This window comes from Rhinoderma darwinii, chromosome 4 (genome assembly GCF_050947455.1).
Source record: "Rhinoderma darwinii isolate aRhiDar2 chromosome 4, aRhiDar2.hap1, whole genome shotgun sequence".
NCBI lineage: Eukaryota > Metazoa > Chordata > Amphibia > Anura > Rhinodermatidae > Rhinoderma > Rhinoderma darwinii.
The window spans coordinates 163,990,826-164,135,004 of record NC_134690.1 but is presented as its reverse complement, the minus strand read 5'-3'; the positions used below and the strand labels follow the sequence as shown (position 1 = coordinate 164,135,004).

The 144,179-nt window shown below is 41.4% G+C and overlaps 3 protein-coding genes and 1 long non-coding RNA gene across 4 annotated transcripts; 2 read left to right on the top strand and 2 right to left on the bottom strand.

The window, feature by feature from the left end:
- Nucleotides 1–13,709: 13,709 nt before the first annotated feature.
- PDCD1 (programmed cell death 1) lies at nucleotides 13,710–46,995 on the top strand. The gene is made up of 5 exons (XM_075864091.1): nucleotides 13,710–14,358; nucleotides 17,668–18,003; nucleotides 20,960–21,118; nucleotides 43,256–43,290; nucleotides 45,559–46,995. Exons 1-5 carry the CDS (start codon nucleotides 14,286–14,288, stop codon nucleotides 45,748–45,750), a joined length of 795 nt encoding a protein of 264 aa, XP_075720206.1. The 5' UTR covers nucleotides 13,710–14,285; the 3' UTR covers nucleotides 45,751–46,995.
- A 20,832-nt stretch (nucleotides 46,996–67,827) lies between these two features.
- LOC142760914 (uncharacterized) lies at nucleotides 67,828–69,552 on the bottom strand. The gene is made up of 3 exons (XR_012883454.1): nucleotides 69,315–69,552; nucleotides 68,394–68,517; nucleotides 67,828–67,991 (listed from the first exon to the last, which is right to left on the bottom strand). It is a non-coding gene; the product is annotated as an uncharacterized LOC142760914 (long non-coding RNA).
- Nucleotides 69,553–102,246: 32,694 nt separating this feature from the next.
- Nucleotides 102,247–140,462, top strand: LOC142759533 (receptor-transporting protein 3-like). The gene is made up of 2 exons (XM_075861802.1): nucleotides 102,247–102,386; nucleotides 139,835–140,462. Exons 1-2 carry the CDS (start codon nucleotides 102,247–102,249, stop codon nucleotides 140,394–140,396), a joined length of 702 nt encoding a protein of 233 aa, XP_075717917.1. The 3' UTR covers nucleotides 140,397–140,462.
- On the bottom strand, nucleotides 102,507–123,747 carry LOC142758984 (uncharacterized). The gene is made up of 3 exons (XM_075860757.1): nucleotides 122,650–123,747; nucleotides 119,912–120,288; nucleotides 102,507–102,596 (listed from the first exon to the last, which is right to left on the bottom strand). The coding sequence occupies exons 1-3, from the start codon at nucleotides 123,326–123,328 to the stop codon at nucleotides 102,507–102,509; spliced, it is 1,146 nt and encodes a 381-aa protein (XP_075716872.1). The 5' UTR covers nucleotides 123,329–123,747.
- Nucleotides 140,463–144,179: the final 3,717 nt, after the last annotated feature.

The window sequence follows — 144,179 nt, the reverse complement described above, 5'->3', positions numbered from 1 at the left end:
AGACTGCATGGCTAGGTGCTGGATTTTATACACCTGTGGCTGGGACCATGGGACTGAATGAAGCACCTGAATTAAAAGATTTGTCCCAATACTTTTGCCCATATAGTGTATAATTAATGTGAATTTTTTGTTTTATTATTATTTCTATAATTATCAATCATATAAGATTTTCTTTCCAACACTTGTGTAATATCTCGTCAAAATCTTCCACATTACACTTAATTATTCTCCCAATAATTGCACTGGAATTAAAAAATTTTAATGTGCATAGCCATCTTAAAGGGAAACTTCATATATATTGTCTATATAGTCATATACGCTTCCTATTCATATACAATTTATTTTGCCGTATCCAATGTAAACTTAATACTCTCACCCACAAAACTCTCCACAGTGCTGCACCACCATACATTTCCTCCATCATCTCTGTCTACCACTGTGCGTGTGATCTACGCTCTGCCAATAATCTAAGATTAACATCCTCCATAGTTCGAACCTTCCACTTCCGTCTCCAAGACTATTCCCATGCTGCACCAGTCCCCTGCAGTGCACTACCCCGGCACATTCAGAATAATTCCTAACCTCCACCGTTTTAAGCGTGCGCTGAAAACACATCTTTCACTTCATCCTGCAGATATGCACTTTATGTCTGTCATACGCAGATACTGGCTGGTGCCCGGCTCATGCAGCTTTATGTGTAATACTCTATTTTATATAAGATGTCTGGACCATTGTACTGAACAAGCACTTTTAACATTTTGTGTGACCCCTATTTCCTCATAGATTGTAAGCTCTTGCGAGCATGGCCCTCACTGCTCTTGTTTGAATTGATAATTAGTTTTGACACTATGTAATGTATGATTTTGTCTGTATATGTTCCCCCTGAATTGTAAAGTACTGCGTAATATATTGGCGCTATATAAATAAAGATTATTATACTTACTGTATATAACCAGCAAAAATAAAATCTACATTCTTTGTAATATGTTTTCTTTATGTTGTAACAAACACAGCTGGACTCCTTATCACATGAATATCAGATGCGTACTAACACATGGACATCCAAATGGTATGATTAACCTATGAATACCCAACACGGTACCATCATAAAGTGATCAAGTGTTGAAGAGAAAGCAAACCCTTCTGAAAATTAACTCGGCATGGCCAGCCATACATTTTCCACGTATTATATGAGTCCGCTGATATTAAGCGTCTGCAGCTCTCCGCTGTGGCTCTTAGAAGGGGAACACCCTCTATCAGGTCCATGTGCTCTAATAGATCGTATGGACAGTGGTTGACTTGATGGGACAAACCCCTTTAAGGTGTAAAAAGTGTTTTGCCAAATTGGGGTCTATGGGTTTAAAATGAAAAACTATCCAATATACTCACCCAACGGATTTTCACCATTCTGCACTGCACTTCTCTGTTGACGTTACTATAAGATGATATGTAACTCATAGTGACATCACCACAGTGGGCAGCGATTGGCTGCTGTCGTCAGGTAATTTGTTGTCACTATTGGTGACATGTTACCTTGTAGGATAATCACAATACTCGGTGCGGTTTTGCAAAAATCGCAGCAAAGAAAAGACAGAAGAGCCTTACTGATATATTAATAAGACTAGCTGCATGGGTACTATCACAAGCAATGAATAAAATAAAGTTACTAACCTACTTGTTGACTGTTTTCAGGCAGCAATAGATTTTTTTCTACAGTGTGCAGAGCGAAAACAGAACTGAAAAGTAAGTGGAAATAGCAAAAAAGGTAATGACGATATATTACAAAGGTGCTAGATTTAAGATTTTATATGATGTGTATGATGATATGTGGACTGATCTGTTATAATCAGTTGTTTTTTTAACAACAAAAAAACCCCACTTAATCTTTGCATATGTTTTAAAAAGCCAACCTAAAAGATGACCCAGACGAAGCCTTTAGTGCGGAACGTCCTCCTTGATACAACTTTATACCTTAGATGATACTTTCACCTATATTCCCATACTGGGGGTTGTAATGACATCTTATACACTTTGTATTTATGGCATTTAGTGTATGTTCTTATGTACTATTCATATACACTGTTATGTACATATGCGTTTATTACATTGTATCAAGGTGATCCAAGGTCTGCTTTTTAGGCTTCATCCACATCTGCGTCAAGACTCCATTCATGGTTGCCGTTTGCATCACCATTGATTTCAATGGTGACGGATCCAGTGCAAGTTGTTTCCGTTTGTCCCCGTTGTGTAAGGGTTACGTCGTTTTGACGGAATCAATACCGTAATCGACTGCGCTATTCATTCCATCAAAACTACGGAACCCTTACACAATGGTGACAAACGGAAACGATATGCACCGGATCCGTCACCATTAAAATCAATGGTGATGGAAACGGAAACCTATCGTTTCCGTTTGCTTCAGTTTGGATTCCATTCATGGTTTCCCCTGCCGGAAAGCTCCAACGGAACCCCTGAACGACGCAGATGTGAACGAAGCCTAAGTCTGTGCATGTTCACGCTTCTTGTCATTTTTTAATGGTATTTTAATAAAATATTGGCGTTTTTATTAGAACCAATTCTGTGGTAGTTCTGCATGACCCTTTCAGGTTGGCTTTGTAGTTGTACATTTATTTGTAACTTTGTATATGGGACTATTGATTAGTGCTTGCATAAGTTTTAGCTGAAAGCTGGACAGAAACAGAGAATTGTTTACATTTGTTCTCCCCGTTTCCTATAGCACTGTAAGCTTTCATAGTACTGTAGGAGGTCGAGCTGTATTATATATATATTTTTTGGAAGTAATGAGTCAGCAGTATTTTTAGTGATATTAAAAAAGATTCACATATTCTCATAAAGCCTTTTCTTTGCATCTGTTTTCAACCTTACTATTAGCTTAGCTGCCTTGTTTTACAAAGGAAGTATAAAACATATAAACAGGTTTGTCTATCTTTTTTACTTATTTTGGAATTTGTATTTAATAAAGCAACACTGGGCAGTATATATAGGACAGAAACTGTACATATATGTCTTCCTACACAACACACAAATCGGTCTTAACCTGGATTTTACAGAGTGGGATGAAAAATGAATGACTCATCTGTTATTCTGTTCCCCATGTTTTCTTGAAAGGTTCTGATTTTTGATACCTTCATGAAATGTAGCATGTCATATATTTTTAACTCACAGTAACAAGGGAATTTAAATAAATATAATAGATGTGATTAGATTTCCATTTGCACCACATATTCTAAATATGGCTTCTATCGCTGTGTAGTACATTCTGCTTACTTTTCTGACTTGGCTGTGGGTCTGCCCTAGCCTGCCCTGACTTTTGCTATATCTTACTCTCATACCATCTGTTGTTAGATTACGAAGATTATATTACGAAGATGCCAGATTTTACATTTAGTGTCTATATTTCCAATGTTACGAGGGCCATATCAAGGTTGGTAGAGCCCCTTAGGAACTTGGTGGGGCCCCCCTACCCTCTTATTGATGTCATTCAATTGCTGCCCAGGGTTGGCCTGGCCCAACAGAATACCAGAGGTTCCACTGGTGAGCTCAGGCTATGACACAGTAGTGGCTCTAATGGTCTATCAAAAGACAACCCCATTTAAAGTTGACTTGGGGCACAATCAATTGCCACAAGGGTATATTGTTTACGAGTTTACGTACATATAGCCTATTTGACCTTATACCCTAGACCTTATACCCTATGATACCCTATCTGGCTAAAAGTCTGTAGACACCTGACCATCACAACTCTACGTGCTTAATGGGAATCCCTTTCCAAAACCATGGTCGTTAATACTGGAGTTGGTGCATATTCAGCCAAAAAAAGGTCAACCACTGACGTTGAACAAGAAGGTCTAACTCACAGTCAGTGTTCCAATTCATCCCAAAGGTGCCCTATTCTGGTAAAATTCCTCCACATCAAACTCATCACTAAAACATGCCTTTATGGACATTTCTCTGTGCACAGTCATGCTGGAACAGGAAAGGACCTTCCCCAAACTTTTGACACAAAGTTAGAAGCATATAACTGTCTAAAATATCTTTGTATGCGGTAGCATTGACATTACCCTTCACTGGAATTATGGGGCTGAGACCAAACTCTTAAAAACAGCCCCTGGCCATTATCTTTCCTCCACCAAATTTTACAGTAGGGACTATGCATGCTGGTAAATAGCGCCCTCCTAGCATCCACCAAAGCCACATTATTTTATCAGACAGCCAGAGAGTGAAACGTGATTCATCACTCTAGAAAACACATTTCCACTGCTCCAGAATCAAGTGGTGGCGTGCTTTACTCCATTCCACTGTTTGTAATGGGTGTGACAAACACCTGAACTCAATATTTAGGAGGGGTGTCCACAGGTCCTCTGTGTCCTGTGTATACAATGATAACAACAAAGTTTACCATTACCTAACAGCGACCCAGATCGCAAGCGCCGCATATCCTTATCGACAGACGTAATCCGTGTCTTAAGAAGGTCAAATGTATAGACCGAAACGTTAGACTTATTTTTGGACTACTACTTTTCGCTATACGTGAAATAAAATATCACTTATTGCATAAATACCTGAGTTCCCAATTTTTATACGTTGGCGTGGAAGCCTTATCATGCACCCTTGAAACACGGAGTGCTGCGGGATCAAGAAAGTACCAAAGTTTACAATGCAATTAAAAGTGGAGGTTCACATGTATTGCATTGATGGGGGGTCGAGGCAGGTCGTTGAAGCCCATGGGCAATTTATGCTTTTGATCTTCTTATAATTCAGACCTAAATATTACTCAAAGTTGGAGCTTCAGTTTAAAGACTATTGGTTATGAGAACACAAGCACACACGCACAGCATGCGGAAGTTAATAGATTGTCCTGCAAAGATGCATCACCTTGTGGCAATTGTACTGCAAATGTCCCTATTGGTGCAATTACACGTGAAAGATTTTAGTGCAGACATTTCTGCGACTGAAAGTCAGTTCTAATCATCTGAATAGGGTTGTTTCTACAGCAAGGACATGAATTTCTGCAAGTTACATTCAGATAAATGGAACTTATTTTCAGTTGCATCATTTTCTGCAATAAAATCTGCTGCGTCTGACTGCATCCTTTAATGGCCACCACTCCCCACTGTTGCGTACTTACCTTTCCAAGGCGTCCTCTGGCTGCTGGCCAGTGCCATGTCCCTCCTTCCCTCAAGTCTGGTCACGACCTCCATCGCTGCCACTCTCCTCCTGCGTCCCGGGCACTTCTTAGTGCGTGCGCTAAGCCTTTTTCACTTTAAGGGCCAGTGCATGCCAAATTATCCACCCAGCTTTTCCAGGGTATTTAAGGAACCTCCTTTATGTTGCTCATTGCCTATCTTGCTAGTGATACCCTGCTCTATACTTTCTCTAGATTTCTTATGATTGGACCTTTGACTATTTTTGCCTAACGCCTGCCCTGACTATTTGCTTGTTACCCATGATGAACCTCTGCTGCCTGGCCTGAATTTTGGCTCTACCAACCATGAGTGCCCCTTCTAAAGCCTGCCCTGACTTTTGCTATATCTTACTTTCATACCATCTGTTGATTCTGTACCACAACTAATTATGTTGGCTGTCATAGAGGGAGACGACTCCGGGGGTAGTGACTCCGGGGGTAGTGTTCCCCAGTAGTGTAGTCCAGATCCGTGTATAGGAGTTAATGGGGGAATACCTGGGATTCTCTTAGAAGACATCCCTGAGTTTAGCCCCAGGTCAAATTTCTTAGTAACACAGTGGATTCACACTATCCTCTGCAGGCCCACTAGAGTCTCACTTTCCACGGGCCCCGTGATCAGTGCCGCACCTGCCATGAGGCCAGGTGAGCCGACGGCCTCAGGCGGCACAACCTACCCAAACGGGGAGGGGGCAGCATTTTCAGCCCGGGACGGACTGAACCGGGGGGAGGGGCCATGCAGACGCACATAGATAACAGACGTGTTGAACGTCTGAAACACTCCTCCTCCTCTCTGACGCTGTACACATCACATGCAGCCAGAGAGGAGCAAGTCTACAGGAGGAGCGACGAGCAGCACGAGGTAAGTTCCTGCCTTGCTGGGACCGGGACCCGTGACGTGAGTATACTGCAAGGGGGGGTCTGGGCATTTTACCGACAGCAGAGGGCTCTATGGGGCTGGAATAATCCACACCATAGAGCCCTCACATCACTATAATGGAAGGAATAGTGTGGGTGGGGGAGGGTCTGAGCATCTGTCTGACTTACTGCAGAGAGCTCTATAGGGGGGGATTCTGCCCCCCCTTTAGAGCAGTCAGTCAGATGCTCAGACCCCCCTAACCTTTCAGTATAGTAACTAGTCAGGGCTCTATGGTGGGGGGATGATTCCCCCCTATAGAGCTCTCTGCTGTCAGTAAAACGCCCAGACCCCCCCCCCCCCCCCTTGCAGTATACTCCTGGCTTTGTAGCTTTAGGCTTTGTAGCTTTCCTGTGCTTAATTAGCGTGGGAAAGCTACAATCAGGGCTGTGACTGGTGAGTCTCACATTTACTCCCAGTGCACACTGCATGCAGCAGCTGCGGCATTCAGTCTGACTGTGAGTCTCTGACCAGTCACCACCCACACGCAGTATACAGGAGAGACTAATAGTGGCTGTCATAAACCCTCAACTACTACAGTTTCAGAGGCATTGACTGAAGCTTTCTATAGTGTAGTGGTTAGCTTGTCTGCCTTACATATGGAGGTTGCTGGTTCAAATCTCTGCAGTTTTTTTTTTTTTTTTTTTATATTAATATCTTACTTGTATTGGGCTTTGTTCACACTAGCATTAATATACGTTTACCTCTCTTCCGTCAGAGGAAGAGAGGATCAATACGTTAAACGGAAAGCAACGGCTCCATTAGAATTACCATTGCTTTCAATGGTAATTCTTTTGTATCAGTTGCTTTCCGTTTGTCTCCGTTCGCTAGGTTTCCGTTCTTTTGAACGGAAATAAAAGTTCTGCAGACTGCACTTTTGTTTCTTTAAAAAAAAACGGAAACTTAGCGAACGGAGACAAACGGAAAGCAACTGATACAAAAGAATTACCATTGAAAGCAATGATAATTCTAATGGAGCCGTTGCTTTCCGTTTAACGTATCGATCCTCTCTTCCTCTGACGGAAGAGCGGTAAACGTATATTAATGCTAGTGTGAAAGAAGCCTTAGGGCCTGTTCACATCAGCGTTGGCTTTCCGTTCTGGGGTTCCGTCGGAGGTAACCCCGCAACGGAAAGTTAAACTGAAACCACAGCTTCCGTTTCCGTCACCGTTAGCGCAGTCGACTGCGCTATTGATTCCGTCACAAAAACTGAAACCTGCCGGAATTGTGACGAACGGAAACCATTAGCAATGTTTCCGTCACCATTGATTTCAATGGTGACTGAAACGGCAGCTGTGGTTTCAGTTTGACTTTCCGTTGCGCGGTTCACCCGACGGAAACCTTCCACGGAACCCCGGAACGGAAAGCCAACGCTGATGTGAACAGGCCCTAATCCTTCCCCATAAACCTGCTCCCGCTAATTAAAATAAATATATTATATAATGTATAATGCTGTATCCTGTATCCGTCAGGTCAGCGGGTCCTGCAGGATCGACCTGTTACCAATCACATCTAAGTTCATAACTTAGATGTGATCGGTAATAGGCGACCTAATGGATTCAGGTCTCAGCGCTATATACAGCTGCTCTGTATACAGGATACAAAGCAGCTGTATCTCAAAAAGTACAAATCATTTTCAATAAAAAGTAATTAAAACTTGCACCAATCGCATTAATAGATATCTTTATATATCATAGTGACATGTCCGAAGTTTTCATCGGTGGGGGACCGATCGCTAAAACGAAGCAGCAGAAGTGCTCGGGTGAGCGCTGTGCCGCTTCATTTATGATCGACTTTCAGCCGAGTGAGCGGTGTATGGACTCCTAGACTTTCTATTGAGCCCGTACACTGCTCCAAGGAAAGCCAAACAGAATTGAAGCGGCACACCGCTCACCCGAGCACTTCTGCTGCTTCGTTTTAGCGACTAGTGGGGGGGTCTCAGTGTTCGGACCCCACTGATCAAAACTTCTGACATGTCAAAAGTTTTTTAAAAAGTTGTTACACTTTAAAGAGAATCTTTCACCTGCCCACAGATTTACATTTGAGTGCAGCGTGTAATGGGGAGGGCTGCACAAACTCTGGGGCACTTTACTTTTTTTTTTCCTACCCTCTTTCCTTACTTAGATATCGGTGCCGTAATGTTTGGCGCCGATATTTAAATAACCCCATGAACTTCCAATGGGGCGGTAATTGGCAAGGGGGCGTGTAACATCGCTGTGACACTGTCCAATCAGCTGCGGACAATGTCAACAGCAAGAGCTGGAGAGAGGAGAGCATGTGCGCGTGCACACACTCTCACTCTTCAGCTCTCGGCAGGCAAGTACAAGACTGTGTGATCTCTCGCGAGAGATCAGTCTTGTCGTCCTTGTCTGTCGAGAGCTAAAGAGTGAGAGCGTGCGTGCGCGCACAGCTCCGATGCCATGAAACAGAAGAAGAAGAATTCACACTCTTCTTCTGTTCCTCAGTGGTGGCAGAGCTGCGTGCTCGCGCGCACGTGCTCTCTGTCCAGCTCTTGCTCTGAAACTGTCTGTAGTGATTCTATCCTATAGAGAGAGGTCAATTAACACACAGTATATTAGAAACATGAAACAACTTTATTGCACATAAATACACAGAATATATCCATAAAAATTAGAACCATGCAATGCAAAACGTGTCCTGCAGGTTGAAGCAAACTATGGGGAGACATGATGACATATGATGTAAAAACCAGGGAAATATGATATATGTATAATAAATATGTTCACCTGAAATGATAGTATTACCATATAGCTACCTGGAATAATTGTATATAAATGCGATAATACAAGCTAAGGCCAAAATGTATGGCCATGTATCAGCTTACCCATGTATAGTTGCTCCTGCTGTGTCTCTGCAGGCAGCAGGAGCAACTATACATGGGTAAGCTGATACATGGCCATACATTTTGGCCTTAGCTTGTATTATCGCATTTATATACAATTATTCCAGGTAGCTATATGGTAATACTATCATTTCAGGTGAACATATTTATTATACATATATCATATTTCCCTGGTTTTTACATCATATGTCATCATGTCTCCCCATAGTTTGCTTCAACCTGCAGGACACGTTTTGCATTGCATGGTTCTAATTTTTATGGATATATTCTGTGTATTTATGTGCAATAAAGTTGTTTCATGTTTCTAATATACTGTGTGTTAATTGACCTCTCTCTATAGGATAGACTTATGATTTCATAGGTCAATGCACCAAGTTCATTACTTGGTTCTCATTTAAACCAATTGTTTCTGGCTATCAGCTCTTCAATTGGTTTGTCCCTGAATGTACAAATAGGCCATCTGTCTGTAGTGATTGCACAGTGTCACAGCGATGTTACACGCCCCCTTACCTCCCCATTGACAGTTCATGGGGTTATTTAAATATCGAGCGCCAAATATTACAGCACCGATATCTAAATAACGAAGGAGGCTAGGAAAAAAATCTAAAGTGCCCCAGAGTTTGTGCGGCCCTCCCCATTACATGCTGCACTCAGCTGTACATGTATGGGGAGGTGAAAGGTTCTCTTTAAAAGAAAGGTGTTATAATTTTTTTTTTTTATTTGATATGTTTTATGGGCCTAATTTTTCTAATTGTTTTAATATGTTCCCGAAGGTAGCTATTTATTCATGTCTGTAGGGGCAGCCATCTTTATTTTTATTTTTCATACTGCTAATTTTTGTTTTGCAGGTTCCGCTGGACCATTTGGACTACGTCGTAGATTCGTTGGACTACTTCCCTGATGTAAGCTTTTTTTCTTTTTTTTTTTAATAAGATGGTTAAAGTGGATTGTGTGGAAGAGTTGTCATTTCAATAAAATAAATTTCTTTATGTCTCTGTTTTTTAATACTTCATTACCGCCTTAGTAATGGCTGCTGTCTGATTGAGAGCGTCCATTACTAAGAAGGGGCTTAGTGTTAGCCAGTAATAAGGCCATCACTAACCCCTATTATTACCCCGGTACCTACCGCCACCAGGAGTACCGGGAAGAGCTGGGTACGATCCAGCACCCGACCATCTGAAGTGAAGGGTACTTGGGTGGCCGCAGGCTGGTACTATCAGGCTAGGAAGGGACAAAAACCATGGCCCTTCCCACCCTGGCGATGCTTGGCTGCTGCTGCTTTATTGTATCTGGCTGGTTATGAAAAATGGAGGGGATCTCACGTAATTTTTTTTTCAATTTATTTTTAAAAAATGACGAGGGGTTCCCCCAATTTTTCATAACCAGCCAGATACAATAAAGCAGCTGCAGCCTAGCATCCCCAGCGTGGGAAGGGTCACTTTTTTGGCCCTTCCCAGCCTCATAATACCAGCCTGCGGCCTAACCGTCATTTCAGATGGCCAGGTACTGAATCGTACTCGACTCTTCCCGGTATCCCTGGCGGCAGTGGGAACCGGGGTAATAATAGGGGTTAGTGATAGCCTTTTTACTGGCTAATGCTAAGCCCCCGCCTTAGTAATTGAACGCTGTCAATCAGACAGCTGCCATTACTAAGGCCATAATAAAGTATTAAAAAAAAACAGACATAATAATTTTTTTTTATTGAAATCAAAACTCCCCCATGCAACCCTCTTTCACAATTTTTTTTTCTTTAAAGTAGATCATTGAAGTAGTCCAATGAATCTACGACGTAGTCCAAACGGTCCAGCGGAACCCACCGAAAAAAAGTTAGCAGTATAAAATGTAAAAAAAATAATAATTTGCCACAATAGAAACCCCTGCTCCGCCGTTTGCTCTTGTAGGCCAAAGCCTGGTTTAGGCCTGAGGCCTACAAGAGATCGGGAGCACGCTGATTACGTCAACTGCCCGGCACGATGACGTCACTGCATCATGCCGACCACGCTGGGCCACTGAACTCGGTTAAAAATCATAAGTCAATTAGGTGATAAAAAGGGGGCATAGAAGATACGTTAAACCATTTTCAGTGTTAATGCTGCGTTGCTGATCTATGATACTAAAGTAATACAGTAAAAAGCGTTCTTTAAATCTTTTCTATACATTAAACAGCACTTTACAAATAAACAACAAATGTTTTCCTATTTAAAAAAAATGTATATATTGCGTGTTTGATGTGTAAAGCCAGTAATGAGAAAACTCAGATAGATTGGGGGGGGGGCGCCTTTTTATAGTTCGCCTCAGGCAGCAGAGGGGCTAGGTTCACCCCTGCCCGTGATACATCCTTAACCTCTTAACGACACGCCACGTACATGTATGTGGCAGCCCTTAAGGGGAAGTATGGAGCGGGCTCGTGGGCTGAGCTCACTCTATACTCAGCGGGTGTCTTCTGTGTAATACAGCCGACACTTCACTGCAACGGACGGAATCAAATATCACTATGATTCCACCTATTTAAGCCCTCAGATTCCGCAGTCAATCACGACCGAGCCATTTTAGCCATTAGAATGAGTGGGATGGACCCCTCTGATGTGCCATTGGCCCCCATGCAATGTCATCGCAGTGCAGTGGCCGTCATGGCAGCCTGGGGGGCCTAATTAAGACCCTCAGGTCTGCCATCTTTGTACATCGCTTAATAGGAGCCTGTCAAAATTGCTATATATTGGAAAGAATAATTATTGCAGTATATAGTGAATGCAATCCAATGATCACTGGTTCAAGTCTCATAGGAGGACTTCTAAAAAAAATGAAAAACAGTTAAATAACGTTTTTTTTAATGTACCAAAAAAATATATAAAAGGTTTAAAAAAAAACTCTTTTCCTATTTTTTTCCCCTAAAGAAATGTTAAAAAAAATAAAAGTGAACATAACTGGTATCGCTGCATCCGTAAAAGTTTGAACTATTACAATATAATGTTATTTAACCTGCTCGGTTAATGAAATAAAAATAAATAAATTAAAAACACCCAAATTACTGTCTCTTGGTCACCTTAGCTCCCCAAATAAATGGAAAAAAAGTCATGAAAAAGTCACCTGTACCCCAAAATTGTATCGTTAAAAACTACAGCTCGCCCGCAAAAAAACAAGCCATCACACCGCTAAATCGACAGAAAAATAAAGTTATGGCTCTCAGAATGTGGCGACATAAAACTATTTTTTGTTAACAAAGGAGGTTTTTTTGTTAGGCCTTATTCACACGGACGTGTCCGTTTTGCGCGCGCAAAAAACGCTGCGTTTTGCGCGTTCAAAAGGTCCATGTGTCATCACCATATAGTGCGCGGCTGCGTGATTTTCGCGCAGCCAGCATCATGATGACACTCTGGTTTTCTGTTTATAAACAGAAAAGCACGTGGTGCTTTTCTGTTTTTTTTATTCATAGTATTTACTATGAAGCGCGCATCACGCACGGCACCCGGAAGTGCTTCCGTGTGCCGAGCGCGATTTGCACGCACCCATTGTCTTCAATGGGTGCTTGCAGTGCGAAACACGGGCAAATATAGGACATGTCATGAGTTTCACGTAGCGCACATACGCTGCATGAAATTCTCTGACAGTCTGAACGGCCCCATTCATTAACATAGGTCCCTGCGGCGCGCATGAAAAATCACACGCGTGGCACGGACGTTTATCACGTTCGTGTGAATAAGGCCTAAAAGTGGTAAAACATAAAGAAAACATATACATTTGGTATCGCGGTAATCGTATCAGCCTGTAGAATAAAGTGAAGATGTTGTTTTTACCACTTGATGAGCACCGCAATAATGTAATCCCCAAAAAATGGCGCAATCGCCCATTCAACACCACCAATAAATGTTTTTTCAGTTTCCAAGTACATTATATGGTACATTAAATAGTGCCATGAAAAACTACAACTGGTCCCGCAAAAGCGAGCCCTCATACGGCTATGTCGACAAAAAATTTGTCGTGTCATAGATTTTCCTGTTTTTTTCTCATTTACTTTGTGTTTCAATTGATCTGTTCATGCGTAGTCCTCCTCTCATAAGGACTAGACTATGTTTTCATCCACTTACAGCAATCCGGGATCTTTAAAATGGTTAGAAACGAAAACATAAAGTATATATCCACATATGCAAAACTTTTTTATTATACAACGATTAAGCTTTGCTTACATGTGAAAACCCCTGACAAACATTAATAATAGTTAAAATGCTACTCTAAGGGCCAGTTCACACAGAGTTCTTTTTACACTTTTTTTACGCGGAAACCGCGTCCAAAAATGTGCCAAAAAACGGCCAAAAATGCCTCCCATTGATTTCAATGGGAGACGGAGGCGGCTATTTCCCGTGAGTGGAAAAACCGTCTTGCGCGAAAAGAAGCGACATACCCTATCTTCGGGCGTTTACGTCTCTAAACCCCCATTGACATCAATGGGAGGCAGAGAAAGCGTATTTCGCAGCGTTTTTGCCCGTGGCGCTCAATGGGCGCGACCGAAAAACGCGGCAAACGGCATGCAGGCAGATCAAAATCTGCCTCAAAATTCCAGATGGAATCTTGAGGCAGAATTTTCTGCCTGCAAAAAACTCAGTGTGAACATAGCCTAACAGCAGAGTTGAAAGTAGTGTTTAAACATTTGTGGGTGTATAGAACTCGGTGTATGATGAGATATTTCTTGTTTCCCCCGCCTCCAGACTATTGTATGAAGGAGAGACAAATATAATACTCCTCCTACAATGAGAGAGAGTACATTATGATAGCTGGTGAATTGCACATATTCAGGTGCCACCTCGTGATTCTTTCCTCTCTGCATACTTATACCTCAGCGGACAAGGCCTAGATCCATAAAAGCATTGCTTAACCCAGATGAAAGTATGGCTACATGACACGGCATAAATAACCAGCAAGAGGACATAGTATGGGAAGAAACCTGAAAAAAGAGGCCTCCCAAGACCTGAAAGAAAATTTGGACCTTTAGTTTGTCATCGATCTTGGTTACGTTTGTCTCTGAGGACGTTTTCTGGAACAATCTGAAGTCTATATTACTTTTCTGTGTCGGAGAATTGTGAATGCAACCACATCACATATCAAGGCAGACCACAAGCCACAGAGAGACCACCCATTCTATGCACCACAACGTTCTTCGTCTTCAACAGTTAATTATCATCAGAACGGACTTCTAGATTTTGTTTTCCAACACTTTCACAAAGCTTGTGTTACACAGGTGCCACCTCAGTTTTACGTTCAAGTAGAGCAAGGCAGAGGGAAACAACAAGACTCCCCCGCTGTCTTTGATGAGAATGGAGGGTTTGTGCCTTATCATGCTTAGTATCTGTGTCAGCATTGTTCTGGGATCCCCCCCTCCTGGTAAGAAGTGGTTTTATACTTAACACTTTGTATTTTACTGATTACACACACACACACACACACACACACACACACACACACACACACACACACACACACACACACACACACACACACATATATATATTTATAGAACTAGATAGATAGATCAGAACTAATATATTTAGTTAAAACAATCAGTAATCTTTTAATATGAATAAATGATGTTAGGCCTCGTTCACATCTACGTTGAAGGCTCCGTCAGTATCCGGCCAAGATTGTCTCCAGTAAAATCATGGACACCCTGACGGAAAGCCGCCGGAACCCATTAAAGTCAATGGGTTCCGTCTGCCGCCGGCGGTGTCCGTTGTGCAACGGAACTGGTGCTTCCGTTATTCCCTTATTATGCTCCTCTGACGGAGTAGAACAACAGAACACACCGACGAAGGTGTGAACATAGCCTTATTAAACTAGATTGCTGACATAGTTAACGCAAATCTGTGACTAGATAAGGGATTTAATATAAAGAAGCATACAATTTATGTGGCATTGTATAGTGCTATATTTGGAACTTTATAAATTGTCAATGGGTTGTAGTCTTTTATTGTTAATGTATATGTCAAAGTAATACTTTGTTTTGTAGAAACATATTTTCATAAGCAGAACTTTAGAAATGTCATTTTATACTTCATATTTTTGTTCATTACCACATTATACAATACCTTACCATAAAATATTATACTTTACCTTACCATGCCATATTAAACAATACCTTACCATAACACATACCTTACCACATTATACAATACCTTACCATAACACATACCTTACCACATTATACAATACCTTACCATAAAATATTATACTTTACCTTACCATGTCATAATATACAATATCTTATCCATACCATATTATACAATACCTTACAATGCCATATTATACAATATCTTATTCATACCAGATTATATAATAACTTACCATAACATATTATACTGTGCCATATTATAAAAAACATTAACATAAAATGTTATACTATACCTAACCATACCATTAACATATCCATGCCATATTATATAATACCTTACCTCAACATATACTGTACCCTAGCCATAACATATTATACAATACCTTATTCATAATATATTATGCAATGCAATACTTTATCTATACCAAATTATACAATATTTTAATTAAACATATTATACCTTACTATATTATAAAATACCTTACCATAAAATATTATACTATACCTTACCATAGCATATTATACAACACCTTACAATAACATAATATACTGTACTATACTTTACATACCATATTATACAATAATATATCCAAAACATATTATACTATACCTTATCATGCTATATTATACAATACCTTAGTATAACATATTATACCATACCATATTATACATTACCTTATCCATATTATACTATAATTTACAATGCTATACTATACCATGTACTTATACAATACCTTTCCTCACCATACTATATGAAAATATATATATATATATGTGTGTGTGTGAATTATGACATATTTAATAAACACTTTTATAAGTTTCATTATATTTTCAGATAGTGACCAAAACCTTGGATCTTTCATGTGTTAAAGTAGTTTAGACACAGATACACATGCATCATAACTGAATGACATAATATACATGTTTAAACTTAGGGATATTTTATAATGACAATGTTATGTATGTGTGTTTATATACATGTAGACTAGTATAAAATTAACAGGCATTTGAAACAATATCACATCTCCTACAAAATAAAAATAAGGTATGCAATAATAGGAATACACATAAAATAACAAATAAAAACTTCATGAAAAAATAATTCAAAAGACGTTTTATCCCAATTTGTACATAAGCATTTGAAAATATTAATATTTTTTTTTAGATATTTGAAAGCTTAAAGTAATAGTTTCAGTCTTTAACAATTTGCAAAATCTTATTTCATGAGGTATAGACTGCCGAAGCAGTTGTTGATGGATGAGCCGATAAAGTTATCCATGCAGTACACACATATAACTTCTATCATGCACCATACATTTTTACCAATACTTTTATTTCTAAATATAAAGGGCACTGAAGATCAACTATGAATCAAAAATGGTATCCTATCTTGTGATTCCTCGCTTGTCTTCCTAGCGATCACCTGTCGCTTCTGAGAAATGCAGTGGCCATTATTATAAAGGCACCTTCCTAGTAACGCATAGTAACCGCACAAGACTTAGGTAGTACAGAGTATCCGTGTATTCTCATTGACATCGCTTCAGCCCTATGTAGACTAGTATTTAACAACTGAAATGCATTTTTAAAGGTTGTTGAGAAATATGCACTGGGGCAGGTTTACTACTAGAATTCTGGCCTAATTTGTGCCTCGTTTGTCCCACATCAATTTAGACAAATTTATTATTGATTTGTGCCAAAAAGAACAGGTCTTTCTGACTAAAGGGGGTTTTACACTGGACGATTATTGGGCAGACGATCGTTCATAGAACGCGCGTTGCCGATAATTGCCCAGTCTAAACAGGAGAACAATCAGCAGATGCTCGATCATCTGCTGGTCGTATCGTTTTAAAAAAGTAAAAGATTATCGTTGTCGGCAGCATATCTCCCTGTGTAAACAGGGAGATGCTCTGCCGACATGATAATAATGTATGAGAACGAGCGACCGTCCCGATCCATGGCTCTGTGTGACAGGTGCAAACGAGCGCCGATCACCAATGTCTCATTGATCGGCGATCACTGCATCGGCCGGTGTTAAAGGGCCTTAACTACACAGTTTTCATGAGTGTATAGAAAAAGGGCAAAAAACTGGCATAAACTAAGCCAACCAACAGGGCTATAAGGAAGAGAAAAGTGTCTAGCATGCCTAGCAAGATGTGCCAAATTTATCATACATTATGTGCTTCTTTGATAAATTTGGTGCATCTTCTGACTTCCTGGTCTAAGTTTACACTGTCTAAATGTTATACAGAATTAGTAAATCTACCCCATTACATTGCTTTATAGGTGGCCGGAAAAAAAAGCTATTATCCAGATCCTTTTAAAAATTTCCACTATATTATCACATAGTGAGCCCTTAATGAATCGAAAGGAGGTGATTTGTTATTATAAAATATATGCAAAAATTGCCAGATATCTATCTAGGTGAGCACAATCCTGAACTTCAGCTAAATGTGTGATCATGATGTAACTGAATGGTATACTTCATCAAGAGATCGACACTAGACTTCATTCCGGATATAGCCAATGATAAATCACTACATTTTTGGAGACAAACGTACAAATTATCTTGTCTTTGTTTTTTGCAGCATTAAAAAATCTGTTGGTCCATTCTCCCCAAAGTCTTACTTTAAAGCCCGGAGTAAATGCTACATTCACTTGTAATATTTCTGCACTGAACTACAATCCAGAGGACATCAACTGGTACAGAAATACAGCACAGAATACATCTATTAAAATTGCAGACCTAAAGTGTTCAGAAAATAGTAGAATGTATATCAGTACTGACTGGACACTGCGAGAAGCTAAACTGCTCATAGTTAATGTCACATTTAATGACAGTGGAAAATATTTTTGTACTCATGTAAACGTATCTGAAAGTGGACAAATAATTACCAGTGATATGTCCGAGCTGTTTGTGAATAGTAAGTTTACTTGTCTTATATTTTTTATTTGTCGTTTTAGGAACTGTTAATAAAATATAATCTATCTTGCCCCCAATTCCATCCTCCATTAACTTTAATTATAGAAACCCACATTCTAGATATTTTCCTTGGTAGTTTTGCTATATTATTATATCACACCATATCATATAAGGACATACAAGACAACTATTCTTTCTTGTGTGGGTGAATAGAATTATTTCAGGTCTCAGCGCTGACTTTATCAATAGTACAATGAATGCATGTTTATTTTACTACTGATGTTTGAGATATTTCATGTATTTACTATTATATAAGTAGAATTTAGCAATGAGCGACATTAAGCAGAAGCATTTGACATGTGGAACACATTTAGAACAAAGTTTTCCTTGATACTACTCATGAGATCATGATACTATTCATGAGTCTTCCAAAATTATCCAGTCAGGAGCTAACTCTGACAGATACGTACATACATAGCGGACAGGGGTGTAGCTAAAGGCTCATGAGCCCAGTGAAAAAGTTTTCTTGGGCCCCCCAACATCTCTTCATGGCCGATGGCCTTCAGCTTTCAGCTGCATCTCTTAATCTCCTAAGTGACCTATCGATGCAGCACTAGCAGCCAGAGGTGTAGTTAGGTCTGAAAAGGTTAGGGGCAATAGCCCAAATTCATATGTCCCCCCATAAATGTATGTGTGTGTATATATATATATATATATATATATATATATATTCAAACAGAGAAAGCAGCAGCACTCAATCTCAGTAAGAGAAAGCTTACATATGTGAACGGGTGCCAACAAGCAGTCCAGATCCTAGGACTGTATCAATATTCAGGAGAAATAAATCTTGCAGCACTCCAACAGGATGAATGAAAAAAACTGTGATTTATTCAAGCCAACATACAGCGGTCGCACCGCTGTATGTTGACTTGAATAAATCACCGTTTTTTTCATTCATCCTGTTGGAGTGCTGCAAGATTTATTTCTCCTATATATTTATATATATATAGGACAACAAACCCTATAGCTATATATCGGAGACAGCATATCTATAGAACAATGACCCTTATAGCTATATATCGTGGACTATGACCACTATAGCCATGGATAGTATTTATGGCTCAGGAGACTGCATCACACATGATAGGCTTATGTACAGGGCCCATATATGATACTGTCTGTTGGGCCCTGTATTTAAGCCTACCACAAGGTAGGCTTAGATACAGGGCCCTACAGACAGTATCAGACCATGTGTGATTCTGTCTGCTGGACCCTGTGTGGAAAGGGGGGGCCTGTGGGCGCCCTGGCTTTGGGGCCCGGTCGCAAGTGCGATTGCTGCGACCCTTATAGCTACGCCACTGGTAGCGGATTTGCTGTGGAAAAATTCTGGCGCAAATCCACAACAAATCCTGCGGTGAGTTTGTTAAACAAAAAACAATATACTCATCTCCCCTGGCACTCCCATGGCAACGTTTCCCTGGTCCCCCGCCGGCCTCTGTGCACCTGGCCTCCAGTGATAACATGTCGTCACATGTGACCACTGCAGCACGACACGACACGTCATTGCTGGAGGCCGGGTGGTCAAAGACCAGCAGAGACGAGGGAAGTGTTGCTACAGGAGCATCCGTGTAGGTGAGCATAGTTTTTTTTTCAAGTTATTTTAAACTATTTGGACTTGCTGATTTTGCTGGTAATCTGCAGCAAAGTCCACCAGACTTGGATTTACTTGTGGATTGCTTTTTCTTCATTGAATTCAATGGGAAAATCTGCAATAAAGTCATGCACTTTCTGTAGCAGGAATTGACATCCTGCGGATTTAAAAATCCACGCTGCAGATCAGTTTTTGTGCAGAAAATGGCCGCAACATGTGGATGGGATTTATTAAAATTTCATTGACTTTGCTGCAACCGTATTCCACTGTGGATTTTCCGTCTGCAAATCCAGACTGAAAATCCTAGGCTATGTCTGAGAGTAGCCGTATACAATCTCCACTATATACGTCCTTCTCAATGAATTAGAATATCATCAAAAAGTGAATTTATTTCAGTAATTCAATTCAAAAAGTGAAACGCATATATTATATAGTTTCATTACACAGAGTAATCTATTTCAGGCATTTTTTTTCTTTTAATATTGATAATTATGGTAACAGTTAATGAAAACCCAAAATTTTGTGTCTCAGAAAATTAGAATATTATATAAGCCCAATTAAAAAAATGATTTTTAATACCGAAATGTTGGCCTACTGAAAAGTATGTACAGTATATGCACTCAATACTTGGTCGGGGCTCCTTTTGCATAAATTACTGCATCAATGTGGCGTGGCATGGAAGCGATCAGCCTGTGGCACTGCTGAGGTGTTATGGAAGCCCAGGTTGCTTTGATGGCGGCCTTCAGCTTGTCTGCATTGTTGGGTCTGGTGTCTCATCTTCCCCATGACAATACCCCATAGATTCTCTATTGGGTTTAGGTCAGGCGAGTTTGCTGGCCAATCAACCACAGGGATACTGTGGTTAGTAAACCAGGTATTGCTACTTTTGGCAGTGTGGGCAGGTGCCAAGTCCTGCTGGAAAATGAAATCAGCATCTCCATAAAGCTTGTCAGCAGAGGGAAGCATGAAGTGCTCGAAAATTTCTTGGTAGATGGCTGCGTTGACTCTGGACTTGACATAACATAGTGAGATAGTGATAGTATATCGCTATGGTATGCCATCAATGTCCAATCGATAGGGGTCTGCCATTTAATCGGCTGTTGGTTCCACTTGGCTTTCTCCAGAGTCCACATGGTCAGCCTTGACTATAATGGGCTGATCACGCGGCCTCAGGAGAAAGCCGATATGCCCCCCAATGTCTTAGACAACTTCTTTAATGGATTGTGATAATTGACTCCTGACTATTTTTAAACATAGAATTGTATCTTGTAAAATAGTGGTGTAAATATATGTTTTCTTCCGTTAGGTTTCCCAAGTACAGTGACTGATAAAACCAAACTCAAAGATTTACCAGAAAGTAACCCAGATTCACAAAAAATTTCCATTATATCTACCTCCATCATACTGGCACTTCTCCTGCTTCTAGCAATTGGCTCTACCTTAATTTTTATGTGGTACAAACAACGTAAGTATTACAATATTTTAAAGCTATTCAACTCTTTCATGACTGGGGGGGGCATTTTACCTTGCTAAATTCTATGTTCACACTTCGCAAGTTGCTGCACATTTTGATGGAGATTTTTGAGCCAAAGCCAGAAATGATTTCAAATGGAATGGGAAATATAAAGGAAGAATTTGTGCTTCTAATTCCTCCTGGATCCACTTTTGGCTTTGGCTAAAAAATCTGCATCAAAATCTGCAACAAATTATGTTGTGTAAACATAGCCTAAAGGTGATTTTTTAAATTATTTACACAAAAATATTTGTTTTCTTTTTTTTTCAGGACACACAGGGCTTTTTAATCATTTCAAATCGGAGCAGATATTGATTCTTTTTTTAGGTCTTTTTAGGGAAAAATTGTAATTCTTTTCATGCTATGTTTTAAGATAATGAAAAAGAAAAAGAAAAGAAAAAGATCCAGGAATACAACTAGGCACTCTTGGGTTCAGTAAAAATAAATAATTATTTTATTTTTTGAATCCAGATAATACTGGTAAAGTTAAATTTATACATAAATATACAAAAAAGACCAATTTAAAAAGAGAATTCTCCTGGCCAGGAAAAGAACATACAATAAACCTTCAAATCATAAGTGATATTGCCTGATGGATATATAGCATGATGTATATGTTTTACACGTTTTTACAAAAAGATTTCCAAATTAAAACCGCTGAACTGTGTTCACACTTGCGGTTTCCAAACATATATGTAATTTGTATCACAATATTGCCAAAGTACCTATTTGAAGCAACTGGTAAAGATATTATTAACAAGATTTACTTCATATGCATGTAAAATGACTTGACTCTCAATAAAAAAGTAGCCTCACGATATGTGGTTATAAGCGTGCTTCTTTCTTACATCAAGTGGATCGATAATTCCAATTCAAATCTAATGGTGATAGGAAGTCTTTTCACAGACCCTTGGGTCAATGCATAGCCCTCAAGCAGTTGGACTTTGAAATAAGATACAAGCTTATATGGGTTTTTACCTTCACCTCCGACATCCAGTAAGTGCCGGGAAGACCATGCAGGGAGGTAATTGACTCCGGTGTAAGGAATGGCAGATCTCCTCAAGAGGGAAGTTCGCCTGTGTGGCCACACATTTGATTTCAAAGCATCCACATCTCCACCATTGCTTCCCTTGGCACTTTCCTCTATTGATCCATGCAGGCAATAACCGCTGTACTCACGGAGGTAAGGGCCCAACAATGCAGGATCGCACACTGATATTTCAGGTAAATTAAAGGCACTCCAAGAGGAACAGACCCAACTGGACAGGATCGCACGCCGGCAGCCAGGTAGATAATTATTCCAACGTATGTTCCTTTCCACGTGTGATCTTCAACACTGGACAGGTATTCTCTGGGCAGGGTTAGGACGTCACTACCTGCCCCATTGATTAGAACAGCTGACGCGTTTCATCCCTGGACGGGATTTCTTCAGAGCAGTTTGACAAGTGCTGCCAAACCCACTATATTTATAGTGACCCAAATTCATTCATTGGTTCCATAATAGAAAACATAATGTTTCACACAAAGATATTATGGATATCATATATTTAAATCTTACATGAGATGCTGCAATGATACATATCTCTCAATTTAAATAACAGGCAAAAGTATTTTTATATTCAAACAAACAATTAAAGTATCCAAAAAAATCAAATTCATAGATAAATTCAGTATTTATCCGGAGGAGGGCAATCAGTGGTGTGTCTCTACTTGGTCACAATAAGACCAATAGTTGAATTTTACATAATAATATAATTACTGCCTAAATTCTGTTATTAATATTAATTCTTCCGTGAATACGGATAGCTACTACCATCCAGATTTCATAGTGGATTTATAGAGGAACGAGTTTTTCTTCAATAAGGGATCCCCCCTTAAATCATTATAACACAAGATGAAATCTGTTCAATTCTTTAAATATATATTATATGGGATATATCCAACCATACACATAAGCAACTGGGATACAGATAATACTTCAGGGGAGGCAGGGAAGGAGAACCACTACCTATTAAGGCATCAGGACCCGGGTCCCCACCACCCCCAAAGCAGAATCGATCCCTATAAAATCAAAATTAGTTTGATAATTTTACTACTAGATTGCATCATACTAGGCATATGCGTATATAAGACTATGGTAAATAATGGGAGCCATCGTGAGATTCCAGAGGGGGGCAGGAATGGGGATCCAGCATCATTAGAGCCAAAGATCCCCAATTCCCACCACCCATTAAGAGCTAAATTCAAATCCCATCAATATAGAAGATTACAAAAATTGAAAATTATGTTAATTCATTTGGTATCATTTATCCAATTGATTGATCATTCCATATTGGGAATAAATTTGCTCCTAATCATACCACTAAAAAGATTATAATTATATGGAAAATATGGTATCCAGATAAAGGAATATTAGAATTTTACTATCAGGTTTCCAAAATTAAAACCCGAGAGTATGTACATTAAATCCAAAGGTTTCACAACCAATTCTCTAGATCATTCTCAAAAGATGACATAATAAGGGTCCCATTCTTTAATCCAATATTCCTTTATCAAAGATTATTTGTATCCAAAACTAGCTAACTCGAAGATACTGAAAATTTGAGGGAAACATAGGACAGTCTCTCAGACCCCAACTGTTCAAAGAAACATATTAAATTTAATTTCATTATTTAGTCCCCTGGGATTCAAAGTTCTTAGTGTATAAATCCACATAGTTTCCTTCTGGAGGAGTATTCGATTGAGATCACCTCCCCTTCTATCTTGGAATAATTGATAAATCCCCATGAATTTTAGGCCAGTTGGTGATTGGGCATGGTATGTTTTAAAATGTGCAGCTAGAGGATTAGCCATTTCACCCTTGGTAATATCTCTAATATGTTCGCTGATGCGAACATGTAATTCTCGTTTCGTTTTCCCTATGTATTGTTTCCCACATGGGCAAATAATGGAGTAAACAACCATGGTTGAGCGGCAATTGATAAAATTATAGACTTTAAATTCCCTCTTGTGTTCACTATCCAGAAAAGTGTCTGATTTTAAGACGTACTTACAACATTTACAAGAACCACACATAAACATTCCTTTTGGACGTTTCTGTAGCCATTTCTCATTACTTGGGGTCCTTCTCTTAAACTCAGAACTCACCAACAGATTCCTCAGAGTGGGGGCCTTTCTTGGGACCATACTCGGTACATTCCCAACTATTGAGTTAATTCTTTTATCCAAAATTAAATGTGGCCAGTTTTTAATCATCAGATTCCGAAGTATGTTCCAATGGGACCCATACCTTGAAATGAATCTGACTCTATTGTCACTATTATCTTTTTTACCTCTCTTGAGAATTTCCTCTCTATTCTGCCTAGATGCCCTATTGTATCCTTTCTTAATCATTTTCTTGGGGTAACCCCTATCTTCAAAGCGAGAAGATAGATCGTGTGCTTCGCTTTTGAAGTCCCTGAAATCGGTACAATTACGGCGAATTCGAAGAAATTCGCTTATCGGGATCCCCTTAATTTGAGAGGGAAAATGATGGCTACTTGCTGCCAAAAGGGTATTACCTGATGTTGGTTTCCGATATGTAGTCGTTTTTAATTTATTTCCTTCCCTATGAATATTAAGATCTAAAAAACTAATGTGATCTTCACTATAAGAGAAGGTTAAAAGGATATTTAGTTCATTGGAGTTTAAATCCCCAATAAAACTTTCAAGTAAGTCCAAAGGTCCCTTCCAACACAAAAGGACATCGTCCATGTATCTAAGCCAAGCGGATGCGCATTTTCTGAAGAGAGGATGGGGGTATACTATAAACTCTTCCCACCAGCCCAGATGCAAACAGGCATACGATGGTGCACAAGAGGATCCCATGGCCGTTCCACGAATCTGACGATAAAATTTGCCATCAAAGGAGAAGCAGTTATAATTCAAAACGAATTCCAACATTTCAATAATAAATTCATTCTGATGGGCCCAGTCTCCTCCTCTCCTCTCCAGGAAATGCGCAGCCGCTTTAAGGCCAACATCATGAGGGATGGAGGTATACAATGACTCCACATCCAATCCCACCAGGATGAAGTCTTCCTCAAGATTTAAATTGTCAATTTTATTTAACAGATCCCCCGTATCCAATACAAAGGATGGAAGTGTGCGGACAAAAGGTTTTAATTTTTCGTCTATGTATTTACCAAGATGATCTGTTGGGCCATCACACCCCGAAATGATGGGTCTACCCGGGGGAGTGTTCCTATTTTTGTGCACCTTAGGAAGCACATATATCGTGGGCATACGGGGTTCTCTCACCTCTAGAAATTGAAACTCATTTTTGTTAATTAAGCCCTCATCCAATGCAAAAGTCAATTTTCTATTTAGGGTTCCCATTATATTATCAAGTGGGTTATCATTCAAAAGGGAATATGTATCCGTTTCCAATTGTCTTTTGATCTCACCGACATAGTCCTCCTCTCTGAGGAGGACAACATTTCCACCCTTATCACTGGGCTTAATTACAATGGAGTCATTGTATACCTCCATCCCTCATGATGTTGGCCTTAAAGCGGCTGCGCATTTCCTGGAGAGGAGAGGAGGAGACTGGGCCCATCAGAATGAATTTATTATTGAAATGTTGGAATTCGTTTTGAATTATAACTGCTTCTCCTTTGATGGCAAATTTTATCGTCAGATTCGTGGAACGGCCATGGGATCCTCTTGTGCACCATCGTATGCCTGTTTGCATCTGGGCTGGTGGGAAGAGTTTATAGTATACCCCCATCCTCTCTTCAGAAAATGCGCATCCGCTTGGCTTAGATACATGGACGATGTCCTTTTGTGTTGGAAGGGACCTTTGGACTTACTTGAAAGTTTTATTGGGGATTTAAACTCCAATGAACTAAATATCCTTTTAACCTTCTCTTATAGTGAAGATCACATTAGTTTTTTAGATCTTAATATTCATAGGGAAGGAAATAAATTAAAAACGACTACATATCGGAAACCAACATCAGGTAATACCCTTTTGGCAGCAAGTAGCCATCATTTTCCCTCTCAAATTAAGGGGATCCCGATAAGCGAATTTCTTCGAATTCGCCGTAATTGTACCGATTTCAGGGACTTCAAAAGCGAAGCACACGATCTATCTTCTCGCTTTGAAGATAGGGGTTACCCCAAGAAAATGATTAAGAAAGGATACAATAGGGCATCTAGGCAGAATAGAGAGGAAATTCTCAAGAGAGGTAAAAAAGATAATAGTGACAATAGAGTCAGATTCATTTCAAGGTATGGGTCCCATTGGAACATACTTCGGAATCTGATGATTAAAAACTGGCCACATTTAATTTTGGATAAAAGAATTAACTCAATAGTTGGGAATGTACCGAGTATGGTCCCAAGAAAGGCCCCCACTCTGAGGAATCTGTTGGTGAGTTCTGAGTTTAAGAGAAGGACCCCAAGTAATGAGAAATGGCTACAGAAACGTCCAAAAGGAATGTTTATGTGTGGTTCTTGTAAATGTTGTAAGTACGTCTTAAAATCAGACACTTTTCTGGATAGTGAACACAAGAGGGAATTTAAAGTCTATAATTTTATCAATTGCCGCTCAACCATGGTTGTTTACTCCATTATTTGCCCATGTGGGAAACAATACATAGGGAAAACGAAACGAGAATTACATGTTCGCATCAGCGAACATATTAGAGATATTACCAAGGGTGAAATGGCTAATCCTCTAGCTGCACATTTTAAAACATACCATGCCCAATCACCAACTGGCCTAAAATTCATGGGGATTTATCAATTATTCCAAGATAGAAGGGGAGGTGATCTCAATCGAATACTCCTCCAGAAGGAAACTATGTGGATTTATACACTAAGAACTTTGAATCCCAGGGGACTAAATAATGAAATTAAATTTAATATGTTTCTTTGAACAGTTGGGGTCTGAGAGACTGTCCTATGTTTCCCTCAAATTTTCAGTATCTTCGAGTTAGCTAGTTTTGGATACAAATAATCTTTGATAAAGGAATATTGGATTAAAGAATGGGACCCTTATTATGTCATCTTTTGAGAATGATCTAGAGAATTGGTTGTGAAACCTTTGGATTTAATGTACATACTCTCGGGTTTTAATTTTGGAAACCTGATAGTAAAATTCTAATATTCCTTTATCTGGATACCATATTTTCCATATAATTATAATCTTTTTAGTGGTATGATTAGGAGCAAATTTATTCCCAATATGGAATGATCAATCAATTGGATAAATGATACCAAATGAATTAACATAATTTTCAATTTTTGTAATCTTCTATATTGATGGGATTTGAATTTAGCTCTTAATGGGTGGTGGGAATTGGGGATCTTTGGCTCTAATGATGCTGGATCCCCATTCCTGCCCCCCTCTGGAATCTCACGATGGCTCCCATTATTTACCATAGTCTTATATACGCATATGCCTAGTATGATGCAATCTAGTAGTAAAATTATCAAACTAATTTTGATTTTATAGGGATCGATTCTGCTTTGGGGGTGGTGGGGACCCGGGTCCTGATGCCTTAATAGGTAGTGGTTCTCCTTCCCTGCCTCCCCTGAAGTATTATCTGTATCCCAGTTGCTTATGTGTATGGTTGGATATATCCCATATAATATATATTTAAAGAATTGAACAGATTTCATCTTGTGTTATAATGATTTAAGGGGGGATCCCTTATTGAAGAAAAACTCGTTCCTCTATAAATCCACTATGAAATCTGGATGGTAGTAGCTATCCGTATTCACGGAAGAATTAATATTAATAACAGAATTTAGGCAGTAATTATATTATTATGTAAAATTCAACTATTGGTCTTATTGTGACCAAGTAGAGACACACCACTGATTGCCCTCCTCCGGATAAATACTGAATTTATCTATGAATTTGATTTTTTTGGATACTTTAATTGTTTGTTTGAATATAAAAATACTTTTGCCTGTTATTTAAATTGAGAGATATGTATCATTGCAGCATCTCATGTAAGATTTAAATATATGATATCCATAATATCTTTGTGTGAAACATTATGTTTTCTATTATGGAACCAATGAATGAATTTGGGTCACTATAAATATAGTGGGTTTGGCAGCACTTGTCAAACTGCTCTGAAGAAATCCCGTCCAGGGATGAAACGCGTCAGCTGTTCTAATCAATGGGGCAGGTAGTGACGTCCTAACCCTGCCCAGAGAATACCTGTCCAGTGTTGAAGATCACACGTGGAAAGGAACATACGTTGGAATAATTATCTACCTGGCTGCCGGCGTGCGATCCTGTCCAGTTGGGTCTGTTCCTCTTGGAGTGCCTTTAATTTACCTGAAATATCAGTGTGCGATCCTGCATTGTTGGGCCCTTACCTCCGTGAGTACAGCGGTTATTGCCTGCATGGATCAATAGAGGAAAGTGCCAAGGGAAGCAATGGTGGAGATGTGGATGCTTTGAAATCAAATGTGTGGCCACACAGGCGAACTTCCCTCTTGAGGAGATCTGCCATTCCTTACACCGGAGTCAATTACCTCCCTGCATGGTCTTCCCGGCACTTACTGGATGTCGGAGGTGAAGGTAAAAACCCATATAAGCTTGTATCTTATTTCAAAGTCCAACTGCTTGAGGGCTATGCATTGACCCAAGGGTCTGTGAAAAGACTTCCTATCACCATTAGATTTGAATTGGAATTATCGATCCACTTGATGTAAGAAAGAAGCACGCTTATAACCACATATCGTGAGGCTACTTTTTTATTGAGAGTCAAGTCATTTTACATGCATATGAAGTAAATCTTGTTAATAATATCTTTACCAGTTGCTTCAAATAGGTACTTTGGCAATATTGTGATACAAATTACATATATGTTTGGAAACCGCAAGTGTGAACACAGTTCAGCGGTTTTAATTTGGAAATCTTTTTGTAAAAACGTGTAAAACATATACATCATGCTATATATCCATCAGGCAATATCACTTATGATTTGAAGGTTTATTGTATGTTCTTTTCCTGGCCAGGAGAATTCTCTTTTTAAATTGGTCTTTTTTGTATATTTATGTATAAATTTAACTTTACCAGTATTATCTGGATTCAAAAAATAAAATAATTATTTATTTTTACTGAACCCAAGAGTGCCTAGTTGTATTCCTGGATCTTTTTCTTTTCTTTTTCTTTTTCATTATCTTATATCAGGAATGGCACCGTGCCATATTATATTGCAACTTTGGGTTCTTTAGGTATGGTTTGTAATAACCACAATTTCTTTTTTTCTTTATATCAAATTTTGGAGGGTGTTTTTCCTTCTTGTTTTTTCTTATATACCTTTTAAGGGAAAGTATTTTCTTTCTTGAACTGTGAGGGTATCAGTGGTGTGTCTCGAATATGGCCTATTGTCTAGACTTCGAGGTTGATGCACAGATTGCTGCACTTCTGAATTGTGAAAGGAATAGAAGTGCAGAGGATTTTGGAGGAGATATATATGGTTTATTTAAAAATCATCGGAGACTTATTTTGAGCCATCTGAGACGCAAGTGGGATATTCAGAGCTTAGAGGCATATAGGCTGTCCAAAATTGTCCCAAGAGGTCTACGTAGACGCACAACACCAGCATCACACTTTAAAAGCGAAGTATTTTTGGAAAAATGGGATGAGGAGTGCTTGAGACATTCAAGGAATTTGATGGACTTGTTGATAGAAGAGGAGAAAAATATGCTTAGTTCGCTCAATGTGGAAATTGAGGAGAGTGTTAAAAAATTAGATATATTCTGTAAGGATCAGGAATTTGAAAAATTAAATAATAGTCTCAAAAAAGAGGTGGAAATGGAACTTCGTGAAATATCAGTACGAAAAAGGAGAAAATTCCAAAGGGATACTTTTGACTTTGAACAGAAACAAATTTTCTCCTTTACAAAAAATAGAGAAAGACAGAATAGGAATAGAGTACGGGTGAGAAGAAACACTCTTATGTCAACAGATGGGGAAACTACAAGTGACCCATCTAGTGACAATGAGATGGGGAAACACATTGGAATTGAGGAATCACAATCCAAGGTTTCTTTTTTAGGGGACCGAAACAGAGGGAAATTCGGAGAGGAAAGAATAGTAGGGAAAAAAGGAGGACCCAATACAAGACAACGCAGGGGAAGATAGACAATAATCTGAATAATATAATCAATCTAACCGATTTTCCCCTATCAATACATCATATATCTCTATTAAACCGTGGATTGGGTTTCTCACCAGTTATCCCTGGAAAGGAATTTGATATATGTAAAGATCTTCACCTCTTTCTTAGAAAGATTCTCTTGAGACTTTGGCATGGGGAAAAAAATGAGAGGAATATTCAAAATGAGAATGTAATGTCAGAGTCACAGAGGGAAATAATGGAATTTGAAATGATCCCTAATTTGGAAATGTCTGATCTAAATACTCTAGCGGATCTAAATGAACTATGGAGGGAAGGTAACATATTGGAGAATATAGATAATCCTGGAGAGGACTTTACGGATATCATCCCAGAGTATACGGGCTTGCGGAAAAAAAGTAGTACCATGCCAAGTATACATTCTAACAGATACACACATGCATTTTTGGAGGCCATGCTTAGAGACATAAGTGTCATCGACTGGTCCTCCTTTCTGTGTGAGGACAACCTAACTGAAAGGGAACGAAAAGCCCTAAAAGAATTGCAAAATATTGAGAATATTGTAATTAAGCCCAGTGATAAGGGTGGAAATGTTGTCCTCCTCAGAGAGGAGGACTATGTCGGTGAGATCAAAAGACAATTGGAAACGGATACATATTCCCTTTTGAATGATAACCCACTTGATAATATAATGGGAACCCTAAATAGAAAATTGACTTTTGCATTGGATGAGGGCTTAATTAACAAAAATGAGTTTCAATTTCTAGAGGTGAGAGAACCCCGTATGCCCACGATATATGTGCTTCCTAAGGTGCACAAAAATAGGAACACTCCCCCGGGTAGACCCATCATTTCGGGGTGTGATGGCCCAACAGATCATCTTGGTAAATACATAGACGAAAAATTAAAACCTTTTGTCCGCACACTTCCATCCTTTGTATTGGATACGGGGGATCTGTTAAATAAAATTGACAATTTAAATCTTGAGGAAGACTTCATCCTGGTGGGATTGGATGTGGAGTCATTGTATACCTCCATCCCTCATGATGTTGGCCTTAAAGCGGCTGCGCATTTCCTGGAGAGGAGAGGAGGAGACTGGGCCCATCAGAATGAATTTATTATTGAAATGTTGGAATTCGTTTTGAATTATAACTGCTTCTCCTTTGATGGCAAATTTTATCGTCAGATTCGTGGAACGGCCATGGGATCCTCTTGTGCACCATCGTATGCCTGTTTGCATCTGGGCTGGTGGGAAGAGTTTATAGTATACCCCCATCCTCTCTTCAGAAAATGCGCATCCGCTTGGCTTAGATACATGGACGATGTCCTTTTGTGTTGGAAGGGACCTTTGGACTTACTTGAAAGTTTTATTGGGGATTTAAACTCCAATGAACTAAATATCCTTTTAACCTTCTCTTATAGTGAAGATCACATTAGTTTTTTAGATCTTAATATTCATAGGGAAGGAAATAAATTAAAAACGACTACATATCGGAAACCAACATCAGGTAATACCCTTTTGGCAGCAAGTAGCCATCATTTTCCCTCTCAAATTAAGGGGATCCCGATAAGCGAATTTCTTCGAATTCGCCGTAATTGTACCGATTTCAGGGACTTCAAAAGCGAAGCACACGATCTATCTTCTCGCTTTGAAGATAGGGGTTACCCCAAGAAAATGATTAAGAAAGGATACAATAGGGCATCTAGGCAGAATAGAGAGGAAATTCTCAAGAGAGGTAAAAAAGATAATAGTGACAATAGAGTCAGATTCATTTCAAGGTATGGGTCCCATTGGAACATACTTCGGAATCTGATGATTAAAAACTGGCCACATTTAATTTTGGATAAAAGAATTAACTCAATAGTTGGGAATGTACCGAGTATGGTCCCAAGAAAGGCCCCCACTCTGAGGAATCTGTTGGTGAGTTCTGAGTTTAAGAGAAGGACCCCAAGTAATGAGAAATGGCTACAGAAACGTCCAAAAGGAATGTTTATGTGTGGTTCTTGTAAATGTTGTAAGTACGTCTTAAAATCAGACACTTTTCTGGATAGTGAACACAAGAGGGAATTTAAAGTCTATAATTTTATCAATTGCCGCTCAACCATGGTTGTTTACTCCATTATTTGCCCATGTGGGAAACAATACATAGGGAAAACGAAACGAGAATTACATGTTCGCATCAGCGAACATATTAGAGATATTACCAAGGGTGAAATGGCTAATCCTCTAGCTGCACATTTTAAAACATACCATGCCCAATCACCAACTGGCCTAAAATTCATGGGGATTTATCAATTATTCCAAGATAGAAGGGGAGGTGATCTCAATCGAATACTCCTCCAGAAGGAAACTATGTGGATTTATACACTAAGAACTTTGAATCCCAGGGGACTAAATAATGAAATTAAATTTAATATGTTTCTTTGAACAGTTGGGGTCTGAGAGACTGTCCTATGTTTCCCTCAAATTTTCAGTATCTTCGAGTTAGCTAGTTTTGGATACAAATAATCTTTGATAAAGGAATATTGGATTAAAGAATGGGACCCTTATTATGTCATCTTTTGAGAATGATCTAGAGAATTGGTTGTGAAACCTTTGGATTTAATGTACATACTCTCGGGTTTTAATTTTGGAAACCTGATAGTAAAATTCTAATATTCCTTTATCTGGATACCATATTTTCCATATAATTATAATCTTTTTAGTGGTATGATTAGGAGCAAATTTATTCCCAATATGGAATGATCAATCAATTGGATAAATGATACCAAATGAATTAACATAATTTTCAATTTTTGTAATCTTCTATATTGATGGGATTTGAATTTAGCTCTTAATGGGTGGTGGGAATTGGGGATCTTTGGCTCTAATGATGCTGGATCCCCATTCCTGCCCCCCTCTGGAATCTCACGATGGCTCCCATTATTTACCATAGTCTTATATACGCATATGCCTAGTATGATGCAATCTAGTAGTAAAATTATCAAACTAATTTTGATTTTATAGGGATCGATTCTGCTTTGGGGGTGGTGGGGACCCGGGTCCTGATGCCTTAATAGGTAGTGGTTCTCCTTCCCTGCCTCCCCTGAAGTATTATCTGTATCCCAGTTGCTTATGTGTATGGTTGGATATATCCCATATAATATATATTTAAAGAATTGAACAGATTTCATCTTGTGTTATAATGATTTAAGGGGGGATCCCTTATTGAAGAAAAACTCGTTCCTCTATAAATCCACTATGAAATCTGGATGGTAGTAGCTATCCGTATTCACGGAAGAATTAATATTAATAACAGAATTTAGGCAGTAATTATATTATTATGTAAAATTCAACTATTGGTCTTATTGTGACCAAGTAGAGACACACCACTGATTGCCCTCCTCCGGATAAATACTGAATTTATCTATGAATTTGATTTTTTTGGATACTTTAATTGTTTGTTTGAATATAAAAATACTTTTGCCTGTTATTTAAATTGAGAGATATGTATCATTGCAGCATCTCATGTAAGATTTAAATATATGATATCCATAATATCTTTGTGTGAAACATTATGTTTTCTATTATGGAACCAATGAATGAATTTGGGTCACTATAAATATAGTGGGTTTGGCAGCACTTGTCAAACTGCTCTGAAGAAATCCCGTCCAGGGATGAAACGCGTCAGCTGTTCTAATCAATGGGGCAGGTAGTGACGTCCTAACCCTGCCCAGAGAATACCTGTCCAGTGTTGAAGATCACACGTGGAAAGGAACATACGTTGGAATAATTATCTACCTGGCTGCCGGCGTGCGATCCTGTCCAGTTGGGTCTGTTCCTCTTGGAGTGCCTTTAATTTACCTGAAATATCAGTGTGCGATCCTGCATTGTTGGGCCCTTACCTCCGTGAGTACAGCGGTTATTGCCTGCATGGATCAATAGAGGAAAGTGCCAAGGGAAGCAATGGTGGAGATGTGGATGCTTTGAAATCAAATGTGTGGCCACACAGGCGAACTTCCCTCTTGAGGAGATCTGCCATTCCTTACACCGGAGTCAATTACCTCCCTGCATGGTCTTCCCGGCACTTACTGGATGTCGGAGGTGAAGGTAAAAACCCATATAAGCTTGTATCTTATTTCAAAGTCCAACTGCTTGAGGGCTATGCATTGACCCAAGGGTCTGTGAAAAGACTTCCTATCACCATTAGATTTGAATTGGAATTATCGATCCACTTGATGTAAGAAAGAAGCACGCTTATAACCACATATCGTGAGGCTACTTTTTTATTGAGAGTCAAGTCATTTTACATGCATATGAAGTAAATCTTGTTAATAATATCTTTACCAGTTGCTTCAAATAGGTACTTTGGCAATATTGTGATACAAATTACATATATGTTTGGAAACCGCAAGTGTGAACACAGTTCAGCGGTTTTAATTTGGAAATCTTTTTGTAAAAACGTGTAAAACATATACATCATGCTATATATCCATCAGGCAATATCACTTATGATTTGAAGGTTTATTGTATGTTCTTTTCCTGGCCAGGAGAATTCTCTTTTTAAATTGGTCTTTTTTGTATATTTATGTATAAATTTAACTTTACCAGTATTATCTGGATTCAAAAAATAAAATAATTATTTATTTTTACTGAACCCAAGAGTGCCTAGTTGTATTCCTGGATCTTTTTCTTTTCTTTTTCTTTTTCATTATCTTATATCAGGAATGGCACCGTGCCATATTATATTGCAACTTTGGGTTCTTTAGGTATGGTTTGTAATAACCACAATTTCTTTTTTTCTTTATATGTTTTAAGATAGTTTGTTCAATGAATAATAATTACCCCAAAAATTCAAATTTTGCCATGTATAATAATGTCTAATATGTGTAAATTGTGTAATGTATTAGACTTAGCATCTGTACATGGATGATATTTTTTAGTAAAAGTAGATAGGGCCAGGTTAAAACAGACTAATTTTACAGTTGTTTCTGGTGCACACTGTCGGCAACAGTGAACCGGGAACCGGGAGGTCAGCTGTTGCCGACAGTTGACACTGCACTCTTGCTGGCCAGCGGTCCTTTGCCGCTGATTTATGCGAATTAACCTCTTAAATTCGGCGATTGGGTGCAATCGCCGAATTTTAGGGGTTTCTAGCATATCGGCAGACCCCGGTCCAAAATCACTGGGTTTGCCGATAGTTAGCATGGCAAACGGAAGCCAAACAATGGCTTCCCTGTCTGCCAAGGACGGAAGCCCATCAGGACCATCCTTTGACAGGAAGTCACTGTGTCGTTCCTGATACACACTGTCGGCGACAAGGTGTGCATCGGGAACTGGGAGATCAGCTGTCCCCGACAGCTGACACTCCAGTGTTGCCGATCAGCGGCTCATCGCTGCTGATTTAGGCAATTAACCAGTTAAATGTGGTGCTCGATTGCGATCGCCAGATTTAGGGGGTTTGTAGCACATCAGCAGCCCCCATGCAATTGTGGGGGCTGCTGATGTTTGTGATGGCATCCGGAGGCCAGGCAACGGCCTCCGGGTCTGCCATGTATGGAAGCCTATGAGGACCAGCCTCTGGCTGGTCCTAGTAGACTTACTGTCAGAGTGACTGTGACATCACACTGACAGTTGGAACACATTACAGTACCTAGGTAGTGTAATGTATTCTAGCAGCGATCAGAGCTGCAGGATAAAAAAAATAAAGTGTAAAAAGTAAAAAAAAAAGTTAATAAAAGTGTAAAAATAAAAGTTTTTGTTTTCCTATAATAAGTCATTTATTATAGGAAAAAAATGAAAAGTACACACATTTGGTATCACCGTGTTCATAACGACCCAAACTATGAAACTATAATGGGTTTTTTTCCGCACGGTGAACGCCGCAAACAAAATAAACGGAAATCTATGTCAGCATCGCTATTTTTTGGTCACCACCCCCCCCCAAGATATAGAATAAAAAGTGATCAAAAAGTCCCATTTACCCCGAAGCTTTTTTGACTAAAAAATAAAAAAGTTACGGCTCAGAATAGGGTGTTTCAGAAAATAAATTATTTTATAGAAACGTTTTATTGTGCAAACACTGCAAAACATTAAAAAAAAACTATACACATATGGTATCGCCGTAATCGTACCAACCCGCAGAATAAAGTAAAACTTAATTTATTGCGCACGGTGAACGCTGTAAGAAATAAAGAATTTAAAGCGCCAAAATCGCTGTTTTTTGGTCACTTTAGCTCTAAAAAAGATGTAATAAAAAGTGATCAGGAAGATATATGTACCATAAAATGGTACCAATAAAAGCTACAGCTTGTCCCACCAAAAATAAGCCCCCACAGCGCTCAATCGACCAAAAAAAGTTCTGGATGTCAGAATGTGATGATACAAAACAATACATTTTTATTTAACAAATAGTCTTTTCTTTGTAAAAGTAGTAAAATATAAAAAAAAACGATATAAATTTGGTATCACCGTAATCGTATTGAGACGCAGAATAAAACTAAAGTTGTCGTTTTTACCTCACGATGAAAGACTTAAAAACAAAACCCCAAAAACAATGGAGGAATAACAGTATTTTCCCATTTCAGCCCGCAAATTATTTTTTTTCAGTTTCCCAGTACATTTTATTGTGCTCTAAATGGTATTAATATAAACTAAAACTACTCCCGCAAAAAATAAGCCCTCACACCACTCTACTGATGGAAAAATAAAAAAAATTATGGCTCTTGGAAGACGGGGAGTGAAAAACGAAAATGAAAAAGCAAAAAAGGATCAGTCCTGAAAGGGATAATTAATTTAGAATAAAAAAACATTTATGACCACATATGGGGTATTGCCGTAATCGGGAGAAATTGCTTTACAAATGCCGGGGTGCTTTTCCTCTAAAAAAATTCAAAAATGTTGATATTAATTTTCACAGCCTAATTCCACTACATTCTACAAAAAACCTGTGGGATCACAATGCTCACTATACCCCTAGAAAAATTCCTTGAGGTGTGTAGTTTCCAAAATGGGGTCACTTTTGGGGGGTTTCCACTGTTTTGTTCCCTCCGGGGGGTAGCAAACCCGACATGGCGCTGAAAACCAATCCAGCAAAATCTGCACTCCAAAATCCAAAAGGCGCTCCTTCCACTCTGAGCACTGCTGTGGCTCCAAACAGCAGTTTATTACCACATATGGGGTATTGCTATTATCGGGAACAATTGCTTTACAAATGTTGGGGTGCTTTTTCTCCTTTATTCCTTGTAAAAATGAAAAAATTCTATGTTTCCACAGAAAAAAGGGTGATTTTCATCTTCACAGACTAATTCCACTAATTTCTGCAAAAAAAATGTGGGGTCAAAATGCTAACTATACCCCTAGTTTCCAAAATGGGTTCACTTTTGGGGGATTTCGACTGTTTAGGTACCACAATACCTCTTCAAACCTGACATGGTGCCTAAAATATATTCCTAAAAAAAGGAGGCCCCAAAATCCACTATGTGCTCCTTTGCTTCTGAGGCCGATGTTTAAGTCCATTATCACACTAGGGCCACATGTTCGATATTTCTAAAAGCTGCAGAATATGGGCAATAAATATTGAGTTGCGTTTCTCTGGTTAAACCTTCTGTGTTACAGATTTTTTTCTATTACAAATTTATTTTGGCCAAAAAAATGAAATTTGTAAATTTCACCTCTACTTTGCCTTAATTCCTGTGAAACGCCTAAAGAGTCAAAATACTTTTTGAATGTGGTTTTGAATACTTTGAGGGGTGCAGTTTTCAAAACGGAGTGATTTATGGGGACTTTCTAATATAGAAGGCCCTCAAAGCCACTTCAGAACTGAACTGGTCCCTGAAAAAATGGCCTATTGAAATTTTCTTGAAAATATGAGAAATTGCTGCTAAAGTTCTAAGCCTTGTAACGTCCTAGAAAAATAAAAGGACGTGAAAAAAAACCGATGCAAACATAAAGTATACATATGGGGGATGTTAACTAGTAACTATTTGTGTGGTATTACTATCTGTTTCACAAGTAGATACATTTAAATTTAGAAAAATGCCCATTTTTGCACATTTTCGCTAAAATGTGAAGTTTTTCACAAATAAATATTTAATTTATCGACCAAATTTTCTCACTAACATAAAGTACAATATGTCACGAGAAAACAATCTCAGAATCGCTTGGATAGGTAAAAGCATTCCCAAGTTATTACCACATAAAGTGACACATGTCAGATTTGAAAAAATCATCTGTGTCTACAAGGCCAAAACAGGCTGTGTCCTAAAGGGGTTAAGGCACATTTACACTTAACAATTATCATTATGATTCAAACTAATCTCATTGTTTGTAATTATAATTGCATCATTTAACTTCTTCCCGATATTTATCGTAAGTATAAGTCACGGAAAGCTAGTGCTTCCCGCAATTTGTCGTATACTTACGACAAATGGATGGCATGGGCTCAGAAGCTGAGTCCGTGCCATCAGCGGGTGTTAGCTGTATGTTACAGCTGGCACCCTGCTGTAATGGCGGGGACCGAACTTAGCTCAGATCCCCAGGCTAAGTCCAGAGTTGTGCTAAAAAACTCTTTTAAAGCATACATAAACTAAAATAAATACTCAGCAGCTCAAAACGACCCAATGAGTCCACAAAGTCAGTCCAATAATCCTGATAGTATCCTTCTCCTAAACGTCTTGAGGAAAGGTAAAGATGAAGTAATACTGGTGTAGCAGATGTCAGTGAAATGCTGGGCTCAGTAGTTCTACAGATGTCTCCGGCTCAATCTGATGTAACCATAAGCCTACTAAAAAGGAGACAATACATACAGTAGCACCGCCAGTATTTTGCAAAACACATAAGGTTTGTTGTACTTACAAACTTTTAAAATCAGCATATAAAAATGTGGCACGCCAAGTCAGCCCTTGATTTAAGGAGTTTGTAGCCAAACAATATCGCCGGGGTGCGGATGGCTGCAATGTCAACTGGAGGCCTAATACTGGTCTCCCGGTCTGCCGACTATGGAAGCCTCCTAGGCCTCGCCCAGAGGCGAGGCCTAGAAGGCTTCCGGTTGCGACGGGAAGATGACACGTCATCAGCGGCTGGTGTCAGCTGTATGTTACAGCTGACATCCTGCTGTAACGGCAGGGACTGGAGCTAGCTGGATCTTAGTGGTTTGAAGCAAATCAGCGATGCGATCGCTGGGGTGCCGACGGCTGCTATGGCAACAGGAGGCCTAACAACGGCCCCCTGGTCTTCCGATTATGAAAGCCGATTAGGCCCCGTCCGGAGACGGAGCCTAATCGGCTTGCTGTCAGTGAACGACTGACAGTGCTAATACATTGCACCACATAGGTAGTGCAATGTATTAGAATAAACATCATACAGTTGGATCTTCAAGTCCCCTAGTGGGACTAAAAAAAGTAAAAAGAGTTGTAAAAAAAGAAAAAAATTAAAGTTTCAAGTAATGAAATAAATGAGTCACCCTTTTTTCCTTATCAAGTCCATTATTATTGGAAAAAAATATAAACTATAAATTTTTGGTATCGCCACGTATGCAATGGCCTGAACTATGAAAACGTTATGTTATTCATCCTGCCATCAACGCCATAAAAAAAGACTAAAAAAGAATGCCAGAATTGCTGTTTTTTTGGTCACTTGGCCTTCCAAAAATTGGAATAGAAAGTGAGCAAAAAGTCGCATGTATCCAAAAATTTAACCTAGAAAAATTATAGCTCGTCCCACAAAAATAAGCCCTCATACATTACCGTCGACAAATGGTGTAAAACGTTATGGTTCTCACAACATAGCGACAGAAAAAATACATTATTTTACATGTAATTTATAACGCATGTAATTTATAACGCATTTTTTTATACAGCATTCACCATTTATAACGCATGGTGAATGCTGTACAAAAAAAAACAAAAGAAACTATGCCAGAATTGCTGTTTTTTGGTCACCTCGCCTCCAAAAAGATAGGATGAAAAGTAATCAAAAAGTCGCAAATACCCCACAATGGTACTAATAAAAACGAAATAAAATAAGTTAAGGCTCCAATAAGTTAGGAATTAAAAAATATGCAGTTGTTGAGGCCCGAGAGGAACATTTCTTCTGTTTCAAGTGCCAATTTATCAAGGCCCTAAAATTAGGGAACCAGGAAGGGGAGGACCCATACATATCTGCTGGAAGCGAGGGTGTCCGTATTATGTCAGGACAACACTTTCCCAGAAAAATTCCCCAAAATGCAAAAGTGCAGAGTGTGTAACAAAAGGGGGATAAGAAAGGACGCCATATATCAGTGCGACACCGGCCTGTGCTGAAAGAATTGCTTCACAGTGTAACACACAGCTATGGATTATTTTATTGTTTTTTTTACCCCATTATTATACCACGTTATTATGCCCTGATGTATTCTGACCAGCTTGCATATTCCCCCACACTATAAATTCAATTACCAGTAAAACTCACAAAAGCCGCGTTCCAAAAGCCAAATGGAACTCTCTCCCTTCTGAGCCCTACACTGTGCACAATTAGATAGAACCAAGAGAGAAAATAAATGCTGAGAGACAAGGAGGTAATGAAAATTACAAAAATGCTTTATTTGACACAAAATACACTATATAATGATAAAAGAATCCATAAACCAACAATAAAAACACGGATACTCGACTGAAAATTTAGTAAGATATATGTAGACGGTACATGCGGATTTCCTATATAAATGTTCTTTGAGACATGTGTACTGCCATAATAAATAAACCAAGTATATATATAGTTGCAGATGCATGTAGATTAACTAGTGCCATAAGCCAGGGTCGCAGCCCACAGATAGTTAAATAATGTTGATATTTCAATCTTGGTCTACTGACCTCAACATTATATGTGTCATGTTGCAATCAAAGTAAATTTAGGCATGTAAAGACAAGGATTAAATCACAAAAACAGGGAAAAACTCACGTACCCATAATGAATAAGAACGATAAATTAAAGAACGATAAATTAAAGTATGTTCAAAAAACAATGCAAACAAAGTAGACATATGGGAAATGTTACCTAGTAACTATTTTGTGTGGTATTACTATCTGTCTTACAAGCAGATACATTTAAATTGATAAAAATTGTAATTTTTGCAATTTTTTTCAAAATTTAGGTGTTTATCACAATTAAATTCTAAATGTATCGACCACATTTTACCAGTAACATAAAGTCCAATGTCTCATAAGAAAACAGTCTCTGAATCGCTTGGATAGGTAAAAAAAATTCCAAAGTTAATACCACATAAAGTGACACTTAGCAGATTTAAAAATTAGGCTCTGTCAGGAAGGTCAAAAGTGGCTGCAGCAGGAAGGGGTTAAATACAAAAAATTATCAATGATAACAATATTGTGTATCTTATATGTAAATTGTCGTATTTTGACGATTGCCTCCTTACCTCTCAACATTTACATCCCCAATATACACTATTATGCCCCCACCTGATATGTCTGGGAATGGCCACAACACATCGCCCACTTTAATGCAAACGTGCATAAGTTCCGCCCATTTTGTGAGCCATTAGCAGGACAAAAAAGACGGTCGAGTTGTAGGTTTAGTCTGCATTGTCTCCACAATAATTTTCATCAAAAATAGGTCAAAGTATGTACAATGTTGGAATGATGTAAATGTGCATATTAAACTCGGAGTTATATTTAAATTTAAGGACTATTCAAATTAAAATGTATAAGACTGGTCTTTACAAAGACCCTCTACCATATCTGAATACCAATACTTTATATATGATCTTTTTTTTCTCTATGAAACACATTTTGGGGAGAGTACAGGTGTTCTAAGCAATTCTGGTTTTACTTTACCTTCGGAGCACCAAAGTGCTTGCAGCTGCTAATGCATATGGTGCTGCGAGTTCAAGGTAGACAGAAGTCTAAGGCTGGAATCACACGAGCACATTACGTCCGTAATGGACGGAACGTATTTCGGCCACTAATCACGGACCGAACACACTGCAGGGAGCCGGGCTCCTAGCATCATAGTTATGTACGATGCTAGGAGTCCCTGCCTCGTTGCAGGACAACTGTCCCGTACTGTAATCATGTTTTCAGTACGGGACAGTAGTTCCACGGAGAGGCAGGGACTCCTAGCGTCGTACATAACTATGATGCTAGGAGCCCGGCTCCCTGCAGTGTGTTCGGTCCGGGATTAGTGGCCGAAATACGTTCCCTCCATTACGGACGTAATGTGCTCGTGTGATTCCAGCCTAAGTGCTTGTCCACAGACAACGGAGTTGCTGCAAAAAATTTCTGCAGCAATTCCGCTGCGGCAAAAACGCACCATTTCCAGTGGTTTTTACGACACAAAATGCGTTTTTCTCAATGCTGGGAGATGGTGACATCTCCTCTAAAAAACGCTGCACTAAAGTCCACTTTCCGCAGAAGGAATTGACATGCTGCAGTCCGAAAATTACGCACCACAGGTCAATTTCTACTCAGGAATTTTTACGCAGCGTGTGGATGAGATTTGTTAAGTGTTACAGTGGGTAACACTGTATTCTGTATTCTGCTGCTTTTTTTGAATCTGTCACATGGTGAATAAAAAACCCTGCGTGTTCTGTGATTGGCTAAAAAGATGCACATGACAAGTAGAGTGGGGTCCCCTTTAGCTAGGACTAATGCATTGGCAGCAAGAAAAACAGGCTCTTATAGAGCAAACTAAAAATGAAAAGAGCCAAGTCATTGGAGCAGTGCTTCTCAAACTATAGGGTGGCCCCCCTAGTATTTGGTGCATTATACGCGGGGAGGCAGTTTTGACAGGAATTATTATACTTTGCACAGTCCTTTCTATGGTTGCACAAATCTCTGGTTTAGCAACATAATTGACTCCTTTTGTGCTTATGGTTTTGGAGACAGATTTAAGAATTGGAAACATTTTGGAATATAATGGCATATACTGGAAAGCAATTATTGACAATTTGTTTTTATATTTTAGGAAACAATAATTCACAGCCTCAGCAACAGGACCTGGTGAGTAGTATTCATATTTCCAATATTTTATTTTATTGAGCTTAATATTTAAATATTTCTAAATTCCATTGAAACCGTGTAAAAGGAAGGGAAATTTTATGAGCACCTGGCTAAAATTTAGAATGAATGGTTGCACAGGTAAATCCAGAACAAACCAATAATAATACTTGAATGGCATATTTTAACCCCTTCCCGCCACGGCTCTTTTTCAGATTTTCATTTCCGTTTTTTCCTCCCCACCTTCCAAAAGCCATAACTTTTTTATTTTTCCATCGATATAGTCTTATGAGGGCTTTAATTTTGCGGGACGGGTTGTAGTTTTTCGTAGCACCATTTATTGTGCCATATAATGTACTAGGAAATGGGAAAAAAATTATTTGTGGGGTAGAAAATGAAAAAAAAAACAGCGATTCCTCCATTCTTCCAGTGGAAAAAATAAAATTAATTTTGTGTCGCCAAATTCCGAGAGCCACAACTTTTTTATTTTTCCGTTGATTAAGTGGTATGAGGGCTTAGGTTTTGTGGAAAAAGCTGTAGTTTGTAATTATACCATTTTGGGGTACATGCAATGTTTTTGTAATGACAGGGATAGGGAAACAGACAAGTGAGCCCTAATCTACCCGCCACTCAGTCCCTGCCTACTTGCAACGACCCGCCCTAGGCGACGGGGTACAACTGGGCGACGGTCCCTACACTCAGTAAGTGCACGACAGACAACCAGACAAGGAAACACAGAACAAAGGGAAGCGGGGCAGTTGCCCACGGCAACACCGTGAGCAACAAGAGTAGTAAACGAGCCGAGTCAAACCAGGAGAGTACGAGGTGCCAAACGAAGAGCAGGAGAGTAGTGAACAATCCGAGTCAAACCAGGAGTGTACGAGGTACCAAACGCAGAGCAGAAGAGTAGTCAGTAAGCCAGGGTCAATACAAAGCAGGGACAAGTAGTTCAAGAAGCTGCAGCAGGGCCAGGAAACCAACAGAGAAGAATCACAAGCAAGGAGGAACAGGAAAGACAGGTATAAATAGACGGAGGGCGGGAGCTAGCTCCGTCTGGCCAGGCTGTGATAGGCCCTCCCACTCCTAAGCCTGCCATCCTGAGTGGTGGAAGATGGAGTCAGTCTCACAGACATAGAAGCAGGTGCAGACTGATTACCTATGGGCGTGGATACAGAAGCTGTGCCTGGCAGATCCTTAACAGTTTTGATCAGTTTTTATTTCATTTTTTGTGGGAGATGAGGTGACAAAAAATAGAGATTCTGGCGTTTACAATTTGTTTTTTTTTACGGCGTTCACCCTGTGGGTGAAATAATGATATATTATAATAGTTCAGACTTTTACGGACGCGGCGATACCAATTATGTGTATTTATTTATTTTTTTACTATGCTCTTGGGGGAAAATGGGAAAAGGTTTTTTTTTAAACTAAACAACCAAAAAAACAAAAAACAACTTTATTTGACTAATTTTTACTTTTTCTATTAGTCCCCCTAGGGGACTTCAACCAGCGATCATTAGATCGCCTGCACGATATACTGCAATACTAATGTATTGCAGTATATCGTTATTCTGACAGGCTTCTATTAAGCCCTGCCTCTGGTAGGGCTTAATAGGAGCACAAAGATGGCGGACCTGGGGGCCTTCATTAGGCCCCCGGGCAGCCATAGCAATGATCGCCCCCCCCCCGCGATTGCATTGCGGGGCGCGATAAGCTGTTAGAGGGGGTCGCCCCCTCTATCTAACGAGTTAAACGAGCGGGATCGCGCTCGAGCGTGATCCCGTTCGTTACTCTGAAGTGTCGGCTGTAACATACAGCCGACACCGGCATCGTATGGAGCGTGTTTACTCCGTGAGCCTATTCCATACTTCCCCTACCCGACTTTGGCGTATGGATGCGTCAAATGTCGGAAAGGGGTTAAGTTGAGTATACTGGTGTACTGACATGAATCGCTTGACTGCTTTCTCTGGTAAATCAAGAAACAAGAATAAATTAATAATGTTTTTATTCACTTACCTTTTAGAACCTGACCACTTTCTCTACACTTTATTGTTATGTACCACTACTACTACTACTACTACTACGACGACGACGACGCATATTCTGCAAATAATGACCTAAAACATACCACCTAAGAACAATATAGATATGCCTTTAGTTAGTGACTCTTATCAAACTATAATTGTATTGGGAATTTAATAAAACAATTTGTAATCAATTTGTATCCTCTATTATGTTAGATAAACATATGGTTTTTCTTTTCTGTAATAATAGGAAAAACTTCCTCAGGATCCCTCAGTTTACACTGTAAACTATGGCATTTTAGATTTTGGAGCTAGCCAACCCTGCAGGAAGTCACCAAACCTGAGTGTACTGGAACAAGTGGAATATGCAACAATCATGTTCCCACAACAGACCCCATCCATGGCAGAGAAGAGAGGAAGATCAGCACAAGCTGGGAAATAGTGGACTGATAGCAATCCAATTGTGAATGTTTATAAAGGAACTTTGGCTGCTCTGGCAGTAGTAGCGAACTCTGCCATAATGAAAAATTCTGTTCCGCCTGACTGGAAGAATTGCTACTTTTGTCTAGCATTTTGAGTAATAATTCAGTCCATGTGCCATTTATTTGTTATGCAACTTTAAGCCAGGAACGGGTTTAAAGAAATATTGATCTAATGGAATGGAATATAATGGAATGCAATAATGCAATATGATGTAATGGAATTGGTGTAAATAATAATGTTTATTCTGTTTTTGAAAGGTGCATGTGAACAGTTGGGAAACAATGAGGAGGTTTACTGAAACTATGTAGAAAATGTTTTGTTGATGCTCACCACACTTTTTTGGTGTTCATAACGCTAAGGTAAAAAAAGTCCAAAATGATAAGGGTGCATGGATCCCTCGTTGGCTTGCAAGATGAAAAAAAAATTCAAATATAAAATCGATCTGATACTTTCTGAATAACAAAAATAATTGTTTATTTTGTTACTAGTTAAAACATGTTGCAAGGGACATCGTCCAAGATTCGATTACGTTGCAGCCATTTTTTGATATTTGTCCTTCGTTTTTCCTTCCTGCCTTCCAAAAGCCATAACTTTTGTATTTTTTTGCAGACATAGCCGTGTGAGGGCTTTTTTTGTGGGAGGAGTTGTAGTTTTTAATGGCACCATTTAATGTACTAGGGAAACTGAAAATAAGTTCTTTCTGGGGTGCAATGGGAACAAACTGTGGTTCCTCCATTGTTTTTTGTGTTTTATTTTTACGGCGTTCACTGTGCGGTAATAAAACAACATGTTAACTTTATCCTACTGGCCAATACGATTATGGCAATATCAAATTTATGTTGTATTTTTTTTCCATGTAAACTAAGGCGCCTTTTTAAAAAAAATTCTGGTATTCTAATTTAATAAAAGCACAATTGTCTACTCATTCCAGAATGCACTATAAATGTCTGATATTTGGGGATTCCATCGCCTGGATCCTCACCTATTGGGAGAATGCTATCTTGACCCCGGCATTGCAATCAAAGCAGCAACAAATAGGAGGGGACAGGGAGAACAGTCTGTGCCTTCCTCCATTGATGAAGTCTATGGGAGTTACAGAAACAGCAGAGAGCAGTTATATGGCATATCCTGTGGATATGCAAGAAATGTATTTGCTTGGAATACTCATTTAAGGGCAATAATTCTGTTATGCACATTTTTTCACCGCCCTTTGTATTTTATATTTACTCTAATTTTGGGGAAAAATGAATGTATGTATATTTATTAAAATATTTGCAGAATCTTAAATAAATATATTTTTTTTGTGTTTCAACTTGGATTGTGGGGACCTGAAGAGCAAAACCAATACAACCATAGGCATGCTCAAGCCAGTTGTGGAGGGAGGAGGTTTGAGTGCAACACACGCAGCATGGCACTGACATTTTATGGCCGTAAGCCACATACCCTGGATACATAGGTTAAGCAGGCAGATATGGAAACAGAATTAGTGTAGTACATAGATGAGTTTACTATATAGAGGCAGTGCCTTATCCAAGCCTACTGCATAAATACGGTAAAATAACCAAGCCAGGCCGCGCCATTCCTTGTGGCAGAAGACTTGGGCAGACCAGATACACCCTGTGCACATACCTATGAGCATTACACTCATTTTCCTACACAGGGGCAGACATACCATTGGTGCAACCTGTGCAGCTGCACAGAGGCCCAGCAGTTAAGGGGGCCCACTGTCACCTTAAAACAGCCATCTTCTTTGTATTAGATCAGATGTAAATGCCTGAGATGATGAATTTTATGCTTAATAATTACTAATGTATTGTTAGGGTATGTGCACACGGTGAGAGGCTTTTACGTCTGAAAAGACAGACTGTTTTCAGGAGAAAACAGCTGCCTCGTTTCAGCCGTAAAAGCTCCTCCTCGTATTATGCGAGGCGTCTGTGATGCTCGTAAGTCTTGAGCTGCTCTTCATTGACTTCAATGAAGAACGGCTCAAATTACGTGGCAAAGAAGTGCCCTGCACTTCTTTGCCGAGGCAGTCAATTTACGCGTCGTCGTTTGACAGCTGTCAAAAGACGATGCGTAAATTACAGGTCGTCTGCACAGTACGTCGGCAAACCCATTTAAATGAATGGGCAGATGTTTGCCGACGTATTGTAGCCCTATTTTCAGACGTAAAACGAGGCATAATACGCCTCGTTTACGCCTGAAAATAGGTTGTGTGAACCCAGCCTTAGAGAGATAACAGGGGGTGATTTATGATGAGATGTTGGAGAACAAAGGGCCCATATAATGTTCTTGCACAGGGGCCCTTAGCAGTATGTGAAAAAAATAAATCCATTTAATAATTATTTTAGCATCTTTTTAGTACGTTATGACTGATGTGTGCCACCTGGAATTTACATATATATTGCAAGATGGAGAAGGGAGGTGGATAAAGGGAGCAATGTATACAATTAAACTATATTAATTTTAGTAATATTTTAAGTGTACATATTGAACACTTTATCCATACTCCTTTCCCTCTCTTGCAATAAATGTGTTTTATTACATCATGTATATTCATTTTCATGTGCAGCCATTTTCAAAATAAAAGAGCATCATGTTGTCAGCTAAGGGTATGTTCACACGGCAGCGTCCGTCACGGCTGAAATTACGGGGCTGTTTTCAGGAGAAAACAGCACCGTAATTTCAGCCGTTATGGCATGTGCAGGCGTCTTTCGCTGCGTCCATTACGGACGTAATTGGAGCTATTTTTCCATGGAATCCATGGAAAACGACTCCATTTACGTCTGAAGAAGTGACAGGCACTTCTTTGACGCGGGAGTCTGTTTTACGCGCCGCCTTTCAATAGCGGCGCGTAAAAAAAATGACCGTCGGCACAGAACATCATAAGACCCATTCAAATGAATGGACAGATGTTTGCCGACGCTTATGAGCCGCATTTTCGGACGTAATTCAGGGGGAAGAAACGCCCGAATTACGTAAATAGTGTGTGTGAACCCAGCCTAAGGGTTCATGCACACATTGGTGACCTTTTATATGGCAGCAAAACACGCACCGCACGCGGATGGCTTACGTGTGTGATCTATTTTTTTTACGGCCCATTGGATAGACTAGGCAAGACTGATCTGCAAATACGGACAGAAATAAGACCCGTTCTATAATTTGCGTGTCGGACACACAGAGCAAAAAAACAGATGTGTGCATGGCCCCATAAAAAAATGGATAGCACACTGAAGCATTTCACTGAAGTGGGCATGAGCCCTTAGGCTGGGTTCACATGACCTATTTTCAGGCGTAAACGAGGCGTATTATGCCTCGATTTACGCCTGAAAATACGGCTCCAATACGTCGGCAAACATCTGCCCATTCATTTGAATGGGTTTGCCGACGTACTGTGCCGACGACCTATAATTTACGCGTCGTCGTTTGACAGCTGTCAAACGACAACGCGTAAAATGACTGCCTCGTCAAAGAAGTGCAGGACACTTCTTTGGACGTTTTAGGAGCCGTTTTCTCATAGACTCCAATGAAAACAGCTCCAAAAACGGACGTAAAAAACGCAGCGAAAACGCTGCTCAAAAAACATCTGAAAATCAGGGGCTGTTTTCCCTTGAAAACAGCTCCGTATTTTCAGACGTAATTGCAGTTATCGTGTGCACATACCCTAAGGCTGCGGACAGTCACCCGGTCCGTAATTTCGAATCAAAATGACGACCGCGTGCATGGGGCCTTAAAGTGTAATGGGTTTCAGCAAATAAAACAAAAGAAACTTTTATTATATAATGAATAGTTATGCAATTTTCCGCATCAATTTATCAATCTTTTCCAGAACTCTGCTCGATGGTTCCTATTAGGGTAAGGCCACATGGTGCGTCGTTGACGCGGTTTTGTTGCGGTTGAAAACCGCATGCGGTCAACTGCATGCGTTTTTTGTCTCTGTAATGCTGCAGTTCTGTTGCGTTTTTAAAGGAAATAATTGGACATAGTTTTCACCCGTGTTGAAGTTTGTTAGGTGCTTCCTATATATAGTTCATTACAATACATTGCAGAACTGTGAGCAAAAACGCAAGCAGTTCAGCAACAACTTTGGCAGCGCGGTCATTAACCGCAAGCGGTCGGACATTATGAAGATGCAGTTAACTGCACAAAAACCACATTGTAATATAATAGCAGCAGTCTGTCCATAACAAAAATGTCACCATTGACTTCTATTGAAAAATGACTTGCTGCAGTTTAAAAACTCACCATAAACCAGAGGCGTAGCTAGGTTCTCATGCACCCAGGGCAAAGATTCAGATTGGCGCCCCCCCCCCAAAACTTATTTCCCGACATCTCCTTCCCCCTCTCCATGTTTTCTTTCCCTACCAATTGATGAGGTGTAATTTTTTTTCACAATTTTTTTAATGTAACGCAAGTATAAAAGCATTTCTACATTTTACAAGCGATATAGTTCTATAATGTAATTAACATAAAAATAAATTAAAAGAAAATAAATTAAAGAGGCCACACACAGCTCCCCTTGTAGATAGTGCCACACACAGCCCGCTACCCCTTTGTAAATAGCGCCACACTCCCCCCCCTTTTAAATAGCGCCACATTCCGCCGTTTTAAATAGCGCCACACTCCCACCCCTTGTACTTAGCGCCACACTGTGAACAGACCGGTGAGCGGTAGCCTACCTCTACCACTCTCCGCTCTGCCTGGTGTGACTTACCGGAGAAGCCGAGGAGGTCATTCGGCTCAGGCAGCGACGGAGTTCCTTCTGACTAGGGTTGGTGACAGCCAGGGCCGGCCTTAGCTTGGATGGCGCCCTGTGCGGGACTCTCTATTGCTGCCCCCTACACAAACCAAAAATTAACCACATATATGGACACACTAGAACATATATACTGTACATACAAAAAGACAGATATTTAGACATACAGACAAATATACATACACACATTCTGGAATACATACATACAGGTAAATATATAGACGTACACACACACACACACACACACACACACACACACACACACACACACACGCAGATAAATACACAAATACACAGACAGGGACATATACAAATACATAAAAGACACATATATAAAAGCACAAAGACACATTCACAAACAGACCCATATATACGCACACAGGCACATATGTACACAGCACAGATAATGTAGTAGATGTTACCTGCAGTCCTATTTAACACCACAGATAACACAGTGATAACTCTCTGATTACAGATAATGTAGTAGCTGTTGCCTGCAGTCCTATGTAACACCACAGATAACACATAGTGATAACTCTCTGAGTACTGATAATGTAGTTGTGTCCCCTGCAGTCCTATGTAACGCCACAGATAACACACAGTGATAACTCTCTGAGTACAGATAATGTAGTATTGTTACCTGCAGTCCTATGTAACACCACAGCTCACACAGTGATAACTCTCTGAGTACAGATAATGTAGTAGATGTTACCTGCAGTCCTATGTAACGCCACAGATAACACATTGTGCTAAATTACAATCTCAGCTCTGCTACACAGTACAGATAATGTAGAAGATGTTACCTGCGGTCCTATGTAACACTACAGATAGCACACTGATAACTCTCTGAGTACAGATAATGTAGTAGATATAAGAGACAAACTCATGCAGAGACACAGACACACAAACACACACACACACACACACACAGTAACATATACACACAGACTCTCACCATGTCTCCTTGCTGACAGGTCAGGACGGGCTGTGGGCGGAGCTTCCTCCTCTGCTTCTCGCAGAGCACAGAGTAGAGGCAGATGCTGGGAGGCTGCAGCACGGGAGTGGACCTGTCCCCTGACCTGAGTCATCTGACCTCATGTCACTGACGTGAGGTCAGGTAAGAGGTAAGGTGACTGGACTGGTCCACTCCCTGGCCGTCACAGACCCCAGTCAGAACGCCGTAATTTCCTGGCTCTTCCTAAGCTGCTGCAGGTGTCCGACATACGATCAGCTGCTCTTCGGCGCCCCCCCCTTCCCTTGCACCCTGCCTGCCCCCACTGCCCCCCCTAGCTACGCCCCTGCATAAACGCACCGTGACCGCACCGTGTGGCCTTACCCTTAAATGACAGCAAGTAGAGATCAAGAAAACAGCAAGAATTGATACAGAAGGTATATTGGAATATAGTAAAAATGTTCTATATACAAAGCATGCATACATTTTTTTTTTAAACTGTAATACATCTTTCATTTGTAGGATTGAATAAGAATAGTTTAGAAGTCAGTATGGCAAACTGGCAAATCTCTCTTGTAACAGGGAGATAGATGTGTGATCATTTCTATTCCGCTATAGTCATTCTATAAAAATTGTTACTCGGGAAAATTTTGATATAGACCTGGTCCTTTAAGGACAATAGAGAGATGTGCTGTGATAAATCGAATATATTCTGACATATTAGAGAAAAGTCCTGTACCTCAATTGTGTTGTCTACTTTTCATTATTATTTTATTTATCAGAATATAAACTTATGATAGCTGCGGGTCATTGCATAGCAACATCCCATACCACAGCGGTATTCCAATGCATTATAATGAAAAAATTAAGTTGAATAAAACAATTTGTTGAAAAAACACGCACACAAAAAATAAAAAAAAATGTGATTATTTTTATAAAAGCCATAAAACACATAATAAATTCCCCTAACCGTTAAAACCTGTAAAATAAATTGTAAACATCATTTAAGGTGTTTGGAGAACTATGAAAGAAAAAAAAATTCAGCAAAAAACAATAGCAAAGAGAATTTTTTGCTTTATTTCTTAAAAATATATATATATATATATACATAAATGAAACTGTAAATTTTATGCACTGAAAAATTATACAAAATTTAAATATATCACCCGAAATGCAAAAAACATACAGACCTCACACAGCAACGTCAGCGGAAAAATAAAAAAGTTATGCAGTGAGGAAAAAAGGAAAATATTTGCTACGTCCTCAGGGACAAAAGGAGCTGCGTCCTTAAGAGGTCTAGCGCTTAAGGAAAAAGTGCCCTTCTAGGCTCATTTTCCCTTTCAGTGTAGGTTAGTTATGATAGGGGAGAAATTCCTGCAGTTGCTGTTTAGCTCACAGAAGATTTCCCATAGAGGGTGGGACAAGATTTTGGCACTGTAAGCCCACAGCAGGAAATTTAATAGAGGGAGTGTACAGTGAAGGAAATAAGTATTTGATCCCTTGCTGATTTTGTAAGTTTGCCCACTGTCAAAGACATGAACAGTCTAGAATTTTTAGGCTAGGTTAATTTTACCAGTGAGAGATAGATTTTATTTTAAAAAAAACAGAAAATCACATAGTCAAAATTATATATATTTATTTGCATTGTGCACAGAGAAATAAGTATTTGATCCCCTACCAACCATTAAGAGTTCAGCCTCCTCCAGACCAGTTACACGCTCCAAATCAACTTGGTGCCTGCATTAAAGACAGCTGTCTTAAATGGTCACCTGTATAAAAGACTCCTGTCCGCAGACTCAATTAATCAGTCTGACTCTAACCTCTACAACATGGGCAAGACCAAAGAGCTTTCTAAGGATGTCAGGGACAAGATCATAGACCTGCACAAGGCTGGAATGGGCTACAAAACCATAAGTAAGACGCTGGGTGAGAAGGAGACAACTGTTGGTGCAATAGTAAGAAAATGGAAGACATACAAAATGACTGTCAATCGACATCGATCTGGGGCTCCATGCAAAATCTCACCTCGTGGGGTATCCTTGATCCTGAGGAAGGTGAGAGCTCAGCCAAAAACTACACGGGGGGAACTTGTTAATGATCTCAAGGCAGCTGGGACTACAGTCACCAAGAAAACCATTGGTAACACATTACGCCGTAATGGATTAAAATCCTGCAGTGCTCGCAAGGTCCCCCTGCTAAAGAAGGCACATGTACAGGCCTGTCTGAAGTTTGCAAATGAACATCTGGATGATTCTGAGAGTGATTAGGAGAAGGTGCTGTGGTCAGATGAGACTAAAATTGAGCTCTTTGGCATTAACTCAACTCGCCGTGTTTGGAGGAAAAGAAATGCTGCCTATGACCCAAAGAACACCGTCCCCACTGTCAAGCATGGAGGTGGAAACATTATGTTTTGGGGGTGTTTCTCTGCTAAGGGCACAGGACTACTTCACCGCATCAATGGGAGAATGGATGGAGCCATGTACCGTCAAATCCTGAGTGACAACCTCCTTCCCTCCACCAGGACATTAAAAATGGCTCGTGGCTGGGTCTTCCAGCACGACAATGACCCAAAACATACAGCCAATGCAACAAAGGAGTGGCTCAAAAAGAAGCACATTAAGGTCATGGAGTGGCCTAGCCAGTCTCCAGATCTTAATCCCATCGAAAACTTATGGAGGTAGCTGAAGAACCGAGTTGCCAAGCGACAGCCTCGAAATCTTAATGATTTACAGATGATCTACAAAGAGGAGTGGGCCAAAATTCCATCTAACATGTGTGCAAACCTCATCATCAACTACAAAAAACGTCTGACTGTTGTGCTTGCCAACAAGGGTTTTGCCACCAAGTATTAAGTCTTGTTTGCCAAAGGGATCAAATACTTATTTCTCTGTGCACAATGCAAATACATATATATAATTTTGACAATGTGATTTTCTGTTTTTTTTTTTTTTAATATAATCTATCTCTTACTGGTAAAATTAACCTAGCCTAAAAATTCTAGACTGTTCATGTCTTTGACAGTGGGCAAACTTACAAAATCAGCAAGGGATCAAATACTTATTTCCTTCACTGTATATGTCCCTCAGTTTATTGAGATGGGTGAGATAAAGGAATTCAGGACTAGATTTCTATGGAATGGCAGGTAGGATTGGTCATAGGACATGTCATTCCCTTCCTCACTCCAGTACGGGCATTACCCCTACCCCAGTTAGCTCAGGAGAAGCTACTGGGCATGTTACTGAGCCATAAAAGCTCAGCAGAAAGTGCAGAGCGGGTCAGAGCATGGGAATCCACAAAAGGATAGTGTTGGATGCCTAATCCAATGAACACTGCTGTCACATTGGGTTTGTGGACCCACAGGGCCATACCGCCTTGGCGGTATGGCAGCTGGTCAACAGGGCGCAGGTCAGAGTCCATAGTTTGTATAGGGTACCTGTGGCAGCTCGGACAGTAGCAAGGCAGGCTTAGCTGGGACTAGGCAGCAGGTAGACGTCAGGCGTGGAGCAGCAGGACAGGCGTGATATACAGCACAGCACTAGATCAGGATACAGGTTGCAGGATATAGGAACAGGAAACACTGGGAGCAGGAAACACTAGGGGACCATTTGCAAGACAAACTTAGGATACGACAACAATGCTCAGGCATAGAAGCAAGGGGCTGAACCCCTCTTATAGTCCAGGGACTCATGGGCTGATAGTTCATCAAGGTCTGGTGCGTGCTGCCCCTTTAAGAGCGGGCACGAGCGTGCGCGTGCACCCTAAGGGATCCGGCTGAGGTGAGTGGAAGCGAGCGCTGGCGTCTCCTGAGGAGGAGACTGGGGCCAGCGCTCATCGACTCGTGGCTGCGTCTGTCAGGGGGAGAGTGGAACTGACGACCCACAGCCACGGACATTCCAACTGCACTCATGATTTATAATAGGTGAGGAAACCCGCTGTTTGCCCAGATGTGCAAGTTGTTTGTTTTGTTTATATGCTGCAAGTCTTGTATGCTGGATAAGCACTTGTTTATTTTTGGACTGCAATTAAGCCAAGCGTGGACTTTACACCTTTTCATTGCCAACTGCAACCCGCCATACACACAGATCCCAGCAGCACTCAAAGCAAAATTGCCAATTTTATGTAGGACACACCTATTAATCTATAAGTTATATACAATACAGTATATACATATGTATTTTGATTCATAGATCATTTTCCAAAGTTTGAATAATGTAATTGTGTGCTCAAATACTGTTGCTCTACAGATTATATAATGTATATAGTGGCTCCAGAGAAATTGAAGTTTGAGTAAAGATGCAGAGCAATCAGCAGGGGGGATTTGGGTTGTGTACACAGGGGAGCTCTAGAGCCTCAGCAGAGGAAGAAGAGGGTGTTGAAGTCATCAGTGGTAAGGGGAGCACCAAAATTGTCAGAAAGTTCCCTTATAATAGAGATGTATTACAAGCAGCAGGTCTATTCCTACACACTCGTCATCTCCTAGCTATTAATCACCATCCGGGGCAATTGCTAAAGACAACTGCTACATAGCTGATTCATCAGTTCAGGTTAGAGGACCACACTGATGTGAGCCACTGAGGCACATTCGGAGAGAGTTCTTAAAACGGTTCTATGCTTTGAACAATCCCTACTTGTTAGAAAGGTCCTTTGGCAATAAGCTGATCACAAAGTTTCTCCACTGCTGGGACCCCCAGCGATTAGCTGTATTATGTGGAAAAACTTGGCAGATAATGTTCAATTTCTCTGCAGCGCCACCACAGGGGAAACTGGGCCTCCAGAGCAAGAGACATTTGTTGTAACTCTCTACTCTGGCCAAGAGATGAGGATTCTGAACAGGGGAAACCCTCTATTAACTCACGATTCCTTAATAAGGTAAATGAAAATGAGTTTTCTAAACTAGTCAACCCCTTTAAGAATTATTGCTCCAGCAGTGTGGTGCTAGTGAAATGCTATGTGTGTTTGCTTTGTACTTCTCTCCACTCTGTGCAGATAGTATGTTACCAGTCTAGTCTTGTGTTTTATGGCTCTGTCTTGTATTTCCTCAGTTGTTGTTTGCTTCCATGTTTAGTCTTGTTTAGTTGTTCAGTTTTCTCCTGTCTCTATTCTTCTCTGTTCTGCTTTTCCTGCTTTGACTGTTTTTTTTAGATCTGTTTAGTTTTGTTTTCATTACCTCTGGTTCCTTGTGTTCTTTTTGTGTTGTATCAGGTACAGTGTCTGCAAATTAGGCACTCCATTAGGGACAGTGTTTGGGACAGGGGTTTAGTGGTGTCTGTTGTTAGGGTCAGTGTTCACGGATAGATATAGGGTTAGCTAGAGTTAGGGTCAACTTGTTGTTATCAAGCATCATCTATTTGTTACCATTATTCGCCTGTTATAATCATCTATCATCCATTTGTTTCATCACCCGTCTGACATCATCATCTTGTTACCATCCAGGGCTTTAATCGGTGAGTTCCTGTTTCTTGTTTTCCATTTACCTTCTAGAATTGTGAAACATATTCCATATTTCTAATCCTTTCGAATCTCTGGTTGGCTCACAAATTGGCCCTACTGCAATTCCTGGGGATAACTGAGTACTGGGAGACACAGCAAATACCCGGGAATCGGGATTGCTGTATGTGAAGTCTACTTCTGGAATCTTGTGGCCAGGCGGCATTGTTACAAAACCTAATAATAACATTCTCTTAAATATGTCCCCCTTTTCCACTGGCTTTCAGAGAGCTGCTAGAAAGAGCTACTCTCGCTCTAAAGGACTCAACATTACATGATCGCCATGCATATGAATTAGCTACATGTAATTGTATATTTCCCATGCAACATCAATGCAGGCGAAATATGTACCCATCTATACATTCCCCGTCATTAACGGGGTTGCTCATTAAGGGAAACCCCTATGATGATGATTTTTATTAATAATAATAATAATAATAATAATAATAATAATAACAATAATAATAATATATAGAACATATCTGTAACAGTTTAGGTGATCAGACATGTGGTAAGCTTTCTTTGTGAAGGTATATGGAGATATAGCTTGATATCTTATGGCAATGTATGGGACTAGGGTACTAAAATGGTATTGCATATATAAATTATGGGTGTCATGGATATGGCATAATTCCATTAGGCCAGGATCACACGCACACACAGTTTTAATGCAGTTTTTGGAGCAGTTTTTTTTTAGCTAAACACAGGAGTGGACACACAAGTGATGAGAAGCATCAGTCTTTTCTTTATACCTTTCCTTCATTTGGGATAATCTTCGGGCTTTGGCTAATGGAACCAGAATAAATAAATTTGGTAATTTTACTCCTATTTTTAGGCCTCTCTTGGGAACAATACTTATGGGCTATGAAGCTTTTTGTGTATTATTTATTTGTCATTGATTTTCCATACCATGTCCCCATTTTTTTGTAATGCAGTTTAATTATTTGCATAGTTTCTAAGTGATACAATATCAATCAACAGCATAGCACACAGTTAACCACAATGTATTAAACAATACCCACTAAATGCATGTGCAGCCATATGATGAATATGTCCTGCATACAGTGGAAACATTGAGGAGGGGAAATGGCAGCCTCTCACTTTTGTCATATATTACAGGAAAGTGAAAATCACTAAATTGCTGACGTGCTTAACATTTCATTTTCCCTGTACATTCATAATAAGAACACTAGTAATACATTTAGATGTTGAGTTTTTGTGTCAATTTTTTGCTTATTATGTGTTTTCATTTTTTTCTGAAGCTTAAAATAACTTATATTTAATAGCTATTTTGACTAAACATTAAATAAACAAAAAGGGGTTCTGGTTTTTGCCTAGTACTATATGTTTTTGCTTTATATATAACATTTAGTAAATTTCCTAGAAATAGCTACATTTATTATGTGATTTTTAACCCCTTCCCGACATCCGCCGTATATATACGGCGCTGTTGGGAGGTGCTTCCCGCAAAGCGCCGTATATGTACGGCGCAACGGGAAACGGTCATCGGTGCCAATTGCACCGTGACAAAGTAAAGATGGCTGCTGTCCATGACAGCAGGCCATCTCTACTACTCGCCCAGGGTGCCATTTTGGCCCCCCCCCCTCATCGGCGATCGCTGCTATTGGCCAGTCAATTCTGACCGGCCAATAGCAAGGATTTTTGTTAAAACTGCGCCCTGGAGTCACAGGGCACAGTTAGACAGTGGCGATTGGTGCTGTCTAAGACAACACCCATCGCCACCAACGTCACCTAGGGAGGTGGCAGTGATGCCACCTCTAGGAGCGATCTGATTGGTCGGTCTGTAACGACCGACCAATCAGTGCACCAGGCAGTGTTGTGTACATCGACACTGCTCTGCACGCCGCCATTCCAGTTTGAGGCAGCGTGCAGAGCGGTTGAGAGAGTGTCTGCTGCGGATTTTCTGGAATTTGTAGTGCATCCTGCACTACTGTGTGAAAAATAAGAAAGCCCTTTTGCTGCTTCTGTCTGATCACCTTTTTTTTAAATTTTTTTGTGATCAGACAGGTAATTTTTTTACGCAGGTTTTTTTAGGTCTTTTTTTCACCCGCAGCTTTCCATAGTGTGCGTAGCAAGTTAGTTAGACTACAGTTTTTTTTTAGTAATAGATAGCGTCAGTTACTGACGGACGTTCAGTTGTTTTTTACTGACGTTCGTCCAGTAAATTTTTAGAACCTAGTTTTGCTGTAGCAAGTTAGTTAGACTACAGGTTTTTTTTAGTAATAGATAGCGTCAGTTACTGACGGACGTTCAGTTGTTTTTTTACTGACGTTCGTCCAGTAAATTTTTAGAACCTAGTTTTGCTGTAGCAAGTTAGTTAGACTACAGGTTTTTTTTAGTAATAGATAGCGTCAGTTACTGATGGACGTTCAGTTGCTTTTTTACTGACGTTCGTCCAGTAAATTTTTAGAACCTAGTTTTGCTGTAGCAAGTTAGTTAGACTACAGGTTTTTTTTAGTAATAGATAGCGTCAGTTACTGACGGACGTTCAGTTGCTTTTTTACTGACGTTCGTCCAGTAGATTTTTAGAACCTAGTTTTGCTGTAGCAAGTTAGTTAGACTACAAGTTTTTTTTAGTAATAGATAGCGTCAGTTACTGACGGACGTTCAGTTGTTTTTTTACTGACGTTCGTCCAGTAAATTTTTAGAACCTAGTTTTGCTGTAGCAAGTTAGTTAGACTACAGGTTTTTTTTAGTAATAGATAGCGTCAGTTACTGACGGACGTTCAGTTGCTTTTTTACTGACGTTCGTCCAGTAGATTTTTAGAACCTAGTTTTGCTGTAGCAAGTTAGTTAGACTACAGGTTTTTTTTAGTAATAGATAGCGTCAGTTACTGACGGACGTTCAGTTGTTTTTTTCTAACTGACGATCGTACAGTAAATTCTATTTTTTTTTTTTCTTCTCTTCTTTCTTATCTTCTAATTTCTGTTCACTATACACGTGTAAAAACACCACACATACACACACCCCCCTGTGTAAAAATAAAAGTTGATTACACGTGTAAAAACACCACACAACCCCCTGTAATAAATCAAAATGTCTCAATCGTCCAGAAGGATGTATTCAGTCGAGGAGGCATATGCCATCATTGCCTCTGACACTGAGTCGGCAAGCGAGGGAGAGGAAGAATATGCCCCACTCCTTTTAGTTTCCTCCTCCTGCTCCTCCAGTGATGAGGAACCCCCCCAAAGGCGACCCAGGAGAGCAGCTGAGCCAACCCCAATGATTGATCCCGTGTGGACTCCACTCCCCGAAAATTATGAGCCTCAAATTCCTGATTTTATAGGCAGCTCAGGAATTCAGTTTGAGACTGAAGGCCTCACAGAAATGGACTTTTTCAAGGTCTTTTTCTCTGAGGAGTTTGTTAATTTAATGGTGGCCCAGACGAATCTGTACGCCCAACAATTTTTAACCCAAAACCCCACTTCATCATTTGTTAGGTGGACCCTAGTAGATGCAGCGGAGATGATGACATTTTGGGGCCTTGTGCTGCATATGGGACTAGTGAGGAAGCCAGTGCTTAGGCAATACTGGAGTGCGGATATTTTGTACAGCACCCCAATTTACCGCATGGTCATGATCCGGACTCGCTTTGAAGCCATTTTAAAATTCTTGCATTATAATGATAATGCACAGTGCCCGCCCCAGAACGACCCCACATTTGACCGTCTTTTTAAAATCAGGCCACTCATTGATCATTTCTCCACCAAATTTTCACAAGTGTACACCCCCGATAAATATATTTCCATAGACGAGTCCCTTGTTCATTTTAAGGGGAGGCTTAAATTCCGCCAATACCTGCCCAATAAGAGGGCAAGGTATGGAATTAAATTGTACAAAATGTGTGAGAGTACATCTGGGTATACACACAGGTTTAGGGTTTACGAAGGGAAGGACTCTATTATTGAACCCCCAGAATGCCCCCCCCGTCCTGGGAGTTAGTGGGAAAATAGTGTGGGATTTGATGCACCCATTGCTGGACAAGGGTTATCACCTTTACGTCGATAACTTCTATACCAGCATCCCACTATTTAAGTGCCTTTCTGCCAGAAGTACTGTAGCATGCGGTACTGTGCGCAAAAATCAGAGAGGCCTCCCTAAAACACTGCTTAGCCAAAGCCTCAGAAAGGGTGAGAGCAGGGAACTATGCAGTGAGAACATGCTGTTCGTCAAATATAAGGACAAGAGGGATGTCCTTATATTGACCACAATTGATGGCAGCGGCAGCACCCCTGTCCCTGAACAAGGTACCACCACAGTGACCCAGAAGCCAAATTGCATCCTGGGCTACAATAAGTACATGGGCGGGGCTGATCTCTCTGATCAAGTACTGAAGCCTTATAGTGCCCTATGGAAAACAAAGACATGGTACAAAAAGCTGGCCGTGCACATTGTACAGATGGCAATGTATAATGCTTACGTACTATCCCGATGTGCAGGCCGGACAGGGACATTCCTTAACTTCCAAGAGGTGGTGATCAAGGCACTTCTATTTGGGAACCAGGCAGGGGAGGGCCCAAGCACATCTGCTGGTAGCGATACTCCACGCATTGTACCAGGGCAACATTTCCCCAATGAAGTGCCCCAAATTTCGAAGAAGAGAAGGACACAAAAAAGGTGCAGAATGTGTTCCAAAAGGGGAATAAGAAAATACACTATTTACCACTGTGAAACCTGCCCCGAAAAACCAGGCCTGTGTATCAAGGATTGCTTCAAAGAGTACCATACATCCATAAATTTGTAATTTCATAATTCATTAACCCCTTTATTATGCCAAAAGCAACATTGTGTCCACACACATATCCAGCTAAATCCTAGTTCCAAAAGTCAAATAGCGCTTCTGAGCCCTGCAGTGTGTCCAAACAGCTGTTTATGACCACATGTGGGGTACTGTTTTACTCGGGAGAAATTGCTTTACAAATGTTGTGGACCTTTTTCTCCTTTAGTCCTCGTGGAAATGAGAAAAAATTAGCTAAACCTACATTTTCTTTGAAAAAATGTAGATTTTAATTTTCACTGCCTACTTCCAGAATTTTCTGCAAAAAAACTGTGGGGTCAAAATGCTCACTATACCACTAGATAATTTCCTCAAGGGGTGCAGTTTCCAAAATGGGGTCACTTGTGGGGGGTTTCCACTGTTTTGGCCCCTCAGGTTCTTTGCACATGTGACATGGCCTCCAAAAACCATCCCTGTCAAATTTGAGCTCCAAATGGCGCTTTCTCTTCGGAACCCTGCCGTGTGTCCAAACAGCCGTTTATGACCACATGTGGGGTACTGTTTTACTCGGGAGAAATTGCTTTACAAATGTTGTGGAGCTTTTTCTCCTTTAGTCCTCGTGGAAATGAGAAAAAATTCGCTAAACCTACATTTTCTTTGAAAAAAGTTAGATTTTCATTTTCACTGCCTACTTCCAAAAATTTCTGCAAATAACCAGTGGGGTCAAAATGCTCACTATACCCCTAGATAATTTCCTCAAAGGGTGTAGTTTCCAAAATAGTGCCACTTGTGGGGGTTTCCACTGTTTTGGCACCGCAAGAGCCCTTCAAACGTGACATGGTGCCTAAAATATATTCTAATAAAAAGGAGGCCCCAAAATCCACTAGGTGCTCCTTTACTTCTGAGGCCTGTGCTTCAGTCCATAAGCACACCAGGGCCACATGTGGGATATTTCCTAAATCTGCAGAACCTGGGCAACAAATATTGAATTGCGTTTCTCTGGTAAAACCTTCTGTGTTACAAAAAAAAATGGATTAAAAATGAATTTCTGCAAAAAAAAATGAAGTTTGTAAATATCACCTCTACTTTGCTTTAATTCCTGCGCAATGTTTAAAGGGTTAAGAAACTTTCTAAATGCTGTTTTGAATACTTTGAGGGGTGCAGTTTTTAAAATGGGGTGACTTATTGGGGGTTTCTAATATCTAAGGACCTCAAAGCCACTTCACAACTGAACTGGCCCCTGTAAAAATAGCATTTTGAAATTTTCTTGAAAATGTGAGAAATTGCTGCTAAAGTTCTAAGCCTTGTAACGTCCTAGAAAAATAAAATGATGTTCAAAAAACGCTGCTAAAATAAAGTAGACATATGGGGGATGTTAATTAGCAAAATTTTTGTGTGGTATAACTGCCTGTCTTACAAGCAGATACATTTAAATTGAGAAAAATGCTCATTTTTGCAATTTTTCGCTAAATTTTGGTGTTTTTCACAATTAAATACTGAATGTATCGGGCAAATTTTGCCAGTAACATAAAGTCCAATGTGTCACGAGAAAACAATCTCAGAATCGCTTGGATAGGTAAAAGCATTGCGGAGTTATTACCACATAAAGTGAAACATGTCAGATTTGAAAAATGAGGCTCTGTCAGGAAGGTCAAAAGTGCCCAAAGAGGGAAGGGGTTAAAGAATAAGTAAGGCAATGTTCACATCTGTATTGGATGCTCTGTTAGGGCACGGTCAAACGTGGTGGAATTCCACTGCGGACAGACCGCAGTGGAAATCTGCAGCAGACTTTTTTTCCTTTGATTTTTATATCTTTTTAGGTAACTTAGTTTAGACGTTGCGGATAATGACAGTGCAGAATTTAGACTGTGGTGCAGAATTTTCACTCCGCAGCATGCACAGTCTGTTGCAGAGAAGCAGCGGAATTTCACCGCGAAAAACGCTCCGTCAGAACAGAACGCCGTTTTCCCATTGAAATCAATGGGCAGATGTTTGGAGGCGTTCTGCTTCTGATTTTTCGGCAGTTTACGGCCCGAAAAACGGCCGAAAATAGGCCATGTGAACATACTCTTACAGGCATAATATTTTGATATACTGAGTATACCAAAGCGTTAAAATTGTAATCAAATGATTGCATTATAAAGTCCCATAGTGGGACTATTAAATATAATGAAATGCAGTTAAATACAGTTTAAAAAAAACTGTTATGGAAAATAATTTATGAAAGCATTTGCCATAGACAAATCCGACACATATTTTCAACAGGATCTGAGGCAGATATCCGAGGATGATAACCATACACAGATACAAAATATTAGTGACATTACCACAACAGAATGCAGGCTATGAATACAAATATACATACACACACACACTAGTGCGACATAGATATTCTCACAAAAGTGTGCAGCCTGTACACAGGGCCGGCCTTAGGATAGATGGCGCCGCGTACAAAATTATATTTTGGCACCCCACCCTCACCATAAAAAATGGCCCATAAAAAAGTATAATGCCCCATATAGTGCCCCACACAGTATAATGCCCTATATAGTACACCCACACAGAATAATGCCCATTTAGTGCCCCCCATACAGTATAATAATAATAATAATAATAATAATAATATTTGATAATATATTATAACCCCTTCAAGGACATAGTATATTGTCCTCTAATTTTTTTTAAGCCATTGAAGCTGTTGCAAAAGACGCAGGCAAAAAAGCACTCCAAACAAGCGCCACAGGGATTTTCTGCCTCCTATTAATTTCTACTGGAGGTTAGAGGTGGAAATCAACCCCCCACTCTCACTAAAATGACCATCAGCCTGCCACTCACAGATTCCCCCTGTAGATAGTGCCACACAGCCCCCTTGTAGGTAGTGCCACACAGCCATTTGTAGGTAGTACCACACAGCCCCCTTGTATGTAGTGCCACACAGCCCTCTGTAGGTAGTGCCACACAGTCCTCTTGTAGGTAGTGCCTCTCAGCCCCTTTAAGGTAGTGCCACACACCCCCCTGTAGATAGTGGCACACAGTCCCCTTGTAGGTAGTGCCAGACACCCCCTTGTAGGTAGTGGCACACAGCCCCCTTCCTGTAGATAGCGCCACTGTAGCTCCCTGAAGGAGCGGAATCCCCCTGTGGCCGGGGATTCCACTCCTGAATGGAGCGCTTGATGTGTCTGTCCATATATGGACAGTGACATCAGGGACAACTCCGGAAGCGGAATCCCCGTCAACAGCGTTGCCGACGCTGTGACCGGGATTCCACTCGAGGAGAGGCCCTTGTCGTCACTGTCCTTTAATTCTGCTCCTTCAGGGAGCTACAGTGGTGCTAGTAGATAGCAGTGCAGGGAGATACTTCCCTGCTGTTGTCTAGTGTTCAATAGTATCTGTCGCCTCCGGCCATGGGGGTCCCGTCCCAAAGGGTGGCACGGGCGCCCTCATGCCTGGTGTCTCTGAGGCAGAAAGAGAACAGTCAGTTCTTGAAGTTGATGTGTTGTAAGCAGGAAAAATGGGGAAGTGTAAGGATCTGAGCAAGGGACAAATTGTGATAGCCAGACAATTGGGTAAGAGCATCTCTAAAACAGCAGATCTTCCCGATGTTCCCGATATGCAGTGGTTAGTACCTTCCAAAAGCGGTCCAAGGAAGGACAACTGGTGAACTGGCTACAGGGTTATGGGTGCGCAAGGCTCTTTGATGCGCGTGGAGAGTGAAGGTTAGCCAGTCTGGTCCGATCCCACAGAAGCACTACTGTAGCAGAAACTGCTGAAGAAGTTAATGCTGGCTGTGATAGAAAGGTGTCAGAACACACAGTGCATGGCAGCTTGCTGCATTAGGGGCTGCGTCGCTGACCCCTGTCCACCACTGAAAGTACCTACAATGGGAATATAAGCATGAGAACTTAACAATTGAGCAATGGAAGAAGGTGGCCTTGTCTAATGAACCAATTTTTATTTTACATGATATTGACGGCCTGGTGCGTGTGTGTTGCATATCTAAGTAACAGTTGGCACCAGGATGCACTATGGGAAGAAGGCAAGCTGGTGCAGGCAGTGTGATTATCTGGGCAATGTATTGCTGGGAAACTTTGGGTCCTATTTCCACACATTGCACCTACCTAAACATTGTTGCAGACCAAGAATACCCATTTGTTGCAACAGTATTCCCTAATTTGCATTTCCTTCTTTCGGCAGGATAGTGCGCCCTGCCACACTGCAAAAATTGTTCAGGAATAGTTTGAGGGATATGACAAAGAGTTTAAGTTGTTGACTTGGCCTCCAAATTCCTGAAATATTATTCCGATTAGGTACGTGGTTTTAATGTTAAGGCTGATTGGAATACACAAACTTTGTATTTTAAAATAGAGTGCTGCCAATAAATACACACATGATCATTTTGTTTACATCATCACACACACACACACACACACACACACACACAATTTTTGACATCAAAATAAAATGTATACTATAGCAGAGTATCTCTTTAAATGTCGGAAATCTGGTTGCACTTTTTGTTCAAGGGGTCGGAAGAATTTTTGAATTTTGCCTTCCCACTTTCCAACAGCCATAATTTTTTTTATTTTTACGTTGACACAGCTGTATGAAGTCTTGATCTTTTAGACAAGTGAATGTTTTCTCAGGTGATATTTTTTGCCACAGTAAGCGTTTCATTTATATTAATTGTTAAAATGGGAGAAATCAAGAAAAAAAAGCAATTACACCATTGTTTTTCTGTTTTATGCCATTTACTGGTCACCATAAATAATATTGTACGGGTTATTTCAGTTATGAGGATGTTATTTAATATTTTTTAATGTTCATTTAATATAGTGTATGAAATAATGTGTTTTATTGTATGTTTTGACACCAGTATTTATGTAAAAACCAGATGTGCATTTTTTAGGGCTATTAGTGAATTTTTACTTGTAATCTTTTTTTCTCCCTGTAATGTCCTGACTTGTCTATATATCTGTATATATCAGTGCATTATGCCTGTGAGGAATAACAATATTTAGGAATTTAGGCAGAGAAAATCCTCTCATAGATAACAGCGTTGCTTGTGGCTCACTGCTAGTGTTTCTGCCTCCCATGCAACAGGTACTAACCTGGCAGAGACACCTGAGAAGCAGGGACTAAATATAGAGAAGCAACTACTGAACACAAGCTGTATAACCAGAGTCAGACATAGGAAGGCTGTGACACCGCTTGTCTATCAGTCTCTCTGCAACGGGCTGACATGGCAGCGCCCCCTTCACAGTGAGGAAGTAGTGTGCACATGTTCTGTCTATCACTTCTGTCATTTTTACCCTATTAAAACGCACACATCATGAAAGGATATACCAATTCAATTAATAAAAAATATATATAAATTGTGTTTGTCTGGTTTATGCCACCACAGGAATTACATATGTAAATATATATAAAGAGCAGGGTAGATAACTGTAAACATTAACAAGAACAAATTTTATGCATTCAAATTCTATATTGGAAACACAATAAAGCACAGCCTATGATATGCAAATACACTATAGTGACATATACACTTACAGAGTATTGTTAAATCCTAATAAGATGCAGTCTATAAATAAACACTGTTGTGATATCGAAATTGGGGCAATTGGATTCTAGAGGCCACAGCCACACTTTTATACAATTTATTAATAGTGAACAGAATTTAAACTATTTACAAAATTCTTATGGCTACCCATAGTTTAACGGGCAAGAATTTCTACGTGGTGAAATGGAAAAGAGATATAGGGGAATCTTTTTCTTTAAAAGATTGGAACTAAGCTATCAGATATTCATGTATCAACCATGAAGAATATTCACATAGATTTTTCTTAAAATGGTGCATGCCCTCAGTGAAATTTTACCATGCTTTCCTAAACTATTGTAGGCTATGTTAGAAGAGGTGCAGCAAAGAAGGTACACTAATACATACTGTATATGGTGGGCCTGTCAAAACTGGCTTGTCTTTTGGAACATAGTAAACAATCTTATACTACAAGTAACGGGTTTGATGCTTTCGTACTTACCAAAATTGCTGTTTGATAAATTTACATGGCGAAGCAATTCCACAGAAATATAGACATGTGACCTTCAACATTTTATTAGCGGCTAGGATTTGTATTGCCAAACTGGACAAAGCAGAATCAGTACCTAATATATCAGAGGTTATATGGACCATGAATCAACATATGTTTTCTGAAAGATTCTTCGCTTGGGAGGTTTCGGTATACCATAAAAAATTGAACGAAAGGCAACTGTGGATGGAGAATAGATATTCATTGGAATATGTCTAGCAGCAGATTGTGCTCCATTTTTCTCTTCTCTTTCCTTTACTCCCATTTCATTTTCTTTTTCCTACCCGTAATCCACTCCGTGAATGTGATATAATGGGGATATATTATTGCTTGTATTTGTAGTAATGTATGAAAAAAACAAACTAAGAAAGTTAACTTTAAATACTTTGGGGCTTCCTATAAATACACACACATTTTTGCAACACAATACAGCACAGTCTATGATATACAAATACACTAATGTGACATAAACACTTCCAATATGGTACAGCCTATAAATAAACACACACGATCATAAATAAACATAAACTATCACAGAGTGATAGCAGTAGATAAATTGACCGGATGTAAGTAATGGCAAACCTGGGTTCAGATATGCTAGATGAGAGGCTTCCAATTCTCAAAAGACAGCAATACAATGAAGTAAAGCATGTTGCAACTTCGATTCTCTTTGCGATTCTCTTTGAATTTCTTATGGACTTTGGCACTATGAGTGATGTTAAAATTTAAATTATTTGCATATAATTGATCTCAATCTAATCTTTTGATAAAGTAAAAAAGTTTTTTTGCAAAGATAATCTAAGTATCACAATAAATATTAATTTATGAATGACTTTATGCTACTTTGTGGATTTTAAAAGTTGCAAATTGTGGAACCACCAACAGATTTACTATAATTTAGGCCACAAACTGGCGTAAATTATAGAACAAATCTACAACTGCTCACAGCAGGTGCAGATTTGAACTTTTAATGCACAAACAGCCAAAGATGTGCCAAATTTATTAAGAGGCTTGCGCCTCTTAATAAATTTGGAGGATTTTTACTCCATCGAAGTCTGGACTAAAGCTGGCGCAAGAAACGCCAGTCTAAGTACTGTGATACTGCCCCATAATTTTATTTACATTATTACAATAAAGTGCAGCTTATATATTAACACACATACACAGTCATGGGTGTAGCTAAATCTGGGGCTCAGAGGCTTAGGGGGCCTTCCTAGATGCAGGAATAGCATTGCTTATGAGAAGCAACCACACAGGCATAGAGATAAATAATACAGTTATTTCTCCCTGCAGCCTCCAGTAGGAGCCCCTCGCATACAGATTGAGACAGATAGTTTTGAATTCAATTGGAGCAGTATAAATCTATGTGCAGTGTGTTCCCCCTAGTGGCTGTGTGAAGGAGAACTCTATAACAGATTAGAGCCTTGAAACATGACAGATTTATAGCCAAAACAGAGAAACCCATCTGTAGACAGCATATGTGTCTCTGCTTTGGCTACTAACCTGAGTCAGGGCCGCCATCAGGGGGGTATTAGGGGTAGTGGTGTGAGGGGCCCGGCCAAAACTAATTGAAAGGGGGGCCCGGCAACTGCCTCGACATTCTTTTGGTAGGAAAAAACGGGCCCCTGCAATGGGGCCCGTTTTTTTCACCAAAAGAATGTCGTGAGCTGCTGCTGCTGCTGCTGCTGCGGGCCCCCTCCCCTCGTCATGGGGGGCCGTCAAACCGTCCGCCCGCGCGCGCACCCGATCTCGCGCACAATGAAACTGCCGCGCGTGCGCACTCGCGAGCGCGCATCCACGAACGCCCGCACTGGAGACCGTCCGCGCGCGCACCCGCGATCGACCGCGCGCGCACCCGCAAACGAAGCGCGCGCACCCGCGACCGGCCGCGCGCGCACCCGCGAACGAAGCGCGCGCAGCCGCGGACACACATGGACAAAACTTACCTGGAGCCTGGCTGGAGGTGAAGGACTGGACGTCTGGACCGAAGACCTCCCCTGGAAGACATCGCCGGAAGAGGACTGGAGTGGGAGCAGCTCTTCTGACACACAGTGAGTAAATTATCTCAAAGTGTTGTTTATGTATGGCCCTGTTTACACAGTATTTTGCAGGCAAAAAAAAATCTGCCTCAAAATTCCTTAAAGAATTTTGAGGCAGATTTTGACCTGCCCACACTATCTTGCCGCGTTTTTTTGCTGCGTTTTTTGCTCGCGGCGATTGAGGACAGCAGACAAAAAACGCAGCGAAAAATGCATTTTCTGCCTCCCATTGATTTAGATGGGAGGTCAGAGGCGGAACCGCGGCAAGAAAGGACGTGCTGCTTTTTCTTTTTTCCGCGACTGGCTCCCATTGATTTCAGATTAAATCAATGGGAGGCGGTTTTGGAAGTGGTTTGGTGCTGATTCTGACGCAGCGTCCGAGTCAATGTCAAGGCCCAAAAACTCTGTGAACTGGGCCTTATTGTTAGGGCTTATTCAGACGAACGTGTAATACGTCCGTGCAACGTGCGTGATTTTCACGCGCCTCGTATGGATCTATGTTACTCTATGGTGCCGTGCGGACTGTCAGTGATTTTCACACAGCGTGTGTCCGCTGCGTAAAACTCACGACATGTCCTATATTGGTGCATTGTTCGCGCATCACGCACCCATTGAAGTCAATGGGTGTGTGAAAATCACGCTCAGCACTTCCGCAGCCGTATAAACTATGAATGAAATTAGAAAAGCACCGCGTGCTACAAACATACAAACAGAGTGTCATAATGATGGCGGCTGCGCGAAAATCACACAGCCGCGCATCATACGCTGCTGACACACGGAGCTGTTATGGACCTTTTGCATGCGCAAAATGCCACGTTTTTTGCGCGTGCAAAAAGCACACGCTTGTGTAAATCCGGCCTTAGGGTAGGAACACACTAGGCATGAACACTGCGGATTTTATGCAACACATTTTATTGTGGATAATCCGCAGCGTATCACAGTCGCAGCAGAGTGGATGAGATTTGAACAAATCTCATCCACACGCTGCAAAAATAATGGACCTGCAGTGTGACTTTGGCTTTTTAAGTCGCATGTCAATGTATTCTATGGAATCGCTGCTCCTCTGTTGCGGAAATGCTGCGATTCTGCCGCAAAAATCACACAAGAGAAGAAAAAAAAGGTACTTTTTTAAATTGATAAAGTTTAGACTTGCCCCGGCCGTAGTCCTGGTGACGCGATCCTCTATTCTTAGCGCAGCTCGGCCTCCTGTCATGACGTTTCATCCCATGTGACTGATGCAGCGGTCACATGGTCTACAGCGTCATCCCAGGAGGCGGGGCTACGTTCAGAAGAGAGAGATGCGTCACCAGGACTACGGCCAGGGCAAGTCTAAACTTTTTTTTCCCTGCAGGATTCCCGCAGCGGACACGCCTCACGAAACCTGCGCCACTATTTGGTGCGGTTTTGCTGGCAGAATTCCCTGCGGCTCCCGGGATAAGCTGTGTAGTTTTACTCAGCATATCCGCCTAGTGTGTCCCTTATGATGTCGCTCCTGGAGCTGCTGCCGCTCTCTAAATAGCCAGTTGGTCCAGTAGAATTTGGAATTATTTTTTTTTGTGAACCAGCTTAAAAAAATACAAAACTTTTGTGTTAAGGCCTGTTCACATCACCGTTCGCTTCCGCTCCGGGGTTCCTTCTGAGGTTTCTGTCGGGTGAACCCCGCAACGGAAAGTGAAAGTGACAGCACAGCTTCCGTTTCAGTCACCATTGATCTCAATGGTGACGGAAACATCGCTAATGGTTTCCGTTCGTCACCATTCCGGCTGGTTTTCGGACGGAATTAATAGCGCAGTCGACTGCGCTAATGGTGATGCAAACGGAAGCTGTGCTATCACTTTTACTTTACGTTGCGGGGTTCACCCGACAGAAACCTCAGAAGGAACCCCGGAGCGGAAGCGAACAGTGATGTGAACAGGCCCTAACACCAAAGTTTTGTATTTTTTTAAGCTGGTTCACAAAAAAAAATAATTCCAAATTCTACTGGACCAACTGCCTATTTAGAGACCGGCAGCAGCTCCAGGAGCGACATCATAAGGGACACACTAGGCGGATATGCTGAGTAAAACTACACAGCTTATCCCGGGAGCCGCAGGGAATTCCGCCAGCAAAACCGCACCAAATAGTGGCACAGGTTTGGTGAGGCATGTCCGCTGCGGGAATCCTGCAGGGAAAAAAAAGTTTAGACTTACCCCGGCCGTAGTTTAAGTGACGCATCTCTCTCTTCTGAACGTAGCCCCGCCTCCTGGGATGACGCTGTAGACCATGTGACCGCTGCAGCAGTCACATGGGATGAAACGTCATGACAGGAGGCGGGGCTGCGCTAAGAATAGAGGATCGCGTCACCAGGACTACGGCCGGGGCAAGTCTAAACTTTATCAATTTAAAAAAGTGGCTTTTTTTTTTTTTCTCATTTGTGATTTTTGCGGCAGAACCGCAGCATTTCTGCAACAGAGGAGCAGCGATTCCACAGAATACATTGACATGCGACTTAAAAAGCCAAAAAGCCACACTGCAGGTCCATTATTTTTGCAGCGTGTGGATGAGATTTGTTCAAACCTCATCCACTCTGCTGCGACTGTAATACGCTGCGGATTATCCACAATAAAATGTGTTGCATAAAATCCGCAGTGTTCATGCCTAGTGTGTTCCTACCCTAAGGCCGGATTTACACAAGCGTGTGCTTTTTGCGCGCGCAAAAACGTGGCGTTTTGCGCTTGCAAAAGGTCCATAACAGCTCCGTGTGTCAGCAGCGTATGATGCGCGGCTGTGTGATTTTCGCGCAGCCGCCATCATTATGACACTCTGTTTGTATGTTTGTAGCACGTGGTGCTTTTCTGTTTTCATTCATAGTTTATACGGCTGCGGAAGCGCTGGGCGTGATTTTCACGCACCCATTGACTTCAATGGGTGCGTGATGCGCGAACAATGCACAAATATCGGACATGTCGTGAGTTTTACGCAGCGGACTCGCGCTGCGTGAAAATCACTGACAGTCTGCACGGCACCATAGAGTAACATAGGTCTGTGCAAGGCGCGTGAAAATCACACACGTTTCACGGACGTATTACACGTTCGTCTGAATAAGCCCTAACAATAAGGCCCAGTTCAACGTTTTTGGGCCTTGATATTGACTCGGACACTGCGTCAGAATCAGCACCAAAAAACTTCCAAAACCGCCTCCCATTGATTTAATCTGAAATCAATGGGAGCCAGTCGCGGAAAAAAGAAAAAGCAGCACATCCTTTCTTGCCGCGGTTCTGCCTCTGACCTGCCATCTAAATCAATGGGAGGCAGAAAATGCATTTTTCGCTGCGTTTTCTGTCTGCTGTCCTCAATCGCCGTGGGCAAAAAACGCGGCAAGATAGTGTGGGCAGGTCAAAATCTGCCTCAAAATTCGGTGCGCGCTTCCAGGCGGTCGCCGGTGCGCATGCGCGGGAGTTTGCGTGGTGCGCGTGATCGGTCGCACGGGCGGCGGTGTTTGACGGCCCCCATGCTACCCAGGGCCGCCATCAGGGGGGGTATTAGGGGTACTGATGTGAGAGGCCCGGCCAAACCTAATTGAAAGGGGGGCCCGCAGCTCATGACATTCTTTTGGTGAAAAAAACGGGGCCTGTTTTTTTTCTACCAAAGGCAAGTCGCGGCAGTTTGCCGGGCCCCCCTTTCAATTAGGTTTGGCCGGGCCTCTCACATCAGTACCCCTAATACCCCCCCTGATGGCGGCCCTGGGTACCATGATATAGTACTGGACGGAGTACCGTTAACAGGCGGTGCCACGGTAGGGGGGCCCAGAAAATGTAGCTGTAGGGGGCCCTGAAATTCCTGATGGCGGCCCTGACCTGAGTCATGCTTCAAGGATCTCTAAAGGGTCGGACATCGACTTGGAGTATAAAAAAAAAATAACCAAATCCAAATTTAAAAACAAGTTTTATTTAATCTTAGTTAAAAAGAAGTAAACAATTATTCCTTTGGTATAAAAACTTACGCGTTTTGAACGGAAGAGTTTTTAGTTGTAGCTGCTATGACCTGGAGACTCTTCAGTTGGGGACACATATGTCCTTCCTAGGAATGATTTTTTGGCGTGATTTTGACCAAGATGAAAGAAAAGTTGTTTTCAAACCTGGATTTGGATGAGTGCCAGATGTTACAGTGGGGGGCTTGCTGTTATCTAGATCAACTATGTGGCTTCTTCTTTATGCAGAAGATCGGATATATACAGTGCTGTGAAAAGTATTTGCCTCTCTTCCGATTTCTTCTATTTTTGCTAATTTGGCACATTTACATGTTTCAGATCATCCAAATAATTTTAATATAAGATAAAGACGGCACAAGTAAACACAAAATGTAGCTTTAAAATGATGATTCTATTTATGGTGGATAAAGATATATTTAAAACCTATATCACCCATGTGAAAAAGTAATTGCCCCCTAAATGTAATAACTGGTTGTGCCAGCCTTTGAAGTAACAACTGAAGTCAAACGTTTGCTATAACGTACAATGAGTCTTTTACATAACTGTGGAGGAATTTTGTCCCACTTTTCTTTGCAACATAATTTTAATTCAGCTACATTTTTTTTTAATCATAAACTGTCTATTTAAAGGAGTTATCCGTAGAGATTAAATTGATGGCCTATCCTTAGGCCATCAATTTCTGATTAGTGGGGGTCTGACTCTCGGCTCCCCTGCCGATCAGCTGTTTGAAGGGGCCGCAGTAATTTTGCAAACACTGCTTTTCCTTCATCGCTCATGCTGCTCCATACTGTAAAATGCTGACACACTTGTAACGGTGGTTCACAGTATTAGGGAATGTTCACATGGGCTATTTTCAGTCGTTTTTCGGGCAGTAAAACTCCTGAAAAATGGCAGAAAAATTCGAAGCAGAACACCTACAAACATCTGCCCATTGATTTCAATGGGAAATACGTAGTTCTGTTCCGACGGGGCATTTTTTACGCCTCATTTTCTAAAAACAGCGCGTAAAAAGACGTCCTGTAAAAACAAGTCCATGTCACTTCTTGAGACGTTTTTGGAGCCGTTTTTCATTGACTGAATAAAAAAACAGCTCCAAAAACGGCCGTAAAAAAACACAGCGAAAAACACTAGTTTGATTAAAAAATGGCTTAAAATCAAGAACTGTCTTCTCTTGAAAACAGCTCCGTATTTTCAGCCGTATTTTGTTAACCATGTGATAATACCCTTATAGTCTTCTCCCATTCAAGTTTAGATTCAACAGGTCTGGTAATCATGCCTGGGTGTGGCTAGTGAAATTGAACCCAATTGTCAATTGAATTTGGTTACCTGGTTAATTTTGTAAATAATAGGGTAATTACTTTTTCACAAAGGGCAGGTAGTGCTGGATAGTTTTCTTCAATAAATTAAATCATCACTTATAAAAAAAATCTATCTATCATTTCTTCTTACAATGAAGCACAGACTATAAACATACAAACAGTATTGTAACGTCATCACAATAAACAGCCCATAATGATTACACTCATTGCAACATCATTACAGTAGCGCACAACCTATAAATACAGACACACTATTGTCACATCATAATAGAAAATATATATATATATACACAAACACAGTATTGTGACATAATTACAAGAGAAAGTATACATATAAACACACACTATTAGGATATCACAATAGAGAACTACATTGTGGTGTGTTTTTTTTTAACTGAATTTCTCCTGCAGAAGAAAGCACTTATACTTACCCCCTATGTCTGATTTGCGCGTAGTCCGGCATACTACGATGACGTTGCAGGCCATGTGACACTGCAGCCTGTGATTGGCTGCAGCGATCACATGGGATGAAACGTCATCCTGTTTTGTGCACACGTTTGTGGTATACGGTGACATATACATTTTTAAAGTTACAAAAACGTATTCATTTGTAACATACACTTCCGTTTTTTGTAGTTTATGTCGTATACGTTTTCATACGTTTGTGTTCTTCTAAAAATGTATGTGTTTTTGTTCTTGAGCTAAATCAAACTTTGTAAAGTCAAGATTTCCCATATATGTTGACAAAACCGTATATGTTTTACGTATGCAAATTGACTTCAATACAAATTAAAAACGTATATGTGTGGTATATGTTTTGGAAAAGTACTGAAAAGTGCAGTAGACTACTCTTTTCTGGACAAAAAAAATGATAAAATGTAAGCACACAACACGTATGTACAAACTACACCATTAGGTCATCCGTCCTAACCATAGAAATCAATATACACGCTGTGGTACACATTTTGACACTGTTTTTTCATGTCAAAACGTGCACAGATGTGAACTTAGCCTTACTGTGGTGATCGCAGTCCACCTGCCCTGACTTCTGCCTGTCTGACCAAAAGTATTATCTGCTCACTAGGAATATCACATACCATAGTTCTGCATTTTGGCCGTTGCCAATGACCTGGGGATTCCTAGTAGAGAAGTCTACATCTCTGTATGGAGGGTAAAAGGCGAACATCTGGGAATCCTATATACTCCGCTTCCGCTCTCTGGATTAGCTCCACGCTAAATCCATTGAAAATACAGCAGGTTCACTTCATCCACTAATGGCCCCATGACAGTTTGCTCTGGCCATGAACCTCGCTGAGGTATCTTTGCCTAAGCCTACGACTTGACTCATGAACTTTCTCGGCAATGCACCCGCCAAGATCAATTGTTCTAGGGGCTTCCAATGTTCCCTTTTAGGTGCGCTGTTGCGCACTTTCCACGGCCCCCCCGCTCACTGAACTTAAGCCTGCGCACTGTCAGTGCGGCGGGCGGAATTTTCTCAATCTCCTCCCTCACTCACCTTCACGGAGTGGCCACGCAATGAGAACTCCTGGAAGGTGAGAGAGGGAGGAGATAGCCCAGAGTATCAGAGACGGCATGAAGGTGCCGGGAGTGGGCCAATCCAGTGTCAGGTGAACAATAGTGTCAGGTGACTGAACTGGTCCAGTCCTGTGCCGTCACCGACCCCAGACAAAAGTAATCCGATCTTCGCCGCATGACCACATTCTCCTCCTCCTGACGGTGAGTCGTGTTAGGCAGAGCGGAGAGTTGTAGCGGTAGGCTACTGCTCTCCGCTCTGTTTGCACTATGTACAAGGGAAGTGGTGAGGCTGAAAGGGGGCTGTGTGTGTCTATCTACAAGGGGGGCTGGGGGTGGCTATCTACAAGGCGGGCTGTGTGTGGCTATCTACAAGGGGGACAGTTCGTGGCTATCTACATAGGGGGCTGTGTGACTACCTACAAGGGGGGGCTGTGTGGCTATCTACAAGGGGGGCTGTGTGTGGCTGTCTACAAGGGGGGCTGTTTGTGGCTATCTATAAGGGGGGGCTGTGTGTGGCTATCTACAAGGGGGGGGGGGGGCTGTTTGTTGTTTTATTTGTGATCTTAGTATCTTCATCTGGGGGGTTGTCTACCAATGTTTGAAGAGAAGCTATTTCTGATTTACACTGAAGCCTAATTGGCCCACCTGGCATGGTATTTCACATTCCCTTCTAATGTTGGCATTATCTAATGGTAAATTATTTATTGATTTATACAGATTACATTTCCTTACACCCTTGAATAAATCCACCTCAAAGTCTACTATATCAAAATTCTCTGCCAGACTGAAATTAAAGGGAAGGTATCATGAATTTTTTATTTTTTTTTATTATATTGCTTTTAATATGGTATTAACATAAATTTTATTTATTTGTGTTCTCATGTTCTACTTTGTACTGTGTTTTTACTTTTACTTCTCTATGAGGGCTGCCATTTTTTTTTTCATCTCTGTATGTGTCGATTAATGACACATACAGAGATGGAATATGGCACATACAACCCCATAGAGAATGCGAACGGGAGCCGTTCCATTCACTGCAGTGAACACTGTCTGTGTGGGAACGTAGCATTCCTGACTTGTGAAAAAATTAAAACAATGTGTAATCACTTAAATAATAATTGTTTAACTAAAAAAATAAATAATCTTATCCAAGGTCAGTTCTGTTAGATTAACGATATTTGTGATAGAGTCATTCTCCAACACTCCTACTTCCTCCATGTAACCTGCCTCCTTTTTCCGGACAATTTTTCCTTCCTTTTTCTCTACTTCCTTTTCTTCTGCCCCCTCTTCTGATGCATTTCCTAAAGGGGCATTTTGGTTCTTTTGAATTTTACTGGAATCGTCCGATATACTTGAATCAGACTCTGTTGTCCAAATGTCATTATAAATATTTTTTCTTCCGGAACAGCGATTTTCTTTTTTTTTTGCTCGCGTTTGTTACCTCAATTGAAGACTTTTCATAGTTACATAGTTAGTACTGTTGAAAAAAAGACATATGTCCATCAAGTTCAACCAAGGGATGGGAAAAGGGAAGGTAAAAATTTCTACACATATGAGCTAATATTTTTTTTGTTCTAGGAAACGATCTAAGCCTTTTTTAAAGCCATCTACTGTCCCTGCTGTGACTATCTCCTGCGTTAGACTATTCCATAAATTCACCGTTCTCACAGTAAAGAAGGCTTGTCGCCTCTGCAGGTTGAACCTTTTTTTTCTTCAGACGGAGGGAGTGCCCCCTTGTTTTTTGAGGGGGTTTTACATGGAACAGGATTTCACCATATTTTTTGTATGTGCCATTAATATATTTATATAAATTAATCATGTTCCCCTTTAGTCGTCTTTTTTCAAGGCTAAATAGGTTTAATACTTTTAATCTTTCCTCATAACTTAGATTCTTTATGCCCCTTATTAGGTTCGTTGCTCTTCTTTGTATTTTTTCTAACTCCAGGGCATCTTTTCTATGAACTGGAGCCCAGAACTGAACTGCATATTCTAGATGAGGCCGCACTAATGCTTTGTAAAGTGGTAATATTACATCCCTGTCCCGCGAGTCCATGACTCTTTTAATACATGACAATATCTTGCTGGCCTTTGAAGCACCTGATTGACATTGCATGCTGTTATTTAGTTTATGATTTACAAGTACACCCAGATCCTTCTCTACAAGTGACTCCCCCAGTGTAGCTCCCCCAAGGATGCATGCAGGTTGTTGGTACCCAGAAGCATAGCTTTACATTTATCTACATTAAACTTCATTTGCCAACTGGATGCCCAAACACTTTTGTTTAACCCCTTAATACCGAAGTTGTTTTAAACCAGAGCAATTTTCGCAGTTTTCCTATTCACAGATGTAACGCAGTATAACTCTCTACAGTGAAGGAAATAAGTATTTGATCCCTTGCTGATTTTGTAAGTTTGCCCACTATCAAAGACATGAACAGTCTAGAATTTTTAGGCTAGGTTAATTTTACCAGTGAGAGATAGATTATATATATAAAAAAAAAAAAAAAAAGAAAATCACATAGTCAAAATTATATATATTTATTTGCATTGTGCACAGAGAAATAAGTATTTGATCCCCTACCAACCATTAAGAGTTCAGCCTCCTCCAGACCAGTTACACGCTCCAAATCAACTTGGTGTCTGCATTAAAGACAGCTGTCTTAAATGGTCACCTGTATAAAAGACTCCTGTCCACAGACTCAATTGATCAGTCTGACTCTAACATCTACAACATGGGCAAGACCAAAGAGCTTTCTAAGGATGTCAGGGACAAGATCATAGACCTGCACAAGGCTGGAATGGGCTACAAAACCATAAGTAAGACGCTGGGTGAGAAGGAGACAACTGTTGGTGCAATAGTAAGAAAATGGAAGACATACAAAATGACTGCCAATCGACATCGATCTGGGGCTCCATACAAAATCTCACCTCGTGGGGTATCCTTGATCCTGAGGAAGGTGAGAGCACAGCCGAAAACTTCACGGGGGGAACTTGGTAATGATCTCAAGGCAGCTGGGACCACAGTCACCAAGAAAACCATTGGTAAAACATTACGCCGTAATGGATTAAAATCCTGCAGTGCCCGCAAGGTCCCCCTGCTCAAGAAGGCACATGTACAGGCCCGTCTGAAGTTTGCAAATTAACATCTGGATGATTCTGAGAGTGATTGGGAGAAGGTGCTGTGGTCAGATGAGACTAAAATTTAGCTCTTTGGCATTAACTCAACTCGCCGTGTTTGGAGGAAGAGAAATGCTGCCTATGACCCAAAGAACACCATCCCCATTGTCAAGCATGGAGGTGGAAACATTATGTTTTGGGGGTGTTTCTCTGCTAAGGGCACAGGACTACTTCACCGCATCAATGGGAGAATGGATGGAGCCATGTACCGTCAAATCCTGAGTGACAACCTCCTTCCCTCCACCAGGACATTAAAAATGGCTCGTGGCTGGGTCTTCCAGCACGACAATGACCCGAAACATACAGCCAAGGCAACAAAGGAGTGGCTCAAAAAGAAGCACATTAAGGTCATGGAGTGGCCTAGCCAGTCTCCAGACCTTAATCCCATCGAAAACTTATGGAGGGAGCTGAAGATCCGAGTTGCCAAGCGACAGCCTCGAAATCTTAATGATTTACAGATGATCTGCAAAGAGGAGTGGGCCAAAATTCCATCTAACATGTGTGCAAACCTCATCAACAACAAAAAAAACGTCTGACTGCTGTGCTTGCCAACAAGGGTTTTGCCACCAAGTATTAAGTCTTGTTTGCCAAAGGGATCAAATACTTATTTCTCTGTGCACAATGCAAATAAATATATATAATTTTGACAATGTGATTTTCTGTTTTTTTTTTTAAATATAATCTATCTCTCACTGGTAAAATTAACCTAGCCTAAAAATTCTAGACTGTTCATGTCTTTGACAGTGGGCAAACGTACAAAATCAGCAAGGGATCAAATACTTATTTCCTTCACTGTATGTGTTTTATGTATCGATGTGAATTTTGCACTGTTTTCTTGGGACATGTAGTGCTTCCTTCTTGTGGTATATATGTATAGGTAACATTATTGTTACTTTTTTTTTAGCCGTGGAAATACAGAAAAAAAGAAAAATTTATTTTTCAGCATTTAAAATGTAACAGTTTGAAAATAAAGGTAATTGTATCATACAAATGTATTGAAATATATTTTTTCATTTATCCTGATCATAAAGATACCTGACTTGGAGGTGTAGTTTATGTTTTTTGACCAGAAATATAGTATAAAACACAGGTGGCCCTTTTTTCAATTGCGCACTAAAATGTCTTAATTTAGTTTTTTACACCATGGTATTAATGTATGGGTAAAGTCCAATAAATAATGGTAAAATAACATTGTGTTCTACAAACTAGACAATCTAAAGTCTATTTCTAGCGGTTCAATTTCTGTTTTAACCCTCCATACTTTTTACAGAATTTGTCCAAACTTGGGCCAAAAAAATGGAAATTGCATTTTTTTTTTACAAAAGTGGCAATTTTCTTAAGCCATTTCGAAACACCATATGACATACTGGTAAAAGTGACACCTTTCCACATTCTGCTATTTCACCCGTGTACGGCGATACCAAATATGTGTGTCTAATCTATTATATGGACCCGTTATAGGGCATATCATAGAAGGAGTCCATTTTGGCTTTTGGAGGCCTTTTTACGCCAGAGCTGATTTTAGGGAACCACTCTATATTGGCCGTGGTACTGCAGGTCATTTTGACAAGTATAAATGTCCTGCTAATATTCATCTAGGGGTATAGTGAGTATTTTTAATAGGTGGAAAGAAATAAAAAATAGGTTTTTCCAGAAAATACAGTATTGCTGCATTTTTACAGTGAAACATTATCCAATAAGCAACCCTCCCTTTTGGTTCTCCCTACAAAAACAGTGTGAAAGTACATGAGTTAATAATGTGGGTAATATCACGGTCTTTGCCTTAATAGATTAGAAAGGCAGATGTGTAGCCTGTACCGCTCTCACAGAGCTTGTAGATTTTAATCCGATATTTTGCTCTCTTTGAGGGGATGTACTGGCGAAATGAGAGCCTGCCTTTGTAACTCATCAGCGATTCATCCACCGCTAGGTTTTTTTTCGGGGTTGTACACCGGCATAAATGAATCCTCCAAAGTTTTTATCAGGGGCCTTATTTTATACAGGCGGTCACGGTCTGGATCACTGCGGGGGGGCCTGGTGATTGTCGTTAAAATGAAGGAAGCACATTAGCACTTCATATCTGCTTCTGGTCATAACGACTGGAAAAACAGGTGTGGCATGTGTATTGAGGGATTTTTCACTAACCCCATGTTGAGGATGAGCCCCAATTTTTTTTAAAGTTCGTCAGTATTTGTGGGGTGCCACTGCTTTGCATAGGAGGACGTTGCCTTTTCAGCAAAGAATTGTTTGGTTAACAACCAGCTCCAATAGTTCATCTGTAATGAAAATTAAAAAAAATAAATAGATGGCTGTAAAATTTTCCACATTAATATTTATCCCTGGTGTGGCAATAAATTCTGGGTTATTAGGGGAAAATGACTCTGTGGGTACCCACTCAATATATTCTGGGGGAGTAGAGTGGGCCGTGTTTTGTGGTACTTCTGCGACATGCCCGGTGCGTGTGGACTCTGCAGCGACACTTGAATTGCAGAAAGCGTATCACTGTCGTCACTAGCACTGGTAGACAACATTTTACCTCGGACGCGGTTTCTGTATCGCTTTCATCAGAGTCAGAAATTAACATGACGTATGCCTCTTCCACCGTGAACCTTCTATGGGCCATTGTAATTACACACACGTACAACAGAGACTGTAACCAGACGCACACACAGACAAATTGTATTATTTTTTCTTAACTTTTTTTTTTTCACAGACAAAAATACACGAACGTCACAAAAGCACGGTTCACAAAAAACTGATGTCGAACAAACACGTAGACTATAAAACTTTTTTTTTTTTTTGCACAAAAAAAATACGCAGATGTCACACATGTACGCTACACAAAAACCCTAGGCTAAACCTGGACTAAACCTAGGCTAACCCTAGACTAAACCTAGGCTAACTCTAGACTAACTCTAGAATAGAACCTAGAATAACCCTAGACTAACCCTAAGGGCACGTTCACACGTGGCGGAATTGCTGTGGAATTCCACAGCGACTGTTTTTTACATTTGTTTCTATCCATTTTTAGGAAAGTTAGTTCAGACGTTGCGGAAAACTCTGCTGCGGACCATAGGCTGCGGTGCAGAATTTTCCCTCCGCAGCATGCACTGTCTGTTTTGCGGAGAAGAAGCGGAATTTCACTGCGGATTTCAGCCTTTGCAATGCAAAAACTGATATCTGTGGCAAGTCCACTGTGATTTCTGCAACATCTGAACTACCTGTGAAATATGCAAATATTGGTGCAGATTCGTTACGTAATTGCCCCAAATCTGCACCAACATTTGCAGCGGAAAAACTCAGCCACGTGTGAACATGCCCTAAGGATAACCCTAGCCTAGGTATACAATTAAAGTTTATATAAAGTTTATATATTAGATTTTTTGTAATTTTGTGTCTTTGGTGTCACAGTAAAATTTTCTCTCTGTCTCTTCTCATACAAAGTAACAAGTGTGAGGAGAGACAGAGAGACAGGTAGGATTTTGTGATCACTGTGAATGTTTCTCACAGTGATCACATGAACGGAGACCACTGTTATTGGTCTCCGATCATCACTCTGAAGCCTTGGCTGTTGTTAACAGCCTTGGCTTCAGAAGCAGATTACCTTATGACCGGGAAAACCACTCCGATGTGGCCCCCTCCCTCCCAAACCACTCAGATGCGGCGCTTGCTATTGAGCGCCGCATCTGAGGGGTTAAAACTGATCGGAGACCATTGCTATTGGTCTCCGATCATTGCCCTGAAGCCCGAGGCTGTTACCAGTAGCCCGGACTACAGGAGATCCCCGCGAAAACTGCTCCGATGCGGCCCCTTCCCTCCCAAACCACTCAGAGGCGGCACTTGCTATTCAGCACCGCATCTGAGGGGTTAAATATGATCAGAGACCACTGCTAGTGGTCTCCGATCGTTGCCCTGAAGCCCGAGGCTGTTACTAACAGCCCGATCTTCAGGAGATCCCCGCATGATGACAGAAAAATTCTTCTGAAGTGCCGACGTGAAAAGCCGACACTTCAGAAGAACTACACTGAACGGCCGACGTAAAAACACTATACGCCGGTCGTTAAGGGGTTAAATCCGCTTGCAATTCACAAACATCTTCCATCGACTGAACTATATTACATAGCTTGGTGTCATCTGAAAAAAATAAATAGTGCTATTAATCCCATCCTCTATATCATTAATAAATAAGTAAAATAATAGTGGTCCCAGCACTGAACCCTGGGGTACACCACTTATAACCGGGGACCATTCGGAGTAGGAATCATTGACCACAACTCTCTGGATACGGTCCTTGAGCCAATTCTCAATCCAATTACAAACTATATTATCTAAACCTATAGTCCTTAATTTACCCATTAGACGTCTATGAGGGACAGTGTCAAATGCCTTTGCAAAGTCCAAAAACACTATATCCACAGCGGCCCCTCTGTCTAGGCTTCTGCTCACCTCTTCAGAAAAACAAATCAGGTTGGTTTGGAAACTTCTGTCCTTAGTAAAACCGTGCTGGCTGTGACTTATAATACTATTTTTTGTCACATAATCCTGTATATAGTCCCTCAATAGCCTCTCAAACATTTTCCCCTCGATGGATGTTAAGCTTACTGGTCTATAATTACCGGGGGAAGACCTAGAGCCCTTTTTGAAAATAGGCACCACGTTTTTCTTGGTCTCTTGGTACTATACCATTCACTAGAGAACCTCTGAATATTATGAAGAGGGGGAATGAAATAACTAAACTAAGCTCTTTAAGAACTCTAGGGTGTAACCCTTCTGGTCCCGGGGCCTTGTGCACATTTATTTTATTTAATTTAGCTTGGATCTTATCTACATTCATCCAATTCAGTATATCAACTGATATATTAACAGCACTGGCAACGGCTATATCAGCTGCTCTTTCTTCTGTTGTATATACAGAGCTGAAGAACCCATTTAGAAACTCTGCCTTCTCTTGATCCCCTGTGACCAAGTCCCCATTACCACTATCTAAGGGTCCTACATGTTCAGACCTTGGCTTTTTTGCATTTATATACTTGAAGAAATTTTTGGGATTTGTTTTACTATCCTTAGCCACCTGCCTTTCATTTTGTATTTTTGCTAATTTTATTACATTTTTACAGATTTTATTACGCTCTTTATAATTTAAAAAGGCTACAGATATACCCTCAGATTTGTATTTTTCAAATGCCCTTTTTTGTCATGCATTGCCCTTTTTACAGAAGGTGTAAGCCATGGGGGGTTTAATTTTAGTTGTTTATACTTGTTACCTATAGGAATAAATTTTGCACTATAATTACCCAAAGTAGATTTGAAAATCTACCATTTATCATTTGTACCATTATTTGACATTAGTTCTTCCCAGTCTATATCCTGAATTGCAGCCCCATCCTGGGGAAATTGGCATTCTTAAAATTAAGTGTTTTTGCCCTCCCAGCCTGTGTTTGTTTTTTACAGTATAGGTAAAATGTAACTATATTGTGATCACTGTTACCAAGGTTTTCACAAACAAATTTTCCTAGATCAAAATATTTTTTATCTCTAAGGTATTTATCTTTTTTCCTTTCTTTTATCTCAGCTTTAATCGGGACAAGCTTTTTCTCTAATTTCTTAGAGAAATCATTCATTTGTTGTTCAGTAAGTCTGGTTCTCAATTCCAATTTAGCTTTACAAAGCTCAGTTGTAATTTGTACGTACTCTTTTTAATTTATTTTTAGAATAATCTTCACTTGGTTCAACGAGTGGATTAAATGAGCTTCTTTCCGCTTTGCCTGAAAGGCAATGTCATTTTGGTAGAGAGAAGCTTCCTTATAGGCTCTCAGGCCCCTCAGGGCTCGATTACAGGAAATATATGATTGTAACGAGTTTATAGTCCAAAAGGGATGCACTTCCTTCTCAGAAAGTTGATGGATTCTGCCATGAAGGATTTTTGTGCTTATTACTTGTAATTCCTGTCTCGAGGTACAAAGTGAAAAAAAACAAACAACTGCGTCCTTCCTTCCAGCTTTAAAGGCAACCTTTTGAATAGGGAGCAGGTACATAGAGCAAAAAATGGGACAGTAGTTTCTTATCCAAAACTTTGGCGGTGCTCAGTAAGAGAAATTTAGGCAGTCTGTGTATAACAAATAGTGAGGAGGATAAAATTACGGCACTCACCCATATGGTTGTATTCTTTCTTTTATTGTGGCATCCAGCAAAAATAAAAGCGTATAAGGGAGGACAAAGCAGATTGCATGGCAGGTTACGGCCTGTTTCACGCTAAGTGTAGCGCTTCCTCTGACCTAAAAGATCATTGCTGGCGGCATTCTTTTAAACTACTGTCAGCTGCAGCTTCCTTAGTAACGCGTGTAGCAACAGTGAACAACTAGTCCCAGGATTCACATAAAACCATTCTACAAAAACTAGATCTTTTAGAGGACCAACCGATCCCACAGTAAAAACAAACACATAGACAAGAACAAAGTCACCAACTAGAATTTGGAAAGAGTTAGCACATGCCAGACACCAGTATAACCAGCACTTAAGTAATCCAGGCCTGAAGTATACTGTATATAAACTCAAGAAAAGTAGTCCGCCATAAATAAACAGGCAAAACTGAATGATAACCTAATCCAGACTCAGACAAAAGGCTATTTCTAGCAACGATCAAAAACACATATATAACAGAAATAATTGATTAACAGCAGTCCTGTCAATCAAGATAAACCCATGATCAAGGGCTCTTTAGCCCTCCTTAAAGGGGGGGGGGGCTTTAAGGAGGGCTAAAGTGCCCTTGATACTGGGTTTATCTTGATTGGCAAAATGAAAGGCTCTTATCGATCTATCAGGATGGATGTTTCTAGCCGGTTCCCAGGACCTTTCCTCTGGGCCATAGCCCCACCAATCAACAAGGTAATGGAGTTCTCTGTCACCCCACTTAGAATCAAGGATCCTCCATCTTAGCAACAATACAATTCTCTCTCAATGTTAGTAAAACCTTTTTGACATGAACACGATGTTCCTATAAAGACTAGGAAAAATCAAGATATTGTCTAAGTAAATCACAACAAATAGACCGAAATATTTTCTGAACACATCGTTAATAAAATCCTGGAAAACAGCTGGGGCATTGCGGAGCTCAAAAGGTATCACAAGATATTCATAATGCCCCGTGCGTGTTAAAATCTGTCTTCTACTCATCCCCCTCCCGGATCCTAACCAGATTACCAGATTATAGGCCCCCTTAAGATCAATTTTAGAGAAGATAACAGCCTTTTTGAGTTGATCAAATAATTCAGAAATGAGGAGGAGAGGATAACAGTTGCGGATGGTAATCTTAGTAAGTCCCCTGTAGTCAATACAGGGATGAAGAACCATTTTTCTTGGCCACAAAGAAAACCCAGCAGCAGGAGCAGACAAGGAGTAATTCCTCCCCTTGGAGATCTTGGAACTAGGAACTAAATCAATGGAACAGTCATACTCTATATGAGGGGGAAAACCATCTGCAGATTTTTCACAAAAAACATCCACAAATTCTTGATACTCAACAGGCAGACCCTGGAGACTGTTAACTCAGACTAGAATCATGGAACTAAAACATCTTCGTGAGCAAAACTTTCGCAATTGCACTAATTATCCTGAAGTTCAATCGAGCACTGCATTAAGGAGAGCGAACTGACAGAAAAGAAATAGTCTCACAGTGAATGCTTCCTACTGACAACTTAAGACCAGGAGTACGATATCTTACCGATCCTCCAGACACAGGAGTAACATCCAATGAACAAATGTCAATGGGTTTCTCCAGAGGTACAGGGATAATACCGAACTTCTTGGCCAAATCAAAATCTAGAAAATCTGCTGCAGCACCAGAATAAACAAAGGCCTGCATATTAAAAGATATGTCCTCTCATTTAATCTTAGAGGGCAACAACACAATATTTTTGGTACAAAAATAAAGTACGCCCAGAAGAACCTCTCCATTGACTTCTAAGTTCTGAAGGTTCCCTAATTTAGAGGACATTTTTGGGCAAAATGCCCCTCTTTAACACAATACCAACAAAGACATAAACAACATCTCCTATCTTTCTCTTCCCTAGAAAGCCTCAGGGTACCCAGCTGCTATAGTTCTTTCTCAGCCACACTAAGATAAGAGATATCAACAGGTTGACACAAAGCAGTCTCCCTCTCCGACCTTCTCTCCCTAATACGCCTGACAATATTGATGGCTAAAGACATGTCTATTAAAAGAATCACACAAGGGAAATTGTACCATGGTCTCATACCTGGTAAGAAAGGCCCAAACGATACTGACTACGGACGGCGGCATCATTCCAATCAATAACAGTGACCCACCATCTAAATTCTGCTGAATTTTCCTCAACTGTCCTGTCTCCCTATTTCAAAGCCCGAAGATGAGTAGCCACTGAAGTAGCTGCTCCTGGGTCATCATAGAGAACCCCCAAAGCTGACAGGAATGCTTCCACACTTAGTAATGCAGGATCTCCAGGCCTAAAACTAAAAGCCCAAGACTGTGGATCCCCTTGCAACAGAGTCTTAATAATTCTAACTCTCTGGGTCTCTGACCCCGAAGATCTAGACCCCAAAGAAAAATACAATCTATAACTCTCACAAAAATGTCTAAATTGAGAACAGTCACCAGAAAAATGGTAAGGTAAATTTATATGGGGTCCAGGACACGCCACAGGAGTATCCACCCTGCATATTACGATTAAGTTGTTCCTGAGAAACCAAACGAGCTGGAACATTCTGCATCACAGAACCCAAAGTCTAAATTTGATCAGTCAAAATCTGCACAGGAGTAGAATCAGACATGATGCGGCTCACGGCGGGGCTGGTTATAATGTTACGCCGCTGGTGGTGCTCAAGACTGCAATACCAGACAAGCGCGATCACATGGGGGAAGCATGCATCAATACTGACAGAAAACAGAAGGCACAAGTAACTCACCAGTGGATGAGCGGAACTGAATACTGAGGGTGGTAGGATATAGAGAAGATGCATAAATAGAGTGGATGGCAGATGAATAGCAGGCAAGCAGTTGAATAGACAGTGGACAAGAATTAACAGCACTCACTGACCTTAGCTGAATACTATCCCACAGCAGAGTAAGGCAACAGCTTGGCAGCAGACTAAACGGAAACACAAACACAGGAAACACAGACAAACCAGTGGAACTACTGATCCCAGGATACACATAAAACCACAAAAACTAGATCTCTCAGAGTGCCAACAGGTCCCACAATACAAACAAACAAACAAACAAACAAACAAACAAACAAACAAACACATAGACAAGAACAGAGTCACCAACTAGAATCTGGAAAAAGTTAGCACATACCAGAAGCCAGTATAACCAGCACCTGAGCAATCCAGGCCTAAAGTATATATAAGACCAAGTAAAGTACTCCGTCCTAATTAACCAGGCAATGCTAAATTATGACCAAATCCAGACCCAGACCAAAGGCATTGCCTAGCAATGCCAAAACATGGACATAACAGAAATCATTGATAAGCAGCAGTCCTGCTGCTAATAGTAACAATGACATAATGTTTCCAAATATCCACAAATGGATTCTCTGCATAAAGAATCAAGGACATCACACAGCATGAAGTCCAAATATATGTTTTTGACAAGGTACTTGGTATTAGTAGTCATGATTACAAAGCTGCCATGACATACCCTGTTACTGATTCTAGTGGTTCAAACATTATAGATTCTACACCAACAATTGAGGGAAAAGGTCCTGGAGTGTCTACCATTTTTAAGATTTCATTGAGCAAGACCATCCTCACTGAACTTTATCTGACCTCTTTTTTAAAAATGCAAGGAATTTCTGTATGTCTTTTCTGGAGAAAAAAAAGTACCAGCAAACCGTCTGTGGCTCATTTGAGTCACAGTGCCAACCTGAACTTGACTAATCCTTAATCTTACAAGGAAAGACAAATGTCTCTGCCTGTGGCTCGGCTGAATCACAGCGCTAAATGTTGGCAAAAAAAAATGAATGCCTTTGCCTATGGCTTGGCTGAGTAAGGCTGGATTCACATGAGCATGTTACATCCGTAAAGGACGGAACGTATAACGACCGCAAGTCCCGGACCGAACACACTGCAGGGAGCCGGGCTCCTAGCATCATAGTTATGTATGACGCTAGGAGTCCCTGCCTCGCTGCGGGCCAACGGTCCTGTACTGTAGTCATGGTTTCAGTACGGGACAGTAGTTCCACGGAGAAGCAGGGACTTCTAGCATCGTACATAACTATGATGCTAGGAGCCCGGCTCCCTGCAGTGTGTTCGGTCCGGAACTTGCGGCCGAAATACGTTACGTCCTTTACGGACGTAACATGCTCGTGTGAATCCAGCCTTACAGTGCTAAACCTCGCCCAAAAAAATATGTCTTTGCCTATGGCTCGGCTGTGTCACAGGGCTAAATCTTACCAAAGAAGACAGATGTTTTTGCCTGTGGCTCGGCTCAGACACAGCGCTAAAACTCGCCAAAAAAAGTAAAATGTCTGCCTGTGGGTCAGCTGAATCACAGCGCTAAACTGCAGTAAGAAGACAAATTACTCTGCCTGTTTCTCGGTTAAGTCACATTGCTAAACCTCACCAAAAAAGACAAATGTGTCTGCCTGTGTCTCGGTTAACTCAAAGCGCTAAACCTAGCCACAGAAGACATGTCTCTGCCTGTTGCTGGACTGAGTCAGCTCTAAACCTGCCCAAAGAAGACAGAAGTCTCTGTCTGTGGCTCGGCTGAGTCACAGCAATAAACTTTACCAAAAAAGACAATGTCTGCCTGTGGCTCGGCTAAGTCACTCTGCTAAATTTCACAAAAAAAGACAAATGTCTCTGCCTCTGGCTAGGCTGAGTCACAGCATTAACCCTTTCCCGCCGCAGCCCTTTTTCAGAATTTCATTTTCGTTTTCTCCTCCCCACCTTCCAAAAGCCATAACTTCTTTATTTTTCCGTCGATATAGTCCTATGAGAGCTTGATTATTGCGGGACGAGTTGTAGTTTTTCGTAGCACCATTTATTTAGCCATATAATGTACTAGGAAATGGAATTTTTTTTATTTGTGGGGTAGAAAATGAAAAACAAACAGCGATTCCTCCATTGTTTTTTGCCTCGTCGTTTTTACGGAATTCGCTGTGCAATTAAAACAACATGTTTACTTTATTCTGTGGGTCAATACGATTATGGCGATACCAAATATATATAGTTTTTTCTATATTTTACTAAAAAAGTAAAAAAGAAAATTGTCGCCAAATTCCGAGAGCCATAACTTTTTTATTTTTCTGTAGATTAAGTGGTATGAGGGCTTCTTTTTTGCGGGATAAGCTGTAGTGTTTAATAATACAATTTTTCTGTACATACGACGTTTTGACTTTTTATTTCATTTTTTGGAGGAAATGAAGTGACCAAAAATTGGAGATTCTGGCGGTTAAATTTTTTTTAGGGCGTTCACCGTGCGGGTTAAATAATTATATATTTAATAGTTCAGACTTTTACGGATGCGGCGATACCAATTATGTTTATTTATTTATTTTTTTACTATGCTCTAGGCGAAAATGAACTTGTCATTTTTTTATTTATTTTTTACATTAAAAAAAACTTTAACTAATTTTTACTTTTTTTTATTAGTCCACCTAGGGGACTTCAACCAGTGATCGTTAGATTGCTTGCACGATATACTGCAATACTAATGTATTGCAGTATATCGTGATTCTGACAGGCATCTATTAAGCCCTGCAGGACTTAATAGGTGCACACAGATGGCGGACCTGGGGGCCTTCATATACAGCCATAGCAACCATCGCCCCCCCGCGATTGCATTGTGGGGGGGTGCGATGAGCTGTTAGAGGGTGTCGCCCCCCTCTTTCTAACGATTTAAATGCTGCGGTCGGTATAGACCGCAGCATTTATCGATTTAAACAAGTGGGATCGCGCTCGAGCGCGATGCCGCTTGTTACTCTGAAGTGTCGGCTGTAACATACAGCCAACACCGGAATCATATGGAGTGGGTTCACTCCGTGAGCCCGTTCCATACTTCCCCCTACCCGACTTTGGCGTATGGATAAGTCAAATGTCGGGAAGGGGTTAAACCTCATCAAAAAATGCAAATATCAACCTATAGCTTGGTTGAGTCACGGCGCCAAGCTGGACACCGATTTGTGGCAACTGCTAAAGGAACAATGCTTGCAAAACTTGAATACCCTTTATCCCTTTTGTACCAACAAAAAAGATTGCAGTTACAGACTGTCTCCAGATGAAATGAAGATTTATAACACTGGCATGTTTATGACTGCTTTTGGTTACCCCTTACATGTCTTAATATTCCTAGATGTATACTAACTTTATGGGAAAAATATTGTAGTCATGCTATTTCAACAAAAACATTAAAATCTAAACATAGCGTGTTGCTATATATGTAGCACGTTACTATATTAAACTCTCTTTTCTCTGAAACATACTGTATACCACACATTCTGGATTATTAGATTGGTCAGGAAAATGCTGCTAAAAGTAATGAAACTGAATAAAAGGATGATTTAGGATTGAAATCTAGAGAGCGGCTGAAAAAAAGCAGCGCGGCATGGTGAATTTTGCTCTGTTCAGTCACGCTCCTCATAAACATGAAACACAGATACAAAGACCAATATAACCAATAAAACTGCCATGCAGTGACCATATAGTGGTCAGATACTAATTCTACAGGGTGGGCCATTTATATGGATACACCTAAATAAAATGGGAATGGTTGGTGATATTAACTTCCTGTTTGTGGCACATTAGTATATGGGAGGGGGGAAACTTTTCAAGCTGGGTGTTGACAATGGCGGCCATTTTGAAGTCAGCCATTTTGTATCCAACTTTAGTTTTTTCAATGGGAAGAGGGTCATGTGACACATCAAACTTATCGAGAATTTCACAAGAAAAACAATGGTGTGCTTGGTTTTAACGTTACTTTATTCTTTCATGAGTTATTTACAAGATTCTGACCACTTATAAAATGTGTTCAAAGTGCTGCCTATTGTGTTGGATTGTCAATGCAACCCTCTTCTCCCACTCTTCACACACTGATAGCAACACCGCAGAAGAAATGCTAGCACAGGCTTCCAATATCCGTAGTTTCAGTTGCTGCACATCTCGTATCTTCACAGCATAGACAATTGCCTTCAGATGACCCCAAAGATAAAAGTCTAAAGGGGTCAGATCGGGAGACCTAGGGGGCCATTCAACTGGCCCACGACGACCAATCCACTTTCCAGGAAACTGTTCATCTAGGAATGCTCGGACCTGACACCCATAATGTGGTGGTGCACCATCTTGCTGGAAAAATTCAGGGAACGTACCAGCTTCAGTGCATAAAGAGGGAAACACATCATCATGTAGCAATTTCAGATATCCCGTGGCCTTGAGGTTTCCATTGATGAAGAATGGCCCCACTATCTTTGTACCCCATATACCAACCATACCATCAATTTTTGTGTTCCAACAGTCTTGGAGGGATCTATCCAATGTGGGTTAGTGTCAGACCAATAGCGGTGGTTTTGTTTGTTAACTTCACCATTCACATAAAAGTTTGCCTCATCACTGAACAAAATGTTCTGTGTAAACTGAGGGTCCTGTTCCAATTTTTGTTTTGCCCATTCAGCAAATTCAGTGCGCCGATCTGGGTCATCCTCGTTGAGATGCTGCAGCAGCTGGAGTTTGTAAGGGTGCCATTTGTGAGTAGCTAATATCCGCCGAAGGGATGTTCGACTGATGCCACTCTCCAGTGACATGCGGCGACTGCTACGTTGTGGGCTCTTGCTGAATGAAGCTAGGACAGCCACTGATGTTTCTTCATTAGTGACAGTTTTCATGCGTCCACATTTGGGCAAATCCAACACTGAACCAGTTTCACGAAACTTGGCAAGCTGTTTGCAAACTGTAGCATGGGAGATGGGTGGTCTCGTAGGGTATCTTGCATTGAAATCTGCTGCAATGACCCGGGTACTGCGTTCACCAGACATCAACACAATTTCTATCCGCTCCTCACGTGTTAACCTCTGCGACATGTCAATGGCTGTAAACAAAGAGAAACTTGTAAATAACTCATGAAAGAATAAAGTAACGTTAAAACCAAGCACACCATTGTTTTTCTTGTGAAATTCTCGATAAGTTTAATGTGTCATATGACCCTCTTCCCATTGAAAAAACTAAAGTTGGATACAAAATGGCCGACTTCAAAATGGCCACCATGGTCAACACCCAGCTTAAAAAGTTTCCCCCCTCCCATATACTAATGTGCCACAAACAGGAAGTTAATATCACGAACCATTCCCATTTTATTTAGGTGTATCCATATAAATGGCCCACCCTGTACATTGGCGGTCTGCAGAGTAGCATGTCACAGATTATATAAGTAAATACAGTACTAATCAGACACATGCAGAATAAACAATAATTAAATCCAGTGACTCACAGGTGATGTATTCCCTGATTGGAGTTATTAATTTAACTTCTCTATCCAGTCAAGACCACAATGATGACCTCCTGATAACTGAAGTGTTTGCTGCCCAGACATCTTTGGCTACTCGCCTCTACAGTCTATCCCCACCCTCAATAGCAACACAAATTTGGACCCCCGACTAGACATCTATGTAAATCCAGACAACCGTAACAACCCGTACAACAAATTTACAGAATCATTTATGATGATTGATGTATGCTGTAAAAAAAAATGCAAACTGCAGCAAAACTGCTTTTCTCTGCATTTTTGCCAAAATAAAATTATTTATAAATTAAACGATAATGTGAATATACCAAAAGAATGGTACCTACATAAAGTACAACTCATCTTGCAAAAAATAGTTTGATACAGCTACGTCGAGCAAAAACATACAAACGTTATATGCGCCGGGATACAAAGAGGAAAAAAATTAAAAAAACACTGTTCTGTCCTCAAGGCAAAATTTGGGCGTGTACTTAAAGATTTAATATTGAAAAAATATATTTAATATTTACAATATATTAGGAATATTTTAACATAATTTGTTATAATATTAGATTTTTTTTTGGGGTAAAATTATACAAACAAAATCTTTATTTTAAATTTTATAATAAGTAATTTTAAAAAATGACTAAGGATACCAACAGCCAAGGCCTCGTATTTATAGATGGGAAAGTCCAAGGACATTAGTCACTCTACATCTAACAATAACAAGCCGTGGCCACCACAGGACTGGACCGTCAGAAACTTTAAACCCTTGTAACACTTCCATTATTTGTATAAGGAAGAATTCTGCAAGGAAATGGAAAATGGTTCAGGATTTGAGACCTATTAAGGAAATAATACAAGCAAGGGGTTCCGGTGGTTCACAATTTTGCTGCCATTCTCTCTAACATTTCACCGGACGCCACCCATTTTTTTGTCTTTGTACTTCCGCTGCACTCTGGCTCTCAATGGCTTTTTGGCTTCACGGAAAGAGATTCTCAATACACCTACAGTAAACACGTCTCCCTCAGGGATATTATGAATTTCTCAGTGTGTATAACCTGATTATACAGTAGGATTGAGCTGACATACCATTGACAGGCACATTCATTGAGTATGTAAATTATTGTTGTTTGGAACACAAACTCTTTAGAACAATGCCAACAAGCTACAATTACACCACTATAAAACCGTTGCAGAAAGGAGACACAAAGTAAACAAGCAAAACTAGTTTTACTACTGTCACCAGGGGCGTAGATAGGGGGGGGGGGGCAGGCGGGGCAAGTGCCCCGGGCGCAACTTAGATGGGGGCGCCAACGATCAGTGTCGGCGGCCTGCCTTCTAGGTGAGCTTCTGGCCTCAGGCTCAGGGCACAGCAGCTAAGAACTGCAGCCCGACTGTATCAGCAGCTGTAGTCTGTGCTGCTAACAAATCTCCCCCTCCAGCCCCTCTCCCTACTCTTTACACCTCTCCTCGGGCTGTTTCTGTTATCATTCGGGACTTGAGGGAGGGGGAGGGGAGACTGTCTGCGGCACTGTGTCGGGCCATCAAGCTGCACAACTCCCTTCACAATTATTCTACATAAAAGGTAAGTGCATGTGTGTTTACAATGTGTCATTTATATGTGTATAATGTGTGCATGTAATGTGCATATTTGTGATGTGTACATGTGTGTGTGTGTATATATAGTGCATGTGATGTTTACATGTGTATATATAGTGTGATGTGTTCATGTCTGTATATATAGTGTATGTGATGTATACATGTGTATATATAGTGTGTGATGTGTTCATGTGTGTATATATAGTGTGTGATGTGTTCATGTGTGTATATATAGTGTATGTGATGTGTGTGTATATAGTGTGTGATGTGTTCATGTGTGTATATATAGTGTATGTGATGTGTACATGTGTATATATATATATAGTGTGTGATGTGTTCATGTGTATATATAGTGTGTGATGTGTTCATGTGTGTGTATATATAGTGTAAGTGATGTGTACATGTGTGTATATATATTGTGTTATCTGTTCATGTGTGTATATAGTGTGTGATGTGTTCATGTGTGTATATATATATATATAGTGTGTTATGTGTACATGTGTATATATAGTGTGTGATGTGTTCATGTGTGTATATAGTATGTATATAGTGTGTGATATGTTCATGTGTGTGTGTGTATATAGTGTGTGATGTGTACGTGTTCATGTGTGCCTATGACTTTCAACGGAATTGCTGCAGAAATTTTCTGCAGCCATTCTGTTGTGTGTGGACAAACCCTAAATCCGCATTATAAGGGCTTCTCCACACGTATTGGAATTGCTACAGAACATTTCTGCAGCAACTAGCAGAAATTCTGCTGTGGAAAAACAGCACCATTTCTTGCGTTTTTTGGCTGCATAAAATGGTGCGGATTTTGCTGCGTTTTTCTCAATGCTTGGGGGATGGTGACATCTCTGAAAAAACGCAGCAATTCAGTCCACTTTCCGCAGCAGGAATTGACATGCTGCGGTACGAAAAATACGTACCGCAGGTCTATTTCTGGTCAGAAATTTTATGCAGCGCGTGTATGGGATTTGATAAGTATCACCCAATTTGCTGCTACTGTATTTTACTGCGTATTTAAATACACAGCAATTCTGTTACGTGTGGACAAGCCCAAATGCAGTAGCAATAGAGTGGGTGAGATTTGAAAAAATCTCACCCACACGATGAACGGGAAAAAGGCTCAGTAATTGACCTGCGGTCTGTTTTTTTAATCCGCAGCATGTTAATTGTATTTGCGTAAATGCTTCTTATTTGTTTCAGGTTTTCCCCATTTAATTCAATAGGGAAGTAAAACTCGCAACAAATTGTAATCTTATACTTACCTAGATTTCTGTTTCTTTTTCCGGGCCGGCCTCCTGGGACAACGTTTCATCCCATGTGACCGCTGCAGTCTATCGCAGGCTGCAGCGGTCACATGGGATGAAACATCATCCCAGTGCTGCAGGATGTAGGAGGGAAGCGTCGCCATAGTAAGTATCCATTTTTTTTTTCTGCTTAGTTTTCCGCAGCTGCCATTCCTGGCCGAAAAACTGCACCACAGGGCAGTGCTTTTACACAGTGTATCTGCCCTGTGTGAAAATACCCGTACAGTATATACAGTGAAGGAAATAAGTATTTGATCCCTTGCTGATTTTGTAAGTTTGCCCACTGTCAAAGACAGGAACAGTCTAGAATTTTTAGGCTAGGTTAATTTTACCAGTGAGAGATAGATTATATTTAAAAAAAACAGAAAATCACATAGTCAAAATTATATATATTTATTTGCATTGTGCACAGAGAAATAAGTATTTGATCCCCTACCAACCATTAAGAGTTCAGCCTCCTCCAGACCAGTAACATGCTCCAAATCAACTTGGTACCTGCATTAAAGACAGCTGTCTTAAATGGTCACCTGTATAAAAGACTCCTGTCCACAGACTCAATTAATCAGTCTGACTCTAACTTCTACAACATGGGCAAGACCAAAGAGCTTTCTAAGGATGTCAGGGACAAGATCATAGACCTGCACAAGGCTGGAATGGGCTACAAAACCATAAGTAAGACGCTGGGTGAGAAGGAGACAACTGTTGGTGCAATAGTAGGAAAATGGAAGACATACAAAATGACTGTCAATCGACATCGATCTGGGGCTCCATGCAAAATCTCACCTCGTGGGGTATCCTTGATCCTGAGGAAGGTGAGAGCTCAGCCGAAAACTACACGGGGGGAACTTGTTAATGATCTCAAGGCAGCTGGGACCACAGTCACCAAGAAAACCATTGGTAACACATTACGCCATAATGGATTAAAATCCTGCAGTGCCGGCAAGGTCCCCCTGCTCAAGAAGGCACATGTACAGGCCCGTCTGAAGTTTGCAAATGAACATCTGGATGATTCTGAGAGTGATTTGGAGAAGGTGCTGTGGTCAGATGAGACTAAAATTGAGATCTTTGGCATTAACTCAACTCGCCGTGTTTGGAGGAAGAGAAATGCTGCCTATGACCCAAAGAACACCGTCCCCACTGTCAAGCATGGAGGTGGAAACATTATGTTTTGGGGGTGTTTCTCTGCTAAGGGCACAGGACTACTTCACCGCATCAATGGGAGAATGGATGGAGCCATGTACCGTCAAATCCTGAGTGACAATCTCCTTCCCTCCACCAGGACATTAAAAATGGCTCATGGCTGGGTCTTCCAGCACGACAATGACCCGAAACATACAGCCAAGGCAACAAAGGAGTGGCTCAAAAAGAAGCACATTAAGGTCATGGAGTGGCCTAGAGCAGTCTCCAGACCTTAATCCCATCGAAAACTTATGGAGGGAGCTGAAGATCCGAGTTGCCAAGCGACAGCCTCGAAATCTTAATTATTTACAGATGATCTGCAAAGAGGAGTGGGCCAAAATTCCATCTAACATGTGCGCAAACCTCATCATCAACTACAAAAAACGTCTGACTGCTGTGCTTGCCAACAAGGGTTTTGCCACCAAGTATTAAGTCTTGTTTGCCAAAGGGATCAAATACTTATTTCTCTGTGCACAATGCAAATAAATATATATAATTTTGACAATGTGATTTTCTTTTTTTTGTTTTTTATATAATCTATCTTTCACTGGTAAAATTAACCTAGCCTAAAAATTCTAGACTGTTCATGTCTTTGACAGTGGGCAAACTTACAAAATCAGCAAGGGATCAAATACTTATTTCCTTCACTGTACATATAGTAGCTGCTGTCTTACAATGATACAGCTGCAAACCACGTCAACGTGCTGCATTACCACGAGTCAGCGAAACTGAAGTGTTACCATTGAAGTTCCCCTGACGGAACCCATGAACGGAACCACGACGCAGGTGAGAACGAAGCCTAATTATTACTGTATGATCTTTACAGATTGTGGAGTGTACTATTTTTTGGGGTATAAGCAACTCCCAGTATATGATTAACATTATTCAGGTCATACTGGAAGCTGCTAACCTGACTTTGCAAATGATCTCTGTACTGAAATGTATTTGTACTGAGCTTTGTTCTGGTGTTGTATTCATGTACTGAGCTTGGTTCTGTTGCTGTATATATATAATGAGCTTTGTTTTGCACTGTATATATATAATGAGCTTTGTTCTGGGGGTTGACGCTATCTACAGGGGGCACTGTGTATGTGGTGCTTTACTTTACAGTGTGTGACACAATTATATTCAGGGGCGCAGTGCATGGTGATGTTATATTTAGGGGCTGCAGAAATGGGCATGGCCGGGAGAAGTTGTCATGAGCTTTTCTGAAGAAAAGAGGAAAAAAAACTACTAGCATCTGAGACGTCGTCACCTGTGAGTCACTGGATTTGTAGAGAATCTGTCACCTCTCCTGACATGTTTATTATAGGAAATCCTTGTATTCCACATAAAGTCTTTGTGCAGTCCAGGACTGATAGAAAAATTAGTGTTACCAATCCCCTTATCAGGAGGATGTGTCCTTACACAGTGTGATACTGTCAGCATGTAGGGACACAGCCCTGTGAAAGGGGAATCGTAACACCCATTTGTTAATGCTTGCGCAAAAAGGTAGTGTTAGCAATAGTTACGGCGCGGCAGGTTGGCGGTGGAGAAGAGGGGCCCAAGTTTGGGTAACAGCCCAGCACCTATGGTCTACTTAATCCGCCACTGCTCTAGACACTAGAAGTGGCGCTGCCCACTTATGCCCCTCTAGCTAAATAGTACTTGAACACCACAGCTTGTTAAAGAACTGCTACAATTTACAAATTATGCACTTTACCCCAATTATAGTATACCTGAGAATTCTTATTTAAGCTGCTCCCTACACATTTAGGCTGTGTTCACATGTCGTAGTCTATTTTTATTTTTTGCCCCAATTTTCGTAAAATAAGCATATTTGACCACGGCGTGTGAACACTGCTCAGCTCTCACTTTATACATCTTAGGTTATACATAATAATGTATCAAATTATGTGACTGTCGGGGTGAATGTCCTCAGACCCCTACAAATCGCTAGCACAGAGGGGAGCAAACTTTCTTATGGTCAGGGGCGTTGCTAGGGTCTTAAAATATCAGGGGCACAAGAGACAAATATTTACTCCCTACTCCTGAAAAATAAATAAATTTTTACATACATATAGGAGATAGCATATATATAAGACTAAGGCTCCTATAGATACACCGCTGAATAAAATTGGATGCATTGTCTCAGCAGACAATCCGTTGCGTGAAACTCATTGCATGTCCTATATTGGTGCGTTTTCACGGCCCTAGCCGCCCATTGAAGTCAATGGGTGTGTGAACACCACGGACAGCACGTGGACGACATAGGGCGCCCGGGGGGGGATTAATTAAGCTTTTGTGTATTTTTGGGAGTAAATACAGATAAGGTGTGATGGGATGTACAACAACAAGAAAATTCATCAGGGCCCGATCAATAATACCCTCCTCATAAGCTTGGTTATTTACTGTCTTAATACTGCATTCAATATCAAACTTAGGATCACCTTTCAGCATCCTATATACACTTGGGTCATTTAATTGTCTCTTAGCCTCCTCAATGTACATATTAGTGTCCATAACCACGACCACACCCCCTTTGTCAGCGGGTTTAATAGTGAGGTCCTGGCTATGGACCAATTCTTTCAGTGCCTGCATTTCAACAGTAGTGATGTTCGGATATTTAATGTTGTTACCCTGTGTCGAGGAGCCCAGTGCATATAAATCCCTTTTGACTGATTCCACGAATGTTTCAACGGAATGTGACACTATAGGCGGCTGAAAATTGCTCTTATTAGGTAAACCATAACTATTAAGACAAAAAGCATGCGGATTAGTATCTAATATTTTTTCATTACGTTGAGCATCAAACCAGATTTTCAATTTTACAGATCTGACAAAATTATGGAAAGTCTTTCTTTTAACGCATCCGGATCGTTGGATCCTAAAAAATTAACCTGATTAGAATTCTTGGTGATATTAGTAGAGTGTTCCTGATTTGACTTCTCCTTAGTAGAATAGAAAGAGTTGATCCAGCGCTGCAGGAATGTGGTTAAAAAGGAACGTATTCCCAATTTTATTCGTATCAAAAAGCTTTTCTAAAATTCGATAACAGGCAGACTTGGCATCAAGGCAGTAGTCGGTAGGTATAGTGAGCCTACGCGTTTCAAGCACGTCAAGTGCTCTTAGTCATGGCATTCATTCACCAAAGGAAGGTCGTAGAGCGAAATCCGGCGCTATTTTCATGTGGACCGGAAGCCGCTGCCGGACAGTAGATGACGACTTCTGGCCCCGGCAGGGGAGCGTAGACCAGCGCGGCGGCAGGAGAAGGTAATTTATGTTCGTGTATATGATGTGTGTATTATGTTCGTGTATGTTCGTGTGATACTGTCTGCTGAGCCCTGTATCTAATCCTCCTACACTGTGCAGTCGCTCAGAAAATGGTGGCACACAGTGTAGGAGGTTTGAAGACATTGAAACCCTTCCTTCTCCTGGCACTAGCCAGAAGAAGGGAGGGGGGATAGTGTGAGGACACTAGAGAGAGTGTGTCTACCCCAAATTTGCAGCATACATCAATGAGGTTGCTTTACCACAGTGACCATGCTGCAATTTTGGGAACTGCTCCCTCTAGTGACCAGCACATGGAAATGTTATAAATTAGAATCTAATTTATAATATTTCCTGACTTGTGAAAAAAAACAAAAAAAAAAAAACAACATGTAATCACTTAAATACTAATTGTTTAACGGAAAAAAATAATAATTTCTAGTGACACATTCCCTTTAACTGCATTTCTCCACTTCAGGACAATCCCTCTAAGAATAAGACATTCACTTTTAGTTTCATTTCTCTGATATCTGTAGAGAAGCTCCGCAACTAACAGCACACACACATAAACTGAGCAGCAGCTAAAAATGGAGGAATATACATGGAAAAACATTTTTGAGAATGAGAGAGAGGACCAGGGAATTAACCATGTGTGGAGCTTTTCTGTGGATGAACATCTCCAGGCACAGCAGGGATATCTGCAGTACACGCAGTGCACCTTTGCAAGGTAACCTCTTATACAAAGCTCTGGCTAAAGATCTGATTCTATGAGCCTGATATAAGCCTGTTCTCCCATTTGTTTTATTTATTTGTTCATTTGCTACGGGTATGAATGCCTGAAGAGGGGTCACAGGAAAATATTACCAAAGGAAAGGTTTGGGAAGTTTTCCTTTGTTCTTTTTTCTGGGATCTCGACGACTTCAGAGAAAACGGAATACTATAAAGGGAACGTTTGGGAAGCTTTGACAAGAAATAAATTGGGGGATTTTATTTACATCCCGTGTATGTTCTCCTTTCTCCAACATATTGTAAATAAAACAAACGGCAGCTAAAGACAAAACCGGTAAGAGAATAGACTTTCATTAAGCAAATATTAGGTTTCTTAGGTTTGTAGAATGCTAATGTAGCAGAGCTGAATGTGTGAATCAGGGGCGTAACAAGTTACCATGGATCCCCAAAGAAAAATTTGGAATAGGGCCCAATTTATCAGGACATAAAATTGCCACATGTTTTTTTTTTTTTTACAATTTGCACCTCTGGTAGCCAGGAAAAATGTACACACTTTTGATATGTATGAATAAAACCTAAATTACAATATTAATTTCATACTAAACCCTCATACCTATATATTGTCAAAATTCCACATAACACTTTTTATACACAGGCATTATCATGCAATTTTGTGTTATAGTGCAATTTTTCATACAAAGTGCATACAAATTTATATTTTTAGCTAAAAGTGTGACCCACGCATAAATTTGATGCACCACACTTCTTACAAATTCAATTTTAACCCCTTCCCTCCTCATTTTTCGGATTTTCACTTTAGTTTTTTCCTCCCCACATTCCAAAAGCTATAATTGTTTTATTTTTCCGTCTATATCGCCATACGAGGGCTTGTTTTTCCCAGGACAAGTTGTAGTTTTTCATGGCACCATTTATTGTACTGCATAATGTACTGGAAAGCTGAAAAAAAAATATTTGTGGGGTGAAATGGGCAAAAAACAGAGATTACGCCACATTTGGGGGGGGGGGGTTGTTTTGTTGTTTTTACGGCGTCCATCAGGCAGTAAAAACGACATATTCACCTTATTCCACAGGTTGATACGATTACGGCGATACCAAATTTATGTTTTGTTTCATGTTTTACCACTTTTAAAATTATATCACCATATTCTGAAAGCCATAACTTTTTCATTTTTCCATCAATTTAGCGATGTGCTGGCTTCAATTTTGCGGGGCGAGCTGTAGTTTTGACCGATACCATTTTGGGGTATATGCGATTTTTTTTTTTATCACTTTTTATTTCATTTTTTTTAGCGCTAAGGTGACCAAAAAACAGCAATTTGCGTGTATTATATATAGATTTTTTTTTGTGATAGTTCGGACTTTTACAGACTCGGCGATACCAGTTATGTTAACTTTTATTTTTTTATAACATACATTTAGGGAAAAAATGTGAAAAGGTTTTTTTTTTTGAACTTTGAAAACTTTATTTAACTGTTTTTACTTTTTTTTATTAGTCCCCCTAGGGGACTTGAAGCAGCGATCGTTTTATCGCTTGCATGATATACTTCAATACTAATGTATTGCAGTATATCTTGATTCTGACAGTCTCCTCTAAAGCCCTGCCGGAGGCAGAGCTTCAAAGTAGTACAAAGATGGCAGACCTGGGGGCCTTTGTTAGGTCCCCAGGCTGCCATAACAACCGTTGTTACCGGCCGATAGTGACGAGGGACGAGGGGGGCGCGGTGGCTTGTTTGAGGGGGCCCCCCTGGTTCTAACACTTTAAATGCAGCGGTAGCGATTGACCGTGGCATTTAAGGTGTTAAACAGGCCGAATTAAAGTGAACTTTGATTCGGCCCGTTGCAGCGAGGTGTCGGCTGTCTAACACAGTGGTCATCCGCTGTGTATGGAGCAAGATCAGCCTGTGAGCTCGCTCCATACTTCCCCTTAAGGGTATGTTCACACGCTTAACAAAAAACGTCTGAAAAATATGGAGCTGATTTCCAGGCGTTTTTGAAGCTGAGAATGAAATTTGGAGCTTCTTTTGAGGCTTCTTTTCAGACGTTTTTGAGGCGTTTTCTGAGGCGTTTTTCATAGTGTTCAATGGAAAATTAGCTCTAAAAAACGCCTCAAGAAGTGACATGCTACTTCTTTTTATGGAGCGTCATTTTACGCTCCGTTTTTTGACAGCGAAGCGTAAAATAATGGCTTGTGGGAACAGAACATCGTAATTCCCATTGAAAGCAATGGGCAGATGTTTGTAGGTGTATTAGGGGCATTTTTTCAGGTGTAATTCGAGGCGTAAAACGCCTCCATTACGTCTGAAAAGAGATCGCGTGCACATACCCTTACCCTTATCACGTACAGTTACGTGATAATGCGTTAAGGGGTTAATATGCGCAGAGTTCATACATACCACTTATGCCTAAGTCTACATGCACAACAATCCGGTTTTAAACTGGAAATGTTAGAAGTAACAACCTATAAAGTACAGTCATAACACACGCCTTAAAAAGTGAGTGCACCCCCAAAGCCTTTGTTTCCTGAAAGAAGACAACCTGGCGATTGCAATTGTCTTCAAAAAGGAAAAAAAAAAAATGATTATACATTTCCACCTAAAACTCACACACAAGGAGAGGTTTGCACTCAAAAACATGTAAAGATAATAAACTACAGTGTGCAAAGTTCATATATTTTACATACGTCTGCATCAATAAGCGTTTGTGCTCTCAAAAACGCTGAAACAGAGCCCATGTACGATTTGGCCATCTTCCACAAATGTGTTAAAAACATATACCGCTCATGGCAAACCGCTACTATGCTACCAAAATCAACATTTTTGGAGAGCGCACAGCATGCCGTGTATAAATTTTTTTACTTTTTAATGTATTCTTACTTTTACTTCTCTATGGGGGCTGCCATTTTTTTTTCATCTCTGTATGTGTAGATTAACGACACATACAGAGATGCTATATGGCACAGCTAAAAATGGAGGAATATACATGGCAAAACATTTTTGAGAATGAGAGAGAGGACCAGGGAATTAACCATGTGTGGAGCTTTTCTGTGGATGAACATCTCCAGGCACAGCAGGGATATCTGCAGTACACGCAGTGCACCTTTGCAAGGTAACCTCTTATACAAAGCTCTGGCTAAAGATCTGATTCTATGAGCCTGATATAAGCCTGTTCTCCCATTTGTTTTATTTATTTGTTCATTTGCTACGGGTATGAATGCCTGAAGAGGGGTCACAGGAAAATATTACCAAAGGAAAGGTTTGGGAAGTTTTCCTTTGTTCTTTTTGCTGGGATCTCCACGACTTCAGAGAAAATGGAATACTATAAGGCTGGGTTCACACGTGGCGGAATTTCACTTAAATTCCGCTGCGGACACTCCGCAGCGTTAATCCGCAGCGGAGCCGTTTGTCCATTGACTTACACTTTAATTTAGCAGTGTTCGTTTAGACGAGGCGTAAAATTCCGCTGCGGAGCATAGGCTGCGGAGCGGAATTTGGTGTCCGCAGCATGCTCTGTCTGTTGCGGAGCAGTGGCGGACTCATGGCGGAATTTCTCCATTGACTTCAATGGAGATTCTAAATTCCGCAATGAAGTCCGCAGCTGTCATGCACATGTTATGTGTGCTGCGGATGCGTCTTGCTTTTTTGCCATGACATTTCTTCATTCTGGCTGGACCTATGTATTTCTAGGTCTACAGCCAGACTGAGGAAGTCAATGGGGCTCCCGTAATGACGGGAGCGTTGCTAGGAGACGTCTGTAAATAGTCACTGTCCAGGGTGCTGAAAGAGTTAAGCGATCGTCAGTAACTGTTTCTGCACCCTGGACAGTGACTACCGATCACAATATACAGCAACCTGTAAAAAAATATAAGTTCAAACTTACCGAGAACTCCCTGCTTCTGTCTCCAGTCCGGCCTCCCAGGATGACGTTTCAGTCTAAGTGACGGCTGCAGCCAATCACAGGCCAAGCACAGGCTGCAGCGGTCACATGGACTGGCGCGTCATCCAGGGAGGTCGGGCTGGATGCCGAAAGAGGGACGCGTCACCAAGACAACGGCCGGTAAGTATGAACTTCGTTTACTTTCACTAGGGAAAGTGCTGTCCCTTCTCTCTATCCTGCACTGATAGGGAGAAGGGAAGCACTTTTCCCGCAGTCCGCAGCAGCTAGTCCGCATCAATGTACTGCACATTTTGTGCAGATCCGCAGCAGAATCTGCAACGCAGATTCTGTGCGGCATTGATGCGGACAGTTGCGGAGGAAATCCGCCACGTGTGGTCATGCCCTAAAGGGAAGGTTTGGGAAGCTTTGACAAGAAATAAATTGGGGGATTTTATTTACATCCCGTGTATGTTCTCCTTTCTCCAACATATTGTAAATAAAACAAACGGCAGCTAAAGACAAAACCGGTTAGAGAATAGACTTTCATTAAGCAAATATTAGGTTTCTTAGGTTAGTAGAATGCTAATGTAGCAGAGCTGAATGTGTCAATCAGGGGCATAACAAGTTACCATGGATCCCCAAAGAAAAATTTGGAATGGGGCCAAATTTGTCAGGACATAAAAGGCCCTTTAACCCTTTCATTGCCACATTTTTTTTTTTACATTTTGCACCTCTGGTAGGACAAAAGGACAATTACAATATTAATTTCATACTAAACCCTCATACCTATATATTGTCAAAATTCCACATGAGGGTATGTTCACACGGCCTATTTACGGACGTAATTCGGGCGTTTTAACCCCCGAATTACGTCCGAAATTACGGCTTGAAAGCGTTGGCAAACATCTGCCCATTGAAAGCAATGGGCTGACGTTTGTCTGTTCACACGAGGCGTATATTTACATGTCGCTGTCAAAAGACGGTGCGTAAATAGACACCCGCGCCAAAGAAGTGTCATGTCACTTCTTCAGACGTAAATGGAGCCGTTTTCCATGGAAAACCAGCTCCAGTTACGTCCGTAATGGACCCGGCGTTCAAGCGCCTGCACATGCCGTTACGGCTGAAATGACGGGGCTGTTTTCTCCTGGAAACAGCCCAGTAATTTCGGCCGTTACGGACGCTGCCGTGTGAACATACCCTAACACTTTTTATACACAGGCAGTATCATGCAATTTTGTGTTATAGTGCAATTTTTCATACAAAAGTGCATACAAATTTATATTTTTAGCTAAAAGTGTGACCCACGCATAATTGTGATGCACCACACTTCTTACAAGTTCAATTTTAACCCCTTCCCTCCTCAGCCATTTTTCGGATTTTCACTTTAGTTTTTTCCTCCCCACCTTCCAAAAGCTATAATTTTTTTATTTTTCCGTCCTTATAGCCATATGAGGGCTTATTTTCTGCGGGACAAGTTGTAGTTTTATTTAAGGCACCTTTTAGTGTACCGCATAATGTACTGGGAAGCTGAATATAAATTATTTGTGGGGTGAAATGGGCAAAAAACAGCGATTACGCCATTTTTTGGGGGGTTTTGTTTTTACGGCGTCCATCAGGCGGTAAAAACTACATATTCACCTTATTCTACAGGTTGATACGATTACGGCGATACCAAATTTATATATTTTGTTTCATGTTTTACCACTTTTAAAAAAATAAAACTATTTGCTAAATTAAAAAAATCTTTTGTGTCGCCATATTCTGAGAGCCATAACTTTTCCAATTTTCCATCAATTTAGCGATGTGAGGGCTTAAATTTTGCGGGGCGAGCTGTAGTTTTCATCGATACCATTTTGGGGTATATGTGATTTTTTTTTATCACTTTTTTATTTCATTTTTTTGGAGCGCTAAAGTGACCAAAAAACAGCAATTTGCGTGTTTTATATATAGATTTTTTTGTGATAGTTCAGACTTTTACAGACGTGGCGATACCAGTTATGTTAACTTTTATTTTTTTTAACATGCATTTAGGGAAAAAATTTGAAAAGGTTTTTTTTTTTACATTTTTAATACTTTATTTTTTTTGGAACATAAAAAAAACCTTTATTTAACAGTTTTTTACTTTTTTTATTAGTCCCCCTAGGGGACTTGAAGCAGCGATTGTTTGATCGCTTGCATTATATACTGCAAAACTAAAGTATTGCGGTATATCGTGATTCTGACAGTCTTCTTTGAAGCCCTGCCAGAGGCAGAGCTTCAAAGGAGTACAAAGATGGCAGACCTGGGGGCCTTTGTTAGGTCCCCAGGCTGCCATAACAACCGTTGTAACCGGCCGATCGTGACGCGGGGGGCGCGATGGCTTGTTTGAGGGGGCCCCCCTGATTCTAACACTTTAAATGCAGCGGTCGCGATTGACCGCGGCATTCAAGGTTTTAAACAGGCGGAATCAAAGGGAACTTTGATTCCGCCTGTTGCAGTGAGGTGTCGGCTGTGTAACATCACCCGCCATCCGCTGTGTATGAAGCAAGCTCAGCCCATTAGCTCGCTCCATACTTCCCCTTAGCCCTTATCAAGTACAATTACGTGATAATGCGTTAAGGGGTTAATAAGTGCAGAGTTCATACATACCACTTATGCCTAAGTCTACATGCACAACAATCTGGTTTTAACCCCTTAATGACCAGGCCATTTTGCGCGTTAATGACCAAGGATTATTTTTTGTTTTTTCACGGTCACATTCCAAGAGTCATAACTTTTTTTTTATTCCGTCGACATTGCCATATAAGGGCTTGTGTTTTGCGGGACGAGTTGTATTATGGAATTGCACCATTTTTAGATCCTTATAATATATCGATCAACTTTTATTAACTTTATTTTAGGAGAGAATTGAAAATAAGCAGCTATTCCAGCATTGATTTTCACGTTATAAATTTACGCCATTTACTATGCAGCGTAATTAACATGTTAACTTTATTCTATGGGTCGGCACGATTACGGGGATATCAAATATGTAAATGTTTAATATGTTTTCCTACGTTTGTGCAATAAAAACCCTTTTAGAAAAAAATTACTTGTTTTTGCATCGCCGCATTCCAAGAGACGTATTTTTTTTATTTTTCTTTCAATGTGGCCATATTGGGGCTTGATTTTTGTGGGCCAATGTGTCATTTTCATTAGTACTATTTTGGGGTACATAGGACTTATAGATTAACTTTTATTTAATTTTTTATGGGTGGAATGGGAGAAAAGAGAATTTTGCCATTGTTTTTTGCGTTTTTTTTTGGACGCCGTTCATACGACGGTTTAATTAATGTGTTCATATTATTGTTCAAGTTGTTACGATCGTGGGGATACCATATATGTGTATGTGTTATTTGTTTTGGCACTTTTACTAAATAAGACCACTTTTTGGGCAAAAAAAAGGTAGTTTTATTTGATTTTGATTGTAAATTATTATATTTTTTTTCACAAACTTTATTTAACTGCTTTACATTTTTTACATTTGCTGAAGACAGACCTGGGGGTCTTTGTTAGGCCCCCGGCTGCCATGGAAACCCGACGGCGACCCGCGATTTCTTTGCGGGGGCGCCGATGGGGTGACAGAGGGAGCTCCCTCCCTCTGTCAAACACATTAGATGTCGCTGTCGCTATTGACAGAGGCATTTAATGGGTTAAACTGCCGGAATCGGAGCGCGCTTGGATTCCGGCAGTTGCAGCAGGAGCCAGGCTGTGTATAACAGCCGTGCTCCTGCCGCTGATCGCGTGGGTACAGTGTCAGTACCCGCGCCATCACAGGACGGATATATCCGTCCTCCTGCACGAACTAGCAGCTGCAGAGGACGGATATATCCGTCCTTCGGCGTTAAGGGGTTAAGCTGGAAATTTTAAATGTAACAACCTATAAAGTACAGTCATAACACACGCCTTAAAATGTGAGTGCACCCCCAAAGCCTATATGTTTCCTGAAAGCAGACAACCTGATGATTGCAATTGTCTTCATGTACAGGAAAAAAAAAGGATTATGCATTTCCACCTAAAACTCACATACAAGGAGAGGTTTGCACTCAAAAACATGTAAAAATAATAGACTACAGTGTGCAAAGTTCATATATTTTACATACGTCTGCATCAATAAGCGATTCTGCTCCCAAAAATGCTGAAACAGAGCCCATGTACGATTTGGCCATCTTCCACAAATGTGTTAAAAACATATACCGCTCATGGCAAACCGCTACTATGCTACCAAAATCAACATTTTTGGAGAGCGCACAGCATGCCGTGTATAAAAATGCAGCTTAATTATAGACACAACCACGTTCATGCAACTTTGTTTCGCAGTGATTATAAGCAAAAACTACATGGAAATTCAAGTTTGTGACTAAAATGTGTACTCAGGCCATCGTCTTGTGCAAACAAAATGTACTCTGCAAAGAACTTTAAAATGTGAGGATTTGTTGCACACTACACATGTCTATGTTCATAGTTGCCTGTGTTAAAGAAACGCCAAAACCACTGGAAAGCAACAACCAATTTTTACATGAAAATTAAATTGGAGATTATAAAGGTATATCATTTTCCCCCTATACAAACTCTAAGGCTGGATTCACACAAGCATGTTCGGTCCGTAAAGGACAGAACGTATTTCGGCCGCAAGTCCCGGACCGAACACACTGCAGGGAGCCGGGTTCCTAGCCTCATAGTTATGTACGATGCTAGGAGTCCCTGCCTCTCCGTGGAACTACTGTCCCGTACTGAAAACATGATTACAGTACGGGAAAGTTATCCTGCAGCGAGGCAGGGACTCCTAGCATCGTACATAACTATGATGCTAGGAGCCCGGCTCCCTGCAGTGTGTTCGGTCCGGGACTTGTTGCCGAAATACGTTCTGTCCTTTACGGACCAAACATGCTCGTGTGAATCCAGCCTTAGGGCTTATTTAGACAAACGTGTAATACGTCCGTGCAACGCGCGTGATTTTCACGCGCCTCGCACGGACCTATGTTAGTCTATGGGGCCGTGCAGACTGTCCGTGAGTTTCACGCAGCGTGTGTCCGCTGCGTAAAACTCACGACATGTCCTATATTTGTGCGTTGTTCGCGCATCACGCACCTATTGAAGTCAATGGGTGCGTGAAAATCACGCGCAGCACATGATAGCACTTCCGTGTGACTCGCGTGATTCGCGCAACAGCAGTAAGAACTATGAATGAAAACAGAAAAGCACCACGTGCTTTTCTATTTACAAACATACAAACAGAGTGTCATAATGATGGCGGCTGCGCGAAAATCACGCAGTCACGCATCATATGGTGATGACACACGGAGCTGTTATGGACATTTTGCGCGCGCAAAACGCACACGCGCGTGTAAATCCGGCCTTAGGCTGTGTTCACACGTTGTGATCTAATCGTATCTTTTGCTGCGATTTTTGTAAAAATTGCAGCAAAAAACACAAATTGACAACAGCGAGTGAACATAGAATAAGGTCTCATAAACACAAACGTGTTTATGCGGCCGCAATTCACCCGCAAATGCGGTCCGTGCATTGGCTGGAAACCAAAAACATAGGACAAGTCATTATACAGTCCAGGTTTGCGGTCCAGGCTCATGGAAATCAATGTGTACACGTCTGTGAATTGCGGGCAGCCCGTGAATTACACTCCGCGGCTGTCCATGCCGCATTTACAGGCCGTGCACATGGCTACGGTCATGTGCATGAGGCCTAACACTAATTAATAATTGCAATTCCCTAAACGTAATCTAATTAGTTAATTAATAATAATTTGAAAATAAAATGAAAATTTATTTTCTTACTGATGGTAATCTTTTTTAGCCATCAGAAATGTATTAGAGATTACTCTCTAGTTATCGCTATGATTATAGCGTGTAATGGGTATCGCTAAAAAAACGGTCAGCGTATTTTATGCTAAAGATTAGGTACGGACAGTGTAAAATGTACAAACTTTTTTGATGCAAATATATGAAGCTCCTTTTTAACCTGCTGTAACGCAGGCTGTGTCACCAGCGGCGGATTAAGTGTACCATGGGCCCTGGGCTGTTGACACAACTTGGGCCCCCTCCTTCCCCCTCACACCCAATTCAACCCACCCAACACGCTGACACTGTACCCGGATACAAAGCAGCTGTATCTCAAAAAGTAAAAATCATTTTACTAAAAGGTATTTAGAAAGTTGCACCAAACACAATGATACACTGTTTTATTAAAGAAAAAAAAACTAATAATAATAATAAAAAAATTGTAACCCCTATCTTTACCCCTTCCCGACATTTGTCATATGGATACGTCATGGAAAGCTAGTGCTTCCCGCATTTTGCCGTATCCATACGACAAATGGTGGACACCGGCTCACAAGCTGAGTCGGTGCCACCATCGCCGGATGTCAGCGGTATCTTACCGCTGACATCCGGCTGTAATGGCGGGGACCGAAATTAGCTTCGATCCCCACCATTAACCCCTTAAATGCAGTGCTCAAACGCAATCGCTGCATTTAAGCTGTTTGCAGCTCATCGGAGCCCCAGCAATGAAATTGTTGGGTTCCAGTGGCTGCAATGGCAACCAGAGACCTAATGCTGGCCTCCCGGTCTGCCTAGCATGGAAAACTTCCAGCCCCCACCCGGTGGCGGGGCCTGAAAGGCTTCCGTAGCCGACGGAAGATGGCGCCGGCTCAGGAGTTCAGCCGGCGTCATCAGCGGTGGATGTCAGCTGTATGTTACAGCTGACATCCACCTGTAACGGCAGGAACCAGAGCTAGCTCCGATCCCTGCTATTAACCCCTTCGATGCAGTGATCGCTGCATCTTAGAGGTTGCTTGTGGATCAGCAGCCCTGCCATGCAATCAGGGCTGCCGATGCTACTATGCAAACAGGAGCCCTAACAATGGCCTCCTGCTCTGCCATTACGGAAGCCGATTAGGCCCCCCGGGAGGCGAAGCCTTGTCGGCTTGCTGTCAGTGAATGACTGACAGATCTAATACATTGCACTACATAGGTATTAGAAAAAAAAAACTGACCATTGGGCCTTCAAGTCCCCTAGTGGGACTTGAAAATAAGTGTAAATTAAAGTGTCAAAAAATAAAGTTTTAAAACATATAATAAAAGTTTCAAGTAATAAAATAAAACACAATCGCCCTTTTCCCTTATAAAGTCCTTTATTATTGAAAAAAAAAAATAAACTATACTGCCGCGTCCATAACCGCCTGAACTATAAAAATATTGTTATTTATTCGACGCGGTGAACGGTGTAAAAAAAAACCCGTAAAAAACTATACCAGAATTTCTGTTTTTTGGTCACTTTGCCCTACAAATATTGGAATAAAAAGTGATCAAAAAGTCGCATGTATCCAAAAATGGTGCCTATAAAAACTATATCTTGTCTCGCAAAAAACAAGCCCTAATACAGCACCATCGACAAAAAAACATTATGGTGCTCACAACTTGGCGACAGAAAAAATACATTATTTTTACAAAAGTAATTTTATTGTGCAAAAAGTTGTAAAACATAAAAAAAAGTGCTATAAATTAGGTATCGCTGGAATCGGACTGACCCGCAGAATAAAGTTAACATTTATAACCCATGGTGAACGCTGTATAAAAAAAACCTAAAAAAACGATGCCAGAATTGCAGTTTTTTGGTCCCTTGCCTCCCAAAAAATAGGATAAATAGTGATCAAAAAGTCGCATGTACCCCAAAATGGTACCAATAATAACTACAGCTCATCCCGCAAAAAAACAGCCCTCATACCACTACGTCTATCAAAAAATAAAATTAGTTAAAGAGGCTCTATCACCACATTATAAGTGCCCTATATTCTACATAATTTGATCGGCGCTGTAATGTAGATTACAGCAGTGTTTTTCATTTAGAAAAATGATCAATTTTGACCAAGTTATGACCTATTTTAGATTTATGCTAATGACTTTCTTAATGCCCAACTGGGCATTTTTTAAGCTTTTGAACAAGTGGGCGTTGTAAAGAGAAGTGTATGACGCTCACCAATCACGCTGTAAATGACAACCACACAAACTTAGAATGTGGTGACAGAGCCTCTTTAAGACTTCCATAACTCCGGAAATAAAAAATATGCAGATATGCCAGCCCAAGGGGAACATTTCTTCTGTTTCAAGGGGCGAATTATCAAGGCCCTAAAATTAGGGAACCAGGAAGGGGAGGACCCAAACATATCTGCTGGAAGCGAGGGCGCCCGTATTAAACCAGGACAAGGCTTCCCAGCAAAATTCCCCAAACTGCAAAGGTGCAGAGTGTGGACTAAAAGGGGAATAAGGAAGGACATTTATCAGTGTGACACCGGCCTGTGCAGAACGGATTGGGCACAGCGTAACACACATCTATGAATCATTTTATTGTTTTTTTTAACCCAATTATTATACTACCTCACTATGCCCCTGATATACTTTGCCCAGCTTACATATGCCCCCACATTTAAATGGAAACACCAGCAATACTCAAACAAATCTACTACCAAGCAAATCCACGCTCCAAAAGCCAAATGGTGCTCCCTCCCCTCTGAACCCTACAGTGTGCTCAAACAGCAGTTTCCTTACACATATATGGCATCGCCATACCCAGGAGAACCCTTTTAACCATTTTTGGGGTGTGTGTTTCCAGTGGCACAAGCTGGGCATGACATATTTGCCACTAAAATAACATCTAGGGAAAAACTTAAATTTTTACTTTTCACCATCCGCAGCACAATCCTTTATGAAAAAGACCTGTGGGGTGAAGATGCTCACTACACCTCTTAATAAATGCCTTGAGGGGTGCAGTTTCCAAAATGGGGTCACTTCTCAGGGGTTTCTTTTATTATTTCACATCAGAGCTCAAGCAATTGTGAACTAATACTTTGTAAATCGCCAAATTAGGCCTCAATTTTACATGGTATTCTTTCACTCCTGAGCCCTGTCAAATGTCCAGGCAAAAGATTAGGGCCACATGTAGGGTGTTTCTAAAACCGGGAAACACAGCATAATAATTAGAGAGCTGTCTTGTAATGGTGGCACAAGCTGGGAACCACATATTGGCATAGCTATGGAAAAAAATCCCATTTTCACTCTGCAACATCGAGTGCACACTGATTTCTGCAAAACACCCGCGGGGTTAACATGCTCACTACACCCCTAGGTGAATACCTTGAGGGTTGTAGTTTCCAAAATGTGGTCACTTCTGGGGGATTTCCACAGCTTTAGTCCTACAGGGGCTTTGCAAATGCGACATAGCGCCCAGAAATCAATCCAGCAAAATCTGCACTCCAAAAGCCAAATGCGGCTCCTTCGATTCTGAGCCCTGCCGTGTGCCCAAACAGCAGTTTATGACAGATAACGGTGTATTGCCGTACTCAGGAGAAATTGCTTTACAAATTTTGCAGTGCTTGTCCTTCTTTAGTCCTTGTGGAAATGTAAAAAAATTAGATAAACCTACACTTTCTTTGAATAAATTTGGATTTTAATTTTTCTGGCCTAATTCCAATATTTTCTGCAAAAAACCTGTGCGATCAAAATGCTCACAATACCTTTAGATAATTTCCTCAATCGGTGTAGTTTCCAAAATGGGGTCTTTTGTGGGGGGTTTCCACTGTTTTGTCCCCTCTGGGGCTTTGCAAATGTGACATGTCCTCCGCAAACCATTCCTGATTAAGCCAAATAGCGCTTTTTCCCTTCTAAGCCCTGCTGTGTGTCCAAACAAATTTTGCGGTGCTTTTTTTCCTTTAGTCCTTGTGGAAATGTAAAAAAAATAGCTAAACCTACATTTTGTTTGAAAAAACATAGATTTTAATTTTTCTGGCCTATTTCCAATAATTTCTGCAATAAACCTGTGGGGTCAAAATGCTCACTATACCCCTAGATAATGTCCCTGAGGTGTGTAGTTTCCCAAATGTGGTCACTTTTGGGGGATTTCCACTGTTTTGGCACCGCAAGTGCCCTTCAAACCTGACATGGTGCCTAAAATATATTCTAATAAAAAGAAGGCCCCAAAATCCTCTAGGTGCTCTTTTGCTTCTGAGGCCTGTTCTTCAGTCTATTAACACACTAGGGCCACATGTGGGATATTTCCTAAATCTGCAGAATCTGGGCAATAAATATTGAGTTGCATTTCCCTGGTAAAACTTTCTGTGTTACAAAAAAATGGTTTAAAAATTAATTTCTACAAAAAGAAATGAAATTTCACCTCTACTTTCTTCAATTCCTGTGAAGTGTCTAAAGGGTTAAGAATCTTTTTAATTGCTGTTTTGAATACTTAGAGGGGTGAAGTTTTTAAAATGGGGTGACTTATTGGGGGTTTCTAATATATAAGGCCCTCATAGCCACTTCACAACTGAACTGACCCCTGTAAAAATAGCCTTTTGAAATTTTCTTTAAAATGTGAGAAATTGCTGCTTAAGTTCTAAGCCTTGTAACGTCCTAGAAAAATAAAAGGATGTTCAAAAACGATGCCAATCTAAAGTAAACATATGGCGGATGTTAATTAGCAACAATTTTGTGTGGTATAACTGCCTGCCTTACAAGCAGATACATTTAAATTTAGAAAAATGGTAATTTTTGCAATTTTTCGTTACATTTTGGTGTTTTTCACAATTAAATACTGAATTTATCTAGCAAATTTTGGCAGTATCATAAAGTCCAATGTGTCACGAGAAAACAAACCCAGAATCGCTTGAATAGGTAAAAGCATTCCGAAGTTATTACCATAAATTGAAACATGACAGATTTGAAAAATGAGGCTCTGTCAGGAAGGTCAAAAGTGGCCAAAGAGGGAAGGGTTTAAAGTGTAACTAAACTTTTAAAAAACTTTTGACATGTCATAGGGATGCGCAGAACTTTTAATTGGTGGAGGTCCAAGCGCTGGGACCCCCACCGATCGCTAAAATGAAGCGGCAGAAGCACTCCATTGAATGCTACATAACTACTGAGGGTTGTATGGGGGGAATTATATTGCAAGGGGAGGTCAGATTGTCTGACTGACTGCTGAGGGCTCTATAGGGGGTCTGAGTGTCTGACATCTCTATGGGGGGGATATCCCTCCCATAGGGACCTCAGCAGTTAGTCGCTCAGACACCCCTTTAGAGCCCCCAGCAGTCAGTCAGACAATCTGACCTCCCCTTGAAATATATTAGTAACTACTGGGGGCTCTATGGGAAGGGGGGATTATACTGAAATGGGGTCTAACCATACAAGTGACTGCAGAGGACTCTATGAAGGGGGGAATAATCCCCCCATCCCCCATAGAGCCCTCAGTATTTATTATACTGCAGGGGCGGCAGGGGTTGAGCGTCTGACTGCTGAGTGCTCTTTGGGGGGAAATGATTATCCCCCAATAGAGCCCTCTGCAGTGAATTAGATGGACTCCCCCTTTCTGTATAATCTACTCCCCCCCCTAGCGTCGGCCGATCAGTTTAATGTTGACTGGGGCAGGAGGCGAGTACCACACTAACCTCACCCCATGACCACTGCCCTGCTTTCCTGTTCCTCTCTGGCATGGTAGCACAAACCCCACAATACTCAATCAAAATGAAATAAAACATGACAACAGTTTCTTTGGATAAAAATGGCCACGGTGTTTATTAAGGGTAACCTAAGATAAAATAATTCGAAGAGAATAACCATAAATAATCGAATAAATAATAAAATATAAATATTTTGACCAATAAAAACCAAGTCCGCCCAGCATTAGCTGGGTGACAAACCCCTCTAACAAACAACGTGACGTGAAGGAATTTAAGAACAATAGGGCGGGAGGGTGGGCGACGGTCCAATCTTCAAAAACTGGCTGCTTGACCACGATGAACTGCTCCTTTTATGTCCAATTTTCCCGCCTTTAGGATTTTATCAATGACCAATCAGCTGGCCTTCCACAAATCTGCCTGGAGATAGAATCTGCCAGAACCTGCTCATGCAATTGCACAGCTGACCTAGGTCCAATCAGCTGGGACCAACTCCAAACTGCCCAGAGACAGAAACATCTGGAAACCGGCTCGTGCCACCAGCACAGCTTACCCGGGGGACACCACGATGGTAAGTACCATTCTAATATAAAATAACAAATGGAGAAAAGAGGGAAAGGGGGAGAGAAAAACATACCAAGCAAAAAAAACATATTTTATTAACAACTTATGGGGGGCCGTGCGACCATGTGTCCCCCAGGCAATAGCCTGGGGGGCCCCTGACATGGTAGCACAAACCCCACAATACTCAATCAAAATGAAATAAAACATGACAACAGTTTCTTTGGATAAAAATGGCCACAGTGTTTATTAAGGGTAACCTAAGATAAAATAATTCGAAGAGAATAACCATAAATAATCGAATAAATAATAAAATATTAATATTTTGACCAATAAAAACCAAGTCCGCCCAGCATTAGCTGGGTGACAAACCCCACAAGCCATGACATTACCAAGACATGGCCCCCCCAAAACACCGCAGCCATTCTTCAATTAAATTCTGCAGGCCCAAATTGAAAATGTCGATACCCACATCAGAAAGATGTATACAATCATTTCTGAACAGCCCGTCTGTGAGGTCTTCAAGGTCACTGTGTCTATAAGAAAGACCACCGAGGACCGACATGTATTTAGACATGGCTCTATTAATCCTTTTACGGATTCGATTCAAAAACTTATAATTTCCAGAGGACCATAGCAGTCTTGGAATAATCTCTGAAAAGGAAATAGTAGCGTCAGGGAAAAGACATTTTATCAAGGCTATATCCCTTCTCATTTCCCAAAGTAAGTCCAAAGTCTTTTCTTTACCTAGGTCATTGCCTCCAGCATGGATGACAATTAAATTCGGATCCGGCCAATAAGAACTCAGTGATTTAACTAAAGAAAACACGTTCTTCCATTGCAAACCCCTTACCCCATGCCAAAAAACCGAAAAAACTAGCGGATCCATAGACAAATTTTCTGTATAGGACCTTCTCGCGGCTCTCTTCTGTGCCCAAAATATAAAAGAGTGGCCAAGGATCCAAACAACCAAACGCTTACCTGTGGATATATAATTACACTACTAACAAGTCTGGTCGAACATAAAGTTTAAATCTATTAGACTCCCACCTTCCAATTCTTTTTATAATCCCTTCATCAATTCCTAACTGTGCAGCTTCCGTAGCTGCACCTATTCTAAACGAATGGGAGGATATTTTTAAATGCTCCAACTTCAGGGACTTCAAACATTTCTTCAAAACAGAGTTAAACTGAAATCTGGACAGCTGATCCCCATTCTGATGAATCAGGAAAGCAACCCCAAGACTCGGCCTGATTGACAACCAATGTTTAACATTAGAAACTGGGCAAAGAACAGAACCCGAAAACTGATTAATTCTAACCAAACGACCTTTTCCTAATTGATCTGTCTTAGATTTTTTTAACAATAACAAAACATGGTCAATTTTGCAACTAACATCCTGAAATGAAAGGCCCGGGACTGAAACTTTACTCTCTGCCACCAGTTCGCTTATTCTCAAGGCTGCAAAGAACATTAACACAAATGCTGTTCTAAACAAACACACTTCAAAATTACTAAAACAAACTAAATGTAACACATTGAATAATTTTAACAACAAATCTAATGAAATAGGCCTTCGTCTTTCCACAACCGGAGCTGACCTATGGTAACCTTTCAAAAGCTGCTTAACTGGGAAGAGCGAAGAAATAGCCGGACAACTGTTTAATTTAAGAAAGAAAGAGATGCCTGCCAGAGACTTAGAAATGGAGGCAAATGACAGCCTCCTACTAATCAGGCTACATACAAATTTTAAAACTAGACCTACCTCATTATGAAAGAAATTACAGTTCTCATTAACACAGAAATTAACCCACTCCTTCCAAGCAGCTGAATAATCAGCCCATGTTCTTGGAGCCAAGGATCTCTGAATATTAACATAGATTAGTCCCAAATCAGATTCCATAAATGAGGAGGACACGGAATTCCACAAAGCTCCGCTTCTGGTGCCATCGTTCTGAACCTCCGCCACTGACAACGAGATAATGAATCTGCTATATCATTCTTTTTTCCTTCTATATAGCTAGCTTTCAACCAGATGTTCAACTTCAGACAACATAAAGTTAAATGTCTTAATATCTTAACTACTAATTCACATTTTGAAGATAATGTGTTAATTGCAAAGACCACACCTTTGTTATCCGTAAACAACAAAATTCTCCTATTCTTAAAATAATGACCCCATACAACTATGGCTACCAAAACCGGAAATAATTCCAATAAGACAATATTTGAAGTAACTTTGCTTACACGCCAAGCACTGGGCCATAACTCAGCCGACCATTGACCATTAAAGAATGCCCCGTAGCCCATACTACCGGCTGCATCCGTAAATAAAGACAAAGAGTCAGAATCCTCAAAATTAAACTGCCAGCAACTGCGTCCATTAAATTTAGATAAAAATTCTAGCCATACAGCTAAATCTTCTTTTAGCTGAACCGTTAACCTAATATGGGACCTAGGTGACTTAAGACCCCTTGTTGAAAAATACAGTCGCTTTGAAAAAACTCTTCCCATAGGAATAACTCTAGAGGCAAAGCTCAACAACCCTAACAGTGACTGCATATCACGTAATGAACATTTCTTCCTAGCTAACATACTGACTAAAGAAACCCTTAACTTTAACAATTTTTCCTCTGGTAAACTAAATTCCATTCTCTCAGAATCTATTCTAATACCTAAAAATTCTAATGACCTACATGGAAACACAGTCTTCTCTTCAGCTAACGGAACACCAAAAAATTTCATAAACTCGACAAATTTTAACAATAAGGAATAACATAACTCAGAACTAGCATCACCTATAAACAAAAAATCATCAAGATAGTGCAGAACACCTCCATCCGGAATTTGCTTCTGCACTACCCAATGTAAAAAGGATGAAAATGCCTCAAAATAGAAACAAGATAAAGAAAAACCCATTGGTAAACATTTGTCATAAAAATAATCACCTTCAAATTGAAAACCTAGAGAGTTGAAACCTGCAGGGTTAACTGGTAGTAAACGGAAAGCTGATTTGATATCAGCTTTTGCTAAAAAAGCATTTTGACCAAACTGTCTCAATAAAGAGACAGCCTGATCAAACGAAGCATAGTGTACTGTCGCTTTAGACTTGTCAGCATCATCGTTTAATGAAGCCTTAAACGGGTAAGAAAGGTGATGTATTAAACGGAATGAATTCAATTCCTTCTTAGGGACAATTCCTAAAGGTGAAAGTCTAAAGTTTGTAAACGGCGGATGTATAAAAGGACCAGCGATCCTGCCAGTTTCAAGCTCTTTCGGGATTTTCTGATGCACAATATCCTTATGCTGCTGGATGGATTTCAAATTATCCACCCAGCAACAACCAGATCCTTTGAAAGAAGGGATATCAAAACCAAACTTAAAACCGTTAAAAATTAAATTAGCTTTCTCCCTGTCTGGGAACATTTCTAGCCAAGGCGCCATTCTTATTAATTTCACTGGCGTCCATGCTTTTGGATAACTGTTCTTTGGAACTAGGGGGTTGAGACTGGTTTGCTCTTTTAAAACAGCGACACATTGGGTGCGAACCCCCACAAAAGGAACATTCATGTTTATACCGACAATTGTTCAACCATTTACACTGAGCTTCATTATAAGCAAAGCAAACTCCTTTCCTCAACGTATTCTGAGAACTAGGCTGCTGCTTGGGCACTGACCTTTGTGGAAGCATTAAACTAAGCCACAAACCAACATCCTTAGTGCCCCATTTTAATGAAGGGTACACTGCCATCTTCTGGCGAAACATTTCATCATAATTGTACCATGCTAAACCACCAAACTGGCGGTAAGCCTCAAGAATAATGTCTACATGCTGAAATAAATTACTAGAATTAATGAAAGACTTTTCCCCTAAAACTGAAGCATAGATACAGAACGCCTGTAGCCAGTTAAAGAAAGACTTAGGAGGAGAACGTTTTTTATCCTCATCTTTATCAGACTTACCATCCTGCTTGACAAGAGTCTCCTTCGCGGATGGTAATAAAGAAAATAAATCTATAAACTCGTTCCTCCAAATACGCTCCTTAATTGCTGGCTGTAAATGAAAACCTAATGGCGAAATATCGCAAGACATCACTTCCTTACAACAAGTTTCCGAAACACCAATTCCTTTCTCTAAAACAGGAATATTACTAAAACCAGCATTCTGTAAATGCTGACTACTATGCTTCCATACATCAGCGGGGGAACTAGCAGGAACAGCCGACTTACTGACCAAATCAGCTAATAATTTTAAAATATCAAACATTACATTAGAATTGAGGGGAGGGGGGATGGGGTGGGACAGATAAGGGGTAGCTGGCATCTCACCACTCTGTTCCACCTGTCCTGGGTCGTGCACCACTTCTGCTACCTCCTGCTGCGTGCCTGTAGATCCTGGGGAAACTTGCTGACAGGAAAGTTGACTCCTGGGACCTCTTCTTCTCCTTGATACTGGCGGGGGTGGGGAATAAGCCACCCTAGTCTTCCGGCTCCTCTTCCTCGGTTGCAGCTCTGAAGAAAAGTCCTGCGCCGCCTCTAAAACCAGTGAGGCCGGCGCTTCCGCTGTGTCCTCCACACCATCCTTGGAGCAGGAGGGGGTACCCGACCAACCTGTTGTCTCCCGTTCTCTGACTAAACTTCTGGCCAGCGGGTTAGCCAATTGCGCCGGCACTTGCTGCGCACTTCCGGCACTGTGCGCCACCTTCTTTGATGACACGGTCGGCCGCCTCCTCTCAAGCTCCGGCACCTGGAGTGAACGTCCGGAACTGCGCTCCACCCTCAGTGATGACTCTGCTGCAGACTTCATCCTCTTGGCTGCAGCTGATGACGGCACCTCGAGCGACGACCCAGCAGGAGACACTGCTTCCTCTATGTCGTTTTCCAGCCCAGTAAGTTCGCTTCTTCCCTCGACTTCCCTCGACGGCGCTGCTGCTAGGCATTGCCTCAGCCAGTTTTCTCCTCCTTCCGACTCCGCTCTTCTGATCAGCTCCATCAGCAGGACATCCATGGCGACGGTCCAATCTTCAAAAACTGGCTGCTTGACCACGATGAACTGCTCCTTTTATGTCCAATTTTCCCGCCTTTAGGATTTTATCAATGACCAATCAGCTGGCCTTCCACAAAACTGCCTGGAGATAGAATCTGCCAGAACCTGCTCATGCAATTGCACAGCTGACCTAGGTCCAATCAGCTGGGACCAACTCCAAACTGCCCAGAGACAGAAACATCTGGAAACCGGCTCGTGCCACCAGCACAGCTTACCCGGGGGACACCACGATGGTAAGTACCATTCTAATATAAAATAACAAATGGAGAAAAGAGGGAAAGGGGGAGAGAAAAACATACCAAGCAAAAAAAACATATTTTATTAACAACTTATGGGGGGCCGTGCGACCATGTGTCCCCCAGGCAATAGCCTGGGGGGCCCCTGACATTATCAGAGAGGCGGGTTCTAACTTCTACCACTACTAGACGTGCCTATCGGGACGCATGTCTGCTAGCCCTATCCCGCCCCTGCAAGTGCTGTCCCTCCCCCTCCTCCCCATCAGCAGCGGCCCTATTCTGTCCCAGCTTGCCGCTGCTGTTGCTCTCCATGACCCTCCTCCCCATCAGCAGTGGCCTCCTGCCATTAGCAGCGCTGGCATGCTGCATAGTTCTCTCAGTGATTTTTTAAATAAGGCCCCAAGGAGCTTAATTGATGCGACCTCAATGCATTCGATAGATCAAGATTCTAGCTAATGACCGTGCTTTGTTGTGTTCTTGGTGCTCGCAGAGTGCTGTCGCAATGTTTTTTTGTTATGTATAGTGATTTTACAATGGCCGTTCAAGGGACTATTTCTGATGCGCCGCAGCGCTTCAGAAGTTTATTGCAACACTATGCGTTGTTCAATCCCTGTGCCAAAGCTGTTGCTAACAGCCTTGCACAGCATGGCACTGATCAGAGACCAATAAAGTCACCTTAGATGTCGCATCAACTAGCAAACGTAGCATCTACGGTGTTTGACAGAGGGAGGGGCTCTTAAGATGCGACAATGAAATAAACTAAGATCCAAAACACGTGTGGTATTAAAGGGTTAACTTTAGATGCAATAAATAATATAGGGAAGCGTAAGAAGGGAAGGTGGGCAAAAACATTTCATCTTTTTATTTAAATTTTATCAAAATCCCGACAAGAGCATACATGTAATGCCTATTGGGAAAGGATGGGTGTGTAATACCCTATGTGTATTCACCCTATTGTTTCACATTTCTAATCCCATTTATTTTTATTTTTGTTAATTGCTCTCATTTGCATTCTTTTTAAATATACCGAGAACAAAGAGTCAAATATAAGAAATGGGAACAAGGAAGGAAAGCTCAGACCAAATATATTACAAAAAATAGGTTGAAATATTTGCTAATATATGCACAAGAAGCTTTGTATGAACAGTGCAATTAACAAAAATAAAAATAAATGGGATTAGAAATGTGAAACAATACGGTAAATACCCACCCTATCAGTTCCCAATGGGCATTACATATCTGCTCATCTGATTTTAATAAAATTTAAATAAAAATATTAAATGTTTTTGCCAGCTTCCCTTCTTACCCTTCCCTATATTATTTATAGTTTACTATTGGTGGTGTACATCAGGGTATAACATAAGCAACCCAAAGAGCGTAATCGGCGCGTACATGCCTTGCCCCGTACTATTTGTAACGCGCACGCGTCCCTGCACTTTACTCGGTGCATGTGCAGTTCGATATTTCTGTTCGACGTTCTAATTGGCAGTACTGCGCATTCGCTGAATAAAGATCAGGGACGCTGCGCATGCGCAGTACTGCCAATTAGAAGGTCGAGCAAAAAGATCGTACTGCCCATGCGCCGAGTGGAGAGCAGGGACGTGCGTGCGTTATAGATAGTACGGGGCCAGGCATAAACCGATTACGCTGCCTGGCCCCTATCAATCAATGTAATAAGGGAGGGGAGTTGAACTGGGGAGCAAAGTAAGAGCATTTAGGTGCAATGGTCACGCCCTCATTGCACCTAAATGCTCATTAGCATAAACTTCATAAAACATATTTCTCTACAAAGGAGGCATTAAGCAGAAATTTAAACTAAACGCTTGAAACAGGTTAGTCTCCTCTACAATACCCTGGTATTAGTTTAACTCGTACATTCTGGTGACAGACTCCATTTAACTTTAGACGCAGTCTCTGTACATGGGTGAAAATCATCCAAGTACAGAAATCTTTTTACTGAAGGCACAACAACATATAGTATTAGAATAAAACAGCCAAAACTTGGTGGTCGGGAGTAATTATTAGGTTTTTGTAGTAATGTAAATTATGCCTGAATACCTGGTGTGGGATTTTTCTTTTTTTTAAATTACTTTTTCCATAGTTTTTTATATATGTTAATTTTTATTTTATTTTTATATATTTTTTTACAGTTTACTATATTTATTTAATAATTATGTTCCCTTTTTTTACTATAAGGCACAAGACATCAGGGAACATATGATCTATGTTACCTGAAGTCTGTATCCACATATGTCTGCGGCAAGACAGCCTATATAAATATATAAAGACCTCATCCAAATGGCTATATTACAGATGCATACATTCTCTAAGTTATATGGAGCCATAGTGTAGCACCCTTAGAAGTGTATGGAGTCTTACTGTACCTCCACCTGATTTCATAAATAGCAGCATGCTCCATTGGATGTCATATTATCCCCTAAAAGCATTGCTTCTACAGAATAATATACCTATAATATGGTGCCCCAACAAGTACCATACAGCAGTGCACAAAGTGGATTTAGCACTGTAGTACAGGCCTCCAGACTCAGTGAAATGAAAACACATGGACCAAGCTTCTAAGCCCTTATTCACACGACAGGGTTTCTCGGCCGGGTGACGGGCGTTCATAAATCGTCCGTCACCCGGCTGCATTAGGAACAATAGACCCCTAATGGGGCTATTCACATGACCGATTTTTTGACGGCCCGGGAAACCTGGCCGTCAAAAAATGGGACATGCCCTATTTTCGGCCGTTTACCCGGCCGCCCGGCTCCCATAGAAATCTATGGGGCCGGGTAATACACGGCCATCACCGGAATGTGTCCTGAGTGAAGACCATGTATTCCGTCGCTCGCGCTCTCTCTCCTCCTCCTCCTCCTCACAGTGCAGAGTGCATGTGAGGAGGAGTAGGAGGGTCTCTATTTTTGCTCCCTGTAGGAGTCGGAATCCCCAATCCCCGGCCGGAGATTGGGGATTCCGCTACAGGAGAAGTGAGTGACTACACTGTCCATATATGGACACTCAGCGACGTCACTCACTTCTGCAGCGGAATCCCCGACTCTATGGCCGGGGATTCCGCTACAGGAGAAGTGAGTGACTACACTGTCCATATATGTACACAGCGACGTCACTCACTTCTGCAGCGGAATTCCCGACTCTATGGTCGGGGATTCCGCTACAGGAGAAGTGAGTGACTACACTGTCCATATATGGACACAGCGACATCACTCACTTCTGAAGCTGAATCACCGACCCTGTGGCCGGGGATTCCGCTACAGAATAAGTGAGTGACCAAACTGTCCATATATCGACACAGTGATGGTCACTCACTTCTGAAGCGGAATTCCCGACCTGTGGCAGGGAATTCCTCTCCAGGAGAAGTCAGTGACTACACTGTCCATATATGGACATTGAAGTCAGTGACCTCTCCTGGAATGTTGGGGGGGGGGGATGGGTGCAACCTACAGGGGGCTGTGTGGCATCACCTACACGGGGCTGGGTGGCATCACCTACAGGGGGCTGGGTGGCATCACCTACAGGGGGCTGGGTGGCATCACCTACAGGGGGCTGGGTGGCATTACCTGCAGGGGGCTGGGTGGCATTACCTGCAGGGGGCTATGTGGCATTACCTGCAGGGGCTGGGTGGCATTACCTGCAGGGGGCTAGGTGGCATTACCTGCAGGGGCTGGGTGGCATTACCTGCAGGGGGCTGGGTGGCATTACCTGCAGGGTGCTGGGTGGCATTACCTGCAGGGGGCTGGGTGGCATTACCTGCAGGGGGCTGTGTGGCATTATCTACAAAGGGCTGTGTGTGGCAACAAATTTAAATGAAATTCATCTGATTTTAAAACGGACAGGGAAAAAAACGGATGCAAAACGGGTCAAAATCGGCTGTTAAAAACGGCAGCACGGCCCGGAACAGAATCGGAACGGATGCAAACCGGCCGGGAAAAACGGCCCAAAACGGCCGATTTTATCGGCCGACACTCGGACCCTGTCGTGTGAATGAGGCGTTAGGCCTCATTCACACGACAGGGTCCGAGTATCGGCCAATAAAATCGTCCGTTTTTCCCAGCCGGTTTGCATCCATTTTGCATCCGTTCCGATTCCGTTCCGGGCCTTGTTGCCGTTTTTAACGGTCGATTTTGACCCATTTTGCATCCGTTTTTTTCCCTGTCCGTTTTAAAATCGGATGAATTTCATTTGTACATTTTTGCCACACACTTCCCACTGTAGATAATGCCACACACAGCCCTCTGTAGATACTGCCACAGCCCCCTGTAGGTAGTGCCACACAGCCCCCTGTAGGTAGTGCCACACAGCTACCTGTAGGTAATGCCACACAGCCCCCTGTAATTCCACACAGCCCCCTGTAGGTTGTGCCACACAGCCCCCTGTAGGTAGTGCCACACAGCCCCCTGTAGGTAGTGCCATACAGCCCCCTGTAGGTAATGCCACACAGCCCTCTGTAGGTAATGCCACACAGCCCCCCCCATAGCTAATGCCACACAGCCCCCTGCAGGTAGTTCTACACAGCACCCCCCCCCCACCTGTCTGTAGATAGCGCCACCGTTCCAGGAGAAGTCCTTGACTTCAATGTCCATATCTGAAAACAGTTAAGTCAGGGACTTCACCTGGAGCGGAGACACCGGCCACAGGGTCGGGCATTCCGCTTCAGAAGTGCCTGACATCAATGTGTCCATATATGGACACAGTGAAGTCAGGGACTTCTCCTGGAGCGGAATCCCCGGCCACATTGCCATGGAATCCGCTTCAGAAGTTGCTGACGTCACTGTGTCCATATATGGACAGTGAAGCCAGGGACTTCTCCTGGAGCGGAATCCCCAATCCCCGACCACAGCGTTTCCTTAGCTCCTACAGGGAGCAAAAAAAATACCTTCCTCCTTACATGCACTTCGCACTGTGAGGAGGAGAAGGAGAGAGCGAGCGACGGAAGACACGGCCGTCACTTGGAGCACATTCAAGTGATGGCCATGTATTACCCGGCCCCATAGACTTCTATGGGAGCCGGGCGGCCAGGAGAACGGCCGAAAATAGAGCATGTTTTTTGGCTGTTGGGTTACCCGGGCCGTCCAAAAAATCGGTCGTGTGAATAGCCCAATTAGGGGTCTATTGTTCCTACTGCAGCCATGTGACGTCTGTTTTTTGAACGTCCGGAAAACCCAGTCGTGTGCATAAGGGCTAAGGCCAATAAAAACGGCCGTTTTGGTACATTTTTCATCCGTTTTGCATCCGTTCCGCTTCTGTTTCCCTGCCCGTTTTAAAAACGAATGAATTTCATTTGTACATTTTTTGCCACACACTTCCCTCTGTAGATAATGCCACAGACTGCCCTCTGTAGATACTGCCACACACTGCCCTCTGTAGATAATGCCACACACTGCCCTCTGTAGGTAGCGCCACAGCCCCCTGTAGGAAGTGCCACACAGCCCCCCTTGTAGGTAGTGCCACACAGCCCCATGTAGGCAATGCCACACAGCCCCCTGTAGGTAGTGCCACACAGCCCCCTGTAGGTAGTGCCACACAGCCCCCATTGGTAATGCCACACAGCCCCCCTGTAGGTAATGCCACATAGCCCCCCTGTAGGTAATGCCACACAGCCCCATCTAGGTAGTGCCACACAGCCCCCTGTAGGTAGTGCCACACAGCCCCCGTAGGTAATGCCACACGGCCCCCCTGTAGGTAATGCCACACAGCCCCCTGTAGGTAATGCCACACAGCCCCCTGTAGGTAATGCCACACAGCCCCCTGTAGGTAATGTCACACAGCCCCCTCTAGGTAGTGCCACACAGCCCCCTCTAGGTAGTGCCACACAGCCCCCTCTAGGTAGTGCCACACAGCCCCCCCATAGGTTATGCCACACAGCCCCCTGTAGGTAGTTCTACACAGGACCCTTTTACATAGCACCTCCCCCCCATGGATGGGAAATCCACCCCCCATCTTTCTGTAGATCGCTCCATCGTTCTAGGAGAAGTCCCTGACTTCAATGTCCGTATATGGACAGTGAAGTCAGGAACTTCTCATGGAGCGGAAACACGAGCCATAGCGTCGGGGATTCCGCTTCAGAAGTCCCTGATGTCACTGCGTCCATAAATGGAAAGTGAAGTCAGGGACTTCTACTGGAGCGAAAAAACACCGGCCACACGGTCGGGGATTCCTCTTCAGAAGTCCCTGACGTCACTGTGTCCATATATAGACAGAGAAGTCAGGGACTTCTCCTGGAGCGGAATCCCCAATCCCCGGCCACAGCGTTGCCGAAGGTTTTGGATTCCGCTCCTACAGGGAGCAAAAAAATACACTGTGAGGAGGAGGAGGACAGAGCGAGTGACGGAAGACATGGCCGTCACTTGGAACACATTCCAGTGATGGCCGTGTATTACCCGGCCCCATAGATTTCTATGGTGGCCGGGAGAACGGCCGAAAATAGGGCATGTCCCATTTTTTGACGGCCTGTTTTTCCTGGACGTCAAAAAAATTGGTCGTGTTAATAGCCCCATTTGGGTATATTGTTCATACTGCAGCAGAGTGACGGCTGTTCTTTGAACGGCCATCACACGGCCGGGAAACTCTGTCGTGTGAATAGGGCCTTAGGCTACATTCACACGACAGTGAAGAAAAATGGCCATTAAAAACGGATCACCTGTCAGTTTTTCATGGCCATTTTGCATCAGTGTGCCTCCAAATTTACATCCATTTCCAGTCCGCCTGTTCTTTTTTAATGGCCGTTTGACATCCGTTGTGCATCTGTTATTCATGGCCGTTAAAAAAACGGATGAATTTCACTTGTCAGGTCACATGTTCACCTAGACACTATTTACAGCCCTCGTGTAGATGATGCCACACAGCCCCCTGTAGATGCCACACAGCCCCCCTGTAGATAATGTCACACAGCCCCCTGTAGATGATGCCACACAGCCTCCCTGTAGTTGATGCCACACAGCCCCCATGTAGATGATGCCACACAGCCTCCCTGTAGATGATGCCACACAGGCTCCCTGTAGATGATGCCACGCAGCCTCCCTGTAGTTGATGCCACACAGCCCCCATGTAGATGATGCCACACAGCCTCCCTGTAGATGATGCCACACAGGCTCCCTGTAGATGATGCCACACAGCCTCCCTGTAGATGATGCCACACAGCCGTACAAACTCACCGATGCAGCGCCGTCTTTTTCAGGTGTGGTCTCTAGCCTTCACGTGTTCTGTGAAGGCGACGTGATGACACACCGATGCAGCACAGTCTTCTTCATGTATGGTCTCTCGTCTTCACAGGATCTGCGAAGGCGGCGCGATGACGTCTGCATCAGTGAGTGTGTAGAGCATTCAGCGTCATCGCGCCACCTATAGCCAAAAAGGGAACCAATAGTTTCCTTGCCTCTTGAATCCCCATGTCCAGGGGCATAACTAGGAAAGACTGGGCCCCATAGCAAACTTTTGACTGGGGCCCCCCCTCTGCTGGGTATCACACAGCCCCCCCCTTGTAGATAGTGCCTCCCTATAGATTCCACCACACAGCGCCCACTATAGATAGCACCATACACAGCCCCTTGTAGATAGCGCCATACACAGCCCCCTGTAGATAACACCTTACAGCCCCCCTGTAGATAACGTCTTACAGCCCCAAATCCCCCTGTAGATAACACCATACAGCCCCCTGTAGATAACACCATACAGCCCCCCTGTAGATAACGCCATACAGCCCCCCTGCAAATAATGCCATACAGCTCCCCCTGTAGATAATGTCTTACAGCCCCAAATCACCCCTGTAGATAACGCCATAAAGACCCCCCCTGTAGATGACGCCATACAGACCCCCCTGTTGATAACGCCATACAGACCCCCCTGTAGATAACGCCATACAGAACCCCCCCTGCAGATAACGCCATACAGACCCCCCCCCTGTTGATAACGCCAAACAGACCCCCCTGTAGAGAACGCCAGATAGCCCCCCAAAAAAAACGGCCTATGTGATCGCTGGCAGTGATAAGGAGAACGAGGGACCGAAAGTCCCCCGAAGTTCTCTATGACAAACCTCGGACTTCCGGCATCTGCGCAGTTCAATAAAAATGAAAGGAGCGATGGTCACGCATGCGCACAAGCGCGACCGGTGCGCAAGTCATTTCTATGCTAACAAATATATGAAAGACCCTTGGTAGCTGGCAGGCTGAATATATAAACTAACAGACAGATGCCAGAGGCAGAATAGCCTTATTTCCCAGCTACCATTAAAAAGTATTTTGTATTCTTTATTGTGCTATATTCAGCAGAAGGACCAACAGACAAAACAAACATAAAGAGTTAAAATTGCCAATGCATGGAGCGGGCTAACGGACTTGAGTAGCTATGGCAGAGTGCACGTGTATACGACGTCTGTCAAACAAGACGTACAACCTAAACACAGAGACCACTGGTGTTAGCAGCAGTCACCTAGGTAGATTAGTATTGTGCCCAATATCCAAGCATGAGTTAAAATTGTAAGAGTAGCCCCCCGGACATGTTTCGATACAGATGTAGCGTCCTCAGGGGTTATCGGGGCTAATCACTAGCCCCTCATGCTGCGGACCCCGTAGCAGCCGCTACGGCTGCTATAGCGGTTGTTACGCCACTGCCCATGTCACAGATCTGCTTTTAACGGTTGTTACATGTATTGGCGGCCGTTAAAAATGGATCCATTGACTTCTATGGGGTCTATCTGGCCGTGAAAATGTCCAAAAATAGGACATGTCCTATTTTTTGACGACCAATTATCACGGGCCTGTTAAAAAACCGGCCGTGTGAACACACCTATGGAACATCATTGTTCTGAAAACGGCCGTGTGACGCACACCAGTTTTTCACTGTCATGTGAATGTAGCCTCAGGCTGGAAATTCACACACCAGTCTTAGCTATCCATTTTCGCCCCCCATTGGACATAAAAAACACAAAAATTATGCTCAGTGCTTTCTCTTCGCTTTTTCCCTCCGTGTCTCCTCTATGCTGCAGCTCATACAAGGTCTTGACGCAGAGCAGCAACGTCATCAGTGTTGCGTCACATACAACATCCTGACACTTCCCAGCATCAGTGCTGTAAGTTGTACCAGCTGGGGCTGGTAGTGAGAACCTGAGGTTACCGGGAGGGGATAAGAGAAGCGGCGAGGTAAGTATTTTTGTTTTTTAATTTTTAATTTTTTTATTGGCTGATAAGGGGGCTAGTCCTGTCTGAGGAAGCAGGGTAGGGTACTCAGCAAGGGGCTTTACCTTACTACAACCCACAGAGTGAAATCTACGCCAGCTCATGTGAATTACGCCAGTTATCTCGCGTAAATTATATTAAGTTTGTTGGGCCAAAATGGCCCAACCCATTATGTAAGCCACGCCCCTTTTAAAAAGCGATGAGGATTGTGTAAAAGACCCAATACACCATGGGGGGTATTTATAAACCTTTCTATGCCAGTTTTCTGGTGTCCAAACATTGCAATTTGCATTGAAAGGTTGATATATTCCCCCCATGGTGTATTGTAAAATCTTGTAAAACTAATATTTATACAGAATCACACATTAGTTTGAGGGATATGTGATGTAATGTAGCTGTAATGGTAAGGGGAATACAGCAGGGTCGGACTGGGACTTAAAATCAGCCCTGCCATTTTCTATGCCAACAGGCCCACCGCAGGCCATACGGAGCCGCCAGTGTTGGGATGGAATACATGGGACCAACTTTCAGCTATACAACACATGGGGAGATTTATTAAAGAGGCTCTGTCACCAGTTTATAAGTGCCCTATCTCCTACCTAATCTGATAGGCGCTGTAATGTGTACAGTGGTTTTTATTTTGAAAAACGATCATATTTAAGCAAGTTATGAACAATTTTAGATTTATGCTAATTAGTTCTTAATGCCCAAGTGGGCGTTTTTTAACTTTTACCAAGTGGGCGTTGTAAAGAGAAGTGTATGATGCTGACCAATCAGCGTCATACACTTCTCTTCATTCATGTCCAACTTGTTTCACTGCACAACGTGATCTCGTGAGATCACGCTGTGACGGGACTTCCTCCCACAGGTCCTTCACAGGAGCGATGGAAGAGTCAACAGACATCGCCTCCAGCCATGCCAGGATGTTTATCCAAATCTGCAGCGGCTGGAGACGATGTCTGTTCAGTCTTCCATGGCTCCATGGCTCCGATGAAGAACCTGTGGGAGGAAGTCCCGTCACAGCGTGATCTCGCAAGATCACGCTGTGCAGTGAAACAAGCTGGGCATGAATGAAAAGAAGTGTATGATGCTGATTGGTCAGCACCATACTCTTCTCTTTACAATGCCCACTTGGTCGAAAGTTAAGAAATGCCCACTTGGCCATAAATTAGCATAAATCTAAAATTGTTCATAACTTGCTCAAAAATTATCGTTTTTCAAAATAAAAACCACTGTTGTTATTATCAGATTATGTGGGAGAGAGGGCACTTATAAACTGGATACAGTGACTCTTTAAAACAGGTGTAAATGAAAAGGGGATTGGTTCTTGATAGCTCCAACTCCAACGAATCCACTGCTTTTCCACGAGAATAATAAACATGCTTATTATTCTGGAAAATTATTTTTTTGCGGAGCCGAAAAAAATTCAAGCAGACTTATTTCTGCTGCATGTGAATGGGGTATAAAATAGCCCATTTACTTGTAATGGATGCAGAATGTTAGTGGATTTGAAAGGAATTTAGGTGTGGAATCAGGAACTAGTCCTAATCCTAATCAAATCCTGATTGCGTGATCATGGCCTAATACTGACGTATAAAGATTGCAAATTATACCATTATACAATGCTAAAATATCACCATACTGTAACTAAATAGCATGATTTATATTTTATTTTCAGCCATATACACACACACTCACAGGCTGGACACATGACGCACAGATTCAATCCACAAGCTGGACACGTGCTGCATTAGTGCCACTCACACCTAGGACACATGCGCACGCACACCACTCACATCTAGGACACATGTGTACGCACACCACTCACACCTAGTACACATGCACACGCACACCACTGACACCTAGAACACATACCCCACTCACATCAAGGACATATGCAGCACATGCACCACTCACACCTAGGATATATCCTCCACTCTCGCCACTCACACCTAAGACATATGCCGCACGTTGTCTACCCACACCAAGGACACATGTTGAACACGCACTACTCACACCGGGCACAGATGCTGCACACACCACTCACGTACTAGACACATACCACTCACATACTAGACATGTACCACACACACTACTTACACTAGACACATACCGCACACACCACACAAATGCTAAGCACATACTACACATACCACTCACACTCACATTGAAAACAATACGCACACAAATGCCACTAATACATTAGAAGACACAAAACTCACAAATTGCATATTTCACTCATAAAATTGACATACACAGTTAAAGGGAAGGTGTCACAAAAATTTTTTTTTTATATAATTTTGCTTTTAGTATGTTATTAAAATACATTTTTGTGTTTTTGTGTTCTACTTTTTACTTTTTTCTCACTTTTACTTCTCTATGGGGCTGCCATTTTTTTTTTCATCTCTGTATGTGTGGCTGGGTTCACACGACCTATTTTCAGACGTAAACGAGGCGTATTATGCCTCGTTTTACGTCTGAAAATAGGGCTACAATACGTCGGCAAACATCTGCCCATTCATTTGAATGGGTTTGCCGACGTACTGTGCAGACGACCTGTCATTTACGCGTCGTCGTTTGACAGCTGTCAAACGACGACGCGTAAAAATACAGCCTCGTCAAAAGAAGTGCAGGACACTTCTTTCAGACGTAATTTGAGCCGTACTTCATTGAACTCAATGAAGCACAGCTCAAAATTTACGGCTGTCAGAGAAGCCTCGCAAAATGCGAGGAGGAGGAATTACGGCTGAAACGAGGCAGCTGTTTTCTCCTGAAAACAGTCTGTCATTTCAGCCGTAAAAGCCTCTCATCGTGTGCACATACCCTGTCGATTAACGACACATACAGAGATGGATTACGGCACATACATCCCTATAGAGAATGCGAACGGGAGCCGTTCCATTCCCTATAGCGTACGCCGTCTGTGTGGAAACGGCGCATGCACACAGACCAGAAGGAAGGTCTTCGGCAGAGCGAAATCCGGCGCCATTTTCATGTGGACCGGAAGCCGCGGGCGGACAGTAAGATGATGACTTCCGGTCGCGACTTCCGGTCCACAGCGAAGACGCAAGGTATAGGAGCGGAGGGGGCAGCGGCGGCAGGAGCAGGTAAGTTATGTTTGTGTATGTGATGTGTGTATTATATTAACTCTGTATCTAATCCTCCTACACTGTGCATTCTCTCAGAAAATGGCGGCACACAGTGTAGGAGGTTTGAAGATTCAACCCCCTTATTCTCCTGTCACTAGCCAGGATAAGGGAGGGGGGATTGTGTGAGGACACTAGAGCGAGTGTGTCTACCTCAAATTCGACCAGCACATGGAAATGTTATAAATTAGACTCTAATTTATATTTCCTGACTTGTGAAAAAATTAAAACAATGTGTATTCACTTATATACTAACTGTTTAACTGAAAAAAAAAAAACAATTTTCTAGCGACACATTCCCTTTAACACTACATCAACCAGTCACATTTACAAAAATCAATCCAACACTTCACTCACATTGCTATATTTACCTGCTATCTTTTGTAGACTGCTGATTCCTGGGCACTGGCATGCAGGATGCTGGCAGTTCATAGGCATCTATATCTGAGATGCCCTCTCCACCACTAAGCACCATCCATGTGCCCACTAAGCCATGCCCCTTTTACAAAGCTCCTCCCATCTGTGGCTGAAATTAACCATAACCTGATGCTCACACTTTTAACTCTATAGCTCCTCCTATCTACAGTATCTGGACCCCCTGCTCTCCCACAAGCAGTTTGCTTGCAGATACTGTGTGCATCACCCATGTCCGTTACATTCACTTATGCCCCCCTACCCCCCTCATTGTAGAAGGCTGCTTGCAGCTTACATGAAGCTGAATCAGATAAAGGAATAAACCTGCTGGCGCTACAGCCATCAGCAAAATACCTGGCAGGGGCTGGAGTTTCCTACTCCTCGGCAGCCAGACTGAAGCTGTGCTCAGGGGGCAGTAGAAAGAGCAAGCCCATCACTGATTGACTGATGCTCAGCCAACCAGCGTTACGTTTAATTTGTACATGCAGGCTGGGCAGGTACTGATTCTCCTTTTCCTCTGCGGAGCCAGAGATGTGCGCTAATGAGCGAGGCATCAGTGCAGAAAACAAGTCTAGAGCTGATTAGCTGTGGCTCGGCCAACAAGCACTATACTTCGTTTCTGCAGTGCTCCTTCCCATCATTGCAGAGTACATAGCAATAAATTTCCGAAATATGTGGTTTTAAACACCAGGAGGCAGCAGTTATTGTTATGTTGGTGCTTGTGTTCACCACTGTCTGCAGGGCCGATTCTAGCTTTTCTGCTACCTGAGGCGAAAATTGAAATGGTGTCCCCCAGATTTTGATTGACATCCACCTGGCTGTTCTACATGACTAGCAGCCTCCCCCAACTCTTGCAGATGCACCATTGCCTTGTACTGGCATGCACGGTGCAGTCGGGCGGAGTACACCTCACTGCATGGTGTGTGCCCAAGTAGTACAAGGCAATGGCGCATCCGAGAAAGTTGGAGGAGACTGGTAGGGATGTATAACAGCTAGAGGGATGTCAATCAGGCATGGAAGTTGGGTTTGGAGGCAGAACTCTGACTCTCCAAGATAGCGGCACAGCCCCATGACCCTTTAATGAGTAATAAGCATATAGTGTGCGCCGGTTTAAAAGTACATTTTATAGATTTTTCTGCATCTGAAAACAACATACAGGGGAACTTTTGGAAATATTGTCAGGTCATGTATTACTGCATGGTGGCGGTACAAGGGATTAAAACAACCAGACAGTTTCCCATTAAATATACAATGAATTGAAAAAATTCCGTCTGCCCTGTAATTTTGTTATTATACATATATTCTATATAATTACAGCTCCAGAACCAAGCTTATACATATATACAGTCCCAGTACCAAGCTCAGTACATAAATACAGCACCAGAACCAAGCTCAATACATATATACAGCACCAGAACTAAGCTCAATACATATATACAGCACCAGAACAAGCTCAGTACATATATACAGCACCAGAACTAAGCTCAGTACATATATACAGTACCAGAACAAAGCTCATTACATAAATACAGCACCAGCACAAATACAGCTCAATTTCGTGCATCCCCTGACGTATAGGTTTGTACGACGTAAAACTACAGCTCCCAGCATGGCCCGAACAATGGTAAGGATATGCTGGAAGTTGCTGTTTCACAAAAAAAATAAAATCATACCACCCATCATCTTGCTGAAGATCATACAGTGACTACAATACTGATTAGAGGCAGAATAAACATTTATATTAAGTGACTCACCGGTGATGATCTCAGATTCTAGTTGTTCTTTTTCTCGTTTCTTCTCCATCCGGTCCAGACCTCTATGATGACTTCTCTCGGCCACGGCCCATTTCTGCAGAGTTTACCGCTCAGATGTGTTCAGCTACTCACTTTTCAAACATCCTGCACCTATAAACGAAGATAAAATTCTCATGGTGACACACACTGTGCCCATAAATATAATAGTTCCATACACTTCACCTCTAATTATAATAGCACCATACACTGTGTCCCCGATTATAATAGCACCATAAACTGTGTCCCTGATTATAATAGCACCATACACTGTGTCACACACACACACACACACACACACACACACACACAGTGCTCGCTGTAGATTGTGACCCCCATAGAGCCTCGTGTAGATAGTGCCCCACATATAGAACCCTTATAGATAGATCCCCCCTGTATATGGTGTCCCACATATAGCCCTCCTGTAGATAGTGACCCACGTAGAGCCTCCCTTGTAGATTGTGCCCCACATATAGCCCCCCTGTATATGGTGCCCCACATATAGCCCCCCTTCTAGATAGTGTCCCACATATAGCCTCCCCTATAGATAGTGTCCCACATATAGCCTCCCCTGTAGATAGTGTCCCACATATAGCCTCCCCTGTAGATAGTGCCCCACATATAGCCCACCTGTATATGGTGTCCCACATATAGCCCCCTGTATATGGTGTCCCACATATAGCCCCCCTGTAGATAGTGACCTACATATAGCCTCCCCTGTAGATTGTGCCCCACATATAACCCCCCTTCTAGATAGTGTCCCACATATAGCCTCCCCTATAGATAGTGTCCCACATATAGCCTCCCCTGTAGATAGTGTCCCACATATAGGCTCCCCTGTAGATAGTGCCCCACATATAGCCCACCTGTATATGGTGTCCCACATATAGCCCCCTGTATATGGTGTCCCACATATAGCCCCCCTGTAGATAGTGACCTACATATAGCCTCCCCTGTAGATTGTGCCCCACATATAACCTCCCCTGTAGATATTGCCCCACATAGTCTCCCCTGTAGATAGTGTCCCACATATAGCCTCCCGTGTAGATTGTGCCCCACATATAGCTCCCGTGTAGATTGTGCCCCACATATAGCTCCCCTGTATATAGTATCCCACATATAGCCCTCCTGTAGACTGTGCCCCACACCGCCAATCAGCGCCTTTCAACAACGGAAGCAGTGCGATGACGTCATCGCGCCGCTAGCATCGTTGAGAGGCGATTATTGGCTGGGCATGTCATTCTACCCTGCCAATCAGCCTTATTGTAAGGCAGGTACAATTAGTGCAGGAGGGGGTGGTGGCGGCAGAAGCAGAAGGCCGCTGACACTGATTGTTTGGGCGGCCAGCAAGCGGCCCACTGTTCACCGGCCCATCTGGCATTTGCCAGAACTGCAAGATGGCCAGTCGGGCCCTGGAATACAGTCACGCACATGGTTATATTATTGCTCTATACATGAGCCATATGTATAGTGCTAAGGATTAGCTTCCATCCCAGGAAATCAAGAAAGCCTTTCCCAAAGGCTTTCCTGATCTTACAGGATGAGATCTGATCCCGTCTTAATACACCAAACCATAATACAGCTGTGTGCAATAGCAGTAATGCATGTATATCCAGTAGTTAGATGGTTATTGTCAGTTTAATGGTGTTATAGCACATTTTATAAGTACAGTTATTTCTTTTTTTAGATTCAAATGCTCACACTGTCTGCGATTGTGGAACTCAGCACAGGTACACATCCTGTTTTTGATAAGATGGGACAGAGTATCTAGACATGGCACAGTGAAAATGAAGATCTTCAGGCAAGGATGTAGACGGTGTAACAGTTCTATTTTAGAAAAGCCTGAAATCACCGAAGAGAACGTTAAACGGGTCATCAGCAATCTGGTCAGCAAAATCCAAAACATGGTCTATGGACAGAACAATACAAACCCACCATTAAAGCCTGTGGTTTACAGTGATGACTTGGATGGTCCTCATGAAAAGGAACACTGCGAAGCTTGTAAGAAGCAAGTGTGTACAAGGAATGCTGAAAAAACAATGGTTGTCAAGCCCCAACCAATAAAATTCCAACCATGGAGAAGTTCAGGAGTTCAACAAGATAAAGATATTTCCTGGGATAAATACACTCATGTACCTTCCCGTCCAACTACAGAAGTTCACCAGTCACCAGAAGAGAATGGTGTAATATTGTTGTTAATTTTTTTCTTTATCATTGCTATGCTGTTATTCGGTGCCACAAAACAATAGCTGGAAAATGTGTAATCAACAATACCCCCTAGCTGCCACCATACAGTATAATCCCCCATACAGATGTAGCCGTCTTTACCTTGACTTTTAACGCATTAAATAAACAATGGCTAGATCTCTTATCTTGACTTTTTCAATGACTTTTCAATGGCATTTGTTGTGTGATATCACGCTGCAGCAAGTTATCAGAGTCAAGTTAAAGATGGCTACATCTGTAGATGCACCCATACAGTTTAAATCCAACATAGATTCCCCCATACAGTATAATGCCCACACAGATGCCCCATACAGTATAATGCGCAAAAAAATCCCCCTTACAGCATAATACCCAATAGCTGCCCCATGCAGCATAATGCCCACATAGCTGCCCCATACAGTATAATGCTCCCATACAGTATAATTCCCCCATAGCTGCCCCATACATTATAATGCCCCATAGCTGCCCCATACATTATAATGCCCCATAGCTGCCCCATATAGCTTAATGCCCCCAAAGCTGCCCCATACAGCATAATGCCCCTATAGCTACCCCGATACAGTATAATGGTCTCTAGATGTCCTTATACAATATAACGTCCCCTTAGCTGTCCCTAGTTTTAGTACCCTTATAGATAGTGCCGCAGTGCCCATGTTGATAGTGCCCATGTAGATAGCTCCACAGTGTCCCCTGTAGATAGTGTCCCTATATAGTGCCAGAGTGTCCATGTAGATAGTGCCACACACCCCTTGAAGATAGCGCCACCCTCCCTGTAGATAGCACTACCCCCTGTAGATAGCGCCATTGGGACCCTCTAGGAGTGGAATCCCCAGCCAGAGCATAGGCCAGGGATTCCGCTCCTAGAGGGAAGCCCTAATGTCAATGTCGATATATGGACAGTGACGTCAGTGGCTACTCTTTGAGCGGATGGTTCCCTGCTTCAGAATTCGGTTCAACTGTATCTGCCCAGTATGGTCGTAAGCATGAGGCTATACATAGAACAAAACCAATCACTGCAGTTGTGATGTGGATTGCTGTTAATGGTCAGTTAATGTGACTGATCATTAACTTGTCCTTGACAGTTTAAGGGCTCATGCACATGACAGATCTAAGTGCATGGAGTATTTACCACAGTACACAGAGGCTGTACTTCTCCTTAGTAAGGAGCTGCATGTCCTCTGTGTGCTGCCATACAGACTGCATTGGGTGCCGTACATATAAGAATACCTTTTGCATCTGATGGAGCATTCTTCTGTATGAAAGCAGAGGCAGACTGGTGTACAATAGAGGCCCCATGCACTATAGCAGTACTAATATAGCTCTGTACAAAATGGAGCTGTAATATGGTCATGTGCATGTCTTATATACAAAAATATTTGTTTAAAAAAACAAAAACTATAGGTCTCAAAGGCTTTTTATTCCACAAGAGAGGTATTCAATGTTACAGACTCAAAAGCAAAGTAAAGATAGTATTCATAATCTGTACGTGTCCTCGTTTCATCAACTCTACTTTTCCTTTTTTATTATTATTGGTAGTGCAGACATATGTAATATATAATATAATTAAACATATATGCACATATAAGTCATGTATAATTGCTATCATGCTCATTAAAACAGGAGTATCATCAAAAGCCACCCCCCCCCCCCAAAAGTGAAGAAATCTGTCCCACAATGTTTATTTGTAAAGTTTGCTTGTCAGAACTTCTCCATTGGCAACTAAATTTTGAGCCGATTTATGAAGATATGTCAGGTAATCAACAGTAGCTTCAATATTACTGTATTCTTTTAAAAACTGTTTTAATAATAATTATATGTAATTATACTTTTATTATTCACTTCAAATTTATCTTGGCTTTGCTTGAAGGAAAATCCATAAAAATGTTATTAAGTTGATTGAATATTAGTTATAAAGGTTGTATTTTTGTATACAAATTTGATTTAGTTATGCATTGGAAACTCATTTTCCCTGCCTTATGCCACCTCTTAGTTGGCTTTGTGCTAAAATGTTGACACACCTGGGCACATTTTAAACTATGCTCCCTTTTCACTAATCTATGTCCTCTTTTCTAGACACTTCAAAAAGGTCTAGTGAGGAGCAAATAGTGTCTAAAACACAAATCTGGCGCAAGGCATGTACGCTAGTTTTTTGTCGCAAATTGAGACAGAATTCTGGCGCATTTAGTTAAGAAAATCTCCCCCAACATTATCTGACCTTCTGGCATAGTGGTATAGAATTAGGTAATGCACTTGCATGGCTTAGTCACTAATCCGAAAAGTAGGTAATTCCGGTATCTTTGAAGGGTGGTACATTAAACCTCTCCTAACCGCCCACCGTAAATATACTTCAGCAGGGAAGGGTACAGTTTTCCCTGCCTCTTAATAATAGCAAATTGCGCTAAAAAGAATGTTACTAATAGGCAATTCGGGATGTCACTGTGATAGACCAGTCCTCGTAGTGTGACAGAGAACTAAAATAATAAGTTCTCTGTTATTAACAGCAGCCCTGAACAAAGCAGCATTTTCTGCACTTTGGCCATTAGTATGGTGCCCCACAACATTATTAATGATGTCATATGTTCCTGGAATGGAGGGAGGAGTGCAGTAACCGATCTGTGTCTTCCTAGAAAACCTCTGTTCTATTACAAAAGGTCTGTATATAGGTAAATTCTGAGGATACACAAAGCCTGCAAAATAATTAAGGCGGTGCAGGCGGCCACCAAGGGAGTCATTTATGGATACACACACACACACACACACACACACACACACACACACACACACACACACACACACACACACACACACTTCATTGCACAGGGTGAAATCTGCAGCAAATTCACAACAAAATTCACATGTAAAACATGCTGCTTTTGTGGTCGGATTCGCTGCAAACAAATCTGTGTCATAAAATGTTGGCACGTGTGAATCCACAATAAAATTCTCTGCAGACAGGTGTCTTGCACAAAACTAGACTAGGGTTCTTTGCTTCAAGGTGCTGAAGTGATGCCAGATATTAGATAAAGTACACACATTTCGCATCACTATACATGGGAAAATTGAGAGGTCTTTTTTTGGCACAAATCTTATCGGTTGAAAATAAATACTTTTGAAATAAAAAATAAATTGTCTTTACATTAAAGTTAAAAAAACAGTGTTGTGTGTACTATATTACGTTGTGTCTGTGTATTGATTAAGGAAAATTAATATTTAATAGCGGTTTTCCTCTGTGCTAGATAAATGGTTAACTTTTTGTTATATCTTTTAACGCTAAGTTAAGATATCTCACCATTATTAATAAATCTCCCCTATTGTATTTGACTTTTTAGAATTGTTGGCATTTCACGGCTCCTGTTTGTATGGAGCATCTATTGCAGTCTATGGGACCATACTGTAAACTCTACAATATGGTGCCATATGGATCCCACATGGGGGAAAGTTATAAACATTTCCACGCCAGTTACATAGTTACATAGATAGTACGGCTGAAAAAAGACACATGTCCATCAAGTTCAACCAAGGGACGGGAAAAGGGAAGGGAAAAATCTCTACACATAGGAGCTAATACTTTTTTGTTCTAGGAAATTATCTAAGCCTTTTTTAAAGCCATCTACTGTCCCTGCTGTGACCAGCTCCTGCGGTAGGCTATTCCATAGATTCACAGTAAAGAAGGCTTGTCACCTCTGCAGGATGAACCTTTTTTTTCTCCAGACGGAGGGAGTGCCCCCTTGTTTTTTGAGTGGGTTTTACATGTATCAGGATTTCACCATATGTTTTGTATGTGCCATTCATATATTTATATAAAT

Coding starts and splice junctions, on each gene's coding strand:
- LOC142758984 (XM_075860757.1), bottom strand. CDS start 123,328: ATGGATGTCCTGCTGATGGAGCTGATCAGAAGAGCGGAGTCGGAAGGA. Junction 120,289..122,649: donor AGGACAGGTGGAACAGAGTG/GTGAGATGCCAG, acceptor TCTCGTTGTCAG/TGGCGGAGGTTCAGAACGAT. Junction 102,597..119,911: donor GTTACCATAGGTCAGCTCCG/GTTGTGGAAAGA, acceptor TTCCCTTTATAG/TATTCCGTTTTCTCTGAAGT.
- PDCD1 (XM_075864091.1), top strand. CDS start 14,286: ATGAGAATGGAGGGTTTGTGCCTTATCATGCTTAGTATCTGTGTCAGC. Junction 18,004..20,959: donor GTCCGAGCTGTTTGTGAATA/GTAAGTTTACTT, acceptor TTCTTCCGTTAG/GTTTCCCAAGTACAGTGACT. Junction 21,119..43,255: donor TTTTATGTGGTACAAACAAC/GTAAGTATTACA, acceptor TTTATATTTTAG/GAAACAATAATTCACAGCCT.
- LOC142759533 (XM_075861802.1), top strand. CDS start 102,247: ATGGAGGAATATACATGGAAAAACATTTTTGAGAATGAGAGAGAGGAC. Junction 102,387..139,834: donor ACGCAGTGCACCTTTGCAAG/GTAACCTCTTAT, acceptor TTCTTTTTTTAG/ATTCAAATGCTCACACTGTC.